Source organism: Ascidiella aspersa, chromosome 4 (assembly GCF_963924565.1).
Source record: "Ascidiella aspersa chromosome 4, kaAscAspe10.2, whole genome shotgun sequence".
Lineage (NCBI taxonomy): Eukaryota > Metazoa > Chordata > Ascidiacea > Phlebobranchia > Ascidiidae > Ascidiella > Ascidiella aspersa.
Window position 1 is genome coordinate 22,438,502 of NC_139450.1, and position 128,255 is coordinate 22,566,756.

At 36.2% G+C, this 128,255-nt stretch overlaps 4 protein-coding genes and 1 pseudogene across 8 annotated transcripts; 4 read left to right on the forward strand and 1 right to left on the reverse strand.

The window, feature by feature from the left end:
- The first annotated feature begins 2,955 nt into the window (after positions 1–2,955).
- LOC146148686 (uncharacterized) lies at positions 2,956–21,901 on the forward strand. Its single transcript, XM_083388091.1, has 4 exons — positions 2,956–3,093; positions 11,710–11,850; positions 15,957–16,152; positions 19,893–21,901. The coding sequence occupies exons 1-4, from the start codon at positions 2,956–2,958 to the stop codon at positions 21,824–21,826; spliced, it is 2,409 nt and encodes an 802-aa protein (XP_083244217.1). The 3' UTR covers positions 21,827–21,901.
- Positions 21,902–42,251: 20,350 nt separating this feature from the next.
- On the reverse strand, positions 42,252–43,925 carry LOC146148687 (MICOS complex subunit Mic10-like). The gene is made up of 4 exons (XM_083387628.1): positions 43,720–43,925; positions 43,607–43,651; positions 42,549–42,664; positions 42,252–42,484 (listed from the first exon to the last, which is right to left on the reverse strand). Exons 1-4 carry the CDS (start codon positions 43,802–43,804, stop codon positions 42,392–42,394), a joined length of 339 nt encoding a protein of 112 aa, XP_083243754.1. The 5' UTR covers positions 43,805–43,925; the 3' UTR covers positions 42,252–42,391.
- Positions 43,926–52,549: 8,624 nt separating this feature from the next.
- LOC146148688 (uncharacterized) lies at positions 52,550–54,539 on the forward strand (annotated as a pseudogene).
- Positions 54,540–63,539: 9,000 nt separating this feature from the next.
- On the forward strand, positions 63,540–69,746 carry LOC146148689 (sphingosine 1-phosphate receptor 3-like). Of its 2 annotated transcripts, none has more exons than XM_083387471.1 (6): positions 63,540–63,670; positions 63,733–63,995; positions 64,645–64,841; positions 66,106–66,277; positions 67,250–67,436; positions 67,945–69,746. In XM_083387471.1, exons 1-6 carry the CDS (start codon positions 63,646–63,648, stop codon positions 68,634–68,636), a joined length of 1,536 nt encoding a protein of 511 aa, XP_083243597.1. In that variant the 5' UTR covers positions 63,540–63,645; the 3' UTR covers positions 68,637–69,746. The 2 variants fall into 2 exon arrangements, with proteins under 2 accessions (XP_083243597.1, XP_083243596.1); XM_083387470.1 differs by having other exon boundaries at positions 63,564–63,673.
- Positions 69,747–77,280: 7,534 nt separating this feature from the next.
- Positions 77,281–87,500, forward strand: LOC146148690 (vesicle-associated membrane protein 2-like). 4 transcript variants are annotated; one of them, XM_083388451.1, is made up of 7 exons: positions 77,281–77,432; positions 80,168–80,211; positions 82,235–82,340; positions 82,846–83,004; positions 84,071–84,122; positions 85,900–85,934; positions 86,335–87,500. In XM_083388451.1, the coding sequence occupies exons 2-6, from the start codon at positions 80,180–80,182 to the stop codon at positions 85,917–85,919; spliced, it is 369 nt and encodes a 122-aa protein (XP_083244577.1). In that variant the 5' UTR covers positions 77,281–77,432; positions 80,168–80,179; the 3' UTR covers positions 85,920–85,934; positions 86,335–87,500. The 4 variants fall into 4 exon arrangements, with proteins under 4 accessions (XP_083244577.1, XP_083244576.1, XP_083244574.1 ...); XM_083388450.1 differs by lacking the exons at positions 84,071–84,122; positions 85,900–85,934 and adding an exon at positions 84,237–84,288; XM_083388448.1 differs by lacking the exons at positions 85,900–85,934; positions 86,335–87,500 and having other exon boundaries at positions 84,071–84,230.
- Positions 87,501–128,255: the final 40,755 nt, after the last annotated feature.

Below are 128,255 nucleotides of genomic sequence, written 5' to 3' on the forward strand. Positions count from 1 at the left end.
AATGTACACCAAAATCCTGGCCACTCGGATAAAAACGATCCTGGAGCGAGTCCTCCATCCCCACCAATTCGCAGCGCCAAAACGGCGTATATCGGATGCCACCACCCTCCTTAGGGATCTCTACTATGACGCGCTGGGAAGGGGTACGGTGCTTATTTGGATGCTTATTTTATCTCCCTAGACTTCAAGAAGGCCTTCGACTCGGTTGACCATGCATGGCTTTATTGTGTTATGACTAAAATGGGTTTTCCTGAACACTTTATCAGAGTAATACGCAGCATAAACACAGACGCACAATCTACTGTTCTTGTTAACGGGTTCCCGACTGCGCCATTTGCAATTGTAAGGGGAATAAAACAAGGTGAACCCCTTAGGTTGTTCCTCTTCCTGATTACCGCAACGCCTTTCTCACTGGCCCTTCAGGCCGACTCGTCGGCCAGCGGCATCGGCATACCTGGTCGACACTGCATCAAGTGTCCCAGTTATGCCGATGACACAACCCTGACCCTTTCCACCCATACTCCGTGACATTGGCGTTCCAAAAATTAGATCGTTTTAGAGACGCTTCGGGTTTAACTCTGTATTACTCCAAGACCAAAGGCCTCTATACCCGAAGCGCTGGGCCCCCTCCCCCCCATCGGATGGACTCGATCGCACCTGAGTTTACTCGGGACCGCGATCGGGTTTGGGCCGAGCGTCACGGCGAACTGGGACGAACATTTTAAAACCCTCACAAACACAATAAAACGCCATGCCCGGTTCGCAATGACGTGGAACGCCAAATCCATCGTCACGAAGGCTAAATTCCTACCATTAATATCCTACACAGCCACTGTTTACCCATTCCCCGAGTCGTTGCGGCAACGGGTAGATGATGCGGTCGGTAACTTCATAACTGGGAACAGTAGATTGCACCTTCCAATACAACAACTGGCCCTTCCGTTCGACAGGGGGGATACAAGGTAGCAAACATTCCCGTCTACTGCGATCTTTTCTTTATGCAGTCTATCTTCTTCTATTGCCGCCATAGAGAAAACGATACCCCAACTACACCCGGATTGGCCATGATCGAGTATAATATTGGACTCCAACTTTCAAACCTGTTTAAGTTACGACTAAGAAACTCACACCCCCATGCCGTTACCCCCAGCCCCTTCTACAAACGCGCCTTAAATCTGGTTAAAAAATATTCTTTCTCCTTCGACCAACTCGTTCATGGCTCAATCCGTACCCTCTCCTAGTGTCCCCCAAACCCCGACGTTAGCCAGAGGGATGGTCCCATTGCTCCGACAACCCTCTGGAATAACGTCCACCACCCAATCCTCTCTAACACGGCAAAAACGTTTAATTATAGAACTTTATTTGACCTCTTACCCGTATCCACCAAATTCTCTTCCTATCTCTCGACCCGGCTACCTTGTGCCTCTTCTGCGGAAGTAGGCCAGAAACCACGTACCACATTTTTTAACATGTTCCACACTGGCGCCAGTGTGGAAATACATTGAACAGCTAATCAACCGACTCACCAACACTGCCACCACGCTCACCGATGAGATTACTACACGACTCAACATACCCAGCCACCTTGAAATATACACAGAGCACCTAGTATACATCAATACACTCACCCGGCACCACATCTGGAGAACCAGAAATAAAATCAAGTTCGAACATAAACAAATTCGGCCAGTTTCAGCAATTATATCTGCAATAAAAAGAGGAATTACACAACGACTCAACGTTGAACATAATAGGCTAGACACAACATTCATGTCAACAATACAAGACCTCAGGAATTTGCTATCCCAATAGGTACGTTGTGAGTTGCGTCCTGCGGCAGCTTTGCCACCCCACCCCCAATAAAATTAAAACATAAACGACAATTTCAACCAGCCAACTTCCCACCCAAAACAAATTTTAAACCGCACAATAAGGAAACAAAAAACCCTGACAAATTAAATAAAAAACCCACTTAGACCACCCAGAACCAACAAGGCAAAGCTGTCCCCAAAAAGTAACCCTCCAAAACTTTGAACAACTTAACTTCCCGTAACCACCTTATCAATAGAAAAATGTCCTCACTTTCACCCAGTCCTAATGGGATAGGTGAAATAATAGGCAAAAATAAAACCTAAATATCCAACCCACACCCTTTCTCTGCTTGCTGTTCTCTTTATTCTTTTCAGTATCCATCGCCATTTATTTCCTTGTTTATTTATACGCCATTTAATCCCTTGTTTGCTTGTTTTTAATATCACCTCTCCTCGCTTTATAGTAATCATCGCCACGCAGGCTTTCGTTAACTTTGTCTACTTATTTGTTTTCCCCCACAACGCTCCCTAGCTCCCCTAGTGGTCAATATCTTGTCATGTTGTGCCTTTTCCTTGTCTTTTACCTCGTAACCTCGTCACACTGCATACCTTGTTGAGACCTAGTACTGTTTTCAAATATCCACTCCTTTTCTCGCGCCCTCTTTAATTGTACCTCAACCATATGTAACATTCGCATGGGCTCTCTACCGCCCACTTTCTGCTCGCCTCCCTTTCCGTAAAATGCAACGTTTTCTCCGATTATTTTTACATATTAACTCCCGCCGCCTATTTTTGTCCAACGCTTCCATTGCTATTATCCATTACCTTTCTTTTTCTTTTTTATTCTTGTGTTGTGTAATGTTCGCCTCGCCCGTTTTTCGTCCTTTTTCTCCCTTATTCGCCTCCCCTATTGATGCGAATAAACAAACATAACCAGCCAACAAAAACTTGTGTGGATTTGTAATCAGACTACAGCAATACCGGTACCCATTGTAGAAGAAGTAGGTGATTGATCGGGGTAAAAGAACATTTAAGTGAGACTCGTAATCAACCACTTGCTACAAATTGTTGCCACGCGAGTGACGAAGAAAGAACTCTATTTCTTATGGACAAGAAAAGTCGTCGAACGAAGCTCAAAGAAAAGATGTGCCTTAATCTGTACGGACCAACTACAAACGACCGCCTAAAAACTGTTATGGTTGACACCTGCAAGAAGCCAGCTTCCGGAAGAATTGAAAGATACGTCAAGAGACGCTCAATAGCGTCATCAAAGCATTTGCCTGTAATACGAAACACTAAATACAAACAAGCGTTGCCGATAAAGACATTACCACCGTTTGGAATCATGAATTTCACAATAACTGATTCTGCCTAGTTTATCAGGTGAAAAATCTATTATATTTTTAAAATAAAAATAAAATTATATATATATATTAAGTAAAAATATCGACTGAAAGGTCTGTAAATTGTTTTTATATAAGCCTAGGTTCAACCAGGGTGTTTACAATTTTTATTTTTAGTCTGCGAGCTCCTAATTTCCCGCCACACTTTACGTTTTGCAGCGATACACAAAATGCTTTTAGATGTCTGGAGTGCACGCATTTGTTGAAGTGAAGTTAGTGTTAGGCCTATACTCGTTACCCCTTAAACACTTTTGCATGACCAACAGATTGGGTAGCCCGGATTTATACAGTATAGTGCTATATAACGAAGAATTGTTTTTTTACATTTCTTATTTCTTGAAAATGAATGATAAAATATACGGCAGGCTTCTTCTAGATAGACAAGCGGGTCATTAAAATTTGTGGTGGCGGGTGAGTGGTTCGCCATCCCAGTCCTGGTTAAGATTTCATACTAATTTTGTCAAACAAAAATATTCACATACAAAAATATAAGCTGGTACGCTTTTTTGCTGTGGGAATAAGCCGTTTGATATTTCCGGTCATAGTTTGTAGCGTACGAAAAGAATTAATTTACTTCAGAGCTTTACTAATATTGCTAAGCCTAAAACCAATCAAAATATCTAATTGATTGCTACATATTGAACCTAACCAGAATTTTATAAACCAGATTTGAATAAACCAGATTTTGAAAGGAACATTTAAATTACTATCCGGAACGAAACTATAGAATAGATCAGGGGTATCCGGACCCGGCCCGCGACGGGATTTTGAGTGGCCTGCAGACAGTTTCCAGTCTTACATGATTAATGTGCCCCGCGGCAACAGTCTGCCGCAACCCGCCACTACTTGCTTACTACGTCAAATATTAGTGACTGTTAGTTTTAGACTCTTTGTTTTGGGTTAAAATTAGATTTAGAATTTACAACACATATATTTTGCTATAAAAAGTACTTTATTTTACTATATCCGGCCTGCAGATCACATAAGTTGCCCGCCCCGGAATAGATGATCCCCCTCTAATTTTTACCAATGTTTTGTACGGGAGCCGGAAGTTTTGTTTATTATGTAACAATAGGTTTGCTTGCGTATTGGCATTTTTACGTTTAACGTTATGTTGGAGTTATTTTGCCCAGTTTCGAACAGTGCTTTAATTGCAAGAAACGGTTAACTTTGCGCTGTAAGCGGAAATCTTACAAACTATACTTTACATGTTTCAGGAAGTAGGTAACAGCCTAAAAAAGTGTTAAACTTCTTGGCTTTATTGCCGATAAGAACTTGTATAATGGTTTATTAGTAAATTTATGATTTGAAATTACTATGTTAACTATAGGCTTGCCATTTTTTAGAAACGTAAATCCGGGACGCATATTGAAAACTGCAAATAAACCTACTATAGACCTAATACAAAGTAAATTTAATGCAACTAATTACGTTAACGAGGTTGCGGTTGTTTTATTTTTTGTCAGGGGATATTTTTCAGGACCCTATTTTAAAGGGTTGTTTGTCTAAGTAATTTAAATTGTAACCGAAAGCAATGTTCTATATTGTAAAAAAATGAGTCGGGTAAATACTTTTTACAATTAAAGTAGGATGCAACCCTCGTGAAAGCAGCAACAATATTAGGCCGTAAATGTTGGCAAAGGCGCTGTGTCCATAACAAATTCGTATTATCCGGACCAAATCATTCCCAAGCATATGTTAAACAAAATGTAAGATTCAATCAAGCTGTCCCCTTATAACTATTACATATTATATTATACTTTGAGTCATTTCCTTGAACCGCGTGTTATTGCCGATGATTTAAAAAGATAATTTGCCATGGTACTAAAAACTAATGTTACGGATAGCGTAATATCCTGGCTTGAGTGCTAAATGGTGTGTAAAGTGGTAAACATTTTAATTTTTTCTAAATAAAACATTTTAATTTCCCTAATCGTTAATTGTTATACAGCATATATGTTGGTCGCCCTTGACTATTTTTTTTGCTTATTGTGCCTAAAGTGGGTTGACTAAATGCTTCCCCATAAATGGAATTACATTCTTTAGCCTGTGTGGAAGCAGCATTTAATCTGATGGCCCGTTATAAATTAACGCATTTATCTGCGTGCCTGTGAAACGTCTAATTGTTCGTCTTCGCAAACTAAACTTTACATTTTGTTGAAACAAAATTGCAAATAATGCGTGCTTATTTGAAGTGAAACGACTATAAATACCCAACGGCTTAGCACGTCAAACATCTTTTACGTAACGAAAACCAGTGACATATATCAATTAGGAACCACTCACTAACGTAAAACCTTAAGTTGTATAGCAGCCTTTGTTCGCATTGCGTGATATTCAGCAAATACGTAATCCTGGCACCATACTGCGTCCAACGTAAGTAAAATCTCGTTTGAAACTGAAAATTGGTTATGATTAGAACCGACGCATTAAATGCGATGTTTTGCGAACTCTGCCTAATTTTGCGCGGTAACATACTTCAAGAAGTTCTTAAACCTAAAAGTAATTAATTTTAATTAAGGAAATATAGGTAATTTGATCTTAATTTCCACGCAAGTAATTGCTATTAAAGTTTTTTATGCAATGCAACAAAGTGTGTAACCGAAAAGCAATTTTGGAACCACTCACAAACGTAAAACCTTCAAGCAGATACGTAATCCTGGTCCCATATTGCGTCGAACGTAAGTAAAATCTCGTTGGAAACTGAAAATTGGTTACTATTAAAACCGCCGCATTAAATGCAAAATTTTGGCCAACTCTACATAAATTTTGCGCGGTAACAGACATCAAGAAGTTTTTAAATATATAAAAAAGTCTTATGTTGGAACAGAAAAAAAGTCTTATGTTGGAAATATTAAAACTTATTTCTATTAAGGCAATCAGTATGTTATGACTTCAATTGATTTTTAATGCTGAAAACCCGCGATCTTAACGATCCAGAATTACTAACAAAGGTTAAACTTTAAGTTGTTACAGGATTTTTTTAGACTTGTGTTTCAATCCTTCAAAATATAAATTGCTTAACGGTGACCGGTTTGCGACGGCGCTCGCTTACCTACCTCAAAAAGATATATCCCAGCACCCACCGGATAATATCCATTTCCTTTTTTTACTCACCACACACAAAAAAGGAACTAGCCCCAGCAACTTCACCCCCCAAAAAATATTTCTTAACACCCGCTCGAAAAATAATTAATTTATGTTAAAAAAATATGCTTGACAGCCTAACCAACCAAAAAGTAAAAGTAAAAAGTATTACTTAGTATTGAAAAAAGAATTGCTAAATGGCTAACTCCAGAGTTTTACATTTTTTAATTTTTTTTGTAAATCTCAAATTAAAAAATCTAACCGGGCGGGACACCGGGACAAGGCCTTAAAACCGGGACTCTCCCGGCTGAACCGGGACGTATGGCAAGCCTAAACCAGTGTAAAAATGTCAACAATGATATAATTTAGAATCATGTTTATGTTTTACTTAATCGATTGCCGTGAATGCTGCTTTTAAACTGGATTTTTCGAACGTGTAGCACTTTATATACCTATCCAGGATGTTACGCTATCCGTTATATTCCTTTTTGATAGCATGTTAAATTCCCATAATTATTTTATTTAAATTATTGGCAATAACACGCGGCCATAGCAAATTGACGCGGCAACTGCAATAAGCGCAATAATTTCCAAAATCTCCCTTAATAATGTGTGGCGAAACAAAAAGAAACAATCCATCATGCTGTGGGCTCTTTATTTCGTTTCATATGGCGTTGTAACATGTTTTGTAAATTTGCTGTAGCTTATAGACCAGGGGTGCCCAACCTTTTAGCTGTTGACCGTCTTTATTGATCTCACGGCCGCCAGCAAATTTTTTTTAGAGATAACGTCAGAAAAGTTAAGTCATAATGTGAAGTCATAGAACAATTATTCTTAAACATATACTTGTTGTGGTCTAATGATCTCGTGCAAAAAAATATAACTAAAATATAGTCTAATCGCGCCAAGCGCGAAAAAATGCATTTATTGTTTTTGTAGAGGCTTCTAACATACGAGCACTTCAATTGGTTCCTTGAGTAACAGACAACACTTTATTCGATACGGATCTTCATAATAATCATAATGATAAAGAATGAATGATGTCAAATCATATAACGCAAGCTTATAAAGAGGTTTAGAAGAGATCTATATTAAGAAGGCAAGACGTACATACGCAATAAAATAGTTATTTGTTACAATAAAATACGCAGGGATCACGTGACAAAGGGCGGTTTCAGCTAAGCTTTTTCTCTCGACTCTCTTATACACGGAAATAATATTTTTGTCCCAATATGGCTTCAACAAAAAACCCTGACTCCATATCGACAATCGACAAAGCCACGTAACTGGCCAAACCCGAATTGTTGACAAGAAGGCGAATTTCAAAACATGCGTTAACATTAAACGGATGTACGTCAGAAACCGCACAGCCTGACTCAGTGGAAATTTGTGTTAGAAGGCTTACTTTGCAAATCTTGCTAGAAATTTCGGCAATGGATTTTTACCGTTATTTTCCATGACGAAATTAAACGGCGATAACAGCGATAAAAACAAAGAATTCTCTGTGATAAATAACAATGTGATGACGTGTCGCTACGTTTTTTCAATGTGACACGTGATGCAGCTGAGCGGCTGATTGTCGAAGCAGCGCGCGTGCGGTTCCAGGGTGGCACCAAGTTCGTTGACTTGGGACTTCGAGCCTACTGTCTGTGGTTTATGATTTAATCTCTTTTGGTTTTGGGCCTATATGAACGAAATACAGATTTTTATTGTGTCTGGACATATAATCCCCAATGTATTTTCTCTCTATTTGATCAATAACAGTTTGAGAAACACTCACACAATCTTATTCGTTTAAACAAAAAGGCTTTGTATAACTACCGCTCAACCTGACCCACAGTTTTGCAATAATTCCACGTTCACGGACTCCAGCCATAAGACAGAGATAAGAACAACACCCACGTCAGAATAAAATAAAAAAATAAAACACAATTCGGAATAAGGCCAAAATAGGACTAATACCCATTGGTATTGTAGAGGTCCCACCGTCTGTATTTGTTATTACTGTGTTTGTTGCGCGTGTGCTAAATGCCTGTTTAAGTCGTTCTGGTATATCTTTCCCTGCATCCTGTTCGTTAACTGGCCAGTTTTAATCCTCAACGCATTCGCTTTTACTGAAACGTTAGTCGTGTTCTTTCTACTGCATAACAGTCAACGATGCACTCCTAACTGGCAACACGTGTTTTTACTGCGCTGTAAGCTATTTTATTGTAAGCGAACTATGCTGAATTATGTGAATGTACAATAAATCTATAAGCGACCTGACAGTATGCTCTTTAAATTACAATGACGGTTTGTTTTAGTTTCGATTTAGTGGAGTCAGATAGCACGGTGGTCATGTCTCTCACCTGTTGAAATATACAGTATTAGCACGTTTAAATCGGAATGAATCCTAAATCCGTCGGAATAAGACCTAAAAGGTCAGAATCAGGCCTAAACAACATTTTAACTAACCCAACCCCACCCCTAACTAGCCTACATCACTAACTACCCTAATAATTTCAACACTAACCCATTTTCTAACCCCACTCATTACCTACGAATAAACAATAACCCCTAACAGGACCAAAATCTGGTGCCAAAACAGCGGCACCCTGACGGCGCCGGTCAGACTAGGGCGTCCAAACGAAGTCGTCAAAACAGCCGATGCCAGACCGATTGTCCCATGCCCTCTACCCATAGGTTCGGGCGTTATTTTGGCCATTTAGGCCTTCTTCCGATGAATTTAGGCCTTATTCCGACGAATTTAGCCTTATTTCGATGAATTTAGGACTTATTCCGATGAATTTAAGCCTTATTCCGCTGAATGTAGACCTTATTCCGATGAATTTAGGCCTTATTCCGACGGTTTTATAGATTTTTCTGCATTGTTGCTTTTTAGGTCTTATTGTGTGTTCCCATCAGAGGCTGTTTAAAGCACAAACTGGACTACCACCTTGAAGTTTTGTTGTTTGTTTATGTGCATCAGAGCGTGACAGACGACAAAACAAACCGCCATTTTCCTCAACTTTTCACTCATTGGTTAAATCTCTTTGGTTTGTTTAATTTAAATTAGGGTTGCCATACGTCCGGATTTCCCCGGACATGTCCGGAATTTTAGTGTTCAAACTGCGTCCGAGGGGGAAATGCCAAAATATGCTTAAAAGTCCGGAATTTTTTAAAATTGTTTGTTGCGTTTCGGGTAATAATTGAGAACTTATTTCTTTTCTGTTTGTGTATAGTTTCGTGTTTATTCTTCTTTCACACAAAAAAACAATGGCGGTAAAGTACTTTAGTAATATTCTAAAGTTGGTTTACCATGCAACTGAGGTAAATTTATTATGGATTGCGCAGTATCAAATATAGTAACCCTAGCCTAGAGATCACCAGAGGTCAAATCAGTGATGACCCAATAGTCTAGTGAATTCACTACACTATGTTCAAAAATCCGCTCCGGTGTACAATGGATAGGCAAAGCATTGCCAGTGTGACGTCATATTGACAGACAATGTGTTCATATCTCATTTTAAAAACCTCTAGTGGGGACTAAAGAGTGTCCGGATTTTAGGCCACGAAAATATGGTAACCCTAATTTAAATTAAAAAAACTTTTTAATTAGAAAGAAAGACGTTGCGCATTGACTGGTCTCTGTTAAACTTTGAACTTTTATAGCCATTATTGGTCACGTTGGCCCAACGACATATAAATAGTATGTCGTTTGGTTTTCTATGTCGTTGGTTGGCCACACTTAAAAATATACTCATATTGCTTAACTGTTTTACCAATCACCGCCGTAATTCGGAAATCACATATCAAATAAAAAAAACTTGTTAATCATTATTTGTTCCTATAATTAAAAACAAATTCGTGATGTTTTCGCTGAGGAAATGTTTCTAACTAAACGAGTACTACCAAAGTCTCTATAGAAATCTATGGACTTTGAGTACTGCTAGTTTAAAATTGTGTAAGTATTTTATGAGTGTAAGCACTTCTTTATGGTCCAGTAGCGCAAATTTTAAATAGGGAAAGATGTTTTGATAAATGCTTCCTCCAATTTACTGTTTGGCAAATAGCGTTAAATAATTTCTGTTTTCAAAATTTTCTTTAAAGGCAGTTTTGATGTGACAACGTTATGACAGGTTAGATTTATAGGCTCTGAGACCCATTGTTTATACTTGATGCTGTTGCTGTCTACAATAAAAGTTGACAAAATTACTATTTATATGGCTCGCCTGACTTGGTGACTTCTGGGTACCAAATTCAAAATTTGTACTACTATCTGCAAAGTTGCTATGCCATTTATCACTGAAGCCGTTGCGGTACTTGAAAATCTGAAGTTTTCGGTTTTATCTATAAATCGTATAGGAAGAGGCTATTTTCATGACTCTTAAATTTGCATCAGTGTAACCGAATCTGCTAAATTACAGTATGATTTATTGCTAAAGCCATTTACAGTAGTGCCAGTTTTGAAGTTCGTAAACGGATATCCGGTTACCGATCAGTTTTTCGCAGTTCGATAAACATCTTTAGCAATAAATCGCAAACACACCCTAACCCAAATAATGTTTGCTGTGGTATAATTCTAGACCAGCGCCCAATTTGTTGCTTAAGCCGTTTACAGTAATGCAAATTTTGAAGTTTGGTAAACGGTAGGGTTCCTCTTTTTCATAGATTTTTTCCCTCCCGGGAAACGGGACTATTTATGTCATTATAATGTTAAAATTATTTTATATTAGCTCCAAGCATATAATTAAGCTCATTTATGTTCTGTAGTATTGCTTCTGCATTCTTATAAGACCTTCTTGTTTTAAAAGCTGCACCCCCATTTTTTTTATTTAACAAAAATAATGCATGCAGAGCGCATTTTTATTGGTGAAATAAATTTAATTAAGTTTTTCCGCTAGTAAGCGCAAATAAAGCAACTCAGGCAACAACTTTATTAGGTTTGGTAATATTTTTTTCTTTACATCAGTCAAAAACGACTACTTTTTTATAAAGTTTTGGTATGTTAACGAATAACCGGAATTATAAAAAAAATCCCAGGATTCGGGATCGTAATTCGCGGGAAATCCCGGGAATTTCCCTTCAAAACATTCCCGGAGTGGAACCCTAGTAAACGGGTGTAAAAACTTTGTCGCTGGTCAGCTTCAAAGTAGAATACCTTTAATTGCACACTAACGCGTACGTCCCAAATACAGCAGGTTTAAGTTGCGCACATTGGTAAAAAACTAAATAATACAATATCTCACTAATCGGTAACACTAACATGTTTAGTGATGGCCTTAAAATGTTTCACAATCCTTGTGAGTACTATAAATTATTATATATATATAAATTGTGTTTTATGACAATGAGTATTTATGCCTTTTTGCAAGTATCCACAGGGTACACCAATATGTATTTTGCTATGATAAATTTATGTTATTCAGGTTAGATTAAATATGGAACATAAGAAAGGCAAGTGTGTAATTTTAATTAAATGGAGCATACACCCTATAAAAGAAAGGATAGAAGTACATGGTCTGTCTTTAAACCGCAAGCAAATTAATACAGGACCAATTTTAAGTTGTGTAAGTATACTGGTTTTAACTCGCTGCAAAATGTAAAGATATAATTTTTATATATATATTTATCCACAACACAATTACACAAAACACATTCAGGGTTCAGATTTTCTATTTGCCCGCCAATACAAGTGCAATTTCTAATGGTTGAAGCTGATGGACACTCCCTAATCTCCCTTGCCTGATTGGCAATGGCCCTTAAAAAAGCCAAAATTATTTGTCGTTTTCAGGCCTACTGGATAAAATATCTTAAACTCTAAAAGAGTAGTTATTGCATAAATTGCGACCCATTTATGCTTGTTCAACTATAACAACAGATATATAGAACATTGTTTTTTTTACAAGCGAATATTAACAAGCTCCTCAAACCAAAAGTCCCATGCACTCCATAGTCCATAGTCTGGTAAACAATCTAGGGCGCCATCTTGCGAATAAAACTTATTTAGACACTTTTTGTTCATCTGTAGCCTGAGAAAAACTATTTTGGGCAATTTTTGTTTGACCTAGATTGAATATAAAGAAATTGGGTACTGAAGGTATTTTATGTAAATACCCTTACAAAATAGTTAGCAGGTGAGCTACATGAAATAATTGGTGTTGAAATATGTAGATAAATGACATATTTTTATCCTTGGGCACTCAAGTAAAAAAGTGTGCAAGTGTCCAAAATTAGCAGGAATGCTGCTTAGGGCTCTAAAAGTATATTTTTGTATGCACTGGTTAGGTAAATTTTCAATGTCTGTTTATGGACCAACTGTTAATGGAAAGCCAGTATCTTCAACATATAATTAACAAACAATAAATATTTACCAAATACCCAGAAAAATAGGTCACCCCCCAAAAATGTAATAAAAACGTGATTACATTTTCAAAAAGGTAAGTTGAATAAACATGTTTATATTCGAAAAACAACCAATTGATTACCTACATGCAAGAAGAATTTTATAAACCGTCTACTCTATAAAACAGCGATTCTCAAGGTATGTCCTGAGGCACAATAATGTGCCAATCAATTGATTCTTAAGTGTGGCACAAAACTATTTTTAATTTGATAAGGAAAGCATACAAGGCTTCGCACTATTTCCATTAGATCAGTGCTCTTCAACCTTTTTGTTAGACTGCACCAAAAAAATGTTGTAAAGAACTTTTTAAGCGGTGTTTCCCAACCTTGTTTGTTCTCAGTACTTTTTTGTCGTACGTAGCTCGGATAAAACTAATTTGGGCACTTTTTCGAAACTTTTGTGAAGTAAAAATGCAATACCTAAGGTATTATATGTAATAATATTTGCAAAATACTGATAATGTGGGCTTCAGGAGACGACTGGAGGTCTAATTTTAGTAAAAAAAAACAACTTTATTTTGCTTGTGCACTTCCTTGAAAAAAAGTACACAAGTGCCCAAATTTTTGCGCAAATAAAATGTGCTTAGCAGGAACACTGCTCGGGACCCCCTTTCCAATTAAAAAAACAAACAATGTGACTCCCTATTTAGCTGTATAAAAGATTACAATTATCCAGGGGCGTAGCATGGGTGTGTGTAGGACTCTTAACAACCCTCTTTAAAATTTCAGTAAACAATGATTACAAAACTAAACCGTTCTTGCTGCGATGTTACATTGGCAGCATTGCACCTGGCATTGAAAGCAAGTAGGTGCTTATCGCCTAATCACTGCTCTTATCGTTGTTTCATTTAGCAGTTTGCCTGTCACTGACTCCAGTAATCTTGAACAGGCCTGATAACAAAAAAATAAATTTTATTCGTGAAACGAACAGACTTCTCAACAGTGTAGAAAACATGTGTGTAAACTACAACAACATGCTTTTTAAACAAACTAATTTATTCTTATTGAGTTTTTGATACATACTCCTGCATAGAAAAGTTAAAATCCTGGTGTACAACTTTAGCGTTAAGCTGGTCAAGCGATCTCTATCGCAGGTCGCTCCAGGGTGGCAGAATCTTGCCAGCCTTCTGGTGATGAGCATTTTTTGGCTAAATTCGTTTTTTTATCCCAATTTTTTTGTGACTTAACGCAATACATAAGGGGTATGCTGAAGTACAGTGGGGACTAGAGGTGCACATGTCTGCTTTTCTTACTCTAACACTGTTACACAGATAGGTTGTTTTGGGGTAAACTCATGAGCACATATGTAGCTCAAAATCAGATCAAAAATCAAGAAAAAAAATCTTAAAATTGGGACAAGACACAACCATTGCGAAAGGAGGCAGGAGTTCAATTTTTTTGTGTTTACATGATTTAAACAGCCCATAATATAGTTTAGGCCTTAGGTGGAGAAACATGGCCTGGTACATCCTTGATGCCCATGGGAATGTCACACCTGTCTATTTAACAGAAATGGCAACTATCATGTTTGCTTTTTTAACTCAATAAAGAAGTACTTGTTAAATCAAAGTAAAACTGCAAATACACAACAATTTAGTACTTTTTAAACTAATAAACAATCTATATGCTTAACACTGGCTTTTCCCTGCTAAACAACGTGCTTCGTACTTTTAACTTTTTTTCAGAATGGCACAAAAAAATTAATTATTGCCAATTGTAGTGAATTATATTTCTACATATAAAGCATTTTGAAAACATATTTGATTGAATATGTGTAGAACAAGCACAAGTTCTTTTTGGAAAATCGATCGTTTAAAAAAAATTAAAAAAAAATTTTAATTTAAAAAATAAAAAACTTTTTTTTGGGCCAATTTCTTCTGTTTTCTGTTTGATTCTTCCGTTGACATAGTCGCCAAGTCGTCAGCTTTCTGCCATACTGGGTCGCTCTATTTACCGTTTTTATTTTGCTGATAATAAATGGTCATTGTACCATAGCTTTAATAGTATGCAATGTTCTCGCACAATTTCAGCTGAGTAATTTACTAACTATACAGAGTTCAAAAAGGGCATTTTAAAGCCATGCTTCACACAATCGGCGAAAAGTACAAATCACCAAATTTGTTGATAAGCAGCGTTAATTTTGCTAAAAATGAAGTGCAACAGTTTATGCTTGATACGTCACGGAGGCTGTTCTGACACCATAATTCTGTAGCACACCCATAACCTTGAAACTCAAACCATCCCTTAAGATGTTTTATTTCTGTTGCCTATATGGCACCAAAACAAACACTAATGTCTGTCAAAACTAGAGATACACACAAATAGCATTTACCTAACCGATATTCCTATCCTAAATACATAGGGGTGTCCCTGTTCGCATATTTTACCCCTATGGGTTAATTGCTCACCCCCTGGGTCCCCGTTTGCATATTTTACACTTAGGAGTTAATGTTCACCGACATGGGGTCCCTGTTTACATATTTTACCCCTAGGGATTAATGTTTATGTGGGATCCCTGTTTGCATATTTTATCCCTAGGGGTTCATATTCACCCACCTGTGGTCTCTGTTTTCATAATTTACCCCTAGGGGTTAATGTTCACCCACCTGACAACCCTAAAAAGACTTTAACAAAACATCAATTTATTACATAATACTTTGATGCACATTGCACTATGCACCTATCTGTAATGTAGCTTGAATATTAATAAACAACACAGCCAAATATATGTCATATATGAGTAAAATCGATATCATCTTTAGGAGGATGTTTCTATACGTATAGTGGTATCGGAAACAGTTAGAATTGACATGGACAGAGGCGTAGTGTAGGGGTGTCCACTGTCCAGGACTCTTGACTGCCCACTTTGAAACCCAGTAATTGGTGTTCACAAAAACTCCAATTGCTACTTTAATGTGTTAATTACAAAATGTTGTTTTGCTATGTTTATGTCTTTGTCTTAAGCAAATCCATTCAGCCTAAAGGCGCTATGCATACTATGGCATGTTACTCTGTTGTGACCATTAACATTGGCAAACAATTTCAGGGTTGCTTGCTAAGTCATAATTTTATGGATTTCAGGCTGAAAAACTTATAAGAACCACTGACTAAATGGTTGAGGGTCGTGGACAGAAGGTAAACATAACCAAAACCAAAAAAAATTCAGAAGTTTATTTTATAGGTATATAACACAGATATATTTAGGTATGCACACATATATATATATTTAAAATATGATTTGTAAAACTTGAATATATAATTTGTTATGCAGGTGCAACCAAGATTGGTAACCAACCAACAGAATGAGGACTTCTCTCTACGTGGCCACTTTAAACCTTGCAAAAGTTTGCCACAGTGGGCAAATGATGCTTTTGAAAATGGCTTTCCCAGTAACTGGCAAAATATTGCAAGAATAATATGCAATACAAAGTCTAATTTCATAAATGTTGATGAAGAGCCAAGTACAGGTGGGCATATTATATCAAACAAGAAAAAATATCCTACATCGTCTAGGTCAGGGGTCGGGAACCTTTTTAGCTAAGGGAGCCATAAAAGCCAAATATTCATAGTTGTATTCCATGAGAGCCATATAACACTTTTTTACATCTAGTTAAAAAAATTAGTAATTCGAACAGGGTCCTTTATTTTGTTCTCATTTAAAAGACAACACAAACTTGCACAAAAAAAGCAATTAGCTAAGTTTGAACAATTTTCATTACGCAGCTTCATCGGAAGAACATGGCCTTTTGGATATGAAGAGACTCCATCAAACAGTTAACAGTCTCGAAAAAGGGATAGTAGGATGTAAATAGGATTCGCACTAATCGCCGGAAAATTTACTATTATGTGTGTTAAAAAATAAGAAAAAAGTTAGGGTCATGCCGCGTGGAGTTTTATTTAAAATATGCTAAGAAATAATAGCTTTGAATTTTGATTTATCTGCAATTAAGATTCTTTCATCAAAAGAGTCATATGGTGTCACAAAAAACACATATGGCTCGCAAGCCATAGGTTCCCGAACCCTGGTCTAGATTAATTAGGGTATAACCACTTTAATACTATGTTGCCTTAAACTTGGTATGATAAAAATATGATGAAAAACTCAACCAGGGATGTAATGTAATTACTGTTCCAAGATTGGCAATAATTTGCAAAATCTACCTAAATTTACATGGTTTAAAACATGTAAAAATCTATCAAGCTGTGGAGTCCTAGTCACTATTACATTTTAATCCAGTGTTTCCCAACCTTTTTTACACTAGTGCCCCCTTGGGCTCAGTATTATTTCATATCGCCCCCCTCATCTTGCTTTACAGTAAAGTATTGTATTAATCGTTGTCTAACATCATATTGTCTTCACTTTCATTTCGATAAGCTGTCAGTGATATTTTAGGTTGCCTAACATACATTCACTATTGGAATTTATTCATACATTATTTCACCAGGTTATGTCATTACCAGGAAAAATTCATATCTTTCTGCACCAAGACTTTAAATCCTTTTCTAGTCGCGGGCCGCAACCAAACTCATAAATGTCTCTGTGGGCCGCGCAAAATGTTAACTAAGAAAAATGTTAGAACAACTGTAAATCAGGCGGGCCTCGGATTTTTTTTATAAATATTAATAATGAAAAGTGTATTAGTGTTTTATAATGTTTTGAAGTCCGGGCGCACCTGGCGAGCAAAGCGAGCACGATTTTTTGGGGGTATAACGGCATTTCTTTTAAATTTCCTGCTAGTTTTTATTATATTGGCGAAAAAAATAAAAAAAATGTTAAAAAATTTATGTCTAATATTTTTGAATACGTTTTCCGTTTGTCCGCGACACACTTGGCAGCCTTCCACGTCTCAACGGTAAAGAAGCGCTGATCGAGTCCAAACAAAGCCTCAAAACGTAAACAAACTGGACGTAGAAAGATCATTCGCGCAGCGCGAAAATTTTTCGCCTGTACTAAGTTAAAATAGTCAAAAAGTATTTAAAATGGACTGGTGTCTAGTTGTCAAAGAGGCGGTGGGTAGAGGGCCGTAGATTGGCGACCCCTGCTTTAAATATACAAACATTTTGCCGCGTATAAAACGGTGAAACGCAACAACAACCAACAACTTTACATAACAAAGTCAATTATTACGTAACAATGGTCGGGAAACTACTACAAGTTCGCAGTACGGAAATTGCCATTTAAGGTTAAAAGTTACCTACGTTCTACAGTGCTGTTTGTTACTATTTTTATGTGAACTTTTTACAAAATTTTGATATAAGTACTTTCATGTAACGCCCCCTTATGTGCGTTCAGCGCCCCCCAAATAATGAAAAGACTCAAAACGCCCCCTTGGAACTCGCCAACGCCCACAGGGGGGCGGTACCGCCCACGTTGGGAACCTCTGTTTTAATCCATCAGTAGCCTAGTGGGATATCAAAAGCAACATTTGGCAATGGGCAACACTGTGAAAAATATTGTTTAAAATGGTATAAAACACTTCATTCGCTCTATACAGTGTAAATATAAATTTTATATAAATTTTTGTAAATATAAATTTTTGTTGGTTTATTTTAATCGCTTTTGTTTTAATTGCATTCTACATTGTAAAGCAGCAAGGTTCTGGTTAACCTATGCTGTGATTGTGGCTGAAATGAATTGACTAAACATTTATCGGAATATTTATTTACAATTCAAATGTTTTGGGAGCAAATTATTCGACTGGCAGAATATTTAAAACAAATAATATTTAAAAATGCAACCGCTTTGTGCCAAATGTGGACAATAGATTTCAGTAGGATGTTTTTGTCTTATTGTCATTTAAAGAGACCATCAAAGCATGATGAACATATTTAAAAACACAAACATTCTAACCAAATCGATATGCCATTTTTAGTTGAATTTCACATTAACTGCCAAGTGACAAGCGGTAATAAAAATAACAGCTAACTAAACATGTTAGTACCTAATGTTAACAAATCTAACACAAGGATTATGTTATTGGCAACAACATGTTTGTAATAAAAATGCAACTCAATTTTTTATTGGACGAAATATTTTATGGAGGAGAAATTTCTTAAACTTTTTGAGATGCATCATTTATTGTAACTTACATCCCTCTTTTAAATTTATATGCTTTATCACCTCAAACCTATGTGGTTTCACTGTTTCCAATAGTATAGAAAAAAAATAAAACGCAATAAAAAATATTGTTGAGGTTTAACTGTTTTGTGCACACATTAAAAGTGGCAACCCATTTTGCCGATTTGGCCGCCACCAGCGAAAAAAAAGCCTTTGTTTAGGTTGGCATAAAATATATGTTTATTTTAATTGCAACTTTATACAAAAAACTTTCAATCCGTCATTTTTTAATGTTTATGGGCCATCTGAAAATGACAAAGAAAGGCTCAAGTCCGTAGACAATTTCAGTAAAAGCCCCTCTTGATCATATAAGAGTTAGGTCCCTTAACTAGAATGTAGTAAACAGTTAAAAAACATGATTTAAGTATTAAAGCCTTTAATATATATTTTCTAACTTTGAATTATAAAAACACACAGCACAAACTTTTATTGAAAAAAGTTTGGATGCGAATTTAATGAAATGTCACACCATTTAATGAACTCACTACCCAACAGAAACCAAGAGAAATAAAAAAAAACTGTTCATTGCTTTTTTATTAGTTATTTAACAACAATCAGTTGTGGTCACAAGGAAATGTCACATTGAAACCTATAAGAAGCTAGCAAATAGTGATGTACATTTTAATAATATGTAACATTCAGAGAAATTTAAATCATGATGTCCAAACAGAATATAATTCAACTAATACATAACTAAAGTTTTGACTAACAAAGTACAAAGAGAGTTAAACAAAACCTTAAGCAAATATGGTGGATTAGATACTCGATGTACAGCAATCCAACCATAGAGTTGTCATATAACTTCTCCACCAACTTTGTTGAGTTTCAAGTCCCTTAGAACCCTTGCTGTATAAAAGTTTAAAAAAAATCCCTGCACTGTAGAAATAATATTTAAATCCACAGAATACAGTATTCTACTGTAAACAGTCCTAGTTGTGTGTCATAAACTTGATATAAAATAAAATATCTCTATGGGACAATTTTTCTTTTAACATTTATTGCTATAAAACTTCTATATGCTAATCTTGAATAAAGTATACAGGGTTTCAGTAAAAGCTTGATGCTATCATTGTATTCTTTGTTTTGCAGCAAATAACAGGGAAGCCTACAGAGATGTGAAGCATGTCTTGTTTAAGTGGGCTTTCCATATGCGCTACAACAATGTTGTTGTTGAGGGCTTTGTATTGGATGAAAAAGGAAAGCACCAACTATATAGGACTGGTGCCATTACTGATGTTATTTCTAAAACCTTGCTGGTGACTTTGAGTGGTAGTATCTATCAACTAAAAGGTCCCATTTGCATTGAAGCAACCGTTAAAGCAAACATACCATTGTGGGCTGCTAAAAAATTTGACTTTGGGTTTCCTTCTAACTGGAAGAATATAGTTACTGAAATTGCAACTGTCGATGATGGAAATGGTAGTTTTAATAGTAAAAAAAAACTATCACTGGACTTTGAAGAAGAAGACATGTCATCAGTTTGTTCATATGAGGTAAATATTCATAAGAAAGAACTTCAATCATTAAAATGGTCTTTATTTTCATCCAACAGTGAGAAAATGCAGTCAACTCCTAATAAATTAAATCTAAGCACAAATGTGCATGTACCTGACACTGTTAAGAAAATTTCATCTCATATAGCAGAACACTTGGCCCAAGACATAAATGATATAACAGTTAGTGATCTAGCTTTGGGTAGCCATAACACAACCTTTATTGATGAAAGAAACTTAACTGATAAACAACCTATTTGCATGGAAGTTCATAAGATGCAAAACAAAGCAAATTTCAAAACTACACGAACCAGAAGTGGAAGAATAATCATTCCTCCGTTGCAACATTGGAATGGTCGAAGAATTGTTCACAAAGTTGACAAAGATGGTAAAGCGATTACGGTTTTTTATCCTGGCAATCAAAATGTTTTGAAAGATGGAAGATCTCCTGCACAAGATATTTTGCGTGATAACACAAACTTGTTATATCAAGACCAAAATTTGAGCACATCCAAACCTGTAATTTCACCCAATAAAAAACATGTGTGTGAACATAATTCTTTAAACTCTTCAAAAAACTCAGAACAATGTGTAGCCTTACTTACCCGCCCATGTTCAGTTTTGTTATCACCTCTACCAGTTACTGCTGCTGATGTTTTGGCACCAGCACAAACTGTATTAGAAAGCATACCAACAGTTGGGCCAAAATTGACACATTTTTTTGCTGACAATGGCAATCCATTTACTCAAGAAGAAAGTGGTGTAACTCTCCAGATACCTAAACAGAGGGACATGATGAAAATGTCTCATACAAACAAAGAAAAAAATAAAAGAGGCAACAAAAATCAGAAACAGGGTCAGTTTGGCAAGAAGAAAAGAGCAACAAAAAGAAAGCGTGGTAAAAGTCCTACATCAACTTGCAATACAATTAAAGGAGATATATATTCAAGCAATCAAAATTGTGAATCTAAAACTAAAAACGTGTATAACTTCACAACTGTTGCAAAAAAAACACTTAAAGGTAGAAATCAGGTCAAAATAGCCCTCTGTGAAGAGAACAGGAACTTAAATGATCAAGACCTGTTTTCTTTAGCATTTACAAGTTCAGCTGGGAATGCTTTTGGTCAACCAAATTTCATGACGAATAGTACAGTTTTTCAACCTCCCATTACTCCATCTGTAAAATATGCAGGATCTTTGGGTCAATATGTAACCACCCCTGCCTGGTTTAAAACACCCAGTAGCATGGGTAATGATAAGTATAACCAGTATTTACAAAACCTTACTCCAACAGGATGTGAAACTTTAAAGATGCCAAACAAACATAAAGATATGGAAGATGGTAAAGTAATCATAAAGATAAAAAAAGGAAAACGTTTTAGAAGAAAAAGCTCCTCTGAAAAACAGCTGGTAACAACAGAATCCACACACAAGTCGTCTAATAAAAATCCTTCTAAAATTCCAATTGAAATATTTAAAGAAACTATAGATCAAGAATATTCAAGTGATGATGAATATTTTGCTGATTAAAAATACTGAATTGTTAATTTTTTTTATTTCTGTTCACATTTTATGCGTTATCACATAATACATCGTTATATTCAACCTAATATTGGTAAAAAAAATTAAAGATCATCGGCATGTAACCGAACATGTCTTAAATTGACATTGTCATCTCTTCTACAACATAGGTATTATGACAAGTTGGTGTTTGTTGGTTTTTGTATGCAGGACATGTGCTTTTTAACGCCTTAATAATTAGGTAGGCCTACTCCTCTGCAGACTTGTGTTGCGGAAAGAAGTCGCACACCCACGAAGACGAGAACTAACTAAAGTGTACCTAAACGGCTGTCAAAATTAGTTAACGAGCTTGTGTTGTCCGTTATAATCTGTATAAGTAACATATTATATCGTTTGGGGGTTATTTATGATGATGAGTAATATATAGGGATTTTGCTCAAAACAATATAACAAATTAACGTAAGAGAAAACGAATAATTATTTCTCTGTTCAACCATTAGTTTTAAACTTTTAAGAGGCCCCCGTCCAAGTGATTGACATAAAGGTAAAAACAATCATTGACATCCAGATGTTAAACTATTAAAATGTGTGTTTTCTACCGGGGGGCCAAACAGTAAGATCAACAGTACAAGGAATACAAAGCTTTGTTTATTTATAATAGCATAGTATTTTGACAAAATCCTCAAGAATAACAACTAGTAATCGCGAAACAAGGGCAACATTGTCGTAATCAGTACTAAAACCTACGTCGAGTAATATATTCTTAGCAAGAAAACCTGCAATGGAATAAAACCAATACAGTAAGGAATACAAACGGAACAAGTTCCAAAAGCACAGAAATGAATCTAAAACAGGACTAAAGCAATCTATAAAAGGCTGATACCCTTTGGAATTAGACCGAAAGTCGCCTAAAAAAGACTCAGTGTCGTCGAATTACAACAGAATTGACCGGAATATTTTTAAAACCCTTCAGTATAAGACCGAAATCAGTCCTGAGATGTAAATTTTTAGAATAGGCTCTAAAACCCGTCGGAACATGACCGAAACCCGATAGAATAAAACCTAAGGCCCTCGGAATTAGTCCTAAAGACGTCGAAATTATATCCATAGACGTTAGAATGACAAATTCGGTTGGATATGACCGAATGATATCAAAATAGTTGCAAATCCTTTAGAGTAAGATCGAAACCACTCAGAATAAGACCTAAACCCATCGAAATGAGACCTACACCGAAAGTTTATCGGACCAGACAGAATAACACCTAAAGACGTCGGAATAAGACCAATTTTTTTCGTATTAAGAGCCAATGCTGTAGGAACAATAGCAAAACCCTTCGTAAAAGGCTTAAACCAGTAGAATAGCCTATGTCTTAACGCCGCCGGAATATGGCCCGTCATATTAAACCTAAAGCCGCCAGAAAGACTGTCTGAACAATAGAAAATACTTTTAAACAAGACAAAGTCCCTCAAAATAAGATCTAAAGCTGCGAAATAATAGATAAATTCGTCGGAATAAGAAAAAATCCAGTCGGAACGACTACAAAGCAGGGCTGCGGAGTCGGTCTCGGGACTCGACGGAGTCGGTTTGTTTTGCCGGAGTCGGACTCGGGACTCGGGTAAGACCATGTAAAAAAGGCAAAATGTAACTTGTAAAAGTGTAATAGCAAATGGTGAAATATTTTTTAACCATGTTATGCGGGTGGATCAATTATGACATCAATATGAGTGGATTGCAAAAAATCCACCTTAATTTAGTTGCGTAAATGGGTAAAATACAGGCTGTAGAGTAGGGCTAAGTGGTTCTTAATCTTTTTTAGCCGTGCGTAAGCGCGAAAAAAATTGGGTTTAATTGGCGCTAAACTGTAAATTCAGGACGATTTTAGCATTGGACACACAATAAATTGCTCGTGCACGAGATGATTTTGACAAACGTGTCGTGAGGGCATTTACTCCACAGTTGTAAGGCTGCGATGTCAGCGCAAATAAAAATGTAAGCGCAAAAATTAAACTTTGCGTTATCGTGTTTCAAAAGATGTGATAACACATAACAACAGCAGCAATATTGCAAAAACATTATCGATTCGCGCGAAAAAGTTTGAGTCCCCTGTTGCTAGTCTGTTATCCAATTAGATAAAACATGGATAAAAATTATTTCGAACGGTGGATGAATTTTATCGTTTATCTATAAGTTAGCAAAATTTTAAATGGGGCCGTTATACCTTCAATGTAATGAAAACATGCAATGGCACTCAAAGAGACTTTGTGCTAAAAAAAGTTAACATCTAAGTAGAAATTTTTTTGCCGTTTTAATGTTAAAGTGGTGTATAACACAGCGAAACCATTGGAATCATTGCAAAAATTAAATATTAACTTAGAGCTAGCGCAAAAAAAAAGTATGAGCAACTAACTCAAATTGCGAAAAAAGCGGACATTTGGACTTTTTTGAGCGTCCTCGGAGGATCATTCAGTTTTCTTAAGAAAAAAGGACAAATCCTCCTAAAAGAGGACATATGGTAGGCCTACTGTAGAGTCAGGGCTGGACTCGGGACTCGACAAAATCTTACATTTGGACGGAGTCGGACTCGGGTTTATTTTTTTGGCCGGAGTCGGACTCGGGTTTTTTTTTAACCGACTCCGCAGCCCTGCTACAAAGTGTTTCGAATTAAGAGACTGAAAATAGGCGTTCGCCTGAACAATTATTAATCATCAGACACAGATGCATTCTTAATACAGCGAATATCTCATTTTCATTAATAAATCTAAACATTTCAGCTTCTTTGGTAGGCTACTTTTGACGTTAAAGTGGTGTTATTTTATCAGTGCAAAAAAATTATCGCTTCATGCAGTGATTCTTACAGATCATCTGGGTAATAAAGCAAGGTTTCACCACATTCTTTAATGGTTTAGTTCAGGGGTCGGCAATCTACGGCCTGTGGGCCAGATCCGGCCCGCCAGTGTAATCCATACGGCCCGCCGCGTCTTTAACAAACTAGACACGAGTCCATTGCACATACGTTTTATCTATTTTAACTACGGAAGTGCAAAAATTTTGAATGATCTTTATACATGCTGTCTTTTAAATTATAGATCAGCGCTTCTTTACCGTTGCGGCGTGAAAGGCTGACAAGGGCGTCGCAGACAAACGTAAAACCTATTCAAGAATATTGCACTTATATTTTTTAACATTTTATTATTATCGACAATGTAATAAAAACTTGCAAGAAATTTTAAAGAAATGACGGTATACCAAAAAAATCGCGCTCGCTTTGTTCGCCAGGTGTTCCCGGACATAAACGGTTAACTGAACAAGATTAACCATTGAAGTTATCGCTTTTCCTCAAAGTAATTTTATTAGTTTCATTAGTAGTATGAATGACGACGTGTGGACTCGAATTAAAAAAAAAAACTTTTTTTTCACGCATTTCGCCAACCCTTACTGCATCCTTATATGTAATTAAACGCGCTTTTAAGTGCAGAAAATCGAGGCTAGCCAGATTCACAGTTGTTCTAACACTTTAATAACACAATTCTTAGTTAACATTTTGTGCGGCCCGCAGAGACCTTTCTGAGGTTGGTTTTGGTCCGCGACTAGAAAAAGGTTGCCCACCCCTGGTTTAGTTAGACGTGGTACCAAAAATCAGTCCAACTTTAATGCTACATCACATTCTAACATGTTTTTTCTAACCTTCTTTAAGCTTGATACATTTTGCTGACACAACACCGAAATTATTATTATTCGAAACATTCACGAATTTTAGATATTGTAACAATCTGGCTGAGCTAATGTACCTGTCTGTAAACATAATTTAATGTCTAGTTCGTTATGATTTGTTTTAGTATTGTCTTCGCATAGCAGCTTCATTTTGTGAAGTAACAAACACGCACTGACGTCAAAAGCTAGTGGTCTTACAAAAGTTTAAAATAAACAAGATGGATTTTAAATCAGGAGCCGGCAACCTACGGCTCGCGGGCCGGATCTGGCCCGACCATGAAAATCACCCGGTCCGCAGGGACGTGCGGTCAGGAGGCAGTGCCTCACCTGCCAACATCTGGCAAAGCAAAACATATATTAAAGAGATGGTTATCACAGAATGTATACTATTTGCTAAAGTATAGTACACATTGCATGTTTTATGGGGTTTTCTTTAATTTGTATGAATTCCTGTAGTCCATACTCCCTCTCCCGCAAATTTTACGTTTCTATACCTAAAGTGTGCTTTATTTTTTCAAATTTCTGTTGCGTTATTCATACCAACGCCTGTATATTATATATAGGCGTTGTTCATACCAAGCGTTTAAAGTGCCTCTCTTCAGATGCTAGTTGCCATTTTTTGCTTACGGTAAACATCTAGAATTACAATAAATTTAATCTAGAAACATCTAGATTTTTATAGAGAAATCTAAAAAATAATCTAAAAAGTATTTTTGAAAATATTCAATACATTTTGACAAAAAAATCAACATTTAAAGCTTAATGCAGTATAAAATTGCATAATGAGTCTGCTAGAAGCTTTAGATCTAAGATTTTCTGTTTTAAAAAAAATTTTACTAAACATGACCAGTTACTGAAATTTTGGTTTCATACCTCATTATTTATTTTTAATTCGCAAAAATTTTGTACATATGTTCCCGGGCGCCATGGTAGAGGGGCGCAAAAATGAGGCTTACAAATTTTTCAACAAGGGTAAAAAAACGACTACAAGCAAGATAGCACCAGCGGCTGTGGCAGACGTCATCTGATACGCCACCCACACCCAGACTGATGCTATTACCAGCCATCACAACAGCCAAGATACTGATTCTGCGTGCGGCTGGTTTCGTCTAGCTTAGTGCTTCTTAACCTTTATTAAACCGCCGCCCCTTTGGTAATTGTCCTGCGCTTTGCGCCCCCTACGAAAAGCAATTCGGTATTTTGGAATTACATTTTAGTTGGACAACATTAAAAAGAGTAAATGTGTATCGTTGGTCGCACGTAGTGCAAAAAGTTCTGTTAAAACATGCAATGGTACTCACAGAGACTTTATGTTAAATACAACTGTCAACAAAACAGGAAAAAAAATAAATATACGAGAACTTTTTTGAAGTTTCAATCGTTAAGTTGGGCAAAAAACCAAAGTTTGTTCAGGCGTAATAGTGGTGTCCAACCCAATTGCACAACTATACCGTAAAATTGTTCCGACTAAACATAGCCCTATAATCGGTCGCAAAAGTAGCAATCCAGTAACTGAAGTCCAGTAACTGAAAAAGTATTAAAAATTAGTAGGAAAGATCGCAAATCGCAAATCCATGAACTATGTCTTCAGTCACCTACACGTGTAATTTTAATGTAAAGTATATAGGACATCATAAAAAACAGAATGAACACAAAACTAAACCATTAAAATCACTATAAAAGCCAATACTCATTTCGTGATGGTTTTCTATTTCGAGGTCACTGATTCCGAAAATGGCAGTAGTTTTTCTCTAACACGTCAGGTTTTTTCTGTACAGAATTTCGACATTTTATGAAAAAGCAGCAATTTATGTTTTTTTGATGTAAGTCTGCCCTGTTTGTGACAACATATTTTAACATGTTACGACACTATTATGTAGTCTGAAAAAGAATTAGTAAAATTCTAAAAAAAATGGCTTGTTTAGAATCAGTATATTTTTGCAATGCGGTTAATACAGCCTGTCTTCCAGAATAGTTGGAAGCATATATAGTAGGGGGGGTCGCGACATCACTTTTTTTCAAATCCACCTGACTCGTATGGGTATATGGGTATTGATAGATAGACACCTAAAACCATTGTATACAAAATTTAAGCTCATTTGAACATGTATGGTGTGAGGAAATCGAGTTGAATATTTGCGGAAATTCGCAAAATCGGGTAAAATTTTATGTTATGTTTAACCTATATTTTTGAAGTGAAATTCATCTGCTGTGACCTAATACTTGTTTTTTTAGACATTTATGGAATAACTGAAGCAAGTAAGATCTGCATAGTTTGCATTTTATCATTTATTTGCAGTAGTATTAAAAATTAAATTTGTGCCGAAAATCAAGATTTTATAAAAAAGGCAAAAGTTTGGATTTGCCTTTAATCTTAACTTTTCAAGTATTTATTTGTGTTCGATATGCAGTTCATACAATGGCAAAAGCTTAACAAAAAATTCAAACTTTTTGCCCCCCAAATTTTTTGCTGGCTACGCTAAAATCGCCTTCTTCTACTTTCCCTGTTTCTTGTTTTCATTTTTCCTAATAAACGTGAAAGCATGCCGGTAATTTTTTTTATTTTTATAAGCCGGTAGGATACCGGTACGATAACGTTTTTGTGATTGTTAAAGAAAAGTGTGGCTTGTAAAAATTAGTGCCTCACCATCTAGGAACCTCACCGCACGTCACTGCCGGTCCGCGACCTGTTTTACAAGCTGGTAACAAGGTCATCCCCATATTTTGATAACAAACCATGTTTACCATGCGAAAATGCAAAATATTTCCGCGACCCGCGCGAATCGTATTTTCACTTAAGTTTTAGACTAGAGGAAGACTTGTCAGACCAAAGGCGCGTGCGCATGATAGCTACAAGCTACTGAATATCTAAGTGAAATTTTCATAGCATGGAACTCTCTAAAAAGAAAGTTGCTTCAACTTAATCTATGTTTTTGTTCGTTTATGTATTCCGTCTTTTATGATAAACATGAACCGAGTAAAGGGAATATAGGCATATTTTATTTTGTGTGTACCCAATGTGTCACGTCTCCTTGTAAATCAAACAATTTGCCAATTTTAACAAAACATACGTATTTTTGCACTGCGCCAGCTAGTTTAGTAACCTACAATTTCGAATGCATGAAATTAGGTTTGCCCCTGATAAAGATTAAATACGTTGAAATACTTGAAAGCCACACGTTTAACAAAATTGTTTTATTACGGCCCTGCGAGAACTTAATTTTCTTTGCCCGCGACCAGGAAAAGTTTGCTTTAAAAAATAAAACTACTTTGCACCAGTGGTGATATCATTAGATTATAGCTTTACAGTTCTTTTATAAAGATAACATCGGTTGGTGATATTAAAAGTGGTTAGCGGTGGGCCTATTTTTTCGGTGGGCCTGGGGCTGCAGCCCCCTCAGCCCCCGCCTTAATCCGCCCCTTGGGTGCGGTTATTGTATATTTTGTCGGGGTGTATAGGCCTACGCATCCTACAACGCGCGAACACAAAATCAGTTCTGTTTATTTTTCGTAACCTGGTCATATGCCTTTGAACGACATAACATGGTATGCATCTTATAATGTTCATATCCACCTTAGTGAGCGGCTCGATTTTTTTGCTTCTTGCATCTCCCGTACTATTTTAAATTGCGCAATGCGCATGCTTAACTTACACCACATTCATGCCTGCGAAACGGCTGCGATCAAAGACCAACCTGGTTTATTTCATTGTTAGTGGCTATAGCCAGACTTTGACTAACCGGTACTGAATAGTTTTATTTTTTGTAATTCGACGAATTAGAGCAAGTATTTTTAAACTTAATAATAGCTTGTGTTCTCTAATTCTATTTAATCTTCCGCCTCGGCGGAAGAACGGTCAGATCCAGGTTTCAATTTACGAAGGAGCGGGCGTCTTTTTTTAATCTGCAAACCCGATTTAGTATAGTTACATATTTGCAGTGTTGTAATGACTAAAGTCACTGTTTTCAAATGATTTTACTTGATTTACGTCTTTTGTCTTAAATGACTTGAACTTAAGTCATTGTGTTAGATAACTTGGGTTTAAATTAAGGGTTGTCCTTAATTTCAATAAGATAGGGTTATTTATATACATTTTTGCACGTAAAACAATTTGCTAGCTGTGTAGGCCTATTGCGTTCCGTTATTTTTGTTGTATTTAATGTCCATATTCGGACGAGTTAACCAATTGTAATGGTTGTTAAACGTTTAATTTATTATGTCAATGACATTACAAGTCGACTTGCCCTCAACTTGACTTTGGACTTTAGATGACTATAGTCTATCACTACATATTGAAGGGCACAGTTAGTAAAAGAATTATACGCGGAGTCGCGCACTGTTATTTACATGGTCCGAAAATTTATTTTCGGGACATATCTTGTTTTTGCCGTTATTATATGGGCCGAAAATTTATTTTCGGGACATATCTTGTTTTTACCCGAAAATGTTTCAGACCGATTTTTGTCCGGAGCTTTCTAGAAAAAGTAGAACTTTCAAATTTGCAGACATGACGTAGAATGGTGTGTTGGTGCTTTGTAGAAGTTTATGAGGCTGCACCCCCAGGGGCTTTTGACTGGGGGGCAAAAACCTGAAATATTGCGTTTTAGCTCTCTGTAGCTAACGACTGCCATCGAGCAGCAGAAAAACTTTCATACAGAATTCGTTCATATTCGCTTGCTTTGTCCAGCTTGTGAAGTGACGAAGCGTCTGACCGCCTGCTGCGCTTTATTGTCCCGCGCGTGAGACTTTCATTGTGCGAAGTGGCACGCCTAAAACTGGGCTCGTGCGACTTGCATTTTAAAAAGAGGCTTCTCTTTAGTAATATTACTTAATGCTCTTAAGAAACAACATATTTTACCGCCGCAAATTTAAATGCGAGATCTGGTGGCAACTCCAATCCAACATATCAACACCAGGCCTACACAACTTAAAATTGTGTGTTGATATGTTGGATTGGAGTAACATACGAAACAGGTGCAAATAGCAAATATTCTCCAAATACGATTTTTTCAAATATTCTCCAAATCGTATTTCATTGTACTGTCGCGGTAATACACCAAGAGGTAAGGCCGTGAATAAACTTTTACCCACCGTACAATTAACGCAGGAAAGCATTGCGAGTAGGGATGTTCACAGCAGAATATCGGTTTTCGGGCGACCAATTACTTTGCGGTAAGCTTCGCCTAATAATCAAGTGTCAATAGGGTGTATTTACCGCAGCAAATTTAAATGCGAAATCTTGAGACAGTGTACGCCTCTCTGTTAGCACCTGTTGCTCCAACCAACATACCAAATTAAGTCTTTAAGAGAATGATAATATTTTCTTTTCAAACACGTCTGGTCAAAATGTAATAAAATGGCCATACGCATTATCTACGTAATTTCTATTTATCAAATATATGTTTCGATCATTCCCAAAAATCTACGCCATATTTGAACCCCTTTCGTACCAAAGGCATAAGTTAAGTGGCGAAGTTTTCGGCCCATATCTGTTTTTGCTTGCAGAAACAAGTTAAGGAAAATAAAAAACAAAATATATAATATAAAAAACACAATACAAAATACAAAATATTAAAAAATATAAAGTATAAAATAAAAAAATAAAAATAAAAAGTATAAAAAAAAATAAAAAATAAAAAAGCCCTGAAAATATACCCCCCGACAAAATATACAACAACCGCAACCCCGTCTAGTTATATGGGCCGAAAATTTATTTTCGGGACATATCTTGTTTTTGCCGCTATTCTTATATGGGCCGAAAATTTATTTTCGGGACATATCTTGTTTTTGCCGTTATTCTTTTTTGGTTTCCTATGGTTTCCTATGGTTTCCTATGGTTTCCTATGGTTTCCTATGGTTTGTTTCAGACCGACTTTTGTCCGAAGCTTTATAGAAAAAGTAGACATCGTAGAACCTTCAAATTTTCAGACATGGCGTAGAGTGGTATGTAGGTGCTTTGTAAAAGTTTATGAGGCTGCACTCCCAGGGGCCTTTGCTTGGGGGGTAAAAACCTGAAATATTGCGTTTTAGCACTTTGTAGCTAACGACAGCCATCTAGCAGCAGAAAAACTTTCATACAGAATTCGTTCATATTCGCTTGCTTTGTCCAGCTCGCGTCGCGACGAGGCGGCTGCTGGCATCCCTGCTGCGCCCTATTGTCCCGCGCGTGCAACATTTGTGTTGGAAGTGGCTTGCCTAGTAAAACTATGCACATGCGACTTGCCTTTCATAAAGAGGCCTCTCTAAGTAAAAAAACCTATTGCTCTTACAACACAAAATATTTTACCACCGCAAATTTAAATGCGAATCCTACAGGCAGTGTACACATCTCTGTTAGCACATGTTGTAATTGTTGCACCATTCAAACATATCAACACCAGGTCTAAGCAAATATAATTATACAAGGGCCGCAACAACAAAAAGCTTAAGTTTAACGCATTCTTAACGACGACGTTACAAAGCTACGTCATAACATGGCGTCATAAATAAATAAATCTTGCGTTTATTGGATTTAAATTGGCCAAACTTTCAATATAAAACGTGGCTTATTAGGCACATAAACGTGTTTGCATATTGCTCAAAACTACAGATTTAAACTCTGTTTCAACAGTGATTGCTCAGACCAAGGCATGGTAAAAATTTACACAGTAAAAGTTGGAAAAAGTATAGCAAACCATAGACGTTAAATCATTTAGAGAGAATGAAAATATTGACTTTTTAAACATGCTAGCTGACCACAATGTAATAACATGGCCGTAAGCATTATCTACGTAAATTTTTATTGATCAAATGTATGTTTCGATCATTTGCCAAAATCTACGCCATATTTGAACCCCCTTCGCTTCAAAGCCATAAGTTATTATATTATTATACACAACTTATAATTGTGTGTAGATATGTTGAATTGGAGTAACATACAGAACAGGTGCAAATAGCAAATATTCTCCAAATACGATGTTTCCAATATTCTCCAAATCGTATTTCATCGTATTGTCGCGGTAATACACAAAGAGGTAAGGCCGTGAATAAAGTTTCACCCACCGTACAATTAACGGAGGGAAGCATTTCGAGTAGGGATGTTCAAGGCAGAATATCGGCGACACATTTATAATGCTTGCTTTAAATGCGGCGTCAGCATTTTTTGGGGCGACCAATTACTTCGCGATAAGCTTCGCCTAATAATTAAGTGTCAATAGGGTGTATTTACCGCCGCAAGTTTAAATGCGAAATCTTAAGGCAGTCTACGCCTCTCTGTTAGCACCTGTTGTGCATCTTGCTCCAACCAGCATACCAACATCAGGCCTAAACTTATCTAGCAAAACTTTCGATTTAATAGTTTGCGTATTAGGCACGTAATAGTGTTTTTCATATTGTTTGAAACGACAGATTTAAAGCCTGTTTTAACAGTGATTGCTCGGACCAAACTATGGTAAAAAATTACCTAGTGAAAGTTTGCAAAAGTATAGCAAACCATAGGCGTTAAACCATTTTTAGTCTTTAAGAGAATGATAATATTTGATTTTCAAACACGTAAGCTGGTCAAAATTTAATAAAATAGCCATATGCATTATCTAAGTAAATTCTATTTATCAAATATATGTTTCGATCATTCCCCAAATTCTACGCCATATTTGAACCCCTTTCGCATCAAAGGCATATTTTAAGTGGGGAAGTTTTCGGCCCATATCTGTTTTTGCTTGCAGAAACAAGTTAAGGAAAATGAAAAACAAAATATATAATATAAAGTACACAATACAAAATATTAAAAAAAAATTAAAAAAAAAAAAATTAAAATAAAGTAAAAATTGAAAATAAACACTAAGCCCTGAAAATATATCCCCTGACAAAATATACAACAACCGCACCCCCGTCTAGTCTTTTTTGGTTTCCTATGGTTTCCTATGGTTTCCTATGGTTTCCTATGGTTTCCTATGGTATGTTTCAGACCGATTTTTGTCCGAAGCTTTATAGAAAAAGTATACATCGTAGAACCTTCAAATTTTCAGACATGGCGTGGAGTGGTATGTAGGTGCTTTGTAGAAGTTTATGAGGCTGCACCCCCAGGGTCCTTTGCTTGGGGGGGCAAAAACCTGAAATATTGCGTTTTAGCTCTTTGTAGCTAACGACTGCCATCTAGCAGCAGAAAAACTTTCATACAGAATTCGTTCATATTCGCTTGCTTTGTCCAGCTTGTGAAGTGACGAAGCGAATTGACACCTGCTGCGCTTTATTGTCCTGCGCGTGAGACTTTCATTGTGCGAAGTGGCTCGTCCAACACTGGGCTCGTGCGACTTGCATTTTAAAAAGAGGCTTCTCTTTAGTAAAATTACTTAATGCTCTTAAGAAACAACTTATTTTACGCCGCAAATTTAAATGCGAAATTTGGTGGCAACTCTAATCCAACATATCAACACCAGGCCTACACAACTTAAAATTGTGTGTTGATATGTTGGATTGGAGTAACATACCATACAGGTGCAAATAGCAAATATTCTCCAAATACGATTTTTTTTTAATATTCTCCAAATCGTATTTCATCGTATTGTCGCGGTAATACACAAAGAGGTAAGGCCGTGAATAAAGTTTCACCCACCGTACAATTAACGGAGGGAAGCATTGCAAGTAGAGATGTTCAAAGCAGAATATCGGCGACTCATTTATGATGCTTGCTTTCAATGCGGTGTTAGCTTTTTTCGGGAGACCAATTACTTCGCGATAAGCTTCGCCTAATAATCGGTGTCAATAGGGTGTATTTACCGCCACAAATTTAAATGCGAAATCTTGAGGCAGTCTACCCCTCTCTGTTAGCACCTGTTGTGCATCTTGCTCCAACCAGCATACCAACATCAGGCCTAAACTCTAGCAAAACTTTCGATTTAATGGTTTGCGTATTGAGCACATAATAGTGTGTTTCATATTGTTTGAAACTATAGATTTAAAGTCTGTTTTAACAGTGATTGCTCGGACCAAGCCATCAAAAAAAAAAAAAAGTTTGCAAAAGTATTGCGAACCATAGGCGTTAAATCATTTTAAGTCTTTAGGAGAATGATAATATTTGCTTTTCAAACACGAAAGCTGGCCAAAATGTAATAAAATGGCCATACACATTATCTACGTAAATTCTATTTATCAAATATATGTTTCGATCATTCCCCAAATACTACGCCATATTTGAACCCCTTTCGCATCAAAGGCATAAGTTATCTGTTTTTGCTTGCAGAAACAAGTTAAGGAAAATGAAAAACAAAATATGAAATATATAATATAAAATACACAATACAAAATACAAAATATTAAAAAATAAGAAGTATAAAATAAAAAATAAAAAATAAAAATTAAAAAATGAATTTGAAACAATAAAAATTGAAAAATAAAAAATAAAAAAAATAAAATCAATTTAAAAAAAAAATAAAAAAAAAAATAAACACCAAGCCCCGAAAATATACCCCCTGATAAAATATACAACAACCGCACCCCCGTCTAGTTCTTTTATGTTTTTTTTGGTTTGTTTCAGACCGTTTTTTGTCCAGAGTTTTACAGGAAAACTATGATTTGGAGAGACTTCAAATGTCCATACAAGATGGAGGAGTATATGTAGATGAGCCTTTAAGGGTTTAGAAGTCTATTTACCCAGGGGCCTTCAGCTGGGGGTAGAAATTGGAAACAAAATATGACGTCATCGTAAAATTGGTTTTAGCTCTGTACTCCTACTTAGCGGTGGCAATATTTCCTAAAAAAAGGATCTGGTTTAAACGACACCGGTTATACCGACTGTCTCGCGTTAATACGCGACAAAGGGACACTGTTAAAGCAGCGAACCAGATTCCGCCAAAGGTGTACATTCTGCTTTGGAACGCCAGACACAATTATGTCAATATTTACAGCCGAAACCTAAACATATTCCCTGCCATCGGCTGTTCTATACAATATGAAAACTGTTCATTATGTTTTTATAAGCCTTTATATTTGTTTTTTATTTTTATCATTAATGCATTAGGCAAACCATAAATAATCAATTCTTTGAAACGTATAACGTCACTCTAAAAAACACGTACTACGGTATGTTATGGATTCTACACTAAAAGCTAACATTGTATAACCTTGTAGCCCTAAAATGATTTAGCTCGTTTTAAGGGAATCGTTGCCCATTCTGTAAGATTTACAAAATTTAACATTGTATGTCATGCGGCCCTTTGTAACAAACTTGCCCATTCTGGTTAGAATGTTTAATTAAGGCAATGAGTGGAAAATGATTTTTAAATGTACAATCATTTTATCAAATGTAATATCAGCCTAATAAGTCAATTGCAGTCTTGCGATTTTAGGAAAATTATTTTTTGAAATAAAAAGACCATTTATCAGCGTCGTTCATCCATTATGTCACAGTTGGGCGCACAAGCGTATGACGTGTAGATCGCAGCTGCAGTCCGGGGGAGTAGTTTCTACTTCTCTGTTGCAGAATAAAATAATCATAGGTTGGCTCTATTATCTTGAAACTGATGCCTGGCCGCCCTAAACAGACACCGGTAACGCAGCCTGATTTATGTTTATTTTCGCGTACAAACTGCAGTGATGTGGTTCTAGTGACCTCCAATGCAGACAGGGGAACGAAAATACGTAATGAATAGTGAAACTTACTAAACGAAAGGAATTAGGCTACGCTTATTCGGAAACGGAACCTTTTTTTAAGGATTAGAAAGAAGTAAAATTTTAAACTTAACTGGAAAAATTAATTACACAAAAACCGCAAAACTTTTCGCTTGCAATGCTAGAATATAATGGGCAAATATAAAACGAATTTAATCTTTGAATATAATGCCACAAACTTGTTGTGGTCCTAGAAATTTCGTTAGGCACCAACAGGTTTAACGACGAAACCTGGTGAATATCAGTCGGTGAATATCAGTCTCTGTAATAAACAAGTCCCAACGAAACAGAACCTATCTAACGGGTTAAGCCTGTGATTTTATTTAAAAAAAAACGAGTTTGCCGCAATCTTACAAGTAAAACCTGCACTAAATGTTTTATAAATATACAGAGCAAAATATTTTCACTTTTAACCAAAACACACACTTCAAAGAAACATTACAATCTTCATTACCAGGATTAACATTAAAACGGCTTTGCATAAGTTATGTCAAAAGTCGAATATTGGATAAGATCAATTATAGTGTGCAGTATACAATTTTAATTGTGTACAGCTTTTTGGACTACAATTTTAATAGCCATAATAGGTTAAAAGGAAAATTTGTGGAAGCTGTCTCACGCTTATAAGTGACAAAGGGGCACTTTGATTGCAGCGAAACAGTGTACCCCAAAGCGTTGTATTGTTTTCAAACGCCACAAGCCAGTATGCCAAACAAATACAGACAAAACCTTAACGTCTCCTTGACCATCGGATGTTATATATGCAGTTATGAAAACTGTTTAATATGTTTCAATAAGCCTTTAGATTTCGCAGTATAACCAGTCCATCGGAATGTATAATGTCACCTTAAAATTGTGTGCGCAATTTTTTTTTTATCTGAATAAACATATACGAAATACGGTAAAATTAGTCTAATTCCAGACTAAAATCTCACAGTTTAAGGAAATGTTATTATCGAAACTCCGCAAAATATTTTGACTATAATGGTAAAAACAATAATTTATTTATACAATGAAGATGATAAATGATTTTATATTCTCAAGTAAACCAAACAAAATCTGTCGTGGAATACTATTTACTATGGTTGCCATATTTTTTACATAACGTATGATAAACAAAACGATGGTTTAAGGGGTATGAAAAGGCCGGAAACGTAATAACGTTTTAAATTTTTTAGTTCCTTGCTGTTGTCACGCATAACAGTGCGCAAACAAGCAGCTTAATTTTAATGAAGTGCGACAATGTTTTTTGTTTATACCCTGTTCATTGTTCTTATTTTAAAAACTTTAAAAACGGATTTGTTGATTGCGCCTCAAATAGTTTTAAGGGTCTATAATCTGGTACTCATAAAGTTAAAGTTTAAAATTTAACATATTCGGCTTTCGTCTTGAAAATTTATGTTTATTATGTTAATTGGGTTTATAGGTTCAAAATTATGAGCGGGTTCTATTTTTCGCTATAAAAAAGTGTGACGTTAAGTTATTTGAAGCTTTGATTTTAAATGTAAAATCTTTTTTGTTTATTGTAATATCAGCATAATACGTCAATTGCAGTTTGGGATTTTAGGAAAATAAATTTAAAAATAAAAACACAATTTATCAGCGTCGTTCATCCTTTATGTCACAGTGAGGCGCACAAGCGTATGAAGTGTATATCGCAGCTGCAGTCTGGGGAGTATTTTCTACTGCTTTGTTGCGGAATTAAATAATCTTTCGTTGGCTGTAAAATCTAGAAACTGATGCCTGGCCGCCTTAAACAGACACCCCGTAACGCAATCAGATATCTGTTTATTGTCGCGTACAAACTCAGTGATGTGGTTCTAGTGACCTCCAATGTAGACAGGGTACGAAAATACGTAATGAATAGTGAAACATGCTAAACGAAAGGAATTAGGCTACGCTTATTCGATAGAAACCAGAACCTTTTACGAGCCTGCGTTTACACAACAACGTACATAATCTGTTGCACATAATAAAAAGTTCATTTTGGTTCTTTGAAGAAAATTTTTGCTAAAAATTTCGTTAGGCACCTACAGGTTTAACGACGAAACCTGGTATAAATCAGCCCTTGTAATAAACAATTCCTAACGAAACAGAACCTATCTAACGGGTTAAGCCTGTAATTTTGTTTTAAAAAAACTAAACGAGTTTGCCGCAATCTTACAAGTAAAACCTGCACTAAATGTTTTATAAATATACAGAGCAAAATATTTTAACTTTAACCAAAACACACACTTCAAAGAAACATTACAATCTTCATTGCCAGGATTAACATTTTAGACACAAAGGCTTGGCATAAGTTATCTCAAAGTCGAATATTGGACAAGATTAATAAGTGTCAGTGTGTAGTGCTGCAACTTTAACATTGTGTACAGCTTTTTAGACTACAATTTTTGATAGCCATTATAGGTTAAAAGGACAAAGATGTGGAGGCTGTCTCGCGCTAATAAGCGACAAAGGGGCACTTAGATTGCAGCGAAACAGAAAACGTCAAAGCGTTGCATTTTGCTTTAAAACGCCAGAAGCCAGTATGCCAAACAAATATGTATACAAAACCTTAACGTCTCCCTGGCCATCGGATGTTAATATGCAATTATAAAAACGGTTTAATATGTTTCCATCAGTCTTTAGATTTCGCAGTATACCCAGTTCTTTGGAATTTAAATCGTCATCTTGAAATTGTGTGCGCAATCTAAATTTTTATCTGAATAAACACTAAAATCATTTTAAGAAGGATATGTAAAGTTTGAAATTTGCAAAATATTTTGACTATATAATTTTGTAAAACCAATCAACTATTTATACGATGAAGATAATAAAATGATTTTTATATTCACATGTAAACTAAACAAAATCGGTCATGGAATACTAATTACTAGGGTGGCCATATTTTTTACATAATCTCAAATAAACAATATAGTGGTTTAAAATGACCAGAAACGTCATAACGTTTTTAATTTCTTAAGAAACTTGTTGTTGTCACGCGAAACAGTGAGCAAACAAGCAGTTAAATTATGTGTTTTAAATTGTTTATACCGTGTTTATTGTTCGAATTTAAAAAACGGATTTTGTTAATTGCGCCTCAAATAGTTTTTAGGGTCTATAATCTGGTACTCATAACGTTAAACTGTTAAATCAATGGGCATTTTTGTGTTGTTAAATCAAAGGGATTTTTGTGTTGTAAAAATATTGACATCTACGAAAGTGAAGGCAGGAAATTTTCGGCCCATATTTGTTTTTGCTTGCAGAAACAAGACAAGGAAAAGTACAACTTAATGCAAAGTGTAAAACGAATAAACCAAAGTATAACAAATAATGTCCCGAAAATAAATTTTCGGCCTATAATAAATACTAATACAAAAACTAACCTGGTAGATAACTATATTTATAATGACCCAATTATTGAATCACCCATGAAAATGAGGCCCTGAAAAATACCCCATGACAAAATATACAACAACCGCAACCCCCGGGCCGAAAATTTATTTTCGGGACGTATCTTGTTATTGCCGTTGTTTTTTTTGGTTTCATATGGTTTGCTATGGTTTGCTATGGCATGTTTCAGACCGATTTTTGTCCAGAGCATTAAAGAAAAAGTGAACATCGTAGAACTTTCAAATTTAGACATGGCGTAGAGTGGTATGAAGGTGCTATGTAGAGGTTTATGAGGCTGCACCCCTAGGCACCTCCAATTGGGGGACAAAAAACAAAAGTGTTACGTCATCGTTTTAGTTCATAACAGCTATCTACTACTATCTCACCCCATCCGTCAGAAATCAGTGCAGTTCTAAGCAAAAAGGTCTACGACAATCAGTGCATTCAAAGTATCAAAAAGTCCGACTTTTAGACTTTGAGGTCTTGGACAATGCACTAATTTGCATTAACAAATGTACATAAGAAGATTAAGTTTAACAATACTTGACCCAACCAAACCCAAACGCTAACCAGCGCCCTAACCCAAATAATGTGCGATAATTCAATAATTATAACGCTTCAGGCCCCAATACCTCAATTTCTGACGTAATAATCTTAAACACAATGGACGAGAAACCATCCGAGTTTGGGCTTTTTCCCCCAGCATTTAAAGAATTATTAAAATAACGCACATTATTTGGTTTAGGATTCGGGTTAAGGTGGGACAAGTGTTATTAATCCTATCTCATATTTTTTGTTATCTTTTCTGAACTTTTATTGAATTATTTTAATTTATCTTCGCCGGGAAATCAGTGCATTGCCAGGACCTCAAGGTCTAAAAGTATAGACTTTTCTGCCATTGGATGCCCTGATTGTCGTAGACCTTATTGCTTAGAAATGCACTGATTTCTAACGGATCGGGTGACTATCTAGCGACAGAAAAACTTTAATACAGAATGCTTTCATCCACTTGCTTTATTCAGCTCGCGTCGCGACGTGGCGGCTGCTGGCATCCCTGCTGTGCCTCATTGTCCTGCGCGTGCAACATTTTTCTAAGTAAAACAACCTATTGCTCTTACAACACAAAATATTTTACCACCGCAAATTTAAATGCGAATCCTTGAGGCAGTGGACACATCTCTGTTAGGACCTGTTGTAATTGTTGCACCATTCAAACATATCAACACCAGGCCTTAACAAATACAATTATACAAGGGCCGCAACAACAAAAAGCTTAAGTTTAACGCATTCTTAACGACGACGTTACAAAGCTACGTCATAACATGGCGTCATAAATAAATAAATCTTGCGTTTATTGGATTTAAATTGGCAAAACTTTTAATATAAAACGTGGCTTATTAGGCACATAAACGTGTTTGCATATTGCTCAAAACTACAGATTTAAAGTCTGTTTCAACAGTGATTGCTCGGACAAAGACATGGTAGAAATTTCCCGAGTTAAAGTTCGCAAAAGAATAGGAAACCATAGGCGTTAAACCTTTTTAAGAGAATGACTATTATTACAACAACTACAAGCAAGTCCACTCATTAAAAGTAATAGGCCTAACCTAAAAATATTTTTACGTCGTAGGCCATACATTGTGCAGGCCAAATTATTGCGAGGCACACATAAAAAGCTATGAACTCCGTGTTGATCTCCACTACATATTTTTAACTTTCTAAGATTTTAAGTATTTTAAAAGTTCAGGATAAAGGTGGTACAAACACTACAAAACCGGAAAACTAATCCGCAAAAAGAAAACGTCCAATAATCACTAAATTAAACAACGTTTCTGGCCATATGTAACCTGTGGGCTGGGGTTAGCGACCCTGAACTACCGAATGTGCTTACAATTGACTGAACCAATACCAAAACAAACGTAGCAATTACTTTCACAATAGGAGAGAAACACACGTCAGGCACAACTTTTCACCAGGTTCGTTTACCCACAAGTAACAGCATACTAATATCCGTGTTGTAAAGGTCAATTGGCTAACTAAATGCTATAGCCCAGTGCTTCTCAACCTTTTTTCGTGGCGACCCAAATATTAAGCGTAAGTATGACAATTAAGATTTGGCGATTCAATTGTTTTTTTCTTGTAAGCGAACAAAAAATAGGCACTATAAAGAATTTTGAATTTAAAAAAATATTATAAGACATTATTTGTATTGCTTCCTTAATTTTCCAAATTCCTTTCTCAGAACCAATCTCAACTAGTATAAACATGTGAGCTACTGCGGTCGGCGACCCAACCAAACCAAATAGCGACCCAATTTTGGGTCGCAACCCATAGGTTGAGAAGCACTGCTATAGCCAGACGTTTATGTCAACTGATCAGGGCAATGGCCTAAAGTCGTGGCTTGTAGGATTTCGCGAATAAATAATCGTGTATCAGGCCAATTTTTCCTAAGCAACAGAAATTTGTAAGACATATTTAAGCAGAATTAAGATCCTCGTAGCTTTATTACAGGACCGAGCGCGTACTTGGTTCAGCAACAAAAGCACTGTTATGGTCAATGTACAAAACACATAAAAAAATCCCATTTTAAACAGAAATTTTGAAATTCGGTGGCTGTGTTTATCACGTCATATCGTACGCCCACTAATTTTTTTAAAGCCAAACACCCTATAAAAACTGATGGCAAAACATTTTGTTGGGTAGTTTAACAATAAAATTATATTTCAACCGCACAAATGACACAGAAGAACCACATTTATTTTAAATATTAGGCAACAATACCAGCAGCACACAACATGAAAGCCTATAAAGCAGGGTAATAAGAAAGTAAAATACTAATGTTATGTGTTTGATTCTGATGGTTGAGTTTGTTCTGTTGATATTGGTTTATCAGGTGAAATGTCTTGTGATCTTGGAGCAATAGATTGTAAAACCTAAAAAATATTCCAATAAGTATAAAAAAGATTGTGTTAAACGAAGGATTAAACCTAAACAAACCTGTTTTGGATTTATGCTGAACTCTTTAAAATTATGTCCACGGAATCGGTTTTCACATGTCGTGTAAGACATTCCCAAACCAATTCCTCCACCCAATGTAATTGGCCATGATCTCCCTACAACGGTATTCAAATATTATTTTTGTTTTTATCTTCATCACAATTTAAATATATTTTATAATATTGTTGGGATTGGTTTTATCTTATTTTAATATTATATATATTGTAAAATGTAATACCAATAAATGTTAAGTTTTAACGAAGTTTTAATGTTTGTAGAAAACACATAGTATGCACCATCTGATGTTCAAAAGAGATTTTTACTGTATGGTTTACTTCTAACTGAGTTACGGTATAAGCTTAACCCTCTAAATTTCATATAGTTAAACTAATTTGTTATACAGCTGCAGAAACAAAATTATATTCAAAAATATAGCAGCTGATCATACAAAAAGCCAGGTAAACCAATCCTTTTTAAATAACCTTTTTTTATTTATCCAAAAACACTGCCTGTATAAAGTATATCATGGTAAATGATTATATGTTTAATGAGACATTCCATTAAAAATAGGCTTATAATAGTAGTATTGTTGATTCTGGTAATAGATTGAAATATCGCTTAACCCAGTGGTCCACAACCTATAGATCGCAGGCCAGATGTTGGTCTTTTCATCACGGCATCTGGCTTGCAAATAAATCTTAACTAGAATTGCTTTTGCCAAACACATGCCACAAAACACTTTGTAAAACTTGTAGCTGTATTGAAAAACAGAATTAATATACAAAACATTTGATTGTGTTTTTTTCTGTCCTATGAATGAGAACTATTATGTAATTTCTCTGGATGCAAATTTTACCAACCAAAATCTGTAAATTTTAATAACAAAATTTAAGCAGCCAATTTAGCTAAAATCAGTTTTTTGACCCAACTCGACTAAACCATATCTACTTAACTTTGGTAATGCAGGTATTTTGTCTAGGAAATATATAAATGTAATCTTGGTCAACCTTGCACATGCCAATTAAAAAAATAACCTGTAGTATATTGTGATCACTTACTTTTGAATAGAAGTGAAAAAACTCCTCCAAATACCAAACCAATTCCTATAGCAGAATTAAAACAAATTTTAACATTTGATAAACTAAATGAAATAAAAATCAAGGCTGCTTACCAACTTTTACTGCAAAGTCTTTGATACATTTGTCGATGTTTTTGCCATATTGATCTTCTTTTCCTAGTGTTGAAGAGTTTGTCATCTTTAAACCATACTATTCAATTCTTTAATTTGATATTATATTTCTGACATACAAAAACAATTGTAAATAATTTAAGTTAATGAAATGCTTCACTTGCAGACAACATATCTGGTAAAAAATATATATATACACATGCCAGTTGAAAAATCAGTCAAATCGTGGTGTTACTGAGCACCATTTTCATCAACAAATATGTTGGTTTAAAACATAAATAAAATGCAACAAAGCATTTTTTTAAAATAACAACAAGCTGAGCAGAATATTCATATCCTGTTTTTGCAGTAATATGACACCCAAGCGTTTTACACTAAAAACAAAACAAATTTAAATAACTACTATTTGTGACAAAAACAAAATGCAAATTAAACTATGTTCATTGTTGATGAATCTTATGTCTACATATGGTGCCCTGAGGTTTTGGAAACAAGAAGGATTGCCTTTCTGATTGAAAAAAAATGCACCAGGAAAGCAATCTTATAGAAATACATCCTAATCCATGTAGAGATTCATCTAGACTTCAACTTTCTTTACACTAACCTACCAGAAAAAAACATAATAAACCCTATATACTTGAATAAAAGAGCCTGTGGGACCAGATGTTAAATTAAAAAACTGATTTGAAAAATCAGGCCAAGTATATTCAGTTATAGTGCTTCAGCATAAAATTATGAAGAGAAAGTTTGCAATAGGCTTCATTCAATTTATTGATTCTTAGTTACGTTTTTGAACTAAATAAACGTTGCTCATAAGTTTTATTATATTTACAGGTTCTATTGTAACTTGATCTTCATTTTAGGTATTACTTAATACGAGTTTAGGTTAAATTTAGGACTTAGCCAGTGAATTTTAATCAATGTTCAGCGAAACACTAGTGTTCTCTGGAAAATCATGAGGTGTTCAGTAAGAAATTAATTTGACCTGTTCTATGACCAGTCGGCATTTTATCCCACTTACCGCGATATGTAGGGTGTGCAGATGTACAATTACAGTTTTATGCAAACAGAAGGTATTTTTAGCTGACAGAGCATAAGGAAAGGTGATCTGACATCCTACTACAGAACCCTTTTTTTAAACAAATTTTTATGCATAATGTGACATGAAGTAGAAACTATGAAATTAAATCTGAATAGCCCTGACAAACATGCATTGCGTGTATATCTTGATTTTAATTTCATCTCAAGGACTTTTTTCAATTTTTTCACCAAAAGGGAAACAAATTCCTAAATATAGGAGGCAAACTTTTATTACTTCAAATTTTCAGTTAAACAAAATTTGGCGCTTTTTCAATATTGTACGTAAAAATTAATAAAAAAAAACTTTTCTTCAAATGCCGCATACCACAACACATATTGTTTGGGTTAGGGTTAGCGTTTGGTTGAGGGTGGGTCAAGTTATTATTAATAATGAACATAATATTACTTGACCCACCCTCACCCAAACGCTAACCCGCACCCTAACCCAAACAATATGCGTTGTGGTATGCGGTATTATTATTTTTTTTTTGCATAACTTTTCACGTACAATAGTGAAAGAGCGCCCAAAATTTGAGGTGTGGGTTTGGTCTGTTGAAAGCAACTTAAGAGTGCGCTTGCCATTATTTCCACAATTGCCGGTAGGATATTGTTTTAACTTTGCAGCGCCAAAGACCTGAGGTTTGGAAACTTACCACATCAACCTTTTTCTGAAGTTTAGGTTTGACTTATCTTTTAAATACCGGGTGTAACCTTCTAGAAAAAACCATGGTAGATCTCGCGGGTGTGCGGCTGAAAAAATACCTGCGAGAATTTGGAGCGCTAAGATATAAACTATAAAACATACTCTTCAAAAAGAGCCAGAAATCTTGATATTGGCTACAACCTACAACTACAAGCGATGGCTCTTTTCGAAAAGTATGTTTTGTTGTTTATCGTGAAAAAATTCAAAGAAAGTTCGGAATTAGGTATAGTAATATGGCTGGATATTAATATTCATGAATGATAAAAAAATAATATTTTTTTTAAATATTTTTGCTAAAGGTATTTTTTAAATATTTTTTGCTAAAGGTCTGATTGTCGGATTGCTAGCCTAAACCCAATACAAGGACTGTATAAAAGTTTCAGCATTTTAGCGGCACAGCATTTGGAGTTATTTCCCTATCAAAATCGGGGTGACCTTGTGGACAAAGTGCACCGCTCGGCGCTGATTTAGGATCCTACCACATTTAGTTTAACACTAAAGTAACGAGTTGCCAAAGTTCAAATGGCAAGGAGGGCATAGATATGTAAGAATAAATATAATAATAATACTTGGCCCACCAAAACAAACCCAAACGCTAACTCTCACCCTAACCCAAATATTGTTAGCAATACAAACCCCCGGACGAAAATGTGGTAGGATTCTAAAACCGCGCCAACCGCTCTACTATTTTGCAGCTTAAAATTGCACCACTGTATTAAAAGTCCTGCCAAACTTTGCGCGGCTCTAATAACGTTATTTGTAAATTTTGCACGGCTGAAAATGGAGTACTACACTCAGGGCCGGATTAAGGGTACTGTAGGCCTAAGGCTATTTACCAGGAAAGGGCCTAATTTTGCAAACGAAGCTACAAAATGTAGTAAAAATACATACTTGAAAAATTGAAATTATTTACTGCAAAATAACACAAACATAATATAAACATGTAATAAATGTAATTATGTGTCATAGACTCATAGTGTAAGGGAGATGTGGGACCAGTCACTTTCGACGGTTTTGCATCTGCAGGTTTTATTTGCGTCGTAAAATAGGATTTAGAGGTCGCAACGTGAAGTTTAATCTATTATTCAACTTTTCAACATACTATAGCATTTAACTCAAAATGTAAGAAGAGAAAAGTTGAACAAATGCACCTACTTTCTAATTAGCCTATTTATCAAATCAGTCATTTTAAATTAAACTAATTTTAAATTAAACCTTGTTTTTGGACTCCGCCGAGTTATTTTTTGTATTCGACTCTGTTTTGTCACTACATTCGCCGAGATGATTCCTAGATTTTTATTTTAACAATGCGTTACTATTATAATTTACCAAATACGCTGTGCATAACCTAGCTAAATATTGGCCTAAAAGTTGACCTTAAGAAACCCCGTAGCATACCTTTCGCGATGGAATGTTCATTTGCAAACTCTTTAAGGAAATTGGAAAATCTCTGCACCAGGCAAGGGCGCCCGCAGAAAATTTTCCAGGGGGGGGCAATCAGGGGCGTAACCAGAAAATCAAAAAAAGGTGTCCTGAATTTTCAACTTAGGGAATTCCCCTATTTTTCGCCTAATGTTAGTGACAGTATGACGTCATAGAATGGTGATTGCAAGACGTGATAGAAAAAACCTCAGCAACAGCCAAATACGTCCAGCAAAAGCGAGCACGTGCGTCGTCGACAATCCTGTCAGGCGCCAGCTGCGAAACCACAGTGTGCAATCGTTAACTTTAGGCAAAAAAACAAAACAAGACCTTAAAATATGTGTGTTTAATTGTGGTAGAATCATACATAATTCAACTATCAGCAGCGCAGTTTTCAAGTTCCATGAACGGAACTAGCGCTAAATTACAAGCAAGCCTTTCACCACGTGCAATGCTAAACGAAGATCGTTTTTACCGGGTGTTATTATGCCACGATTAGCGCAACATCTGCGCCGAGCTGTGTGCCAAGTCAGCTAAATTACAAGCTGTGGTTGAGGGGAAATAAGTCGTGTCCATTACACACTTAGCACGTGGTCTTAGAGTATGCTTAAAGAGCATAATTTTGCGTTAACTATCTTTACTTAAAAATTTATACTTTAAAACGCGCACGACTGTCACCATTATACCTCCTTTTAAGAATCTGTTTCAGTTAAACAAATGTCGATGTTACACCAACATCGGATATTAGCGCAGAGACCTAACAGCGAGAAACATACTGCGTATAACTCGACGTTTTTTAGCGACAAAATAAGAAATAAGGTTTGACTTAGCGTTGTCAATTGTCGAATACACACTTGCTAATCAGTCAACCTAAACCAACGCTTCTCAACCAGTGGGGGCCATAAGAACATTTAAGGTGGGCCACAAACAAATTTAAAAAGCTAGATTCAGTTTCATTTGTGTCATTATATTTCATTTTAAAGGAATAATCGTTTGGGAGGAATTAAAAAGGAATGTAAATTTATTGTTCAGCCGCAAGTATCTCACTAATGCACGGTTGATTAAATAATCTGTTTTGAAATATGTTCTGCTGTGTTTTGTTCTAAACCTACTTTAAAGTTTTTTCTTTCATAAAAATTCTATTGGGCCACAGAATTTTTTTGCAAGGTAAATGGGCCACGAAAAAAAAAGGTTAAGAACCACTGACCTAAACAAATAACGAAAGAGAAAAACTATCCAGCGTTTACGGTCGACCAAACTAAAGACGAAAAACGGCGTTTTGCGCTTGATGTTGGATTCGCATTAGATTAAGACGCGTGACCCAATTACTTAAAAAGCACGCCGCTTCGAACAGTTTGTTAAACCATGATAAAAACGAACCAAAAACGATAATATCACTTACAAAAAGGGTGGTAAGAACCAGGGGCGTATCCAGAAATTCAGAAAGGGGGGGTTCCGAATTTTCAACTTAAGGAATTCCCCGTTGTTTTTTCGTCTGACGTTAATGACGTCATAAAATAGTGACGGATATGACGTCATAAAATAGCGATGGTAATGACGTCATAACAAGAAAAAAAATCATCCGAAACAGCCAATTAACGTCCAGCAAAAGCGAACACTTAGACGCAAAGCGAACACGTGCGTTATCGACAATCCTGCCAGGCGCCAGTGAGAAACCGCTTAGTGTGCCATCGCCACCTGCAATACTAAACGGAGATCGTTTTTCCCGGGTGTTTTTCGATTAGCGCGACTTATAAAACTACTTTGAAGAAACGGTATAACTTCAATAGTTAGTTAATCTAGTTGAACGTTTGATAACCGTTTTAAGTGAGGGTACAGCTGGCGAGCGAAGCGAGCGCGATTTTTATTTTAATATAACGGCATTTATTTTATTTCATTTATTTTTAAATTTTTATTATATTGCGGAAAATAAAAAATGTTAAAAAATATATGTCAAATATTTTTGAATACGTTTTCGGTTTGTCCGCGACGCACTTGGCAGCTTTCCACGGCGCAACGGTAAAGAAGCGCTGATCTAGTTCAAAATACAGCATCAAAACATTAACAAACCGGACTTAGTAAGATCATTCGCGAGAAGCGCAAATTTTTTTTCGCATTTACGTGGTTAAAATAGTCAAAAAGTATTTGAAATGAACTCGTGTATAGTTTGTCAAAGAGGCGACGGGCCGATATATCACAGTAGGTTGCCGACGCTTTTTACGTCAGCACCAGACGCGTCTAGTGTGAACCAACCTTATGAAACCATTTAAAACCTCTAACAACATCAATATCTATGTTTAAAAGGGACTCCAGCCATAAGACTGAAATAAGAACAATATCAACGTCGCAATAAAACTCACTTCTGAATAAGACCATAATAAGACCAATACCTAAATAAGTCCAAAACCCGTCAGAATAAAACCTAAATGGCCAGATTCAGGCTATACAACACTTTACCTAACCTCAAACCTCACCCCTCAGTAGCCTACATCATTAACTGCCCTTATAATTTTAACCCCTACCCATTTTCTAACCCCGCCCATTACCCACCAATAACCCACAACAGGGCCAAAAATCCAATGCAAAGACAGCGGCGCCCTGATGGCGCCGGTCAAACTAGGGCGTCCAAAGGTAGTCACCAAAACGGCCCATGTCAGATCTAACATACAGCGCCCGATCGACCCATATCTAGGCTTGCCATTTTTTAGAAACGTAAATCCGGGACGCATATTGAAAACTGCAAATAAACTTAATGTAGACCTAATACAAAATAATTTAATGCAACTAATTAACATAACGGGGTTGCGGTTGTTTTATATTTTGTCAGGTAGTATTTTTCAGGGCTCTGTTGTTAAGGGTGGTTTGTCTAAGTAATTTAAATTGTAACCGAGGGTAATTTTCTCCATTGTGAAACAAATGAGTCGGGTAAATACTTTCTACAATTAACGTAGGATGTGGCCCTCGTGAAAGCAGCAACAATATTAGGCCGTATGTTGGCAAAGGCGCGGCGTCCATAACAAATTCGTATTCCCCGCACCAAATCAATCTGAAGCATAGATTAAACAAAATGTAAGGTTCGATCAAGCTGGCCTCTTAAAAATATTACATATTCTGTTGTAGGCCTACTTCGCGTCATTTGCTTGAGCCGCGTGTAATTGCCGATGATTTAAAAAGGTAATTTACCATGTTACTAAATAGTAATGTTACGGATAGGGTAATATAATAAAACATCTCAATTTCTCTAATCGTTAATTGTTACAGCACAGATGCTGGTCGTCCCTTGACTATTTTTTTTTTGCTTATTGTGCATGGAATGGGTTAACTAAATACTTCCCCACAAATGGAATCACATTCTTTAGCCTATGTGGAAGTAGCATTTATTTGGATGGCCTGTTATAAATTAACGCATTTATCTGCGTGACTGTGAAACATCTAATTGTTCGTCTTCGCAAACTAACATTTTACATTTTGTTGAAACAAAATTTCATTTAATGTGTGCTTATTTAAAATAAAACGACTAAATACCCAACCGCTAAGCACGTCAAACATCTTTTACGTAACGAAAACCAATAGGGAACCACTCACTAACGCAAAACCTTAAGTCAGGTTTTCTCCACCGTGGCCCTGGCACGGAGCGGTCATTGGGGGGGCGACGGGCATAACTCTGTAGCTAAAAGTATTGCAAAACCAAAGTGTTCAAATTTAGCCAGTTGAGATAAATTATAGGGTTTTTGTTATGCCTGTTAACATTTTTTTTAACATTTTCTAACACATTTTTCTGACGCGTTTTTGGACTCGTAAGTAGGGATGTTAAAAAGTAGAATATTGGATCCTTTTTATTCGTGCTGCTAGGCGAGCAACTAACGTGTAATGCCAGATACAGAGATTTGCAATTTCTTGAAGGGCGTTAGGTTGAAAATGAATCATTCGATCGTAAAACGCATAAAGTACGCTGCAGGGTGACTCAAGGTAAATTTTAGGCCAATATTCAGCGAGGTTATGTACAGCCTATTCGTCAAGTAATAGTAACGCATAAATAAACGAAAATCGAGAAATCTTCTCGACGAATGTAATGACATCGCTTGGCTCAGTACAAAGTAAGTACATTTATTCGTTGGTTTATGGCTGTATTTGTTATATACCTAAAGAAGTAAAACAAGTAAATACACGTAATACGATGCAAGGTTTTTTTTTTTAAAGCTGTGGGCCACGAGGGTTGAGAGCCTTTTAAAGGGGGCCACGAAGCATAAAAGGTTGAACCACTGCCTTAAGTTGTATAGCAGCCTTGGTTCGCATTGCGTGATACTCAGCCTATACGTAATCCAACGTTAGTAAAATCTTGTTTGAAACTGAAAATTGGTTACAATTAAAACCGCCGCATTAAATGCGAAATTTTGCGAACTCTACCTAAATTTTGCGTAGTAACATACTTCAAGAAGTTCTTAAACTAAAAGTAATTCATTTTGATGAAAGACACACAAACATATGTGTTTAATAACATCTGTGATCTAGCCCCTCGGAAGTAGCTTTATGACCAACGATTACGGCTTCCGTATCAATAGTGAGGTCCCAGCTTGACCGGAGGTCGTGAGTTCGAACCTCACTACAGGCCAGTTGTTTTTCTGGCTTGCTCTGCATGCATCATAGATCGACAGATTCGACGAGTCTGCGATGGCTTTTCGGTGTACTATTGATACGGAAGCCGTAATCGTTGGTCATAAAGCAACTTCCGAGGGGCTAGATCACAGATGTTATTAAACACATATGTTTGTGTGTCTTTCATTGATTGATACGGACTGATGATCCCCCAGTGTGAAGTTGCTTGTCCTAACAGGTCGTGAGTTCGAACCTCACTGCAGGCCAGTTGTTTTTCTGGCTTGCTCTGCTTGCATCATATATCGACAGATTCGGCGAGTCTGCGATGGCTTTTCGGTGTACTAATTCATTTTGATTAAGGAAATATATGTAATTTCAATTTATTTCCACGCAGGTAATTGCTATTAAAGTTTTTTATACAATGCAACAAAGTATGTAACCAAAAAGCAATTTTGGAGCCACTCACAAACGTAAAACCTTTAAGCAGATACGCAATCCCTGTACCATATTGCATCGAACATAAGTAAAATCTCGTTTGAAACTGAAAATTGGTTACTATTAAAACCGCCGCATTAAATGTGAACTTTTGCGAACATTAAAACTTATTTTTATTAAGGCAACCAGTATGTTATGACTTTAATTTGATTTGTAATGCCGAAAACCCGCGACATTTATCCATCCAGAATTACTAACAAACGTGTAATAATTTCTTCACGCTCCCCTATTGTTATAATATTACATGTGACGCATGGTTGCGCATCGTCATACTATATCATTTTGTTTTCACAGCTTGTTGCGCTGTCACTGTGGGCTATACGTCACGGTTTTGAAACTGTTGGTGATTACTTCACTGAAAATAAAGTAATTCGTTTGAGGTTTTACGTTTTCCGTGGAAACTTTGATTACGATCGGTATTAAACATTGAAAGCAGAGGCAGCGTGTGACGCAGCTAGGAACCTAGCCACTTCCAAAACAAGCCGCGTTACATCGTTTCAAAACCTTATACTCATCATGTCTGTCGACAAGACAGCAATTGTTGCCGCAATGAAGGGACTGCAAGCCAGCTACTTGCGTGCCGAAACTTTGATGATTAAACCTGAGGGCGCTATTCCGCTCCGTGGTTTTCTTCCAAAACTGGACTCGGAATTTGACGTTTTCATGGATCTATGCGATGCCATGTCGGAAACGGACACTTTGCCGGAAACGGTGTCCCACAAGGGTGACTGCCGTCGGAAAAAGCTAGAATTCGATCTAAGGGTAAAGCAATGGTTTGCCAGTCTTGAAAAGGCCCATTCTTTGCCACCTGTTCAAAACTTGTCTGTACCTGAAGATCAGATATCCGTTCACTCAAGCCGAATTTCCACCTCGAGCTCAATAAAAAGTGAGATACGGCGTAGTCGAGTAAAGTTAAAGCTTGCACGGCTGGCGAATGACCAGGAGACAGCAAACTTACGCCAAGCTGAGGACACAGTTGAGAGGTTGCGACGTGATGCAGCTGAAAAGGCTAGACATCTTAGAGCAAAGGCTCAACGCGCGACAGAAGAAGCTCAACGTGCTGCAGAGGAAGCAGCCGCTTAAGCTCAACGTGATGCGGAAGGAGATGTTGCCAAACCGCAGCGCGAAGCAGAAGAAGAAGTGCGACGGCTAAAAGAGGAGGCTTGTCGAAACGCCAATGAAAAGCAACGACAACTCGAGATGGCCGAGGCCGAAGCGGACGCCTGGGACGAGGAGTCTTCATATTGTACCCCACCGCCGCCGGATGCCTCCCATGCTTACCGCGCGCAGATAAAGTTTCGGGAACCACAGGTCAGTAAACCGTTGATAGAACGCCTACCAGCAACTGTCACTAACACCGCAGTGACCCCACTTGTAAGTGGTTACAGTGGTTACGATTCATGGTCTCCCAAACTTTCTCCAACACTTTCCAAACAAGTTGTCCAGACAAATAGAAACTTACTACCACGACCAACAGAATACGACTTCCCGGAAATAGGTGAACGCTTTCTGCCTAGACCTGTCGTAAAGAAATTCGATGATAAGAAATTCGATGAAAGGCACAAAGCGATGACATGAGTTTATTGTTTCTGCTTCAGCACTGCGAACCGCACATTTGCGAGAGGTTGGATCGCTTTAATGCTAAGGAACCTACAGAGGGATACAGGCTTGCATGGCAAACTTTGCATGAACTTTATGGCTAACCGCATGTAATAGCACAGCGTTGTGAACGACTATTGAAGGAAACTCCAGCGAGAGAGGCAGATGACCCTGATGGTTTGATGAAGCTATCGGTTCTCTTGGACAAGTGCTGCACCTCTTTGCACGATATAAAGTATGCACCTTGCGTGGACTCAATGGATGTAATGCTAACCGTGGCAAGAAAGCTTCCTGTGTCCCTCCGTAAGAAATGTATAATCAGGTCGACCGACATAGAAGAGAAAACCGGAAAAAGAGCAAACTTTGCGGCCTTAGCCGAATTTGTTGGACAAGAAAGCAAACAGGCGAACTCAATATTTGGAACGGCCCTTTTTCGTCCAAAGAGGATAGCAAGCCTACTAATCGCCGAGTCAAGGCGACGACTCACAACACCGTAACTTCTGTTTCTATTTCCGCTAGGTGTGCATTATGCTCAGATGCTCATGACCTTGAAAATTGCTCTGATTTTAAGAAAATGACCTACGTAGAGCGTCGTGGCCTCGTGAGAAACAAGGGCTTGTGTTTTAGGTTTCTCAAAAGTGGTCACGTGGCCAACGAGTGCAATGCTAAAGGCAGCTGTAGCGTCAGAGATTGCTCAGCAACACTTCACCACTCTCTTTTACACAACCCGAACTACCGGCCAAGATTTACTGCTAATTCTGATGAGAGAAAGGCGTGCGCCGAGATACAGGAATATAGCGCGAGCATAAACGCCTCTAATGTCCTCCTAAATGTCGTTCCTGTCGTTGTGCGATATGGGGCAAATGGCAAAGTTGGCACTGGTAAGAGTTCTCTGGCCCTCTGGTGAATAAACTAAACATATAGTTTCATTTAGCTTTTTCTTATACAACCCATTAAAAAGATTGACTTAGATTTGGGTTAAACTTACGATTCTTTGGACGTTTTCCTGTCAATCGCCTTATTATACATATTACGCCAAGGTATTAAACTTAAAAAAAATGTACAAAATAAGTTTTATGTTTCCAATTTGCGAAATGAAAATCACAAAATATGGTAGAAAAGGCAGAAAAATCGTTTGGTTTGTAAACTGGAAGCATGTACCCACCAAACTAAATTCCGCTGACTTGGCGTCGCGAGGCGCAACCGCCGACGTACTCCCTCATTCTGATTTGTGGTTCTCTGCACCAGCATTTCTAAAGGAAGGGCCCGAAAATTGGCCGAAATTGTTTGAAACCAGCCATCCAAGTATTAACCTAGCCGTATTTGAAAAGAAACCTACTGGTATATTTACTGTCGTGGTGGATTCCCCAACAAATCTGCTGTTTGAAAGATTTTCGTCCCTGTATAAGTTAAAGTGCGCAGTGTCGTGGATGCTTCGTTACAAGTCCTATCTATTGGCAAGGGTCCGGAAAATTGCTTACAACGCGCCGTGTTCGTCATTGACGGTCAATGAGTTAAAAAATGCGGAAATGGAGTTGGTTAAGTATGAGCAACGGAGTCATTTCGCCCAATGGATGATTGGAATTTCTGGACAAGATAAACTCACAAGGATACCAAGGTCGTCACCAATGTTCCGACTGGATCCAATTATGGCGGATGGGGTTCTCCGAGTCGGGGGGCGCCTCGAGAAGGCATCAATTGCATACGAAGCACGTCATCCAGCCATACTACCTCATAATTCGTTACTGACGGATATGATCATCGTTCACTTCCACGAGAGATCAGGTCACTTCGAATTGAATCACAGGCTTAATTTGCTAAATCAGCATTTTTGGATTGTGAAGGGCACTGTCGCGATTCGTCGCGTCTTAACTAAATGTTTGAAGTGTCGCCGCCGTCATGCTAAGCCTGCAGGTCAAATGATGTCCGACTTGCCTCCTGCTCGTCTACAGATGAGTTTGCACCCTTTCGCATACACTGGAGTGGACTATTTTGGACCGCTGCTTGTCAAAAAAGGACGCAGCGAAGTAAAAAGGTACGAATGCTTGTTTACATGCCTAACCACACGCGCAGTTCACCTCGAGGTTGCATTGGAGTTGAGTACTAACGCCTTTATAAATGCGTTTCGCCGCTTCGCTGCTCGGCGTGGTGCTGTGCTGCATGTACTCGGACAACGGAACCAACTTGGTCGGAGCTGAACGAGAACTCCGACAAGGCATCCGCGATTGGAATCAGAAGCGTATCGAACAATACCTGAAACAGAAAGAAATTCTTTGGAGCATAATGGTTGGAGGTTGTAGTAAGACGTAATAAGAATATCAAAGCCCATACAGAACATACAGAAGTATTCAATGGACATTTAATCCACCTTGCGCCAGCCACAAGGGAGGATCGGTCACGGTTTTGTACGTCACGGTTTTGAAACTGTTGGTGATTACTTCACTGAAAATAAAGTAATTCGTTTGAGGTTTTACGTTTTCCGTGGAAACTTCGATTACGATCGGTATTAAACCTTGAAAGCAGAGGGAGCGTGTGACGCAGCTAGGAACCTAGCCACTTCCAAAACAAGCCGCGTTACAAAACGTTAAACTTTAAGTTGTAACAGCAATTGTTTAGACTTGCGTAATATTCAAACAAATGATACCGGCACCAAACTGCGTCATAGGTGAAAAAAATCCTTGAAAATAAAAATTGCTTAACGGTGACCGGGTTGCAACGGCGCTTGATTATCTTCCTAAAAAAATCCCAGTACCCGCCGGATAATATCCATCTAAATGTTTTTACTCAGCACACACAAAAAAGAAACTAGCCCCAGCAACCTCACCCCCAGAAAAATATTTCTTAACACCCGCTGGAAAAATAAGTAATTTATGTTAAAAACAATGCTTGACAGACTTACCAACCAAAAACGAAAAGTAAAAAGTATTACTTAGTTTTTGATAAAGAATTGCTAAATGGATAACTCAAGAGTTTTCACATTTTTTATTTTTTATTAGTAAATCTTAAATTGAAAAATCCGGGACAAATTGGTTAACCGGGCGGGACACCGGGACAAGGCCTGAAAACCGCGACTGTCCCGGCTAAACTGGGACGTATGGCAAGCCTACCCTCTCCCTACAGTTTCAGGCGTTATTTTTGCCATTTAGGCAATATTACGATGAATTTTGGACGTATTTTGACAGATTTATGTATTATTCAGACGACTTTGATCTTTTTCTGTACTTTTTTTCTGTACGCAGTAATCTGCGTATTTGGCTTTATTGTGTCACTGGTCTTAATACTATGGGTTTATAGATTTTTCTGCTTTTAGCATTGTTGCTTTTCAGGTATACTGTACTGTACCAGTACTAGATCTGAATCACTTAAAAATTAAGGGGCGAATTTTTCTAGGGCCTAAGCCCTAAGGCTATAGCCTAATTAGCCTATTGGTTGACCCGGCCCTGACTACACTAAAACTATTAGCGTGACGAAGTTTGCGCGTTGAGCGACTTTTTAAGACTGACCGCTTTTTACAGCGATTTTACACGAGATGCGCGGCTACGTTATATTCTTTATAAATTATGCGACCCAAAAGGCTCTTCTCGTAAGGAACAGATCTAGGAATTTTGTTTGAGGGGTTAAAAAATTTAACAGACTACGTCACAAATATACCTGATTCGTTAAAAAATCAGGTATATGAAAACGTTAAAAAAATTGCTATTCTCGGTGGAACTCGTCACGTGCATACAGGGGCGCCAGCAGAATTTTTTTAAATTAATTTAGATTTAGAGGATAACTTGACGCATTGAGCACAGATTATGTAGATTCGTACATATGTACATTCCTTGATATGTTGACGTTAGGTGATGGGCTTTAAACAGCTCAAGGTTAAAATACGTGAACATGTTGCACAGCACGACTTACAATGCTATTTTTTGTTTATTGAGGCTTTAAGTTGCCGATGTGTTTCTTGCGATATAATGGACATATTGCAAAGAAGGTATAAATCGGGAGAAACACAAACGTGGCATTAACCAAATTGGTTTGACAAATGTGAATCGGTCTGCTTTAGAGCAGTGGTTCTCGTTGTTTTATATTTCTTCTTTACAAGCCCAAGCACTGTCAATTCCTTCCCAGCAAAAAACTCAAGTATTCAGCCTTTTTTAATTTATCACTTCGATGTATTCTGCTGACAGAAAGTCAAACCTACAGGTAAACAGTCGACAAAAGTAAAATAAAAAATTGTAAAACTCTAATAGACACATTTGCGCCAAAAGCCAAGACTTGTTACAAAATTTGAATGCGCTAATCGTCTGAAAGTTGAGTTTAATCAGTGCCTATATATCACTGGTTCTATATAGGTAGGTATACATTTTATACCTGTCGTGATTTAAAAAATTATTATAAGAGATTATTTGTATTGCTTCCTTAAATTTCTAAATTTCTTTGAACCAATCTCAATTAATATAAACATGTGTGCTACTGCGGTCGGCGACCCATCCAAATCAAACAGCGACCCAATAGGGGCCGTTATCTTAATTTTCATTTATATTTTTAGACCTTATACTGTCAATCAAAAAATCCATTTACAAATATTAGGATAAAAATAAGTTTGAAACTTTCGTTTTAAAGAATGACACAGTACAGAGGGCGACTTTTGTCTGTACAGACGCCAAAAAACGCGTGAAACTAACAAGAAAGACAAAAGAAATTCGCACAAAACGCGAAAACAATTATCTTTTTTATCTTTAAAAAGGTTAAAAATGGAGTTGGTCCTTGGAAAGAGTGTATATATATGTTACAACCAATCATGTAGAAAGGATCGCCCCGGTTTATATTTACAAAAAATGAACCACGGGCCGGATAAAATTGCTTGGGCCAGATCAGACCCGTGGGCGTATTTTGCCCAGCTCTGCCAAAGGGGTTCGTTTTGCCCCGCCTTTCTCTACAATCTAACTTAATTATTCACATAAACAATAAAAATAATCGCATTTTGAAATTCCAGAAATTCCTTCAGTGTGGTCCGTTATTACTACTGTATAACTCAACTTAAAACTTCCCTGTTGTTTTTTATTAGCCTTTCAGTAAGACATATTGAAACAGGAATAAAATTACGGTACTTAATATTACCGGTATCATTACCTTATTTTACGTTTAGATCAGTTTTGCAGGAATTAACGTCAAACAATCAAAAATTTTAACAAGACCTGTTGTAAAAAGTTCGATTGATAATTGTTTTAATACTTATGAGTCCGTATGACATAAGAGAAATATAAGGCAGTTTATGTACAGCCTATTTATAACCATTCAACTTTTATATTGTTGCTATGCTACTTACGCATAGTCCTATTTTGGTTTTATTGCATTTTGTCCTACTTTTGTAAAATATTTTTAACATAGAAGTCGCCATGTAAACAATTACTTGAATTATGACGTCACGTTGTGATGCAACTTGAAAATATCTCTGAAAATTTTTGTTCGCCCCCTAAACAAAATTCTTGATCCGCCATTTTCACACAACAAGGCAATTAAATTATCTTTTGTCCGTTTTGCCCCGTGAAAAATTTGGCAAAGAAGGTTAACTCTTTCAGAAGGAATGCTTCTTTCAGTGATTTTTTGGTATATGATTAAGTTACCATAAGACCTTTCGGCTGCTACTCCTACTGATCAAAAAATATTATGTAACACTCGGAAAACAGCATTTATCCCTTAACTTAAGGGGTCCGTTTTGCCCCGCCTTCCCCTAATGAAACTAAGTCGAAATATATTCAAGGTGGCATGGTGTTCGCCGGTAAATTAAGTAAACTTTTATTTAGAGCAGACGTCACAAAAACCCATTCAGTAAAGTTCGTGTCACAAACTGTATCAGTATAGTTCTGTGACGTATTGGTCATATACCAAGAAGAATTTAGCAAATCGGCTGTGAGCCATTTACCCCAACAGCAGTAGGCCTATTTTGTTTCTCTTCTTCTTTCCAATTTCAATTTTGAAAACTTGTTTTGTTATACTATAAAAATTAGTTTTATCCGAGCTACGTATGACCCCCAAAGTGCCTAAATTAGTTTTATTGGAGCTACGTACGACCCCAAAAGTGCCCAAATTAGTTTTATCCGAGCTACGTACAGACAAAGAGTGCCGCTTCGGGCGTATCTACGCTCGCGGATATTAACAGACTAAAAAAGATAAATAACGGTCTTTCGCGGAGTCTATTTTGGACTTTTACGTTTAATAATTTTGGCACTTTGCGCACAACGATCATTCCATACACACTTTTCTTTGTCCTATAAGTAGGTTACCGCTCATGACACCATTTGTTTGTTTTAAAAAAAACAAAATTTTATCAACTTCTAGTTTTTACTTACAGTATATCCAACAACAGTTTAACTGGAAATCTTCATTAGAGCAATAGTTTATACCAGTGGTTCCCAACCAGTGGGTCATATTTTAGAGGTGTGGTGGAGCATTTCTAAATGTTACAGTTTTCTATTCGATTGGAAAATTATTGCATTTTTTTCATTACGTAACATTTATGCAACAATGTAACAATTACGTAACAATTAGATGTGTTTTGTCGCCCTTAGGAAACCATTTCAGTACGTACGCCAGTAATAAAGATGCAGGTTTTATGTAACTGTTAATCTTATTTCCAATTAGTTGCATTTTAGGTTATCTCATTGTAAATCTCACAATAAAACTTGCATTAAAAGTTGCTCGCGAACTGAAAAAGGTTGGTAACTGGTCTATAGGGTACATGCGAGTTGGCAGAATAACAACGCAGGCCTGGTTTGTCTCATTAGGTTCACACTGATTTTTTTGCGTCTAAATGTGTATGACGGTTGTGTAGTTGTTTTTTTGATGTGTCAAATCATTTTTGATATGCCAAAAACATTAAGCATTTTCAAGAGATTTTCATAAAACCGGAAAAGCTGATTTGTGTTCAATCGGTCGTCAGTCAAACATTAAAAACAAGTAACTTATGCCACTAATGCGATACCAAAAGTTCAAAATTAAAACACGATTTTCGGGTCAAAATTTGAATTTTATATAGGTCAACATTTCTCATTTTTAGATTAAAATATTCGCCCTAGTTACAATATAAACTTATTTATCTCACTCAACAGTCCTGATGGGCCATTGCAAGTTGCGATAGCAAGTCCCCACAGTTTTATTGATTGAAAAACAGAATAGGTGTGTCACAAAGCAGATATTGTTTGAAGCGAGTTGCTACAAAATTCTTGCGTCGTATCTATAAATTACGTTAACGAATATCGCTGAACCTTATTATAGACAAAAGGATTTCACAGCAAATGGGCAAATCAGGAAAAGCAGAACACCTCGGCTGGTGTTACATCCTGTCTCACACGTTCATCGTAAGGATAATGTGGTCGGACTTGCGTAAAATGAAAAAAAAAACGCGACAGATGCGGTTACAAGGAAATTTGTAACGTTTATGTAAAGCATTACAAGCACAGTTAGACAGCAGGCTATCTATCCCGGTTTTGTAGACGTCTAAAGGTTTCAAACAAAAACGTTAGAGCACGTGCTGCTATGATGTCCTTTAATAACCTTAATCGTTTCGAGACAATTTTATCAAAAAGCACAATTACTTGTATGACAGTTGTATAATGATTGGTCTACACCCCACTGTCGGGGTAGTTAAGGGTAGCTTTGTATGTCATAGGTAGCACGGAAACAAAAATATACGTTATAGGCTTTGTATTTTCCAATAAAAATGCTGATAAGATTAATGTTTAAACGTAATTTTATTCTACGCATGCAAGAAAATACTTTTGTTCGTATTCTCTTTTAGTAAAAGTTAGGGCGATGTTTTGACCTAAATGTTCAGAAAGTTTGACACGGTTGCATGGGTGTCAGTTACTTGTTAGGAAGTTGCTTGGTGTTTATCTGATGCAGGTGAAACGTAAATCGGTTGGTTGCTCGGATATATTCTTATGCAAAACTTTTAAAAATGCTTCGTTGATATTTTTTGCAAATCAAAAAGACTATTATAAAATTTTTTAGGGGAAAAAGGCATTGGTTGTTTTATGATTTTCTTAGTGGAAATACAAGGTAAAAACAACTACAAAAACTAACCAGACATACAAATACATTTTTTGAATAGCAAATGGGACAATTTCAAATTAAATTAAGATACATTCAATAGTGTTTAAAACATTTTTTGAAATTAAAGATAATCCACTATCTGAAGCAAAAATGAAGTTTGCGAAATCTAACGCGATAAACCAGACCTGTGTGGTAAATTCTACCGACTCGCATATATAAAATTTGTTCGGTGTAATGCAATATGCGAGTCGGTAGGATTTACCACACAGGTCAATTTTAAAAGGCTCACCACACTTCTTGTCTATCAGTTATTTTGTATTTCCTTCGTTTAACGACAACAACAATTTTATATCTGAGCCGCGTTTTTAATCCTCAGTGATCTGGTCCTTTTTGAAAAAGGTTTGGTGACCCATGGGATAAACTATAAAGCAGTTAGCAACAAAACAACACATACGTGGCAAGACAACCTTCACACTACCACTAAAGCGCTTTTTCAACGATATTTACTTAAAATCAATTTGATAAAAATTTTGACCTAACATTATTTTGGCCTATGAATAAAGAAGTACTGCTGCCGCGTTAGAGGATTTTCAGACTGTTTGCACGTCACAAACTTTTTCCGGTCAAAAATAGCTCATTGGTATTGAAAAGCGAACAAGTTGTAACTTTCCTTGGGCGACATGTTTGAACTGGTCGCGTGTCACCAATATGAAGTTGAGTTTGCGACACTCGGATACGTGAGCTGCGTCAAATTGCAGCACGTCGCGAAATGATCGTGTACTTGAATAGGTCAAAAGTATGGGAATCGTTGGAAGACTGACAACCCACGGCCTGACAAAATGGCAATTAGCTTGCTGTGCACATAACAATTGGTGGACGACATTTGGCAAGATGGTGCAATACAGAAAAGGGCTTGCGAATCGGAACTTTGTAGATAATCATGGCGCAACAGTCGCAGTGCCCAGTGGATTAGAAGTTTGTCAGAAGGCAAAGTACAGTGAGTGCCTCTTTAAGTTGTTATAATTTGGCAGGTGTAAGCAATGTTAGCCGCAAGGAGCATGAACAAGTTATGGTTTGATTCAAGGTTGATTTAAATACTGTTTTAATAGTTTACTGCTAATATTACGTATATTTTTTTAGTAAGGCAACTTTAAAAAAAAGTGAAAGTCTATTATTGCGTTTGTTTTGCGACACAGTTTGCGGCCCAGTGCTACCTTGGCCAAAGCGACATTTGACATCGTTTAAGGGAAAGAAATTTATTTCTCAGTGGAGTACGTACATTAAATAGAATTGTGCATATGTCTTTTTCCAAGGTATTAAGCCTAAATTTGCGTTAGCGGTCACAACTTCAGTATATTTGTATTGTTCATTTATTAAATAAATAAAATTTATTCTTAAGGTAAATCACGTTGCGTTCCAACTCAAAACATGGCTAAACAGTCAAATTAATGTTCTACGATCCCCTTATTGGAACGACAATACTTTCACTTGACATCGGGTAAATAGGCTCAAATCCACTATTTTCGGATCTCCATAACCCTATGCCTTGGCATTTGAAGTTAGTCTAAATGTATTTTTGAGTTATTACCTACTTTTATGGCCTCGCCTCACTATAGCTTAGTTTACCACAAACACGGCAAAGAGACAACACCTCCCGCAAGAAACTGTGGGCGCTTTGTTATTTCCGTTGTGGCTATGATGCCGTGTAGATCTAATATGCACTACCCCGCAGATCAGCAACGACGCAAAACCACGGAAAAAGGCTTACAGGACAGGTTTAGATTTGAGTCATGATACGCCCGTGTCATGAAACGTTTGAACTACAGATCGATTTGTGACATAGGTCCACAACAACATATTGTTTAGCAGGTGCAGCGATTATAGGTTACACTAATTGAATAGGTGTGTGTATGCTGTATAGATACATATTATAGACGCGACGGAGACAAAAATATAAATCAAGATCTTCAATGACAAGCGAATATCTGCTACAAGGTGGTAGGTGTAATTAAATAAAATAAACAAAAGCAACAATTCGACATTAATTCTGTGTTTAGTTTCAATGGTCGAACCAAACAAATCGTTGCTAGATGGGTTTGAGCGCGTTCCCTGCCAGCAGGACACTGAAGGAACCGGGTATTTTGAAGTGTTTGCCTCCACCACCGGGACCGGCATAGGCCTCACTAACCTCGTGGTGATTGCCGTCATTTTGTGGGGTGGTAAAAAATTGCATAAGGCCACCTTCTACTGCATATGTAACCTGGCCTTTGCAGACATGCTGGCTGGACTTCTCTTGCTTTGGATTTTTTCTTTACAAAAGGTATATTGTTTTTACCTAGAACCTTAATTTAAATCAAGGGCGGTTTTTTGTTACTTCATTTGCTTCGTTTCTTAATACTTTTTTTTTACAAAACTAAAGTACTTCAACGTGTCGAAAGCGTAACCAAAGTGATTATTCCAGGTACTTTTTCATAAATGCATAGTCTGACATGTTACTTAAAACAAATTCAACATGAAGCCGATATAATTTATGACTAAAACATTTTTTTTATGGGTTTGCAATTTATGGGTTTGCAATGCTTTGCATGCACACACTAAGGCCTCAAAAAGCACATCCCATCATTTTACGATTATATGTCTAAGAAACTCTACACGAGTTTGTAATCTGTTGTTTAGATATTAGGTAAATTAGACGTTTCAGCGTCAGCAAGTAGTTACGTACAATCGCAAGTTTCCGACTCTATTTGCTTAACCTAATGATCTAGCTTTCGCGGGGATAGTTATTTCCTCCCTGATGATTAGTTCTAAACTGCAGCGGCAACCCATTGTGAAATGGAACCTCATCAGCCAGACTAAACTAAGAGACGCCATCGTTTTTTTATACGCAAAGTTCGAATGTTTTCTAAATAAGGATCACTTATGTATAATTAATAACAGTGTTTTATTGATTCATATATTTTATTGCGAAGGTGATGCTACCGTTTCGGACACCAGAAGCTGAAATCGTACAAAAGAGCATCTGGACTACTGCTGTATGGTCCTCTATTTTTAGTCAGCTTGTGATAGCTGTTGATCGGTACTGCTACGTCACAAAGGGGGCAAGGGGCGAAGGAAGTTCCTCGCGAAATCGTAATAATGATAAATGGGGAAACAAAAAGAGGAAAAGGTAAATTATACAGTAAACAAGTATGACCCATGCGCAAAGCATTGTTGCCGTCAGCAGACAATGCAAACAGGAAACATTATTCTTGTCTCACAGGCTGCAATTTCCGCGCAAGTTCTCCGTAAAATGTAGAAACGAATGCATTATCCTACGTTTTCCCAGTTGGAGACAGGCGAAAGGATAGTGCTACACAGTTGTTTACTTATGGCACATATAAAGAATACCGGCATGGTTTAAATCGGCTAGACGCCGACAGTTTGGCTGTTGGTCATATCCGTTGGGAGTTATCCTGTAACGCGCAGCGTATTACATCGTAAAAAAATACATGACGGAAAAGTTCAAAGAAAATTAATGTGAGTCAGAAGACACCCTGGAACGCTTTAGTCATTTGGCCTCTGTGGGCTACCAACTCCCCTCTGAGATCGACTTGTCCCGCAGTTTCACTTGGCTTTCTTCCCATGACGAAATCGCGAGCTTTTAATCTTCAATTGAAACGCGAATTTACTAAAATTATTTATCAATAACGGCAGTCGGGTTAATGGTAATTCTTACTCTAACTGAGGTGTGAAGATACGCTGAATCTAACTATTTTACGTTAACGATACCGACAAATGTGGTCAATTACTATGTTATTTGTTTTTTAGTTTTCACAAGCTTCGATATATTTTGGCAATACTCGTATTACGATAAGTGTACAACCCACAACATGTTACTAGAATGAAATATTAACAAATGGTGGTGCATCTATTTCGCTTTATTTTAAATTGCATAATTTCTGTTTAATTAAACTGCGCAAGTAACTGAAAAATGCAAATACTATAGTACTGTAATTCGTTTTCAATTTTTTTAAAGTTACCGTACAAAAATTTATTATGAAGCTTGTCACGTGACTTTATGATAGCACTGGCGATCGCGACCTCACTAAAGTCTATCAATCACAATAGAAAATATTGGCTCGTGCTATATCATACCATGCATTGCGCACATAATTATAACAAATAGTTTTTTTTCACTCTTAAAACTTGTTAGGCAAAGGTTTCGCAAAGAAGGTCACCCGTTCGACATTTTGATGGAGTTAGTTAGTGACCTCTAATCCTTCCATATTCAACACTTTTGTTAAACGAATTTTTGTCAAAGAAGTTTTCCATAGAAACATTTCCATAGAGATGGGAATAAACGTCACGTTAGAAAACGTATTGTCCTAACAACTCCACCTTGAAGAGTGTACTACAACACAAGAATAAATTTAGTACAATTAAATGAACAGACTTGTCAAAGGAGGAATCGCACTGACGTGGCTGGTACCCATCGTGACGTTTGTGGTACCGGTTTCGGCAGGCTGGAACTGCCTTCATCACTGCTCTTGTCAAACTTCTTTCAACCAAACGTCGTCTGGAGTTTACTTTATGGTGTGCACACCCATCAATATTTGCTCACAGGTACGCTTTTGTTGTGACTTGTTATAATAGCTTTTAGACTACACAGCATATAATAACGCTTTATTTTGTTCTCCGTTTTTGATGCATAACAGTTTAAAGATGTGACAACGTTTCTAACTATTATGGTTCAATGTTATTAGTCCAGCGGTTCTGACATAAATATTAAAAAAAGTGAATAAAGCGCAAAGTTTTGATCTATTACACTTTGTAAGTTAGAAATTTCAAAATTGGTGACATAAAAAATCGTAAAGCCGCAGGACAAGTTTTCAAAGTAATTAGATTAAGATTCAGCGGGAGCCCTGTTTGTTAAATTGTTAAGTACAATTATGAGTTTTAAAGACCACAGTATATATAATTCAAGCGAATTTTAATATCTATTTTAGCGCTTATCAAATGGACTATAATATTCATTTCAACGTCAATAGCTTGGAACTCTATAAGTTTAAGCTAGTTGCATATGGCGATGGGAGAAAGCTAAAAAAATATTTTATTCCGACTTTATAGGTTGATTTTTACGCCCCCAACTCTCAAGGCGTCGTGCGTTTACCTGAACACCCTCTGAAATAAAACTGATGAATGTAAATGTTTTTACGTTTTAAAACTATAACGTGATGGGAGAGTATGACACCACAATTCAAACTACTTTTTTGGCAATTGAATAAACGATATCATTTATCCTGCATTTTGAAAATATTTAAGTATATTTTTGTTTTTTTTAATAAGCTAGCGCCGTGGATTACCCGATTCATGCATTATACATTTTTTGTGACTGCATCTGCTAGCCACACATCTGTCGAGCCATGTAGGCTTAATGTTTTTGCGAGTTTCGTTATCACCATTTTTTATTAATACATTTATGTAACACTTTGTAGTACAATTAATGTGAAACGTATTGAAATGTATATGTGCAACGTAAATGTATGAAACGTATGTTTTAGGTTAAGTTTGTGTTAACCTTATTCTCACATTCAGGTGAACCCCCCTTTCACAAAAGGATCAATGCTTTACTTGGGATTGACACTTATTTTGATACCCATCATTCCTTGCGTACTCTACGCCAAGATCTACCACTATGTCAGTTTGTCTAGTCATAAACTTAAACCTTCTCCGCCATCTTTTTCATCACGCTATGACGGAGCTTTAACAAACAGTTCTGCAGGTAAATTCTTAATAGATAACTTTATCATGTTATCCAAACTGGCTCGCGATAGGACAACTAAAACGTAAATGAATTGTAATTGGTAAATTTAGTTTAATGTGCTAAATGCAGGATTAGGGCACCAAAAGTTTAAACGTTTTAGTGAGTGACAACCCTTTTAAAAGTGTGGTCAAACCAAATCTGTTTTGTTGTGTGTCTGTTAACTGTATCAACTGTCAACTCTAATTTAATACTATTTTTGTTCAGTGCAACGGTGCTAGCTTTTTAATTAATTTAAAACAAACATTTGTTTCAACTTGTTTTCTTGTTTTCTGAGAATACTTGGCATCGAGTTCGCCAAGCCAACCCGTATTCATTTTATCAATTCGCCTTCCTCACTGATTAATGACATACAGTTATTGTTTTATGATACAATCAGAGAAAATTGTAATTTATTAATTTTGAATGAATTTGTATGGGACGGCTTAAAGGAATGCCATCTATCACGACAAATATTTTTATATCGCAGACTATCAGATTGTGCCTAATAAAGTTTTGAGCGCAAACAAGACTAAAGCACAAGATCTTTCACCAGTACCACTCGCACGCAAGACACGACAACAATCCTGGCGCCGTCGCGTTTTTATCAGTCGTCTTTTGAACAAAAACACGAGGTCCCAAGCGACTCGCAACAGTTTAGAAAAGGGAAGCACAAGGCAATTGTATGACGACTCACACCACCTATCTAGTCGCTACAACTGCTCGAAACCCAACTTCGTCAAGAGGAGTCGCCAAAGGGATATGCGACTGCTCCGCACTCTAATAATTATACTTGCATTGCTCCTTGTCAGCACAGTACCACTAGGCGTCCTTTTCATTATAACCTTTGTCGAAACAGATAAAAGATATGTACAAGCAGCTAAAGTTCTTCTTACCACCTCGCTGTTTAATTCAATGATAAACCCTTGGATTTACTTCTGGCGCTTCCCAGAGATGAGAAAGGCTATTCGCAAGATGTTTTGTCGCTGTTTACGCGTACGAAAGAATGCAACACGAGCAAAAACTGGATTTCCTCAATTTGATCCTATGTTAGGTCAAAGAAAAGGTGAATTAGACGGAAAAGAAGTACAAGACTGCATTCCTTCACTTGGCAGAGCTTACCATATCGAAAATTCAACAACAGGAAAAGACGTCACGAGTAGTAGCAACAGCGCTTTTTAAATCAGATTGTTTATCTGATTAGAGAAATCCTAAATAGACCGTAAAGAATCAACCCGTTCTTGACATTGGTGGCAGCAATAAATTGTTTTACACTTCTATCAGTATCACTACCGAATTCCCCCTATCTTCTAATTGAAATACTGTACTGCGGATTCGGGGAATGGTGCGAGGTCACGCCCAAAACTATTTTATCAACTTTTACTACCTTGATACAAACAGTAAATAGCGAAAAAACTTGTATTTTTCTTTTATGATTGTGCCTTTTCGAGGGAACCTTTTTAGCCTTTCTCGGCTACCAAAGCCAGTGGCACTTAAGCCGAATAAAAGTTCCGCAATTTAATGACGATTAGTGATTTTCGTCCGCTTGCTGGTAAGAAAATCGTCTTACTGTCTAAAAAGCATTTTCAAAATCATTTAGCTGTAAAATGTGTTTCACTGAACATGTCTATTTGAATAAGATATACTGACGATGCCTTTGTTGGCAAAATATATAATATCTTTTAACATCTGATAGTTGAGTCTGACCTGATTTGCTAGCTGTGCTAGTATTTTGAATTGTGAAACTTGTTTTACGCTTGGCTGATTAACAATAACTTTGTTTGGACCAGGGTGTCAAACCGCTGGACTTTTCCTGTTCAGGTTTGGTTCTGGTTCAGGTTTTTCGGAATGCAGTTCAGTTGTGGATTCGTTTCGGAGCAATATAAGTGTTGCGGTTCAGCTCCGGTTAGGCCATAGTCATTTCAAAACCGATTTATATTATAACATCTCAGAATTAAAGCAACGCTTTATTTGATGAATATGCATTGTTTTCAATCATTTTTATATTGTTGCAGCGTATTATACTTTTTGTCAGTTACCGAAGACGCGCGGATTGTCTTGGTATCACCTTATTTTGGCTTACTCTGAAAACTATTTTTTTGACTTTTTATTATAAAAATAGACAATTTAAATAAAACACGTAACCAATTTGAAGTTTATATTTGCATGACTATCAGAAATAGAATGACTAATTCTACTCAAGTGGCGGTCGCTAAACTTGCATATCTCCTTGCAAATTGCAAACCCCATTTTATCTTCTTATTTTCATTGTCACTTGCTTTGAAACTTAATTTTCGCTAGTTTAGTTTTGTTTTCTTTTTATTTTGTTGTGAAAGAAACGATCGTGCCTTTGCACCTTCTTACTCTGTAATTTTATTGTTTAATAAGAAAAGAACATTCAAGTAGCATTAGTAACTTTTTACATTAAACTTATTGATTAAAATAAGTTTGTACATTTGAGAAAATTTATTGTTTTAAAGTTAGCATCTGTTGAAATTCGATTTTTTCCAAAATGTAATCCTTCTATCGATCATCACTGACTAAAATCACAATTAAGCTAAGGTGAATCATAGTGGAATATTCGGAATAGCAAACCATTCAAAACCAGCTAATTTAAAAATTAGAATATTAGGCCTGATATAAAAAAAAATTGCAGCAGAAGTTCCCCCCCCCAAAAAAAAATCTCTAACAAGTTATAAAGACGTCATTACATTCCTTTTGGACAACAAAATTTAAAATGCTTACAGAAAATGTATATTTTATCATGTGAAAGAATATACCGACGGTAACAAAAAAAGGATATGGATGAAAATCGTTTAGTCCATGTTATGGCGTCATACACAATAAACCGCTGTGATGATTTAAAATGTGCAATTTAGCGCCTACACCAGGGATGGCGAACCACTGACCCGCGGGTCACAAAGTGACCCACCGCAGATTTTAAATGACCCAGTTGTCTCTCTAGAAATACCGAAATGTTTTTTTTGTTTATCGCTGTAAAATGTAAAGGGTGGCGATCCCTTAAGGGAAATTAAGAGCTCAAAGAAAATTGGAAAAACCCTGGTTAAACAAACCATGCTGCAAACCATACTGCTGAATTTCTGTAATCCCCTTAAAACATACTGCAGTATTTGTTAACTATTTGGTTCTTGGGAATCAGAGTTTGGAAATCGTCTAAAAACCTTAAATTACCAACACAGAAAATTAAACTCAAAACGGTAGCAAAGATCGCCTAAAATTAGCATATAATTAAATATATGACCCACTTTTGCATTTTGTAGGGATCGTGTTTGTGACCCGCGCGATGAAAAGGTTCGCCATCCCTGGCCTACACTCAGAAGAGGTTGCATATTAAAAAATTGAAACATTTCAACATTTATTAGGCAAATTAATAATAGACAATGTGGCGTCGGTAAAGCGTTACACGTATTAATGATCTATTCTAAATTAAAGTTGTAAAGAATTGGGGAGTACTAAATTTACAAATAACGAATTATGAGTGATAAATTTCAATGTTTAAAATGTCACATATGTTATGTTATTGATCTGAGTCACTGAGATTATCGTCTAACACAGAGGTTCGCAACCTTTCATGAGTTTCACAAAAACAAGGGATTTTTAAAAGTCATAATACAAATCACAAATTCAAGTTTAACTAACAAATATTATTCAAATATTGTATATGCTCATTAACAGGGTGTAAAGGTCTACTGGATTTAATAAAAAGTTCCTATATAAAGTCTCATACGATTGTGAACAAGCAGTGAATGGAAGTTACAATATACAGTAGGCTTACCACTTAAAAAAACATAAATTATCTATTCAGGTACTTTAAATCGGTATTTTTTTGTATTGTATGTCGTCACATCTTTGAAACACGATAACGCAATTTTAATTTTTGCGCTCAACAGCCTTACAACTATACAGTCAATGCCCTCACAACACGTTTGTCAAAATCAGGTTGTGTCGAGCACCAGCAATTTGTTCTGTGCCCAGTTCGAAAATCCTCCTGAATTACCGTACCTATACAGTTTAGCCAATTCAAACAAATAAAACTCAAAATTTTTCGAAACTAAAAGTTTTTTTTAAGGCACTTTCAACGGTGCCAGTCCGCGTCAACTTTCCTGCCGGTCCGCCAAATATATTACAATTTTATATCATTGCAAAATGCAAGATGTTTAGTTTTTTTTTTTTCCATCAAATTTAAAACTTCGCCAGTTCCGCAATTTGCAGCATTGTGACGTAACACTGAGTTAATAGTCTACTTTGGACTTTATCGTACGTCACAGTGCTGCAAGTGTTCTGCCCATCTGTTTAAAAGTAGGCTAAAACTCGTTAAACTTTAAGACCAGTTGTATGTGAAAAACTACAGTAGAACCACGTATAAGAAGTATGATATCAAAAAGGCAGCAGCAAATTGCTCATTAAATTGAAATTTTCATTCTTTGCTTTTAAGTTGCATACTTTTGTCCGAATTGCATTTTGGGTTGAATTTGATTTTTTAAGGTCCACCGGTCCGCAAAATTTGTTTTGAAATTTTACCGATCCGTAATCTAAAAAGGTTGAGAACCACTGAGTTAGACGATTTCAACACAAATACAGTCATATTGAGGCAATATTACACGACATTCAATTATGTTTGACGGAAACACACAATTAAGAACAAAGCAACAATATCTAATACCGTTCAGAATAATCTATATTCTATAATACTAGTATTAAAACGGACGATATACCATAAAATAAGATATAAAATCGTTCGAATAAGACCTAAATCTGTGGGAACAAGACGTAAAGTTTAAGAAAAGGCCATTAATGGACAATATAACGCCTAAAAGTGTATGAAGACGGGTATGGGACGATTGGAGGACCCCTGTCTTGCATCGGCCGTGGACGTTTTGGCGTTTTTTTTTGTTTTTTTTTCTGTTTTGGCATCGGACTGTTAGGGTTTGGCTGATATAGGTGGATAAAAATTGTGTTAGGATTGAAAGTATTTACGAAATTGATAAGTTAGGGGTGGGGTTTGAGGTTAGGTATAAGGTTCTTTCGACGAGGCCCGGTATTATTCCGATTTAGACGGTATTACGACTTTTAGGTATTGCTTATTTCGAATTGTGTTTTATTTCGACGATGATATTGTTCTAATTGCTATCTTATGGCTTAACTCCTATTTAACGTCTACACTACATCTACATCTTTCGAAGCAAAGTCATTATTCTTACATAGATATTATAAATATATACTTTACTTAGATAAAAAGTCCGCCGGTTAGACAAGTTTCCAATTATAACTTTACAAACATAGCATTAAACAATTTCTGACCAATGTCAGGCCAAGAAGTTTAACGCTCCAGGCTATAGGAATGGTATTTTTGTCATGTAACCGAAAATCCCGTAAACATTTTATTGTTTTCTAAATAAAACATTTTAATTTCTACAATCGTTAATTGTTATATACAGCATATATGTTGGTCGTCCCTTGACTATTTTTTGCTTATTGTGCCTGAAATGGGTTGACTAAATGATTCCCCAATAATGGAGTTAAATTCTTTAGCCTGTGTTAAAGCAGCATTTAATCGGATGGCGTATTAATAAATTATCGCATTTATCTGCGTGACTGTGAAACACTAAAATTTTACATTTTGTTGAAACAAAATTGCAAATAATGTGTGCTTATTTGCATTGAAACGACTACATACCCAACTGCTAAGAACGTTAAACATCTTTTACGTAACGAAAACCAGTGACTTACATCGATAGGGAACCACTCACTAGCGTAAAACCTTAAGTTGTATAGCATCCATTGTTCGCATGGCGTGATTTTCAGCAAATACATAATCCTGGTATCATGCTGCCTCTAACATGAGTAAAATCTCGTTTGAAACTGAAAATTGGTTACGATTAAAAGCTCCGCATTAAATGCGATGTTTTGCGAACTATACCTAAATTTGGCGCAGTAGCATACTTCAAGAAGTTCTTAAACCTAAAAGTAATTAATTTAAATTAAGGCAATATACCTAATTCAATTTTTATTTTCACCCAGGTAATTGCTATTAAAGTTATTTATACAGTACAACAAAGTATGTAACCAAAAAGCAATTTTTAAAGGAACAAATTCAATTCTTCGTCTTGTGCGATTAAATTACTATCTTTACACAGTATTTTTTTATACAATGCAACAAAGTATGTAACGCAATTTTGTAACCACTCACTACCGTAAAACCTTTAAGCAGAGACGTAATCCCTGTACCATATTGCGTCCAACATAAGTAAAATCTCAATTGAAACTGAAAATTGGTTAGTATTAAAACCGCCGCATTAAATGCGAATTTTTGCGAACTCTACCTAAATTTTGCGCGGTAACAGACATCAAGAAGTTTTTAAACAAATAAGTCTTAAGTTGGAAACATTAAAATAATCAGTGTGTTATGACTTCAATTTGATTTGTAATGCTGAAAACCTGCGACATTTATCGATCTAGAATCACTAACAAACATTAAACTTTAAGTTGTAACAGCAATTGTTTAGACTTGCGTAAAAAAATCCTTGAAAATAAAAATTGCTTAACGGTGACCGGTTTGCGACGGTGCTCACTTACCTCCTTCAAAAAAAAAAAGTTATCTCCCAGTACCCGCCAGATATTATCCATTTAATTTTTTTTACTCACCACACACAAAAAAAGGACCTATAGCCCCAGCAACCTCACCCTCAGAAAAATATATTTTTCTTTTTTTTACACATTTCTTAACAAAAATAATTAATTTCTGTTAAAAAAATTTGCTTGGCAGCCTTACCAACCAAAAATGAAAAGTAAAAAGTGTTACTTTTATTCTTTTGAGAAAGAATTGCTAAATGGCTAACTCAAGAATTTTTACATTTCTAAATTTTTTTTGGTAAATCTCAAAAAAAAAAAAAAAAAAAGAAAAAAAAAGCCTTAAAACCGGGACTGTCCCGGCTAAACCGGGGCGTATGGCAAGCCTATCTCTATGTAGAGTGGTGGTTAACACGGTAAGTTATGTAAGTAAGTGGTAAAAAAATAATTTAAAACTTAATAACAACGAAAAACTATTTGAATTAAATATTTTTCTGCATCATAATTGTACTATATTGCGACGTCTTCCGGAGTAAACCGCTATTATTAAAAAAAAGTGTAATTTTTTAAATTCGCGCAACGCGTTTAATTTGGACATTTTTTTCGCAACCTTTCTATCGAACAACGTTTCAGGACTACTGTCCTGACTAGCTTTATTGTCATTCTTCGTTTTACAAATTGCTTTCAATAAATAAATATCTTCTCATGTGACTTTACTTAACGGTCTAGTGATTTTTATTTGTCAGTAAAGCGCATATTTGGTAGAAGTTAGAACGGCCTAATCATATTTTAATTGTTAAACATAGAATTCTTAAACCTCAACAAAAAATGAACTTAAAATTTTGATTTTGCAATTTAATTCTTAAATAGCTCCTAGATATATTATATCGTATATTGATATTTTAAGAGGAAAGTTTAAAGATTTTTTATGTTAGTCGGGAAAGCAGTTCTTTCTTATTTTAATCATTTACTTACACCTGTTACGACGCACTAACTGCAATACAGAAGATGGACGCCATATATAACGTATCGGAAAAAATATATATACACGTAAGCGTAAGGCAATGTCACCTGATCAGACCGAAAAGTAGTATCATTTTTTCGGTAAATTAGGTCTGCAATAGCCGATTGTTCGTTTCGCGCAAATGTTTTGTATGTTAATCTAAGATTTTAGTTGCATATTCGTGACGGCATCGAACGAGTACAACAGGTTTCTAGTGGTTCCCTGGGTTTTATACATTCATTTTTTCAGTCAAAATGTCCTAATTGTGAAAAAAAAACCTTCTTATAAACAAATTAAGACCAAACAAGCACGTTACTCAAAAAGAACATTTCTTATATGGAAAAGCACAGACTAGTAGCACTGTTGATAATTGTTCATAGAAAATCTTTAACCTTTAGTTGAAGATTTAAGGTTTCTATGACATTCCATTTCGTACCTACGAGACTGTATTAACAACGCCACTTTGTACGTTTACTCCGACGCTAATAAAAGAGATAAAGTACAAAGTAAAAAAAGGAGGGAGAAAAATCGGCGATGTAAGGGAGAAGTCGCGCGATAGAAGGCGACAAGGCGTTGTTTTTCATTCGTGACAAGTAGTGAGTATGTGCTTGTACCTTTTCGTGCATATTAGTGTTTGTAAAAAAGTATTATAGCAGGAATGAATTTATTACACTTGGCGTGTGTCTATGGTTAGTGTTGCCTGCCTTCTTGGGAGACTTTGGTAGAAGGCAAATACATTTTTAGTTATTTAACAAAAAAGATAGGTATATTCTGGCGAATTGCAAATCATGGCGCTTGTGTTGAATTCTACCACATTTCGTATTGCTAAAATTATTTGGGTTAGGATGCGAGTTCGCGTTTGCGTTTATTTGGCTTAAGTATTAATTTATTATATTTATTTTTCCATAATTATTTCTTCGAAAGAGTGGTAGGATTCTCAACCAGCCCCAAATTTATTACGTAAGTTTTATTGAAAAAATTATTGACGTATAGAATTGATGGACAAAAAAAGTGGTATGCTTTTTGGTTCAATTGGCTGTATTTCTTCGCAAACGTTAGGGTTTAGGTGGAATAAGCCAGTTTTGCATTGTTTTTATTTTAACGTCAGATTTAGTGTAGTACAATACTAGTTCAATGCTAGTTAGTTAGCCCAGGGATCAGGCTTAACAGTTTTAGTACAGTCCTTAATAGCACGCCTAAATTTTGACTAAATTTTTTTTTTTTCAAAAAACATAAAAAATGAAAAATAAAAATTTCCGGGAATATCCTGACGAAATTTTTGTGTCTTAATTACGTTATTATGATGTTTAAAATTACTTTTTATTAGCTCCAAACGTTTAATTAAGCTCATTTATGTTCCGTAGTATTGCTTCTGCAATCTTACAAGACCTTCTCGTAATAAAGGCTGCACCCTTATTTGTTTTTATTTAGAAAACACGCGCATGTAGGGAGCATTTTTATTGAAAAATAAATTTAATTAGGTTTTTACCGCTGCTGGTAAGCGCAAATAAAGCAACTCAGGCAACTCAGGCAACGACTTTAATAGGTTTGGTAATATTTTTTTGCTTTATTTTAGTCAAAAATGACAATGTTTTTAAGTTTTGCTATGTTGCAAAATAACCGGGATTATAAAAAAAATTTCCCGGGACCTATAATGGTATATAATACGCCAAAATGTTTGTGAACAATTTTAATTGGCAGACGTGCAATTTTTAATGAATTTTATTGTTTCAAAGCTCCAAATTAATCCTTTCTATTCTCTGGCTGACTGACGTGTTTGTTTTTTTGTGTTAAGCATCATGCAAATTATAAAATGTGACTAATTTGATGTAGATATGTATAAGGTAATATGAACTATATTATTAGAATTTAAGTTTTAATTAAATTATTGCTAAATCTCAGTTATTATAAAAAAATCAGTATCTGTTAATGATTGACAAGAATCGGTATCGGTCAAACAGAGTGATACCAGTCAATCTTTTGTTGTTAACACAATATGTTTAATTGTTTATTTATATTCACATTTTCAAAGATCTCCTCACCCTTCCAAAAAAGAATTATGATTAGAGAGGCCCTGCTTGTTGGTTGTTCATTAATTATTTACATTTACTATGCGTTTATTTGAAGACATATGTTTATCATATGGTCTAACTTTTTTCTCCGTTCTTACTACTGTTAAACTTATTTTCATTTATATGTATATAAATATATATATAAATCTATATAGCTTGTTTGTTTTTTAAACAGTGACAGTGTCATCATTCATTTTTACTTGAATAAATTTACACATTAGTGCAACTTATTGGGATTCAATTTTATGATATTTACCTTCTGTTATAAACCTTGGTGATTGACTACTACTTCATTGCGAAAAAAGCAAATATGTAAGTAGAATATTTTAGATAATATTTAAAATGGACAAATTGGCTTTTAGCCACTAGTGATATTTATTAGTAAGTTTAAAAGTTATAGTCCTTTTTAAACACTTATTTAATTTGGTCTATGCCAGTGGTTCCCCACTTTTTGAGGTTTATTTACCCTTCATAAAATATAAATAGTTTGCAGCACGGTTACTAGCTTTTTCGCCTAACGGTTAACTGTTGTATCCCAGCAAACTAACTGGAAACTGTAGACATCAACTTAATACAAGGCAGAAAATAAATTGGATTTGTTGCACTTGAATCAGTCATAAAAACTCACCAATAGAGCAAAGTTGGAATTCAAAGAGATTTGAAATATCTTTTAAACACCCTAGAGTAGGGGTGTGCAACGCACCAATGTATATCATCCGGCCTGGCACCCCATTTTCAAAGTTGGCATGCAACCTTATAATATTTAGCTATTCAACTACATAAATGCGAAAATATTTCAACTTTGTCAAGTATCGTGGTAATGCATCTAATGTGTTTGCATTTTGAGAAAATGTTTTCAGGTTAATAATTGCTAATTTTAACAACATATTTTTGCCTTGGTGTTGGCCCGCGACTAGGGAAGTTTGCCCACCTTTTGACCTAGAGCAGTGGTTCTCAACCTGGGGGTCGCGACCCCCAAGGGGGTTGCAAGGGGTTGCCTGGGGGAGTCGCCGTGTAGCATTTCAAAAAGAAAATAGTAATAAGAATCAGGCAATATGTCCTAAAAGTTTAGAAGTTTAGAAAAATTAACCGCCAGTCTAACATTTGTCTTTGTGTGGCTTTTGGTGCATTGAACCAGTCGTGTTTATGACGTCACCATTACACTGTTCAATTAATGAATCAGGCCTTGCTTTATTTATTTGAAAATTTGGCCGTGCTTATTTGAAACATTGTGGGATGAAGTAAAACCACGGGCTCACGAGGCCGCCAAACTTTGTTTATACCAACTTTGCTAATGTAAATCCGCGATTTTGATGCGTATTTCTACAATAATTATGTGCAGCACAAAAGCGTCATGTGTAGTACCGGTATAGGGCGCTGTAGTTCCAAATTGAAATTTGAGCAAACTTACAATAAAATGTGTGCTAGGTTCACAATAGGTCACAGTCAAAGTATTTCTACTTTTCAGCGGTATTATAACTTTTTACATAGCTTTTTCCAAAACATCCACAGAATTCCGGTAATCAAATTTTGGTGTTGCAGATTTGAAAAAGGGAAATAAAATATACGAAAAGCTTTAATATTGCACTTCTGTCAACGACTAACAGTTTTGTAAATTTGTAAGGAATTTTGGCTGCTCACAAAGAACAGTTACCTCCATTGATTACCTTTAGTCGCGCACTAGGTTCATGCTAAATATTATTTGACCAAAATGTCAATCTCTGGCAACCCTGGCTCAAACCGTAACTTTAGTTTGTTGTGCATAGTACATTTTACCCAAATTTTAAAACAATCCTAGTCTAGATTTTTTCCTTATTTGAATTTTGCTAATTTTAAAATGTGGTTTTATATACTTAAGTTTATTTATTATGCACTATGATTGGGGGGTCGTGCAAGTTATCAAAAACTTAAAAGGGGTCGCGAGAACAAAAAGGTTGAGAACCACTGCCCTAGAGCCTTAGAAGTGACCCCCTTGTTGGGTGTTACTAGTCTATACCAGTGGTCAACAACCCACTGTACTTTTCATCTATTTCACTAAAAGGCAGCGAGTTTATTAAGGAAATCAATGTGATGTCTTGCATTCCTGATGAAGATTCAATATTGCAGCAAACAATTGATGCCTGCCATTTGACAAAGTATGTAATCCCCTTGAAATCAAAAGGCACATTAAACAATTTGGTCAAAAACAATGATCAGCAAATTGACTGTCCATGTGCAAAGTCTCAACTCTGTAGTCTGTGTGTTACTTTACCGCCTAACTTTTAGAAAGTATGCAAGATTATTAAAAAAAAAATTAAACTGGAATTTGAAAAACATTTAAAATTAGTGCAAAGTATCCAGATGTGTTGGCTAGTTTATGTTTTGTTCAGTTATAAATGCACTTATTTGCAGGCGTAATGTTTAGGTTGTCTGGTATCATGTGGCAACAGATTTAACGTCAAATGTTGGTCTTGTTTTACCTGATTAAGACCTAAACTGTTGAATTGCTACGAATCCACTGGAAAAATGGTCTAAATTAGGGTTTCTTAAACTTTTTAGGCTGTCTCCCTTGATACATTTTAAGGCAACTTGCACCCCCTTTGCGAACACTGTGTTTCAAAGCAACAAAGCCTGCATGCTCTCACTAACTTTCAATGAATAATGTTCTGCATTATACAAGTGTTTTCATACCAATATAAACATCACTTAGTGAAATATGGCGCTTAATAATTATGAAATTATACAAAATATGATCATCATCTTTAGCACATCAAAGTGTTTGTTATATGTCACAATTATCAACTGTAGTAAAATAAGTTGCAGACAAATAATTTTTAATGGCACTATGTGCAGTTGGCTTAGTCCCACTAGCAAAATAGCACCGCTTAAAACTTTTAGTAAGAACACAAATACTAAAATTCTACATGGGACTGATTTTATCTGAATTCCCAATCCTTATCTGTAAGTGCTAATATCACTAACATGGTCTACCATTATTAGAACTAACCTTTATTAGTAAAAAATACTCTTGATTGCAAGACATTGATATAGAACTATTAATTCTTTAGTGACAACAGAAAATGTCAGGATATGAGCCAGTCCCAAATGAAAGGTAAATAGACCTGTTTGTTTGTTTTTGAACAAAGCATACCTATTAGACTATCCCATGTTATATCTCTGTTAATGGAAATCTCCTAAGTTGTTCAATAAAATGTTTAACATTTGCTGTTTATACATAGTTGTCTGTCTGTTTTTTTAATATTTTGATACCCAGGACCAGGATATTGTTTTGGGTTGCTTTGTTCCAAAATGATTGTGTTTTTACCTTTTCACAATTTTTGTTGCAAATTATTTTCTCTATTTAAAACATATTCAGCTAATTCTGATTCATTTATTTTACTTGTAAAAAATTTTCTTACCACACGATCTTGTTCACCTTGATTACCATAACAAAATTTTGTTCATGCTAATTGTGTATATGATAAACTGTAAATATAAACAACCCTTGTTGTTGATGTATTGTCAAATAAATATATTGCATGCTGTATTTCCTAGTGTAGGGTTCCCTAACCACCATGCATGAAAGGTTGAGAACCACTGCTTTCGTGGCCCATAATGGGGAGTTATGTACATACAATAAGGAGCCTAAACAAAGATATCGGAATAGGTGTTGTGACCAACATAACCCCTAAATTAAAGTTTCCTAATAAAGCGAGCCTGTGCTTTTTGTTTAATCTTAAGTGTCTATATTTTTTTTTAGTTTATCCCTCCAACATGCTTAACAAGCGACCTAGAAGAAGGCAACCAAACTTGGTGTCATGTCGCATTTATTCAAAACACTGGTCAAAATCAACAGCTGTTGTCTGCACTGTTTTTTGAAATTTTTTATTAGTTATTCAACTTCTATTTGATGGGGTGATATCCCTTAAGTGACAAAACGGCAATAGATCACAAAACAATTTGCTAACATATATATATTGCAATCAGGGTTGGGATTTTGCACTAGGCCTTTTGCCAATGTAAGTGAAATTCTCTCCAGGAGAGTGCTGATTGACTTAATACCTAAAACTGAAGGTCAGTTATTGCGTAAATTGCTCAATGTTTGCATAACAACTAAAACAAATTTAAAGCATGTTGCAAATGGTATAAAACCTTACACATTTAATAACCTGTTAAACAATTGAGGACGGTCATACAGCAAGTATGTAAAAGAATGAAATAAACCTATTAAATCATTTGTGAAACCCAATTAGGTAGGACCGAAATTTGTGGACACAGCATGTCAACATTTTCATGAATGTATGTACAAAATTATTCTATGTACAAAATTTGATTAAATTTATCAACCCTAGTAATACAAAATAAAGTCAGTAAGGAAAAGCCATTTGAAGCCATTTTGCAAGGAATTGTAATGCACAACTGCATAAAAAATATGTTACAAATATTATGTTTTTACCAAAATTTATTTTTTGGCCCATATAGTGGGTGAAACACAATGAACTTTTTTATAACTTTTTTATTTATTTTTCTATTAAAGCTTAGTTACCTTTAATTGTATATTACAAATTTGTGGATAATTTTTTTAAGTTAACAAACACAGTGCTGAATAACCACGTGGATAATCATACATGAAATGACTATGTTTGTTTTGTATATCATATTATTAGCATTGGGGCATGCTCTCCAAACCAATAATGTTGCACTATCCTACTACAATTTGTTGTTCAGCTTATACATTTTGTGTCTTATACATAACATTTCTATAGCCTGATTTAGCTAAGGCCTATATTTTATTTATTTTTATCTTATGTTTTTTTGGGAGTGAAAACTATCTTGTGTATAAGTAATTCTTTTTTTAAAAGTGCAATATTTGTCTGACATGCAATTGCTTAAGTTTAGTCTACTCTATAATAATAAATATAATATTTTATGCAAATGCAATCAAATTGTGTTATATGGATTCATCTGTTTACTTCATATCTTTGGTATCATACTACAGTAGACATTTAGTGTTAATTATAGTTATATCAATTCGTAGTATTGTGATCGAAGTAAATGTTTTGTGCAGTTTTTGTTCACCATTGAAATGATCTTCATATGTATTTCTATAGTGATACCAGTTTTTCTTTTGTCAGGTCATACGGCGGAACAGCGAACTATGGTGGCGCTGCTCCTTCTGCCCCTGGTGGTGGAGGTACAGCCTCAAAAAAATTGCAACAAACCCAAGCCCAAGTTAATGATGTAATAAGGCACTTGTTATTCATAGGATAAAATAGTTTTTAAAGAAAGCGTTCTGCTTATATTTTATAACTACGCTGAAAAAGTATATAAACTCAAAAACAACATTTGAACTATTGTTTTACAATTTTGGAATCCTTCTTTATTTTTAGTTTGTATCATATAATTAATAGCTCACTTAACCATTACATTTTTTTTAAATAAATTTTGTGCTTTTTCTATTTTTTATGTTTTTATTGTGTCATTGGGACCTTTACATTCTAAAAATCAAAATATTTTTTGACCAATTCCGCTTTGCTATATTTGAGAATGTTTTGTGTCCCTTCTCACTTTAATAATAACATTTAAGCCAACTTTAATCTTTAATGATTAATGAGCATAACCATACAATAGATTTACTAACATAATATCTTGGATAGAAATTTCTTCTTTAGTTGCAGAATTTAGTTACTATTTTGGATCTTCAATAATCTACGTAATGACAATTCTAATTTTATATATATTTTAGGTTGTTGACATTATGAGAACAAATGTGGACAAAGTCCTAGAAAGAGATCAAAAATTGTCAGAACTGGATGATAGGGCTGATGCATTGCAACAGGGCGCATCTCAGTTCGAAACACAAGCAGCCAAACTAAAACGCAAATACTGGTGGAAAAATTGCAAGGTTAAAGGGTCAACATTTTTCTGTTTAACGTTTTTAGTTATATATAAAAGTAACTTAAGTAAAGGAATATATATATATATGTATATATATTTTACCTTTGTTACCCTTCTTAAATTACTAAATATAAGAAATTTCGAAAATTAAAATGCAGGGTTGCCACATATTTTTTTTGTTGTGTGAATAATCTGAATATATTTAATGTGCAGCTTAATATATGTGTTTAGAAAGGGGCCATAGTATTTTTTAAACAATTTGTTATTTGTGTTGATAATGGCATTTATACTGTTTTGTGTTTAAATTATATTGCATGTCAAGTAATCAAAGTTTCGGAAGCATATTAAGTAATCCAATTGGGTCATTGAAAACCTTTACCTTTTCTTTGAATAGTTATTTAATGTCTTTCATAAAAATATGTTGCAACCCTGAAATGGTATATATTATTGGGTAGTATAAAATATATTTTTTACACTTATGTATAAATATTCTTATTTTTTTGTATTATATTCTTGTTTTATAAAACCTTTGGACCAGTGGTTTCAAACTTTGTGTTAAGGTTTAACTAAATTATTCTGCAATGCCAAACCTTGTACCTATAATACATAATAATTAAACAACAAGATATTTAAAATTAGCATTTTTTTTTTTTTTTTTGAAGGGACACCTTGTAATGTTTTGACCCATCTGTAGCTGACTTTAAAAGTGATGCCAAGCCATGCTATACAATAATAATGGGTCACCTTGGCAAACCAGAAACACAAACAAGAATGTGGTGCCCCAAAAATTTCACAGTTTTGAGAACTGCTGATTTAAATTAAAACAAGGGTTGCCTTAGTTTCTTATCCATTTACTGGTCAATTACATGATTAATAGATAGTTTTTTTGGCAATATAACAAGTTTTTTTCTTAAAGCACCACAAGTGATGTTCCTTACCACATATTTTTACCACTTTGTTATTAGTTTCATGTTTTTTGTATTTTTAACTTGAGCAAATTATATATATTTTAGAAAATTATTCTACAAAATTTGATAAACTCTATTTAATTCTTAATTCTTTGTGGTCTACAGATGATCATAATGCTGTCTGTAGTTATTCTTATAATAGTAATTATTGTGATAAGTAAGTATTCAAAATTGTTAATAAATGTTGTGATCTGTCCAAGCATTTGTGTGCCATGTATTGTGCAGCATGACTTAAGCTTGTAATTGTGAAATATTTTTAATGTTGTTTCAGATGTGGGCCATTTTGATCATCGTCATTTTAGTTATTATCATAATTATCGTTGGTGAGTTATACATCTTTGTATATATACAAATGTTCTGACACACACAAACACAACAGTATTACACATGGCGCATATACATAACTACAATATAACAAAATTGCCGTCATTTCAATGCGTGACGCCAAATTTCCTATTAATCGATCAAAGATAATACTACAGGATATGTCTTTATTGCGAATGTCCGGCTTTATCGCCTATTACAAAAGCGTTTTAAATCACGCTTAAAATCGGTTATTGCCGAAACACAATTTTGCCAATCTTGTGGATTGCTTACTAGTGTATTTGTTAGGCAACTATTGTAATTATTTCTCTGGTTTCCACAACTATTATTTCCTCAACTTCATAAAGTTCATTTGATACCCGTATAGTATAAAACAGATTGTCGCTTGTCCAATGCCGACATAGTTTCTTCGTATAAAGCGGATAGTTTCAGAGACGAAATAAAAATGCAATCTCAGCAGCTTGGCCCATTTGGGTCGATTCATTGATTCGCTGCAAGGCCTCGTCGGGAGACATAGGTCACGAGCGTTTCACTTCGTTCGCCTCTTTTTCTCTCTTTATTTCTCCCCCGCTTACTTTCTGTCTCTCTTTCTCCCTGTGGATTCCCGATTGCTCGTTGTTTATCGATCGAATTTTTGTCTTACTGAAGCGCTGTGACCCTCTTACGTATGTGGCATATCCTATTTGTTAGTCTTCCTTTTATTTGATGAACAAACCAATGCCTTCAAAGCGTTAAAAATACTGTATTACCCGGTATCCTATATGTAAAATAGTATTGAAAAAAAGCAATCCCTTAAAAACAGTGATTTTTTTTAATGTCAGCGAAAAACAGTTTTCTTTCCCCATTAGTGTTTTAGGTATAAATGATTTTAGTTACGCGTAAATAACGAAAAACAAAATGCTGAAAGTTATTAGTATTGTTTTTTTATGTTCCGCTTGTTGTTTTCGTTTCACACAATCTAAGATTTATAAGAGACCAATACCAATCAGCTTCTAATTGCGGCTAACCATATGCTACGGTCAATTTGCTTTGTAGCGAGATGCCTTTAGGAAAATCTCGGTCACAACGACATACGGTTTATTGATCGAACTTAAGAAGATTGACTTTCTTAATCGCACGTCATATGGGCCGTTTGGTCTGCGACCCTAATTACTATTTTGAAATTCCCGTGTTCGCAATAGCATATGCTTGATTGGAATGCACACTGGAGTCCCCCTTAAGACGTATTTACTGCCTTTCTACTTAGTTTTTGCGTATTCATTGTGACAACCACGGGGCTTGTTAAAAGTTGCATGTTCAGTAATGTTGGGTTTGCTTCTGTCACTTTTGTGGAGGAATATTTTGGAGTTTGATAGTTTGTAAGGTTATAGAGCAATAAGTAAATTATTTACATTCGGTGCATGACTTGTAAAAACCTGTTGGGAATAACGTTCTTATAATTAGCGTCATGAATTTTTTGCTGTGAGTGCATATTTGTAAAAACCTATTTAGAGGTATGAACTTGACTAGATAATTTTATTGGTGTAATTCTTATTAACAATGTGTGATGTTCTATACCCTTATGTTGTTTATTAACCCTATTAACTTTTTTGTCCCCGCTTGCTTTGCAGTTTACTTCTCTACAAAATAGTCTACTTTGGACCAGGTATTGTTATTTCGTGTTGCTTGTCGTGTCGGCCAGATATTACCACTAACAACACAAACAGTTAAACACTTACAAACAGAACTCAAACTGGTTACCTATTTAATATGCCATGTTTTACTTATTTGTAAATAAATAACATTTACTTAAAAAATTAATATAGGCTTAACCGTATAATTCGTCGTTATTCAGGGTAATTGTTTAAAGTAGAATGGTAATATTTACAGAAAATACATTTCTCTGGTTTAATCGATGCCTAAACAAACCTTGCCATCAGGTAAAAATCAACCGTGCCGTAGGTTTTGCCGTACGTCGCTGTCCACTAAACCCGACTCCCGGGCGTCTCCCCATGCATTATTCAGTTTGCACCTGCCTAACCTTTTTTTCTGTTTGCATCTTGCAGTATCCGTTGTGACACAGCAGAACGGCTAAAAAAGCCGTGTTGAAAAAAATGAAAAGACCCAACAAACACCCGTCTCTCTATTCAAGCAGTTTATCATAACCGGACGAAGATATTTTTAAATCCGTTATCTTAGTGGTATTGACTGGAGTCCAGTCGACTTATTGGCCTATTGCTATGAATGTTTACTCACGCCTAAACGTCCAACCATCGTCCGTTGCCTCGCATGAAGTATAACGTTTGTTAAGTGGCCTACGGTTTACAGAATTGGATATCTTTATTAAATTATTCTGAAAATGTTCTTCTTTTAAGCTGAGTTTGTTGCTTTTAACTCATTGCGCATATATATATATATATGTATGTATGTATAATACATCTTCGCAATAATGGCTCTGCGATACTGATAACAAACTGCTAAAAACTTCTCGGAGAAATGAATAAACTGTGTTTTTGCCATGATTATTTAAAGTATTTTTACGTTGAGTATTTAGGGTGTTATTTACCCAGGGGAGCTTTAATGTGTATATTTCTGATGTTTTTACAAACCTATTAGCCCCATTCTCAATAAACGCTGTCACTGAGTTAAGTCATGACGGTAATGGAGTCCAATTTATATCGGCTTTCCAGGATTGTTTAAGATATTTCAAACTGAGCGGTTGTGCGTTTTTTTAACTGCAAAAATAAGTAAAATTATCAACTACTCTTTAATTATACTATTATCCTGTCTTCATACCGCACTGTATTAGCACGAACTGGCAAACGTATATTATACTGGTCCTTTAATGTGCTATTAGTCGCATTGTTGTTGGTATAAAGGTCCGCTTGTTGTCTAGTCAACTTGTATTTGTGTCTATCAGATGCAAAGAAGTTCGGTGGCGTATCTGCCGTAAACATGTTTGTGTGTGTTATACTTTCGCGCTAAATTGTACGTTTGTGAATACGCTGTAGTCATACTTAGTAACTTGTGTACATCATTGTTTTTCATATATTTAATTGAAAGTCATCCAGAACCCGTATACACGACAAGTGTGGCGTAGCTTGCACAACATGTACTTATTGTAATATATGTACATTGTACATTGATACTCCCTGTTCTAAGTATTAGGTGGGAGTGTTATTATTGACATTTATTTCTGTGTTTAAAATATACTTTAAAATCTTAAAGTAAATTCATGTTGCAATGTTATTTTAGTTGTCCCACTTGCGTAAAAACGTAAAAACCTTTTAAACTAAATTTAAGCAGTTTGATTTTTATGTTTCCCTGGACAAATATGTTTCGGTAAAGTTTAAACATTTTCTAAAAAACGGACAAAAAAGCGCCTAATCCAGGAAGCAGAAAATTGCCAAAATAGGGCTTCTCGCTTGCATAGGTTCGCTTTTAATCATTTTGTAGTCGGTGGAGAACATGCGTTGTGGAAAACACGCCTATCGCGTCCTTTCTATTCATCGGTAAGTAGGCATACCGAATTTTTGGCTTACAATCAAACGTTTCCAACAGTTACCATCAGATCGAGCTTTTTTGTGGATTAAAGTATGAAGTCACAAAACGTATAATTTAAAGAGCCCTTCTTGTGTTGGCATCAATCTCGCGATATTAAAAATAATAATAAAATTGTTCAGTGTTTGCGAAGAAGTAGAAAGTCAAATGATTCGCAAACAGCTAAAGTGTTTACTAGGGGAACGCATAAGGCGTTAAAGACAACAGTATGTTTAGATAGAGGAATCATCTGGGCGCTGGTGTAGGATCCTACCACTTTTTTTTGCAGCAGAAGGTGCAGTAGCAAAATATAGTCTTCAAAATTTAAATAGTACAGGTAACAGTAAAGCTGGTTAGGCTTGTCATTTATTTTCGAACGATGAAAGCATTTTCCCTATAAATTTGTACAGGGGGTATTATCTTGCAAGTGGCGACACCTGGCGTATTTTATTGCAGGTTCATTGTCGTTTATGTTTGCATTTATGCTCGAATTTAGAATTGTGTAGATGTTCTTGTGCTGGGTCTACCCTAATGATGAACACACCGTCAGAAAGAGCCAACCCTCTTCTGTACGGCGAAAGAAAAAAATTTACCCCTATATGTATGGTGCGACGCCTAGCGGAACTATTAACGTACCCTATACTATAAAATACTTGTCACTAGGTGGCAGTACAGAAACTCCGGTCGAGTCTTGGGGTAGCTTTATTCTATTCCTAAAACTTTACCCCTGGGATAAGTTTCCTCACTTTAGGGGGTAAATTAGCTATCAATCTAAATATCCACATCAGCTGACGAGACAGTAAAATAGTGCCAGCTGTAGGTATTGGTAGCATAGTTTCCTAGAAATGCTTTTTTGAAGCTAGCCTAATACCCTATTGATTTTTTATCGCCTTGTATCGATAACGTTATGCTTCGCTAATTGATCATTTTTTTAGTTTGTTGACAATATTCTTATCTTTCAGTTACTTCATTAATACGTCATTTACTGTTTGAATAAATCCGGTTCTTCGGCAGTCACGGCATAGATTAAGGCAGTGGTCTCCAACCTGTGGGTCGCGACCCCAAGTGAGGTCGCCATAACTCACCATATTCGTAATGTTTTAGTACGATTTATGTATTTAGTTTTCTTTACAATGAGGTCCCACTAATAAACGTGACTGAGTGCATCTTCTACATAAAAATTGCTGTTTTTAGCTCTCAAAGAGCTGCTATATCAGTTAACGTACATTTCACAAAATTTGTGTTTTTTGATTTAGCGCAGCAAATGTCGCACTTTTTCTGTACAAGTGTGTCAAACGTAGACAGTAGACGGAGATGTTTAAAGTCCTCATTTGTAACATCATAACAAATGCTGTTGATTTCTAGTAAAACATCCGCGTTTCCTGAGGTTGCATTTCACAGGGCAAATTAGAAAGCATATCCACTTAGAAACACAAAAAGGCTAAGAGGCTTATCGCTAAATACATTTTTTACTTGTCATTATGAATACATTCCCCGGCGAAGTAGGTGCCCGTTCTGCTGCATACATTCGAACACTTGTTTTAACATTGCCTATAATTGTCTCCAAAATGGGGTCGCAATGTAAATTCTGATTACATCTTATTTAAATTGGGGTCGCTTATTTCAAAGATTGGAGACCACTGGAGAACGTGTCTCGAGCAGTTTTGAAAGTTCCGATACACTTTTTGAAATTTCAGTGCTGGTTACACATGTGATTGCCTAATTTTGTCACTGGGTAGGAGAAGTGCGGGACCCATTGAACGGATTTGTTTTTTCGGTAATATCTTTCGAAATACAACTTAAAAACACTCGCGGTTATTTTCTTTGGAAGCTTACATCTATGGGTACCTACATGGAAAAAATAATTGAAATCTGACATATCCTTCTAAGTTTTTTTTTTGATATAAAAAACTTAACTTTTTTTCCCCACAGGACCTATGGAACAAAGCATGACTGATTCTAAAAATACTGCGCTGAGTATTTCTGAAGTGCATAACTGCTCAGTTTATGGTGTGAAAATAGTGGCACAAGAAAATTTATTTTAAGAAATAAAATAAAAACACATGGAAACAAGCATAAAAAGATGAAATGATATTTTTTTATTTCTGGTCGAATTTGCAAACCGGGGTTTTTATATCAATTGTTTTTCTTTTTTAGGAGAACATGTCTGCAAATATAATAATAGTCAAATGTGCGATTTTGTCGAGTCCCGAGTCCGACTCTGACTTTACAGCCTATATTCCGCCAATTTACGTAACTAAATACGGTGAATATTTAGCAATCCACTCATAGGGATGTCATATAATTCATCCACTCAAAATAAATGGTTAGCGGCGACAAGCCTATAAAAAATGAGGTTATGTATATGGTTCTACTGCGCGGCTTGAGCGACAGAACACTCGCCACTGCAATTAGTAAGGACGCTTCAATAAAGCGCGACTTTACTAAAGCCGCGAAGATGGCTGTCCACGCAAGCATTGCGTGCCAACCCTCACAGAATGTAGGCCACATTAGCAATAATGCTACGACGGAGAGTGTTACTACAGACCCCGTCTTTTCAGCTTTCCGATTTGAATTCCAACGCCAAATGGGGGATTTTATGGAAACGATCGACCTTCTGCGACAAGAGGTAGCCGACCTTCGCTCCGGCCAATACCAGCCACTGGACCAGGACGCCAGCAGGTTTGACCTTGGTGATTTACCTAAACAGTCTATCGTACAAATCGCATCTGGTCAAAGGCCTCATTCCTTCGTTAATATTATGATCGCGATATGTTATCTATCAATGTAAATATGCCGAAGCTGTCCCGACTATGTTACGCTTTCTTATGATGTTAGCGTAAAAGGACACAATTCACAAATGTTTTGCACGGTTCATTTTTGTGCACTCCAAAGAGTAATTGCTCGCGGGAAAAAACACACGATATTCGCAGCTTAGTACTTAACCACGCACTCACGTTTTCCCAGTATAGACACGTAACAGGACACAAATGAAACAAGTGGTACAGGGTTTCCGTGGTCTTTTTTGTATCTATGATTTCCAGGAGTTGTTTGCACGCCGTTATTGCGCAACGTAATGTTCGCATGGGGAGTATATGCCTTGTAATTGCATTGTTTGTTCCTATGTTCCTCCCATTAAGAAGCGCTTCCAATCTGTTACCTTGGATAAAGGGGCCTTCGATTTGTTTCCAATCCGCTTCCGCGTTTTCGTCGAGTAGTGTATAGATCCATTTTGTATGTAGGTCTAACAAGTAATTATCTATATTGATCATGCCTGTCCCCCCATTTGCAATACTCGCACTCAAAGTCTCTCTTTTCACCCTCTCCCATTTGAATCCCCATAAAAATGTAAAGAGGATTCGTTTAACTTTGGAGATAAAGCATTTTGGTACACTAACCGGGACAACACTGATTTTAAAGGTTAAAATTGGGATCTTGAGGCTCTTAATAACTGTTGTTTTTCCGAGGAGCGATGAGACCCCTTGCGGACCAGATATTTGATACTATTTGGATTTTTTTCAGAAGTGGTGTGAAGTTTTTTTCAATTAGATCGGCGTCGTTACTCGGGCCAGTGGGAATTCCAACGCCTAAGTATTTGATAATGCTTGATGGACATAGAAGACCACTTTTCTCCATGGGTTTGTAACTGTTTTTACGATTTGTCCCGATGAAAAACGCATTTGATTTGGACATATTTACTTTGCAGCCTGACATTTCGCCGAAGTCTTCGAATATCCTAAAGACTTCTGTAAAATCCTGATCACTACCCGATAGAAATACTGTGGTGTCGTCAGCAAATAGGGACACTTTAAATTCCTTTCCATTTATCGTGATGCCTTTGTAAAGGCCCTGTCTTAAAGCAGCGGCAAGGCATTCAATGCACAGAACAAATAAAGTTGGAGAGAGAGGATCTCCTTGGCGTACGCCACGTTCAACGTTGAACGATTGTGATAGAAAGTTGTTATTAACAATTACGCACGACGGATTTTGATAAAAACACTCGATTAATTCAATAATCTCATGACCGAACCCGGAAGCAGCTAGGGCTGCATATATGAAGTCCCAATTCACCGTGTTAAAGGCCTTGAACGTATCTAAAGACAGTATCGCGCCAGGTATATTGTAATAGTCGGCGCAGTCGATGATATCGAACAAAAGACGAATATTAGTGCCTATGTATCGTTTCGGAATAAAACCATTTTGCGCAGGCAAGATAATGTTGTTTAGTACACTTCGGACTCGGGTGTTAACTACTTTTGAAGCAATTTTGTAGTCTACATTTAATAGCGTTATTGGTCTAAAGCAGGGGTGACGAACCTATTTGCTGTCGCGGGCCACTTTGTCAGTTACCGCTGAGTAAGCGGGCCACACAGCTTTTAACTCATACTATAAAACCTGTTAAAATCATAAAAAATGTTCAATGGCAAGCTAAGCTTACACTTAACTAGTTACTACTGCAATGTACTTAAGCAGCAACAGGCTCATGGTGTTAAATTTCATTATTATTAGTATATTTTATGACACAACAATTAATAAACAGTTGAATCCTGAATTGATGGTTACTGTATGGATTTACACAACTCTACGATCCCTGCATGATATACGCCAGTGGTTCTTATCCTTTTTTTAGCCGCGTCCCCTTTTTGTAATTTTTCTATGCCCCCTACGAAAATCAATTTTTTGATTAATATCACTGAGACAATATGAAAATAGTTAAGCGTATTGCTGGTCGCGCGAAGTGCGAAAAAATTGGGTTTGATTTCCTTGAATTGGCTAAATTGCAATTTAGGAGGCTTTTAGCATTGGGCACACAACAAATTGCTGTGCTCTACACATTGATTTTTATCGGGCTGATTTTGAAAAACGTGTTGTGAGGAAATTGACTCCACAAGTTGTAAGGCAGTGATGTGGAGCGCAAAAAGTCAAGCGCAAAAATGAAACATTACGTTCTCGTTTTTTAAAAGATGTTACGACACACAATATGTTGTGGTCACGTTTCGTTTACTGCCCTTAAGGCAGAAATCGCGTACGCGCATTTTACAGTCACGTGTTTCGTTAATTGTACCGCATTTCTTTACTGTTTTGCCTGTGGTAATTATCACTCGTGTGTGTGCTATGTAAATTGCCAATTATCCAAGCTATATAAGCTTGTGCCTTTCTATTCTTACGCCTTTTTCAATTCTACTCTTCGAGCGAACAATACAAGAATACAACAGAGTTATTGGTGGCCAGTACGGGGACTCGAAGGGGATTCTACCAACTGAACGAGTTCTACGCAGTTTGGTATCGAAGATATTCTTTTCAACGATGGAGAAAGTTGCAAAGCTGATGCAAGAACAACTACAAAAGCAGCAAAGACGTCATGATGAACAAATGAAGCTAATTCTTGCCCTAGTCGAGAAAGCCGGTTCAAGTCAAAACGTTGCACCTTCCGTTGCTACACCAAGCTTTGCTTCATTCGACTCAACATCGGAGCTGTGGGACGACTACTGGTCCAGGTTTACAACGTTTATACAGGCACATGCTGTACCAGAAACGAGGGTGGCTCAAGTTTTTCTTACCAATCAAACCCCTACGACGTACAAGCTTCTATCAAATCTAGCTGGTCAAAGCTCTCCAGCCAAGACGGTAAACGAACTTTCTATTAAAGATATTGAAGGCTTCATGAAGGAACAGTTCGACCCGAAAAGGTTTGTTATTCGGGAGCGCTTTAAGTTTTGGAGCAACATGCAACGCAAGCCCGGGGAAACAGTGCAAGAGTTAGCGGCACGCATTCGTCACGATGCAGGCACGTGCGATTTTCCTTCAATTCAAGACCCGCTGGACGAAGCTTTGCGTACAAGGTTTATTTGCTCTATAGGCAATGAAGCAGTGCTAAAGGCAATCTTCAAAATCAACGCCGACGAGTTAAGCTTTACACGTGCAATTGAAGTGGCAATGCAAACCGAAGACGCTGCAAAGGTTGCAAAGGAAACCGTGTATGGAACTCGCGGATCAGTACACAAGGTGCGGGAGGCAAAGAAAGGTTTCAATACGTCCACACCCACAATTGACAGGTTTAGGAAGAATACATCTTGTTACCGATGTGGAAAACCTGATCACCTGGCACCCGATTGCCGTTATAAAAGAGCCACTTGCAAATTTTGTAAACGTATAGGCCATTTGGAAAGTGTTTGCAGGAAGAAACATTTGTCTACTTCTCCGGTTCAACATGTAAATTCGCTACTTTCGATGAAGCCAGAAGCAGATTTCAGTCCGAAACTCGAGGTCACCGTCAGCATAAACGGTAAAGCTTGTCTGCTAGAGGTTGACACAGCAACCAGCGGCAATTTCATTTCTGTCAATTTCTGGAAGAAACTTGGCAAACCGAGTTTAAAGGAGACTAATCAGCGTTTCAACTCTGCAACGGAACATCTAGTGCCGATACTGGGCGCATTTGAGGCAGACGTCAAGCACAGGACATCTACATGTAGTCTTACAATGTTTGTCTCCGAAGTGCCGCATTTAAATCTACTTGGTCGATGCGGAATCGAGGCGTTGCACATATCGTTGGACAAGTTACTTTATCGTACCGATGATAAGGTAAACTTATTATCTGACGCCAACAACCAAGTAGACGCACCATTACAACATGCTTGTAAAAAGCTTTGCGAGGAATATCCTGACCTTTTCAAGGAAGATTTGGGGTGTTTGAAGGATTTCGAATTAGAAGTGAAATTCAATAACGACGTAAAGCCCATTTTCCGCAAGCCAAGACCTGTTCCATTTGCTCTACAGAATGATGTCAATCACGCATACGATGCTGGCATCGCAAAAGGTATTTGGACTCCGGCGAAATTTAACGAGTGGGGAACACCAGTAGTTCCTATACGAAAGTCACCGCTTCCCGGACAAACCAAAGCCAAGATACGAGTTTGCGGAGACTATTCTGTAACAGTTAACCCACAGCTATCTACACACCGCCATCCACTTCCTCTTCCTGAAGACTTGATGCGCAAGTTAAGTGGTGGTTACGGCTTTACAAAGATTGATTTAGCTGATGCCTACAACCAAATCCGGTTGGGACCTGAAAGCCGAAAGCGACTAGCTATTAGTACACACCGAGGGGTGCTATTGCAAAATGTTTTACCTTTCGGTATAACATCTGCTCCTGGGTATTTTCAATCCATCATGGACGAGATTACAAGTGATCTACAAGGTGTTACAGTTTATCTCGATGATCTTTTGGTTAGCGGATCAACGGCTGAAGAGCATGTTTACAATCTTCGCCAACTTCTTCAACGGCTTAACGACAAAGGTCTACGCTGTCGTTTGGGAAAATGTAAATTCGCGCTAGCACAAGTGGAATACTTGGGACACATTTTGTCAAAAGATGGTATTTCCAAAGGATCAAAGGTGGATGCCGTTATTAAAATGTCATCACCAAAAGATGTGTCCAGCTTACGTTCTTTCCTTGGTTCGGTCCAATTCTACAGCAAGTTTCTGCCTTCACAATTTTCAAGCGTGGCAGAGCCACTGTATCGACTTACCCGGTCAAACATCGCATGGGAATGGGGTCATAACGAGCAAGCTGCATTTTGCAGATTAAAAGAATTGCTGACAGCTGACACAGTTCTGACACATTTTGACCCAATGTTACCTATTGGGATTTCCTGCGATGCATCAAACGTTGGAATTGGAGCAGTTTTGTTTCACCGCTATCAAGATGGAAGCGAGAGACCAATTGCCAACGTATCCAAATCACTAACTAAAAGCCAGCGCAACTACAGCCAAATTCAGAAGGAGGCTCTTGCTATCATCTTTGCGCTGAAGAAATTCTACCAATATATATATGGTAGGAAATTTATTCTACTGACGGACCACAAGCCACTACTGGCTTTGTTCTGTCCTACTAAAGCTACGCCTGCTCTAGCTGCAAATCGCTTAGCAAGGTGGGCACTTTTTCTTGGCCAATTTCAATACGATATTGAATATCGAAAGACATCGCAACATCAAAACGCCGATGCACTCAGTCGTTTACCAGTTGGTGAGGATGCTGACTTAGACAGAGAGGAAAGTGCACATGACACCGACACGGTTTGTGCAATCACCAGTCTTAGTTTACAAGTGCAACCCACCGATTCAGCGTTACTCCGAAAGGAAAGTGGAAAAGATCCAACCTTATCCAAAGTAATGCGTTTTACGAGAGAAGGTTGGCCATCTACTATTGAATACAACGATCCAGTTGCAAAGTTTCGCAAGGTTGTGGATTCGTTGAGTACCAGTTATGGGTGTCTACTGTACACTGTTAAAAATATTGGGTACTTCATTGAAAAAGTTTTGGGTAGTGCAACAGTTTACCCCGAAACAGGGCCAAAATATTTGGGTACCCTTAAAACCTACCCAAGTAGAATTGGGTAGCGTGTTTTTCATAAGAAATTTCCCTTTTTTGTTGGGTAAAAAAACGTGCTACCCAATTGGAAGAAAATGTTTTTTTGGGTAGTAAGATTTCATACCCAATTATTCATGGAACGTTTCTACCCAAAACAGGAAAATTGGGTATTAATCACAAGTACCCAATTCCAATTTCTCGAATTGGGTAATCATAACACCCTAAAAGAATTAGGTATGAGCTTTTATACCCAAAACGCATGTACCCAAAATCGGTGAATTGGGTAAGGTTAACAAATACCTAATTAACAAAATGGGTACTCTTAACTTTCTAAAAACAGTGGTTTCAGCTTAGCATTAAACAAGACTCCAAAGCAAATTTTAAAACGTACAGTTTGGTTTATTTACAAAATCAAGTCAACTTAAATACACAAAAATCGGTGAATTGGGTAAAGTTAACAAATACCTAATTAACAAATTGGGTACTTATGACTTCCTAAAAATTAAATACACCCAAGCAGACTGTTTCAAGGATTCTAACCTAAATTTTGGACAAACAAATTCCTCAAATGAATCAAATGGGGATACTATACATAAAGGGCGAGGAAAAAAATAATGGTTACTTCATTCAGTTTGGGTAGTGCATGAGTTTACCCCGAAAAACGGCAAAATAATTTGGGTACCCTAAAAAACAACCCAAGTAGAATTACTCAATATAATTTTGATTTTTTCTTGTGTAAAAAAACATAATATATTATTGGGTAGTAGGATTTTATACCCAAATTCAGAGCCGAGATTTGTACCCAAAATAAATAGATTGGGTATAGTCAACATGTACCCAAATAATATCGGTAGAATGTTGGGTAAGGAATGTTCACATAATTGGGTTTGGGAACTTTGGGTATTCATAGATTTAACCCAAAACAAACTTGGGTAAAGTTTAGCACCGGGTATAAAAAACAAATTAATGGATCATACATTTTATTGTTCATCGTAATGATCAACACAAAACTTGTTCGATAGTGGTTATGTTAGAAATATAACTAGTTATGACAGTGATTAATGCGACTGTTTTAAGATGAAAAATCGGCGGACCATAACGTCCTATTTCACTTATTAATCTATTAGGCATACCGTTATGAGTTAGTTCAGTAGCTTAGAGCCTAACATACATTAAATCCTCCAGTTTGTTATAACGCTTATTAGGTGTACAAATATTTAAATAACGGCAAATTGGTGCGTCGATTTTAATTTTGAAATTCGGCGCGAGACGTCACACTCCGTTAAGCGAGAGGCATTCTTTCGCCAAGCGCGCGTCTAAAAACGCATTTGTCTCGCCAAGCGCGCGTCTAAAAGTTAGTTTGTGAACCACATAAGTTATGTGTATGTAAGAAGTGTGATAAACATCAGCCAGTTGCAGTTATCGTGTTCTCAACTTTAAAAAGATTGGGATAAAAAAGAAAAGGAAGGTGGATATGTCTAGGTCAAGCCTTTTATGGTAAGTTAAAACATTACTGTTTTTTATTTAATTTATATGTCAACACTTTTTTTGAAAAAGAAACAAGAAAATATACCCCACTGATATTTACTACTTTACCGTTTTTGGTGATCTTATTGTTGGACCCAGTCAAGTTCACACCAAAAACTTGTAGGTTAAGCAATGTTAATAAATAATTAATATAATACTATTTGACCCACCCTTATCCGAATAAAAAGACAATTTCTCTTTTGTTAAATCATTTATTTTAGTTTTTATTTTCATCTTTCAGCAATCCCAAACTGCAAAAAATGAAGTTGTCTCAGTGGATAAGAGTTACAAAAAGCCATTAGAGGTACAAAATTAATATTTGCAATATTTTGCTATTTTATATGGTAATAATTGTCAATGTTGTTTTTAGATATTACCTTTATTTGTACAAGTGTGCTTTATATAGTAAAATGCTTTACATGAGGCAATTTTGTTTACCTAAATAGTTTTGTAACATTAATTATTGCACTTATTGGAACTATAGGTTACTGATAAACCAAATTCCATTAGTTTCGGTACTTCTCATCATGTTAATTTATGCACTTTGCCATGTTTTTCGATCCACTGTAGTGTTTTCTAATTTGAAGTTAAATTTCTGAGAAAATTTTACATTAAAAATCACTAAAGAGTCTTTCCTGTAAATGCACTTATAAATTTGTTTTGCTCATTTTAATATAGTAATGACGTAATTTGGTATTGGATCAGATCCCGGTACATTTTGCCTAAATTTTCTTGTATTAGACATTCCTAATTTTAAGTATAAAAACACAAATATGCATGTAGTAAGTGATATTATTTTAAACTATAGGCACATACAGACTACGGCACTATAATTTCTTTTTAACTTCATGTGTTTTTTTACAGACAAGCAAGGATTATTATCAGCAGTGTCCACTATGCTTAACAATGGACCTTATCTGGTCAGGTGAAGCAAATTAACCAAACGCCATTGAAAAACAAAGAACTATTCTCCTGGTAAGAAATATGTTTATAGCTCCTGTTAAGTGATAATATACAATAAAATAACTCCAAACAATAAAGACTAATGTTGCCTAAAATTGATACTGTTAACATTACTTATTTTATAATTCATATATGTTTAGATTAGTAGAATATATTTGTCTAATGGCTTTTGAGAAGGATCACAAAACTTAATTTGCATTAAGTGAAGGACATATTTTGTTTTTGTAGAAAAAGACAACCACATATCATGTTACGAGGGCTGTCCAGGACTCCCAAATAACCATTTATAGCAGTGTTTGTCAGTGCAGAAAAAAACTACTGTTGTAAAAATCTAACCCCACTTATGCATATACCATTGTGTGTTTAATATGAGTGATGTCCCCACATGTACGTTTAGCCCTTCATTTTTTATAGTCTTTTTGGTGAAACGTTCTTAAATGTTATTAGTGATACGTTGATTATAATTATTGTTTGCAAAATTATGCTATTTTCATTGTAATTTTAAAGTATTTTTCCTTATGTTGTTTTTTCTTTTGTATTTTTATTTGTCAAGTTCCATTTGTTACAACAGTGTTCTTTCTAATACACTTTCTTATTTGCTTCTTAGAAATTGTGGTGAACGCAAAATTATTTGGGTGAATTCTTTTTCTACCCAACAATGTTGAATTTCTCGACAAATGTACCTTGAATATTTTGTATGGCACGAACTAAAATTACCCAATATAGCAATTGGGTGCAACAAAGCGATACCAAAAAATATTTATTGGGAATCCCCACGAGCGTACCCAGAAAAGTGAAGTGGGTACAACCTAATATTACCTAAGAATACCATTTGGGTGGAACAATGCGATACCCAAAAATATTTATTGGGAATCCCCACGAGCGTACCCAGGAAATTAAATTAGGTACAGGCTTATGTTACCCATGTAATTTAGGTAAAATAATGTGATACCCAATAATTTAGATTAGGTAGATATCAGTGGTACCCAAGGTATTTTGGGTATTAATTACCCAAAAATATTTATTGGGAATCCCCACGAGCGTACCCTGTTTGACAAAAAAGTACCCAATGATTTTGGGTATTGAATACCCAATTTTGCTAACAGTGTATGGTTCACGGTTAGTTATACCGGAATCACTTCGTTCTGCAGTTCTACAGATCCTTCATCAAGGACATTTTGGGATTCAACGAATGAAGCAACTAGCAAGAACTGCGGTCTATTGGCCAAATATCGATGACGACATTACTGTTCTTTGCCACAAGTGCCAAACTTGTGCTGAACATCAAAACGCTCCACCAAAGGCACCTGTACATCCATGGATGATGCCGGAAAAGCCATGGAGTCGATTACACATTGATCACGCAGTAAACTTTCTGGGAAGTAACTGGCTTGTGATGATTGATGCTCACTCAAAATACCCATGCGTACATCAAACGCAATCTATGTCATCGAGAACAACTATGGAATTGTTGGAACAAGATTTTGCCCATTTCGGTTACCCCCATACTATTGTTTCCGACAATGCGCAAGCTTTTATGTCCGCCGAGTTTCAAGACTTCTGCAAACAAAGAGGCATAGTTCATCTGACCGGAGCTCCATACTTTCCTGCTACAAATGGTGCGGCAGAACGATTGGTGCAAACTTTTAAAAAGGCACTTAAGAAGTCTTCTAAACCTCCCAAAGAGGCATTGCAAGAGTTTCTACTGCAATACAGGCGTATTCCGAACGCCAGTGGATTTTCACCAAGTGAACTACTTAACGGCAGACAGATTCGGGCAAAAATAGATACTCTGTTGCCTTCGCCAGCACACCTGATGCAACGTAAACAAACACAGGGAACACGTAAACCCGTGAAGATCACTTCTTTTAACATTGGAGACCCATGTTACGCTTTGTATCTTGGTCCAAGACGTACCGAGGATGCTCGCTGGGTTTCTGCCACCATTATTAAACGATGTGGCAGCCGTACTTTTCATGTTAAGGTTCTTCCACGTGGTCCAATTTGGAGACGTCATATCGACCAGCTACGCGCTCGATACGCGTCCGATGAGGATTTGGAACCGGGAGCGGAAGCAAGTATTCCGCAGGGCCTCACTGCTAGGGCAGATTCAGACATGTCACGGAATCACAGCTCTCCTTCATTCGGTCCCGACAATCCTCGACGAACGAAGAGATCGCGTAAACTTCCCGAGCGATTTCACTTCTGATGAGGGGTTTTCGATCTTCGAAGGGGAGATGTTGTGGTCACGTTTCGTTTACTGCCCTTAAGGCAGAAATCGCGTACGCGCATTTTACAGTCACGTGTTTCGTTAATTGTACCGCATTTCTTTACTGTTTTGCCTGTGGTAATTATCACTCGTGTGTGTGCTATGTAAATTGCCAATTATCCAAGCTATATAAGCTTGTGCCTTTTTATTCTTACGCCTTTTTCAATTCTACTCTTCGAGCGAACAATACAAGAATACAACACAATACAACGGCAATATTACAAAGAACGTTATAGATTTGCGCAAAAAAGAGTCCCCTGTTGCTAGCCCGTTATCATAATATAAAATATGGAACAAAAATAGTTCGAAAGGGAACTTTTATCAGTTATCTATTAGTTAGCAAAACTGAAATTAAATAGGGCCGTTATTTCTTCGATGATATAGACAGAAAACATGCAATGGCACTCAAAAAGAATTTGTACTTAAAAAGAAAAAAATTAGATAATTGAAATGACGCGCGTAGCGCGACAATTTTGGGCAGTTTTAAAGGTAAAGTTGGGAAAAAAACAGAGTTTGAACATCTGTAGGAGTGGTGCCTAACCTAAACGAGACCATTAAAATCACGGAAGAAAATTAAATAATCAAGTAAAGCTCGCGCACCCTGAAGAATTGCTTGGCCAGGGGGCGCGCCCCCCGGTTAAGAACCGCTGATATACGCGTTATTTAATTTGGCTATCAGCTTTTGATATCGCATCGCAAAGAGTAGAAGCGGGTCAAAGAAACTTTAAGACTGCCTTGTCCTCACCCGAATGCTTCGCGGGCCACACAAAATGCTTTTGCGGGCCACGTGTTCGTCACCCCTGGTCTAAAGTTTCCCGGTTCGAGATGGTCTTTATTAGCTTTTGGAAGTAAAGTTACTACTGCTTCTGACTGCGAAGGTGACAGTCTACCCGTATTTACAGTATGTCGCCAAGCTGCCATATAGCGGCATTCGATATTTGTCCCAAAAAGCGTCTGTTGTTTCCGCTTCTAATATTTTTTATTGTTCTGCCTTAATTTTTGGGAGATCTAGTGTTTTTAATTTTGAAGCGATTGAGGTTTTGTTTAATAAATTTCCGTTTTGTTTATAGAGTTGCTTGTAAAATCCGACTAGGCCGTCCAAAATGTTGTTTTGGTCAGTTATCATTTATTGTCGACCAACAGTCTGTTAATAGCCTTCTTTTCGCAATGTCTTTTTTCTAAGTTTAGAAAGTATTTTGTATTTTTCTCGCCCTCCTCAGCCCAGCGAGCTCTACTTTGCGCTACGGCGCTTTTGGTTTGGCGCAGCATTAGTTGGTCTAGTTCCGATTTAAGTTTGGACAATTTTTCGTGCAAGGGGCCTAATTCTGTTTTAGAATTTTTTATAAGAGCGTCTTGCGTCTCCCCAATCAGTTTTTTCGTTTTAGATCGGCCGAGTATCTTATAGTTTCTCCCCGAACCACTGCTTTCAAGGCGTCCCATCTAACGTGAGGATCGGTTTCGCCTATATGATTTTCCGCTTTATAATAAGTGATTAGCTTTCTTAGTTTTTCCTTGTAATGCTGGTCATTTAATAGTGATGTATTAAATTTCCAGTAGCCTCTGCCGCGTGGTGCTGGGTTAATGTCAGTTCCTAGCGTTACCATATTGTAGTCGGACATTATGCCGGGAACACACTTGTAACATTTTCGACGAAGGTTCTGCCAATTAAAAAAAATCTAAACGCGAAGATGCCGCTGATAATTTTTGAATTCTTGAGAACTTTTTAACAGTTGGAAATTTGTGGCGAAAAATGTCTGTAAGTTTGTAGTATGTCATGTAGTGCAAAAGAATTTCTCTTGCTTTTCGGTTACGATGTTTTTTACTTCCGTTTTGGTCTAGGACATTATCTAGAACTAGATTAAGTCACCTCCCATGATTATCGGGGCATCGGAAAAGCTGTCAGCGAATAAATTGGCAAAAAAATCTGGATCATCCTTATTCGGCGCGTAATCGTTAACAATTACTATTGGGGTTGCCCTTATTGAATATTAACCATTAAGTATCGACCTTCTTGGTCTACCTGTGTGCCTGAGATGGTATAAGACAGTTTTTTTGTCAATTAGTATGGCCATCCCTCTATACTGCTTGAGGTGCCGTGCGCCCAAACAGCTTCCCCTCCCCATTCCATTCCCCATAACTTTTCGTGTTTAGCCCTACTGTGGGTTTCCTGCAAAAAGGCAACGTGACACTTTTTACGACGTAAAAAATTAAAAATCGACTTTCTTTTCATCGCAATGTTTAAACCTCGAACGTTGTGTGAAACAATATTTAAAGACATAAAAATAATATTTAAACGCGTTCAACACCAATATCCCACTCGTACTCCATGCCACAATCACATCTAAACGCTTTATTGGGGCCCATAAGACAGGAATGCTTTTTCCCGCAACTACAGTTAACTATAAATATGCTGTTGCTACCAGGCATAGTGCCAGAGGAACATATTGCCAGAGGATTTGCCAGAGTTATATTGCCAGAGGAACCTGTTTTAAATACAGTTAACTATCTTATACTTGCAATGGGTATTACTGCACGCTTTACACATCGTTACCTTAGGTAGCGGGTTAACAGTAAAACAATTACAGACAACAGAGTACCTCTGGCATTGTATTCACTCAAGCACGTCTTCCTTCGTCCTGTATTCTTGCTGGAGCTCCTCGCAGCACGGCATCCGTCTCAATATCTCTTCGCATGAAGGACATTGACATGTTTCTTTACCCTCTTCTGCAAGAAGTAACTCGTCCTTGCAGCACTTCGTCTTCATTGCTACGGAATACTTGTTGGAACAACTCCAGCAAACGAAAGTTTTCGATTGAGCCAAAACCAAAGCTTCAGCTAGGCAGCCAGGGCTTGTCAGCGAGATTCTGGTCGCACGTAGGCTTATAGATTTGCTGTTAGGAAGCTCGTCCGGGCTTCGTTGCAGCCTTTTCCTTGACCAGTTGTTGATAAGCTTCGGTGCTTGACTTGATGTTGGCGTTGGATTCAGAGTTGAATCCGCCGAGTTCTTAATAAAAATCATCGTTTAGAATGCTGCTTACGGCTGTTGTAGAGTGTGGATCGTTATCAGCGTTGTTAGCACCAGCGCTAGATTGGGGTGCAACTGCCTTATCGTTTGTCTGTCCGTGCACTTTGTCTTGCTTGGGCTCTTCTTGTTTTTTCACTATCCGAGGAAAATCTTTTTAACCCTTGGGACAGTTTGCTTGTTTGTGACCTTTCTCGTCACAATACTTGCACACTGGCCCACATGGGCGCCCGCAGGGGGGGGGGGGGGCAAGGGGGGCACTTGCTCCCCCCTGGAATTTCAAAATGTGATTATTAGTATTATTTGTAAGTGTAATATGTATTACTTATGAAGGTTAAAAACATTACACACTATCCATTGCCCCCAGTGGCGTATCCAGTGGGGGCGGGAGCTTTTACCACCCTTTTTGTAAGTGATATTATCGTTTTTGGTTCGTTTTTGTCATGGTTTAACAAACTGTTCTAATCGGCGTGCTTTTAAGTAATTGGGTCACGCGTCTTAATCTAATGCAAATCCAAAATCGAGCGCAAAACGCCGTTTTACGTCTTTAGTTTGATCGTAAACGCTGGATAGTTTTTCTCTTTCGTTATTTCTTTAGGTCAGTGGTTCTCAACCTTTTTTCTTTCGTGGCATTTACCTTGCAAACAATTTCTGTGGCCCAATAGAATTTTTATGAAAGAAAAAACTTTAAAATAGTCTTAGAACAAAACACAGCAGAATATATTTAAAAACAGATTATTTAATCAACCGTGCATTAGTGAGTAACTTGCGGCTGAACAATAAATTTACATTCCTGTTTAATTCCTCCCAAACGATTATTCCTTTACAATTAAATATAATGACACAAATGAAACTGAATCTAGCTTTTTAAATTGGTTTGTGGCCCACCTTAAATGTTCTTATGGCCCCCACTGGTTGAGAAGCGTTGGTTTAGGTTGACTGATTAGCAAGTGTGTATTCGACAATTGATAACGCTAAGTCAAACCTTATTTCTTATTTTGTCGCTAAAAAACGTCAAGTTATACGCAGTATGTTTCTCGCTGTTCGGACTCTGCGCTAATATCCGATGTTGGTGTAAATCGACATGTGTTTAAATGAAGCAGATTCTTAAAAGGAGATATAATGGTGACTGTCGTGCGCGTTTTAAAGTATAAATTTTTAAGTAATGATAGTTAACGCAAAAGCATACTCTAAGACCACGTGCTAAGTGTGCAATGGACACGACTTATTTCCCCTCAACCACAGCTTGTAATTTAGCTGACTTGGCACACAGCTCGGCGCAGATGTTGCGCTAATCGTGGTATAATAACACCCGGTAAAAACGATCTTCGTTTAGTATTGCACGCGGTGAAAGGCTTGCTTCTAATTTAGCGCTAGTTCCGTTCATGAAACTTGAAAACTGCGCTGCTGATAGTTGAATTATTTATGATTCTACCACAATTAAACACACATATTTTAAGGTCTTGTTTTGTTTTTTTGCCTAAAGTTAACGATTGCAGACTGTGGTTTCGCAGCTGGCGCCTGACAGGATTGTCGACGACGCACGTGCTCGCTTTTGCTGGACGTATTTGGCTGTTTCTGGGTTTTTTCTATCACGTTTTGCAATCACCATTCTATGACGTCATACTGTCACTAACATTAGGCGAAAAATAGGGGAATTCCCTAAGTTGAAAATTCAGGACACCTTTTTTGATTTTCTGTTTAAGTTTCTTATTGCCCCCCCCTGGAAAAGGGGAATTGGCACCCAGCCAAACTGCAATGTTAATCTTGTCATTTTCGTATAGTTTAACAAATTTCACTGATTCTGCTCTACAGAGCTTCGTGTAAAGTTGCAAGACATTTTGTCTATTGGTGCAAGTTATGTCGACCTTTTGACCTCGCATTTCTTTAATCCCAATCAATTTCTTCCGCGGATAATCCATACTTTTTAAAAGATTCAGAATTTCGTTTCTTTTTAATTGATTAACTGTCCTCATACTGAGGTAATTCGGTCTCTTCAAGCTGGCCGCATTTTTATTTACTACCTGAGCGTAACTTGCTCTGCTTGCCATTTTTCGCTGAGCGCCAGACCTCCACGAGCGCCAGACTGGGAATGCGTGTTAATGTAACTTCATGTATAAAACAGAGGTCGGAAACCTACGGCCCTCCAGTGAAAATCATCCGGCCCGCAAACGCTTTTACAAACTGTACACGATGCCATGTCCCATCTTTAACTGTTTTAATTTAAATATAAGAAAATGCACAAAATTTTCGCGCCCCGCGCGTATCTAATTTGACTTTGAATTATACGGTGATGTGCGCATGATAAATTTCTTCCAAATTAATTCGCTGATGTACTCTTGTATGATCAACATTAACAAAAAGAGTATAATAAATATGTTGATGTTTCGCCTCCTTGTAAATTAAAAGGTTTGCCAATTTAAATCAAACAAACGCAATTTTTTCGCGCTGCGCGCGTTGCTTCCTGTTTTAGTATAACTAGACTCATTTTCAACTGGATCGAACATTTAGGTCCGTCCCCGATTAAGCTGAGTTTCATTATAAGGTAGTCAGAGATTTTAATATAAACTTCAAAATCCTTTTACATGCGCACGCCAATGCAATTTCGTATGCTAGGCCGCCGTATGGACTCTGTAAAGAATGGACTCTGTAAAGAAAGCCTAATTCACTAGGCACTTATAGTTACGTTTTAGGGATAGAATAAGGCTACCCCAAGACACCGGAGTTTCTGTACTGCCAACTAGTGACAAGTATTTTATAATATAGGGTACGTTAATAGTTCCGCTAGGCGTCGCACCATGCATATAGGGGTTTATTTTTTCTCTCGCCGTACAGAAGAGGGTTGGCTCTTTCTGGCGTGTGTTCATCATTAGGGTAGACTCAGCACAAGGGCATCTACACAATTCTAAATTCGGGCAAAAATGCAAACATAAACGACCATGAACCTGCAATAAAATACGCCAGGTGTCGCCACTTGCAAGATAATACCCCCCTGTACAAATTTATAGGGAAAATCCTTTCACCGTTGGAAAAAATATACAAGCCTAACCAGCTTTACTGTTACCTGTTGAATTTAAATTTTGAAGACTATATTTTGCTGCTGTACCTTCTGCTGCTAAAAAAAGGTAAGATTCTAGACCAGCGCCATCATCTGCTCTATTAAGTAGTTCATAACTATTTAAAATTTCTATCTTTAGGACAGAATATCTACTAGCATACTAATACTGAACTGGCTAAAGCGCTAAATATTATTCCATCACTAAAGCAATGTTACGCTATAATGATGTAACAATTACATTCACAGTTAACGCAAGGAACGCGCACAGCTGATATCATTTTACATCTAGTTGGCAAAACATACCAGTCACAAAAAACTAAATCCGTTTAATGTATTGAAAATGTTGAAGATTGAAAAAAACGGGACATATTGGTTCCTAATGGACGCTGGGACGCTGGGACACGGCCCAAAAGAACTGTCCCGCCTAAAATGGTAAGTATGGTAAGGCTGTTAGTCCCGGCGTACCGATTAGTCGACCAAAGTGTCTCAATTTTTTAGTCAGCCAAAATTGTCGTTATAGCCTACAATCCCTACATTACAGGGATATTTTTGCTTGATGTGAACGGTATTTCGCCAAACTTAAAGAAGAGTGATACCTGAGGTGTGTTTGTATAAAATAAATGTTTTGGCAACTTAAACAAAATGTGTTTTTTCGCTTTGCACGAATCAATAACATATTTGTAATGTATAGCTTTTGTATTGAAAGTAACACCTCTCCAAACTTTAACCAAGTAAACGTGTTGTGTTTTTAGGATTAGCCTACTTCTTTATGACGTCACGCTGAGATAAACTTTTGTAACGTCGCGTTTTAACAAAACTTCGTGACGTCATCATTGAATTTTTTTTTCATGCCCCCCCCAAAATTTATAAATATTTTACTCTTAATAATTTGTTTGGTAGCATTTATGAGCAGTACCACAAAAGTCGATCACAGGCATGCCGCATCTTCAATTGTCATGCATTGTTACGTCACAAACGATGTAGTTAACACCCGATTCGTCGGCAAGTTTGGCTTAGCCATGCCACAGCATACTGCATTTTTGTCGCAAAGATAAGCCAAAGGAATATGATTTCCTGATTCCAGGATCACGCCTGTTAGCATAGAAAGAGAAATGTCTGATTCCCGTTGGATGGGGACTTCCCTTTACCTTTTTGCGACTGAAACGCGGGAAAACGCGAATCTAGGCTAAAAGGCGCTTTTTTCAAGCAACATAATTTTATAAACTAATAAAACAGACAAAAGCAAAATAGCCTGGAAAAGTAACTTGGCGCTGGTCTAGAATCCTACCACGATTTTGCAGCTTGAAATTGCGCGGCTGTAATAACGTTATTTGTAAATTTAGCGCGACTGATAATGAAGTGCAAGACTGAAAACCGTTATCGCGACGAAAGTTTTGCGCGTTTGAGCGATTTTTAGTGGCTGGCCGCATTATACGTTGATTTTACATGGAATACGCGGCTATGAGCGGGAAACTGGCCTTACTTCGAACCTGAGCGTGCGTGTTAGCGTTTGGGCGTGCGTATGGGTGAGTTTTGTGTTGTTATATTCATTATTTAATTATTATACTTTCATTATTTAAATTATTATACGACCCACCCTAACCCAAATAATGTGCGTTTTGGTAGGATTCTAGACCAGCGCCAGTAACTTCTTGTACTTGTAGTGTAGGTTATAGTTATAATGAAATGTAATAAATTGGCACAGAAAGGGCATATGCAGGGTTTCTGTAGTTTATGTAATTGGTTGCCCTCTCAACAAACAACAGGGAAGCTCTTTTAACATTGTAGCTTTATATGTTTTCTCATGGAAAGGTGCCATTAAGCGTACAAAATGGTAGCTTGCTATACAAACTTAGCAACGTTTAGGGGAAGTAGCAAATGTCTTGTTTACCCATTAGCTACCATGCAGTACATAAGCACCAGTCTGCTGTTTGAATTTCATTGCACTTTACGCCGAGATCTCTGGCATACAGAAACAACTTTTAAGGTGTGCAATTATGTTTTTACACACCTTGTGTTGGAAATCCTACCAATATTTAAGTGTACAGTATACCAATTTAGAAGTTGGAAACTCTGGTTGTTGCAGTGCTAAAATAAAGCTACGTCTAAAATTTGTGGTCGTTTTACAACTGACCTGCACAGGCTCAGTGGGAGCTGTTTGAAACATGACAAATAACACAGACGCCTGCTGCATTTTGTTGGTAAATACAACTTTATTTGAAGGGGATCAACAGCCCATATACAACAAATAAAACAATTTACAATTTGTGACCAAGCCCTTCTGGAACTGTGCTGACTAGAGTTCCTCTTTTTCCCAGATTTTTTCACTCCTGAGAAACAGGATTGAAAAATGAAAATCCTGACGAATATATTTGTGCCTAATTTCATCATTATGATGTTTAAAACTATTTTATTTTAGCTCCAAGCATTTAATTAATTCTCCCTAGTGCTGACCAACAACCCTAGTGCTGACCAATGATATTTCCACACATTATATACCATGCATCATGCCTTCGGGAAGGCTTACTGAAATTAGTTGGATCAGGATTTTAGTGCAAGCAAACAAAGGCTATTTTCAAGCCTTGCTTGCATGCAAATCCTGATTAAGCTAACTGATTTTGGGGCACCAATTTTTTTCAATTTGGTAAGTAAAGAGTAACGCAAAGAAAAATGGTCTGCAAACACTGCAATACACATTGTTTGGATTACCCTGCAGGTTGGGGTTTCAAGAGTTCACACATTTTTTTATTTACTATTAATAATAATGCTTGGCTAACTCTAACCCAAACGCTAACTCAAATAATGTGCGTTGCAGTATGTGGTATTTGTAGACCGTACCTTTTTGTATTTTTTTGAGCCCCCAATTTTTAGAAGCCTTTCTAAAGGCATGTGTACATTTGCAGAATCAATCATTTTGTTATGGCTCTTGGTCTGTTAGATTCAATTTTTCAAATTCCTAAATTTATTGCATAACATACAACAAATAAGTGCTCTTAATACTATTGAAAGTTGTGTTTTCTTGTCATCAAATTTTGAAATTTGCAATACTGTCCACGGATCTGCAAAATTACAAAGTGATCCAGGGTTGATTTTAAAGTTAAATTTTCACTCGCCAGCAGGGCTGCGGAGTCGGACTCGGGGAGTCGATTTGTTTTGGTTGGAGTCGGACTCTGGACTCGGGTAAGACCTTGTAAATCTACCCAAGTAGACTTATATGGCCGCCAAATGGAAATTGTAATGGTGTAATATTTTCCAACCATGTATTGTGAGTGAATGAATTATTTGATACCCTTATAGGTGGATTGATGAATATCCACGTTATAAGAGTTACGCAATTTGGTGAAATACAGGCTGTAGAGTCCGGGCCAGGCTCGGTACTTGACAAAATCGCTCTTTTGACTGGAGTCGAAGTCGGGAGTCGGATTCGGGTTGTTTTTAACCAACTCCGCAGCCCTGTCAGTCTGGTAAGTGCAAACAAATCAGTACTCACCTGGACAAAATGCCACATGCCAAAAATATCAGTCTGTCATCTGCAAGTTTACATTCTATGCCATTGTTTAAGCAATGATTTAACCTGCCTTGTATTTCGGAGAGTTTACTTAGATCAGTGTTTCTCGATCTTTTTCACCCCAGGGCGCACTTGTAAACCTTTCCAAACGTGGTGGCGCACCTGACGCGCGAGTCGACTGCTAACTTTGTTTTTTGCTGGCAATTTTTATTACATCAGGCTCCCAATTCTATTATCTATTAAACAGCTTGCGGAGCCGGTTAAAAATAACCCGACTCCAACTCCCGAGTCCGACTCGTCTGCAATCCTACAGCATTTAATTTTCCCATTTACGTATCTAAATTAAGGTGGATTTTCAACAATCCCCTCATAGGGGTGTCATATATCTCATCCAACCACAATACATTGCTGGAAAATATCCACCATATGCTATTTCGCCTTTTTAATTTGCATTTGGCGGGATTAGTAGTTTTAAAATTGGTACTGCGCACGTCAGACTCGGGACTCCATCAGTCCGATTTCAGCAAAATAAATCGATTACGGTACGCCGAGTCTCAAATATGACTCCCCACTCCACAGACCTGCTATAAAATACGATGTGCTCAATAAGACATGCCTAAAGAGAATTAAAAGAAATATTCTTGGCATCGGCCTTTTGGTGTCGTCGGTTGGGTGACATAGTGTTTTGGCACAGGATTGTTTGCCTCTGTTTGGAGTTAGGCGCGAGTAATGGGTAGAATTAAAATTTGGGTTATGGTAAAAATTATTAGGGGAGTTTGTGTTGAAGTTATGGGTGGAGTTTGGGGTTAAGTAAAAGGTAGCAAAGGCCTTATTCTTGCCATGTAGGCCTTATTCGGGCGAATTTAGGTCTTATTTTGATTTAAACGCTATTACGAGTATTAGGTATTAGTCCTATTTCGGTCTTACTCCGAACTGTTTTTTATGCCGAAATTGCTGTTGTTTTAATTGTGGTCTTAAGGCGGAAGCCCCACTAGATTGCAATAGTTCCTCTTTCTTTGTTAGCGAAGAGCCAACATCAACCATTGGGATTTCAATAAGGGCTACGAATCCAGTCATATTGCTCAGTGTTTATTCTCAGAAAATAGTGACTAGAGTTTATTCTAAAAGTATTCGCAAATTCTACAAATAGGCCTAATACAGAATTTTTGTAACATTTTTTCCCCATTTTCTCGCGGCGCACCGGTTGAGAAACGGTGACTTAGATGTTGTCAATGTAATCAACCCCAATTGTTTACGCCAGGGGTCCGCAAATAATTTTTGGCGCAACCCAAACTTACTTGTGACCTAAATTTCAATCTAACTATTTGTAGACCCCTGGTTTATGGAACTACTGAATGTATAGTACTTTTTGCCATATCTAAAGCACAGGTATTTTTCTATTTCAATAACTTGCATTCATTCTTTTCTATAATTTGTCAAGATCTTATCATGGGATTAAAAATACCGTGAAACAAACACCGCATCCACTGATTAAATGGACTTTAACCAACATTTATTGTTTTTTATAATGCCTCACAATATTTGCTTTTGATTGCAGTTTAGTCAGAGCTAATTTGCAGATGTTTCAGTTTGAATGTTGTCCGGCTAAATATTCCTTAATTTGATTTTTCTCTTGATTAATACCCCTGTACCTAAAATATCAGTGTGTTAAGTAACAATGTCTGAATACAATTATGTCCACTCGAGCATTTTTCCAGTGTTTAAATCAGAGTCAGACTAGGACTCTGGATTTGAGGACTCTGTTTGTTTTGCTGGAGTCGGACTCAAGAGGAGTAAAACCACGTAAAACGACCAGAGCCCCGAATCCGACATGCGCATGCGCAGAACCAAATATTGAAACTGATATGGCCCTAACTGGAAATTGTAAAGGTGGAATATTTTCCAACCATGTAGAGTTAGGGCCGGACTTGGGGCTCAACGAAATCGCACAATTGACCAGGTTGGATTTGGGGTATTTTTGACCGACTTCGCAGCCCTGGTTTAAATAGTTTATTATATCAATGCACAATATTCTGGTTGGGTTCAGGTAGGTTAAATATTATGGGAGGTTAAAAAAATTAAAGATAAGATAGGTTAAAAAATATAGTAAGATATGGTACTCCAGTTTTTCATTTTTGTGAATATTAACACATAAAAGTGTGAATCAACCAATACATGCGAACAGAGACCATTTTATGTATTAGGATAGTTACCTAAAGTTATCTCATTTAATTTATTTTCCCAGTTTTCCTTCTTTGTGGTCTAGTGCAGTGCTCTTCAACCTTTTTTGATTTGGTGACCCCTAAAGTTGTTATGACGAACTCATGCACCCTGTTTACTTAAAAGTTAAACTGAGGTAAAAAAATAGTATGGAAAATCATTATGCATATCAATATAAATTGACATTATGTCAATTAAACTGAGCAAATCTGCCGAAGTTCTATACACTCTTGGTCTTGGTGAGAGCTTGCCTGTAGGCTGCTTGCGAGTCCTATTGAATGTCATAAAACAGCATTCCAACAAACTTGAAAAAATAGCAAAGAAGCTATTTAATGACTGTTTTATCAAAAAAATTGTGGTATTAATGGTTCATTAAAATTTTGTGATGCACCAGTGTATACCTTTTCATACTGGTGCACCCCATGCATATTTTGGTGTACCGGTCTAGTCTCTAGTGTACCAAATTTCTAAATGTTACGTAAATACCACCTTCTCTCTAAAACCCCAGTTTAAGAAGGTTTAACAATGTTTTTTAATTACACATGATTATTTCTCTAATTTGTTTTTCAGAAATAGCAATAGTATATTATAATGTTTATATGAAATACTGAAAGTCAAAAATAAACAGGATAATTTAAAAACCAAATGAGATGAGTCGATGACTATGGAGGATAAATCGTTTAAAAAAGATTGATCAGTAAAAACAGGTATTATGAAATAACAATGGTATAAATTTTATTATTTCCTTAAAACATAGTTTCAGGATAAAAATTAGAGTGTCTAAAAATAACTAATTGTATTTTCGAACTGCATTATCTTAAGCTTTAACCCTAATAGAGACATAATCGATTTTTTCACAATGTGATAGCACTTTTGTTTCTATTTCAGTGTTAATCTATGAATATTGTCATGTTTGCCACTTCATATACATATTAACAACTTTATATATACTGAACAACTTTACAGATTCCATTGTCAACGCCACAAAGACAACTCCTTTCAATGTTTAAAAATTAGTAAAGATTATTTTAAAGATTCATCATTTCCTACCTACTTCTGTATAAATCTAACTACAACCTCCATCGTTTTTCTGCCCAAACGCATTGACTTATTTGTTGTGTAGAGTGGCTGTAAGAACAGTCTTTGGGAAGTGTCGGTCATTTTATATTTAAAATATTTGTTTCCGAAACACTGATATGTAAGCGTAAAGGTCACAAGTTGTTGTGATTTTATGGAAGGAAACCACAGCTCATAAAAGGTTCAAAACCAGTGACATAACCCATGTTTTTTCTAAAACATTGGATCTGTTCTAAATGACAAACAGTTCCGTGCGCAATTGTCATATTCAGTGGCTCTTATAATTCTTCTTTGTTTTTATTTTGAGCTTGGGTATTTCTGCTGGTCACGGCCTACTCCGTCATTGAATATGTTTTTTATGAAAACGTATTTTTACTGCTTTGTCACACTGGTGACGTTGTTTCCACTTTGTATGTATAACGTTATAAAATTAGCAGGTATCTATCATTGGTATAACAGAATTTTGGACGTTTGTTATTTTGACTAAATTGTATCTCACTTATAAAAATAAGTGCATATTTTGCATCTACAATTAGAAATAAAACTATGCCTAGTTATTATTTGCAAATTTGAATATTGGATTTATTTTGTGTTGCTTTGGAAAATACTTTTCGTCTATTTGTGAAAATTTCTCGCGTTTGTCTTTTTCCTGTCGTTCTATTTAGAATAGTACCACAAACGTAATCAGTGTTAACAATGGTTTGAGTATGTTCCTCTCTAAAAAACAAAACAATACAACCATATTTGGTAACTTTATCAATTGTAAGATTGGTATTTTTTATTTATAACATTAAGAGTTTCAAAAGAGTTATTTTTTGCGACATAGTGATAATAAACAAATCAGTTATTATTAAAAGGCGGTGATGTTGTGTTTACAGTGTTGTCAAGGCAAGCAAGTCATTTATAAAGTCTCCCAAGTCCAATTTAAGTTAAGAAAACTGCTTAAAACAAGATAATAATGCTCCTTTGCTAAAAATGTATTCAACTAAAACATTAAGTTTAAGACAAATCATTTTTTCAAAATACTTAATGTGAAATCATTTTAGGCAAAAGTTTAAGTGCAATTTTGAGGCAACCCAAAGTTTTAAGGTTTAACAAATAGTAAAGAGTATGTTGTCGTACAATGGACGACACTTGAGTTGTTCGAGCCAAGTTTAAAAAGTGTTTCATAACTTCGTTGACTAACATACTCAATTAAAAAAAAATCGTAAATAATTATTAATGAATCAGGTCGTTTTCACAAAACGTTGTTTTAAATGCAGCAATTCACATATTTGTTCACATATTATTGAACGTATAGTAGATGGTAGGTCATTTCCAACTGATCACTTAACATATACGACACGTCCTAAACATTCTGCTGTGTTTACGCAAACGTTTTCGATTGATACTGCCAATACGAAAAATAAGTATTTTCTAGTGAAATTTGTTTTCTATCGGTATCAGGTTGCGAAAGACTTTCTAACTTGCGTAATGTTAAGCGAAACAACAATTAATAATGGAAGACGGTACTAGTAATTAATACATATTTGTTTTCAAATCATGCTGATTTGCCATGGTGGTTCAATAACCTGAGCGAAGACGTTTAATTTACCTTTCTTATTTATTAAAAACGACTTTGTTATATTGATAGGTTCTAGCGCCACCTAGCGGGTATGACAATTCTGCTGTAAATTAAATTTAGTTAAAATATTTTTGCAATATTTTTGTGACTAAAGATTATAACACGTAAATATATTCAGCACAGGCTTACAGCGCACTCCACTGTCGCTTAATGCCAGGATTAGTATTCAACTAAGAGTTATAACGTTTAGTGTTAAATATGCCAAAAACTTCCTTTAACACAAAAGAAAATATTAAAAAGCAAGTTTTAACGAAAGCTTCTTCTCTAGGTTATGTGTTGATAAGTGTTTAAGTAATATTTGATGTGTTTTGTTACATTTTTAACAGTTTTAACAGAAAAAAGTTTACAATTTGACATTAAATATTTACTGCGACCTACGCACATCAATATAAAAAATTAATCTAAAATGTTCGTCTGTATGTGAAGTAAATAATTCGAACTCAAAATCCATATCTCAATCGCCAACGTAATAAGTCGATCTCAAATCTTTACTTCGAACATCAAAGTTTTGCGTCGATCTAAACTGTTCGTACAGTTTGTGAAGTAAATAATTCGAACTCGAAATCCATATCTCAATCGCGAACGTAATAAGTCGATCTCGAAATCTTTACTTCGAGCATGAAAGCTATGCGTCGACCTAAAATGTTCGTACAGTTTGTGAAGTAAATAATTCGAACTCGAAATCCATATCTCAATCGCGAACGTAATAAGTCGATCTCAAATCTTTACTTCGAACATAAAAGTTATGCGTCGATCTAAACTGTTCGTACAGTTTGTGAAGTAAATAATTCGAACTCGAAATCCATATCTCAATCGCGAACGTAATAAGTCGATCTCGAAATCTTTACTTCGAACATGAAAGTTATGCGTCGATCTAAACTGTTCGTACAGTTTGTGAAGTAAATAATTCGAACTCGAAATCCATATCTCGATCGCGAACGTAATAAGTCGATCTCAAATCTTTACTTCGAACATAAACGTTATGCGTCGATCTAAACTGTTCGTACAGTTTGTGAAGTAAATAATTCGAACTCGAATTCCATATCTCAATCGCGAACGTAATAAGTCCAACTCGAAATCTTTAGTTCGAACATGAAAGTTATGCGTCGATCTAAATTGTTCGTACAGTTTATGAAGTAAATAATTCGAACTCGAAATTCATATCTCGATCGCGAACGTAATAAGTCGATCTCAAATGTTTACTTCGAACATAAAAGTTATGCGTCAATCTAAAATGTTCGTACAGTTTATGAAGTAAATAATTCTAACTCGAAATCCATCTCGATCGCGAACGTAATAAGTCGATCTCGAAATCTTTACTTCGAACATGAAAGCTATGCGTCGAGCAACGAACAGTAAGCATACTGCAATTGTTTGTGTATGATTACATTTTTCTGTCATATCGTTAAATAAACCAGTTTCCCATCGCTCACAAAATTCGGACCCAAGGGGTGGCAAGAACGCTTACATTTTGTAAGTGTTAGACCGGTTTAGGAAAAGCCGCAGTGCGTCCTATAATATGTAACTTTGTAAAATGGATGTTTTGCAAACTTATAAGATATATTTGCGCTTTGTTTGTCGTTTTTTTGATATGAAGATTAAATAAAAAGTATGACCCTATATAAATTATTATTAATAAAGAATAAAAAAATATATCACGCTGCTGAAAAGTATTGTTTTAAAGGTTTTCATGTGACTTTAGGCTAACGCGTCCCTTTCTAAGATGCAATTTTACCCAAATTTATCTTGTTAATACATTTTTGAGCGGAATGATAACGTCTTTGCAATTTAGCGATTAGTAGCCTATGCAGCATCGCTCTTTAAACTTTACTAAGATTAATACGGTTTCCGCGAACATTCCAAGCTTATAAAAAGCAGTCTTCTAAATTGAAAGTTTTTTCAAATACGCAAATTTTTCGCGCTTCGCGCACCATTTTTCCCAGTATCAATAATACTCCGTTTCATTTGCGCACAAGTCGGACTAATGCAGCATACTTCTGGAACTTTTAAGTCTTTGACGGTGCTTTGTGACGTCATTTTTTAACATTTCTTGCCCCGATCAAACAAAATCGTTGATCCGCTCCTGTGACCTTATGTTTGTGGTCCACAATGAATATGCATGAAATATTGTTGCCCGCGATGCTGTCAACTTTAGATCACCCTGTTCGAACTGAAATCTGTGTCTCAAGGTAATCATATGTTTCGTTTCGGTTGGGAAATAAATTAAAATTAAACTAAAAATTTGTATTTTGATTTAAATTGTAATTATTGATATTACAAATCAACATGTCGAATGTAATGTGAATGAGGTAAGACTAAAGTGTATATTTTGGCCTCAAAATTCTCGTCTCGCAAGGATCTCGACTGCTAACTTTATAGCTTGTTAGTTGTACCACCTTTCTGATTATTTCTGTTTATTAATTATAATGCTTAGACTTAACATTGTGATTGAAGCATTTTGTATACCTTTACTTTGAAGCATACCCGCAAGGTGGCGCTAGTATTCTTCAAAATTGCAAAGTCGTTATTAACAAATTTCTAGGGCAAGTTACATGTCTTTACTCTGGTCACTGGACCACCACATCTCATTTTACCAATCCTAAGGTTAGTTATTATTTTTAAACGTGGCATAACCGTGGTTTGATACAAAATATGTATCAACAACTAACACCGTCTTCCAATATTAATTGTTTTTTGTTTAACTTTTAACATTACGCAAGACAAAGCGATCTTGTGGATCCTAAAGAAGCTAATAGCTGATGAATTAAGGTAAAAAGTAGAAAGTTTGGTGAGGACAGTATCAATCGAAAACAAAAGGCAAATACAGGAGCAGATATACAATTAGTAGTCAGAATGTCCAGTGATGAAGACACTCATCGGTCAAAATGTTTTCATATTTTCAATAAACACACACATACGACATACGTGTACATTACAACCACTGCGATCCCTTCTGAAGCCGTCTTTTGACCAGAGATAACCTAATAGCAAACCAGGAACCTTCAAGTGACTAACCAAATCAGTCTGTTAATTATGCAGGCAAGGCAAGATTAGAAAAATGTAGCCTGCGGCGAGTTTCGAACTTTTGACCTCGTCCCCACAACTTCGCTCTATAAGTTGAGCTACGGATGCTCAGAGGAAAGCAAATAGATAAGCAGCCAACAACTTGTTTCGTATTTAACACTATAGTGTTGGAAGGATGGCGAATAAACCCGATTCTATTTAACAAAATACGTTTAGCCATTTTTAAAATTGTTTTTTTTTAACTTGGCTAGAACAACTCAACGTCGTCCAGACAACTGGAACGCAACATTCCATATAACAATTTCTTTCCTAAACAGCCCCTCCCCCTTTATTTGACACAATATACGTAAAACGCATCCGTGCTGTAGTACCGTAATTCAATGACTTTATGGGTGCATTAACGTTTTGCTTTAAATGACTTGGCTTAGCTTAGTCATTAGTGTTTTATCAACTTTTTTATTGATAACATTGCGTTATTTACATGATTTTTATAATGTAAAACATTTTGTTAACTTTTTACAATATTGCAAAAACACTATCACCACCTTTCAATAAAATCTTTTTTTGTTTATTACATATTATAGTGCAAAAACAAACTCATTAGAAACTAATCAATTGTAAACTTGAAAATTCACAAGTTAAACAAGAAAAAATGTTTCGTAAAGACAGTATAAATAGATTAAGTTAGCAAATGCAGTTGTATTGTTTCGTTATTTTTGGAAATAAGCATATTCAAAACACGGTTTAAGAAAAAGGTCACAAGAAATAGATAACCATCTAAAAGGCCTAAAAGAGGTTGAAAACAAGACAAACATAACAAATATTTAGCAATATAAACTAAACCCAATATTCAAATTTGTAAATAATTTTCACTGGGCATAGTTTTGTTTTAATTCTTAAAAGAAAAAGATGAATTTCTTAAAAAATGTAAACCAATGTAAAGTCACGGCGGCCAAAATTCTAAAAATACAATATACACGAACAACAGGCTACACATTTGTAACAAATACTACACTGCAAAACAAAAAAGCATCCCTAGTCGGCAAATATTTAGGGCTTTCCTCAAATATACCATATATTTTTACATAAAATGCAAAAAATAGTCTATATGTAGGAACACTAAACACAGATCTGTTCACAATCTTCAGTAGAATATATGGCTTTGCATTATGTTTTAAATAGGAGTGAATGGAATGCAGAATTCTGACACAGGGGTTAACAGAATTGGAAAAGTTTAAGAAATGCTACAGCCCATATAAAGAAACATATTGTACTATTCAGAAAACAACAGATTTATAAAAATTAGCCCTGAAATGTGAGTGACAAAGGACATTTTCCGTTGGATATAATATAATTTAAGTGTGTATAGCATTACAACACATACACAGGTTTACAGTTTCCCTGTGCACAATTCCGTTTTAAGGACATTTGTTGAACCCTAAAGCAGAGGTTCTTAACCTTTGATACCCTGTCGACCCCTGTGTTACTCTGCAAGCATTGTTAAACCCAATTTTCACTCGACATATGTTTGCCTATAAAACATTTTTTATGAGTCATGCGGAGAAACATGACATTAGCATTAATAGATTCCTTAAAATATACAAATAAGAGAGAAAATAGGTTTGAAGGTCCCGCGGAGCTAAGTAAGCAGTGTGGTAATGCTTCAGAGGCTGTTCTCGTCGAACCCCAGGTGTTTGATTGAACCCTGGTTAAGAACCACTGCCCCAAAGGGTTTATGGGCCAGAACATTTAAAACACATCGATTTAGGTCAGCCGAATTGATAGCTATGTTAGTTAATTTGCAACATCCTTATTTCTTAGTTACTTCATTGTTACGTCACAACTGATATAGTTTGCTACTTTCGTTTAAAAGGGTAAACCATACAAAAAAGGTTAAGAACCCCTGATTTAGGTTATGTTATGGATATGGGCATTCAACAATTGTCGAGTTCGAAAGCTTCAATAAAGTTATTATAAACAATTAGATATTGATGCCATTAAAGTTCCAAATTTTTTGGTGTATTTTTGATTAAAAACAATCCACACAGCATATTAATCTATCTAGAGCTTTAGGCATAATCGCTGGATATTGTTGTTACATTTTTTTCATTTTCAACATAGTCTGTAAGCTCATGATTTGTGGTAAACTTAAAAGCAGTTGTCTTTGTGAAGTTGACATTGGGATCCGTAAAGTTGTTCTCTATATATAAAAGTTGTTAATATACTACAATGAAAAGTAATGTATTATGTTATGCAAACATATTAATATCCATGAGGGTTACACTTTAACTTTTAGAGTTGTGCTTTCAAACACAGAAAAAAAATTGGTTTATCATTAAGTAACAGCTAGAGGACTGTAAGATATTGATTAACTGTTTTGGTAAAGAAATGAATTTAGTATGTAGTTAAAAAATACAATTTGTTATATTTTAGGCACTATAATTTTATTGTGAAATATATAAATAATAAAAGTTAAGCCATTTTAACTTTAAAATACCTGGTTGTATTAATCAATGCTTTTTCAAAGATTTATCCTCCAAATCCATCTCATCTTTTTTTTCATAACCATGTTTATCATTGATTGTCAGTACTTTACATAAACCACACTATATTATGATATACTATTGCTTTAAAATTCTAAAAAGCAAATTGAAAAAAATTGCGATAAAAAACTATTATATATACCCCATCTAAACTGGGTTTAGGAATTTGCTTTGATACTAAACTTCAAGCTAAAAAAATCCAAGAAGGCAGTTATTGAGACTCACTAGAAATTTAATATGATGCAAAATTCCTAGAAGCTGATTAAACTTGAAAGTTTTATGTGCACATTAACATATTGCAGAATTTATAACTTAACACACTAGGTTTAGGGGCTGTGTAGCTGAGGTCGTTCTCAAGACTAAACTGTATTGGTTTATTTAGCGCCAGATTCCCTTAAGAAAGTTCACATTAGGTAACTAAAGAGATGGCCCTGCTAGGATTTTAGTGAATATAGCTCACAGCATAGCACAAACATGTCTTGTAAGTAGTGTGATTGAACAGGTGTGTCGTTCTACAACAATAGCACAAATAGTAAAAGGGCAAAAAACAAATGCTTTGGGATTACCATGTCACAATGCTGATCAACATAACCCTTTAAAGAAGGAAATGGAAAAATACATTAAGAGATTACTTTAATAGGTAACTCTCACAATATATAAAATGGTCTCCTGTGTGGATGTATTGGTTGATTCACTGTTCTATGGATTAAGAAAGGCTAAGTAATCACAAAAATTAATAACTGTGAGACTAAATCTTAGAATATAATATAATGAAAAATCAAATTAGGGAATATTTAACCAGACAACATTCAAACTGAAACATCTGCGGATGGGCTCGGACTAAACTGCAATCAAATGCAAAAATTATGAGGTATTATAAAAATCGATAAAGGCTGGTTGAAATCCATTAAATTAGTGTATGTGGTGTTTGTTTAACAGTATTTTTAACCCAATGATAAGATCTTTGACAAATTATAGAAAATAATTAATGCAAGTTATTGAAATACCTGTGCTTTGGATATGGCTAAAAGTACTATACATTCAGTAGTTCCATAAATCATTATTTTATATAGTAAATAAAAAAAAATGTGATTATTTTTAATAGTAAAAAAAACATCATTATTATTAATAGTAAATAAAAAAATGTGTGAACTCTTGAAACCCCAACCTGCAGGGTAACCCAAACAATGTGCGTTGCAGTGTTTGCAAACCATATTTCTTTGCGTTACTCTTTTTTACTTTGCGTTTACTCTTTACCAAATTGAAAAAAATTGGTGCCCCAAAATCAGTTAGCTTAATCAGAATTTGCATGCAAGCAAGGCTAGAAAATGGCCTTTCTTTGCTTGCACTAAAATCCTGATCCAACTAATTTCAGTAAGCCTTCCGAAGGCATGATGCAAGGTATATAACAGGGGTGGCCAACCAATCACATACCAAGAGCCGCATTTGTTACTTGGTTAACCTCAAAGAGCCACACTTAACACACATGAAACGAAAAAAAGGCGTATCACTCCATTTCTTATTCATTCCCACAAAAAATGCCTTTATTTTGTTAAATGGACAAAATATTAATTTAAAAGGAGACGCGACACATTGCATGATAAATTACACATTTCTCGATCTAATGTGATTTATCAATATTATTTGGGCATATATTTGCATTTAACTTCTTTAAAAAGTGTTACTAAAAATACAATGGCCTTAAGGCAAACAGTCGGGAGTCGGAACCGGCAATATTCCATAACTTAACCCAGTAGTTCTTAAATTTTTTTACAGAAATTTCGCAATGTTCCCCCAGCAATTTTTTTAATTGCTCACGGTTCCTCAAAAATATACAAAAATAAACACAAAATTACACGTTGTTTTTAATGGTATCAATGAGACGGCGCACTTGCTTCTTTGGTATTAGCTCGGCTGTGTTAACCTCTAACGAATCACTTTATTTGAGTGAAGAAATCACAAACAGTTTTAAAACCGTGACCGTATAGTGTCAGTGCTGCAAAGTGTAAAAACGTAATTCTTATTAGCATAACGGCAACGCAACACCAAGACGTCACAATGGACAATTCAACTTAAAGCGAGCAATAACCTAAACTAATCAGCTTGGTTTGGAAAAGTAAGAAAAAAAAATTTCCTTCTTCGGGAGCGTCGTGTTATGTAACGTTACGTGCTTTGCGGTCACAGAAAATTATCTCGTGGACCCCAGTTTGAGAACCACTGGCTTAACCAAACGAAATCAAAATATTTTAAAAAAAGTGCAACAGGAACGTAAGAGCCGCATATAACTGCGTGAAGAGTCGCATGCGGCTCGCGCGTGTTGGCCACCCCTGGTATATAATGTGTGAAAATATTAGTGGTCAGCACTAGGGTTGTAGGTCAGCACCAGGGAGAATTAATTAAATGTTTGGAGCTAAAATAAAAAAGTTTTAAACATCATAATGATGAAATTGGGCACAAATAATTTCGTCAGGATTTTCATTTTTCAATCCTGTTTCCCAGGAGTGAAAAGATCTGGGAAAAAGAAAAACCCTAGTCAGCTCAGCTCCAGAAGGGCTTGGTCACAAATTGTAAATTGTTTTATTTGTTGTATATATATGGGCTGTTGATCCCCTTCAAATAAAGTTGTATGTAACAACAAATTGCAGCAGGCATCTGTGTTAATTGTCATGTTTCAAACAGCTCCCACTGAGCCTGTGCATATCAGTTATAAACGACAACAAATTTTAGACTAGACGTAGCTTTATTTTAGCACTGCAACAACCAGAGTTTCCAACTTCTAAATTGGTATACTGTACGCTTAAATATTGAAAAAAGCTTTTGTGGTAGGATTTCCAACACAAGGTGTGTAAAAACATAATTGCACACCTTGAAAGTTATTTCTGTATGCCAGAGATCTCGGCGTAAAGTGCACTGAAATTCAGACAGCAGACTGGTGCTTATGTACTGCATGGTGGCTAATGGGTAAACAAGACATTTGCTACTTCCCCTAAACGTTGCTAAGTTTGTATAGCAAGCTACCATTTTGTACGCTTAATGGCACCTTTCCATGAGAAAACACATAAAGCTACAATGTTAAAAGAGCTTCCCTGTTGTTTGTTGAGAGGGCAGCCAATTACATAAACTACAGAAACCCTGCATATGCCCCTTCTGTGCCAATTTATTACATTTCATTATAAGTAACCTACACTACAAGAAGTTACTGGGCTGGTCTAGAATCCTACCAAAACGCACATTATTTGGGTTAGGGTGGGTCAAGTATAATAATTAAATAATGAATATAACAACACTTGCAAAAAGCTGCAAAATCGTTGTAGGATTCTAGACCAGCGCCAATAAAATTTATAAAATTATGTTGCTTGAAAAAAGCGCCTTTTAGCCTAGATTCGCGTTTTCCCGCGTTTCAGTCGCAAAAAGGTAAAGGGGAGTCCCCATCCAACGGGAATCAGACATTTCTCTTTCTATGCTAACAGGCGTGATCCTGGAATCAGGAAATCATATTCCTTTGGCTTATCTTTGCGGCAAAAATGCAGTATGCTGTGGCATGGCTAAGCCAAATTTGCCGACGAATCGGGTGTAGTTAATATAACGTTTGCAATACAATAATGTACCATTGTCATTTCGGCGAAATAATTTTTGGTATTTTTTTGTAGAAATTTTTTAATTCGTTTACCACAAACTTTTTTATTGCCAATCTAAGAACTAAAAAAAAACATGTTCAAGAAAATTTAATAGCGAGTTTTATAAACGCTTATCAGAAAACCTATACACCGATATTTTTATAAGTATTCGACATAGGAAGATTCACTCATATTTTATTGCAGTTTGTATTGCCAATAAACAAAACAATCAAAATAAAAAGTATACACTGCTTGTAAAGAGCTATATCTCAATTTCTAAACCTTTATTGATACAACATCAATGTAACCAATAACCATATATTTTATTTTTTTCATTAGACAAGAAAGGTTGACATGGGGAAATACCTTGGGGCTTATAAAGACGTAACAATAGCAACAATCAATAAAGGAAACGAACAACGAGGCAATATTTAAAGATACAGTATTGAACATTCACATAAAGAAAGGTTCTTAAACAAATGTTGTAAATAAACTAAATCAATTCCTGATAAATTTTCCTGAAAATGAATTATGCGAATTTGAACATTTTACAGTTTAATTATCATGCGATAATCGAAACTTGACAGGCTATGACTTTTTTCCTTTCCCACGATTTTCCTAAACAGTTAAACTACCCAATACAACACTTAATAACATAACGTTAGTCACTAACTCATGCCATTCAGATTTTCGCAGAAAAAGTAACTTTTTCGAAGACCTCTCAACGAAAAAAATGCTATTTTCTTCGTGCAAAACCTCAAAGAAGAAGCATTGTTTTAGAAGACAAGGCAATTCACAATCATTTCAAGAAAGTGCTTTCAATCACCCGTTGGAATGAAACTGATCAAATCCCGGGGATTCAGACTGTGGTTTGCCTCATTGGCCGCCTTTCAACGAAATTACTTTTACAAAGCACAATTTATCGTAAAAACGCATTTTAGCGAAGTGCGTGCATCTAAGTTTAGCGCCTAATAAAAAATTATCCTCACCCAAGAATTCGATGAAAATCGCTGTATGGCAAGCCAGTACATTCTAAATGACATTAAGCTTGGTCACTAATTTGACCCATTCACCGTTTTCCAACGAAATGACTTTTACGAAGTACAATTTATCGTAAAAAACGCATTTTAGCGAAGTGCGATTAGCAAAGTTTAGCGCCCAATAAAAATTTATCCTCACCCAAGAATTCGATGAAAATCGCTATATGGCAAGCCAGTACATTCTAAATCACATTAAGATTGGTCACTAATTTGACCCATTCACCGTTTTCCAACGAAATAACTTTTACGAAGTACAATTTATCGCAATAAACGCATTTTAGCGAAGTGCGATTAGCAAAGTTTAGCGCCCAATAAAAATTTATCCTCACCCAAGAATTCGATGAAAATCGCTGTATGGCAAGCCAGTACATTCTAAATCACATTAAGATTGGTCACTAATTTGACCCATTCACCGTTTTCCAACGAAATAACTTTTACGAAGTACAATTTATCGCAATAAACGCATTTTAGCGAAGTGCGATTAGCAAAGTTTAGCGCCCAATAAAAATTTATCCTCACCCAATAATTCGATGAAAATCGCTGTATGGCAAGCTAGTACATTCTAAATGACATTAAGATTGGTCACTAATTTGACCCATTCATCGTTTTCCAACGAAATGACTTTTCCGAAGTACAATTTATCGTAAAAAACGAATGTTAGCGAAGTGCGTGTATCTAAGTTTAGCGCCTAATAAAAATTTATCCTCACCCAAGAATTCAATGAAAATCGCTGTATGGCAAGCTAGTACAATCTAAATGACATTTAGATTGGTCACTAATTTGACCCATTCACCGTTTTCCAACGAAATGACTTTTACGAAGTACAATTTATCGCAATAAACGCATTTTAGCGAAGTGCGATTAGCAAAGTTTAGCGCCCAATAAAAATTTATCCTCACCCAAGAATTCGATGAAAATCGCTGTATGGCAAGCCAGTACATTCTAAATCACATTAAGATTGGTCACTAATTTGACCCATTCACCGTTTTCCAACGAAATAACTTTTACGAAGTACAATTTATCGCAATAAACGCATTTTAGCGCAGTACGTGTATCTAAGTTTAGCGCCTAATAAAAATTTATCCTCACCCAAGAATTCGATGAAAATCGCTGTATGGCAAGCTAGTACATTCTAAATGACATTAAGCTTGGTCACTAATTTGACCCATTCACCGTTTTCCAACGAAATGACTTTTACGAAGTACATTTTATCGCAATAAACGCATTTTAGCGCAGTACGTGTATCTAAGTTTAGCGCCTAATAAAAATTTATCCTCACCCAAGAATTCGATGAAAATCGCTGTATGGCAAGCTAGTACATTCTAAATGACATTAAGCTTGGTCACTAATTTGACCCATTCACCGTTTTCCAACGAAATGACTTTTACGAAGTACATTTTATCGCAATAAACGCATTTTAGCGCAGTACGTGTATCTAAGTTTAGCGCCTAATAAAAATTTATCCTCACCCAAGAATTCGATGAAAATCGCTGTATGGCAAGCTAGTACATTCTAAATGACATTAAGCTTGGTCACTAATTTGACCCATTCACCGTTTTCCAACGAAATGACTTTTACGAAGTACATTTTATCGCAATAAACGCATTTTAGCGCAGTACGTGTATCTAAGTTTAGCGCCTAATAAAAATTTATCCTCACCCAATAATTGAATGAAAATCGCTGTATGGCAAGCTAGTACATTCTAAATGACATTAAGATTGGTCACTAATTTGACCCATTCACCGTTTTCCAACGAAATGACTTTTACGAAGTACATTTTATCGCAATAAACGCATTTTAGCGAAGTGCGATTAGCAAAGTTTAGCGCCCAATAAAAATTTATCCTCAACCAAGAATTCGATGAAAATCGCTGTATGGCAAGCCAGTACATTCTAAATCACATTAAGATTGGTCACTAATTTGACCCATTCATCGTTTTCCAACGAAATGACTTTTCCGAAGTACAATTTATCGTAAAAAACGAATGTTAGCGAAGTGCGTGTATCTAAGTTTAGCGCCTAATAAAAATTTATCCTCACCCAAGAATTCGATGAAAATCGCTGTATGGCAAGCTAGTACAATCTAAATCACATTAAGCTTGGTCACTAATTTGACCCATTCACCGTTTTCCAACGAAATGACTTTTACGAAGTACAATTTATCGCAATAAACGCATTTTAGCGAAGTGCGTGCATCTAAGTTTAGCGCCTAATAAAAATTTATCCTCACCCAAGAATTCGATGAAAATCGCTGTATGGCAAACCAGTACATTCTAAATGACATTAAGCTTGGTCACTAATTTGACCCATTCACCGTTTTCCAACGAAATGACTTTTACGAAGTACAATTTATCGCAATAAACGCATTTTAGCGAAGTGCGATTAGCAAAGTTTAGCGCCCAATAAAAATTTATCCTCACCCAATAATTCGATCAAAATCGCTGTATGGCAAGCTAGTACAATCTAAATGACATTAAGATTGGTCACTAATTTGACCCATTCACCGTTTTCCAACGAAATGACTTTTCCGAAGTACAATTTATCGTAAAAAACGAATGCTAGCGAAGTGCGTGTATCTAAGTTTA

What these genes read in the sequence shown, in the direction of transcription:
- LOC146148686 (XM_083388091.1), top strand. Translation starts at nt 2,956, where the DNA reads ATGTGCCTTAATCTGTACGGACCAACTACAAACGACCGCCTAAAAACT. An exon ending in CGTCATCAAAGCATTTGCCT is followed by an intron (nt 3,094 to 11,709) that starts GTAATACGAAAC and finishes TATGTTATTCAG; the next exon opens with GTTAGATTAAATATGGAACA. An exon ending in TGATGAAGAGCCAAGTACAG is followed by an intron (nt 16,153 to 19,892) that starts GTGGGCATATTA and finishes TTTGTTTTGCAG; the next exon opens with CAAATAACAGGGAAGCCTAC.
- LOC146148687 (XM_083387628.1), bottom strand. Translation starts at nt 43,804, where the DNA reads ATGACAAACTCTTCAACACTAGGAAAAGAAGATCAATATGGCAAAAAC. An exon ending in AGACTTTGCAGTAAAAGTTG is followed by an intron (nt 43,652 to 43,719) that starts GTAAGCAGCCTT and finishes ATTCTGCTATAG; the next exon opens with GAATTGGTTTGGTATTTGGA. An exon ending in TTTTTCACTTCTATTCAAAA is followed by an intron (nt 42,665 to 43,606) that starts GTAAGTGATCAC and finishes ATACCGTTGTAG; the next exon opens with GGAGATCATGGCCAATTACA.
- LOC146148689 (XM_083387470.1), top strand. Translation starts at nt 63,646, where the DNA reads ATGACAAGCGAATATCTGCTACAAGGTG. An exon ending in CCATCAATATTTGCTCACAG is followed by an intron (nt 66,278 to 67,249) that starts GTACGCTTTTGT and finishes TCTCACATTCAG; the next exon opens with GTGAACCCCCCTTTCACAAA. An exon ending in TTTAACAAACAGTTCTGCAG is followed by an intron (nt 67,437 to 67,944) that starts GTAAATTCTTAA and finishes TTTATATCGCAG; the next exon opens with ACTATCAGATTGTGCCTAAT.
- LOC146148690 (XM_083388448.1), top strand. Translation starts at nt 80,180, where the DNA reads ATGTCAGGATATGAGCCAGTCCCAAATGAAAG. An exon ending in GAGCCAGTCCCAAATGAAAG is followed by an intron (nt 80,212 to 82,234) that starts GTAAATAGACCT and finishes TTCTTTTGTCAG; the next exon opens with GTCATACGGCGGAACAGCGA. An exon ending in ACTGGTGGAAAAATTGCAAG is followed by an intron (nt 83,005 to 84,070) that starts GTTAAAGGGTCA and finishes TGTGGTCTACAG; the next exon opens with ATGATCATAATGCTGTCTGT.